Consider the following 144179-nt stretch of genomic DNA (forward strand, 5'->3'; position numbering starts at 1 on the left):
ATTAAATGGCCTGATGAATGAAGTCTTCGAAGGACAGATGGATGGGACGACTTCGAATTAGTCGCTCAGAATAAGTTATTACGGATGTGAAAGAGAAAAAAAGTTCGTAATCATGAAAGAAAAGCAGCGAAGTTAAGGGCTGCGTCGTACCAATCTCTGGATTGGTCACTTATTTCGATAAAAATTACTGGCATCTTGGTTAAACTCTCGTGGTAAATATTTAATAATTGTTGGTTGCCATTGAGGGAACAAACGTGACTTTAATGGAACCAACCCAATGAGACCATCCGAGGATGAAATAAGAAAAAAACAGGAATCCCTTGGCAACCCCCACCCTTCGCTCCCCCTCCCCCCACCCCAGCCCATCTCACCGCGCGCGCCGGCCGATGGGACACGACTCCCCCTTCGACGCGTGACAATCCCCCCTCCCCTTCCTCGGAGCGGGTCGGCATAAAAGGGGGAGCCAGGGCCCGGCGCCACCACTGCAACAGGTCGCCCCGTCGTCTCACGCTAAAGGAGAGGATCCCACGGACACAGCAGCGGAAGCGCAGAGAGACAACCCAACGCAAGAGACACGCAACGCCCGTCCCCAACACTCAACCACTCTCAAACTTCTCCGTGAGTACCACTGCGACTATTGGACCTGTACTATTTCGGCCTCCCCTTAGAAATAAATTGATCAAAGCTTGACGGAAATTTTGTACAGGTACTTTGATTTTCCTTTTTTCATTTTGCATTGCTGACAAAAGGGATTTAAAAACCGGTCGTGGTAGGGAAATTAAAGTATTCGTGGAAAATTTCCAGTATTTTTTAATTTTCCCGCATGTTCTTAGAATTCCTGATCCTGAAACAGCTCTTTCCTGAAACATTGTTTCCAACGCCGTTTGTACCGACTGCCCGCTGCGAAATTCTCTCACCCTAATTTCACGACTAGTATCTGAAAAATCGCTCATTCGTTTTTAAAGCACAGTGCATCAAATTAAATCCCTTCCATTTCTGCTTTGAACGATGGAAAGCAAACTGTTTTTATCTTATTAACATTTTCACTGTGGGCATGTGCATTTTTCATTAATTTTTCCTGGTTGCCTTACGGATTCATCGCAACGCATTCATTACAATTTTTTATCATCTACAACGGCCAGAGATATTTAGATTTCCCGCTCATATTTTGTAGCAAGAGGCTTTTTAAATAACTTACTTTTTTAATAATTTTTTTTACGAATTAAGTTCAATGCTATTACGCTCATTAGATCGTAGTTATAAATGCAAATGTAAAACCTCGTCATTTTCCGATCCCAACGAAACCGTCGCGCTGCCTTAGCTCACTACGAAACCACGATTTATATTGATGCCTCCGTGACTGCCCATCTTTACCGTCGAAAGCGATTGAAACAGAGTGACAAGCGAACCACTGAACTTTTCCGGGAGGACCTGACCGTTATAAGAACACGCCTCCGACCTCCGAAATTCTCAGAGTGCATAGAGATAACCCTTCTCAATACTTTGCTGTTTCTTAAATATGTAAACTGAGAGAATGCGAGAAGTTTTGATTTCCACATATTGAGATAAGTGTTTGGAAAAGATAGTATACATGCTGTAAAATGCAAAATGATGGCGTTAAAAGGACTTTGCATACCTATCTGCTTCCCGCGCTGTCCGTCGTATTATACGACGCATCACTTGATTCCAACTCATTCAATCATTTTCTGGCGAAGGTTTTCTGGGCTTCCCACTACACCACTGGGTTATTTTCCGGGTTTAATTCCTGTTTTGCGCAAGGTGGTGGCGACGAGGTTTCTCCTTCTCTGCGGTAGGCTTCCTCGCGCTGAGCTGAAGTCGATATGCCAACGAATCTGCCAGGGTATATGCCGTTCTGCAGTCACCGGGGGTATGAAGTTAGCATACTGGAGGATTCGAAGGCATCTCCACTCCGTCTAGGCTTGAGGAAGCCCAAAGCTTAGTATGAGAAACTTCGCGTCGCCATCGATATTTGCACGATGAGGGTGAAAACAGCTTCACAGCCCAGGGGCGAATCCATCATCTTGATATTTCCACGAGAAAACAGAGAGTAGGCCCAGACCAACGTTGGATTGCATCTCAAATTTGCAACATTCATATCCGTACATTCTCAGACGTAATTCTTGAATACTTGAGATACAGGGAAATGTCAATAACGTCCACTCTATGTACCTTGAAAATTCCAGGTGACAGCGTAAGTTTCAAAGAAGGGATAAATCACAAAAAAGGGAATAACAAAGGCGACCGGTCGAGAAGAAGGGACGCGTCAGTTGTTTCTTTTGTTCCTGGTTTGAAATTTATCCTTATTTCATGCTGCCGTAATATGTGATATTTGTTTCTGATGCTTGTCTGGCTGATGTCTGTTTTGTGTCTGATACTCGATTTCCTGTTTAGTCGTCCTCTTGAGTGCTCTGACCCGTTGCTTCCACTTTGCTCCCACCTTTTTTTTTTACTTTGTATTCGCTAGCCAAAGAGTACTCCAGGTCACACGCCTGTACGTATTTGGTCCTCTCTCTTGACGTTTCCCTCGCCTAAAAATTAACATCACCATACGTTGCAAAGTTCTGTGACCCGAGTTTGCAGATTAATTTCTGAAAGAACGTTCATTTGGTTTTAAAAACAAGTAAATTAAATTAGATCCCTTTCATAGATACGTTGACTGATCACAAGGAGACTATGGAGTTGTTAATAACACTAATAGTAATACCATTATGCGTTCAGAAACGGAATTACAGAGCATTTGGTCTGGTTGCCGCATGGATAAATCTCAGTCAGGTTTTTTTTAAGCATAAAAGCGTATTGATCAATCAAATACTTCCTTTACATACGTTGTAACAAGAAGCTTTCAAAATAGCCGTCTAAAGTTCTATGTCATTAGCATTGTAGTATAATTAGGCTCCTTCGTACTTTAGCTATTAATGAACACGTAAAAATAGGTTATTTTTCGATAAGCACCACCGATTAAATCACAGTTTGGGCCGTCTTCTTGCTCTACAGTGCTTAGCTATGAATCCATTGGTTAATTACAAATCAAGCTGGTGGTTTTAGGTGAGGTATGGTTGCATTGTTTCATCTTAAACGAAAGAGATCTTTATTCACTCCGCTATACGACACGTTTCGACGCTTTCACATAATTGTGAGCGGTTTTAAAATTATTCAAAAGCATCTCAACACGTCGTCCAGGGCAGGGAACTTGCAAAATCTCTTTAATTTATAAATACGACTTTATTAAGAAGTTTTACAGCTCAATTCGTTAAGTGGTCGCGACAATTCAAGCATCTACAGCTGGAATAATAATGAAACTCTCGTCTTCAGATTCACAGGGAGCATAGAATAGTCTTAACCCAGAATAAAATTAAACGTGGTGAAACCCAAAAGCAACGGGGAAACTGTAAATTAACGCTGTGAAAAACTGTTAGTCATATCTTCTCTGTGAATTTCAATGTGATAGATTAAGTTTGAAAAGAGAAATATGTGACGGTAAAAGGCCAGTCTATTAGCGCGAATGCATGCCTCGGCTACCAGTTTTGACTTCTACTACGCTGGCCGCCCCTACGGGGTTACGTTCTCGCCTGCCAACCAAGTATCTGGGGGTTCGAATCCAGCCTGATGGTATTTTTACCACTCAGAGCGTGCATTTTTGTGATTCTCTATCTGGTAAATCATCGTATTCCCTAAAGACGTCAGGGCCTTTCGTCAAATGCATAAATATTTAACCCATTGCATGGCTTTTAGTGTGGTTAAGAGATAGTTATATCAAAAGCGCCGTAATTGGACAGTTTCAATGCCTATAAACAATGGTCATGTGACATCAATTCCAAGAGAAAAGGATACTTTAACTTTGATGGTAGTGGCCATTTTTATTGACAATAGATTTCAGGTCTACAGTGATCATTTTCGAATTTACTCAACAACCCATGCGTCAGGGCTCTAGGTGAAGGGTTTCAGGGTTCGAACCCGAGTCCGTTTGTTTGAAAGGTGGACACGCAACACCGCTGCCACCGAGGTTGGATGTATCTGATGAGATTAACTGTTGCTTTGATTCTTTTAGTGCTTAACAGCTTCTTTAAATTGGCGCGCTAGAAAATACGCATCGATTTTTGTACTTACTCAGGATTTTATAAACATTCATAATGAATGCGTTGAAGCAAATTCTTCACTTATTTTAAGTTCTGATACCAACGACATCAATTACGAAAAGTTTACGTATGCTGTCATCTCCTCTGCAAAATTTGGGAAAAATATTTAATTTTAAAATGAATTACAAACACCCTGTCGATAGATCGGCCAATATTTGACAATTTCAATATTAACTTCCTCTAACGGCCCTCATTATGTCTAATTTCACTCTGACTATTCGATCGCTCTCCCTTCTGCGAGTTCCCCGTCGTAATATTCGCGGGAGCAATCACCAACGGTCGCCGCACACTGCACGAGAAGAGGAAAGAAAGATCGCTCGGGTGTGTCCAATTGGACACACAATATCGACACGGGGCCTAAGCACTCCGATCCTTAGCGAAGGCGGATTTCGCTCTCTTCTTCGGACTCTCTACTTTCAGACATTTGTTTCGACCCTCTTCCCTTGGCCCTTGGGCTGCCATTTCAGCTTCCCATTATATGTCATTCTCATGGCTTGCCCCATTGTGGTTTCTTTCTTAGTATTAACGATGCACACATTTCAATTCATTCCGTATTGGCTAGTGTTACTATTTCATGTTATAAGCGTTACACGCACTTGGTAGTTCTAAAATGGACGCGCGTGCACACTTTCTTTCCCATTCACACTCGTCAAGCCAAACCTCGTTCACGTGTGACACGGTGAAAATATTCTCTGGGCAACACCAGCTTCTGCCAGCTTATAGATTCGAATATAAGCCAGGGAGATATTTTGTCGAACGGATAGATTTAGGGATTCCTTTTTCCCTCGAACCATAATTTTAATAAATGTCAGGCAACAGGCAAATCTTCTAACCAACGGATAACTTACTTGTTTAGCACGTACAAAGACAAACGGCCGGCTCCCTTAAACCCGCGGCCACATGACTACCAAGGTGACTTGTGAAGATTTAAATCGTAGACATCGTGTTCCAAGCGTTATCTGGACGAAAAAATGAAAATTGACTACATTGATGCAGATTATTCCGCTATTTATTTGGTTATGACGATATGATACACGCGTGTTGATTTTATGTATTCGTCATAGCAATAAAAACCTTTTTCTTAGGTGTATCGGCACAAGGTCGTGATGCCATCAACTGATCTACGAAAAGGTTGTCGATGGTTCGCCGCGAATAGGTCGGGAAGTAGGCGACGGAACGCAATGCGCAATAAATGAAGGGACCCCCGATATGTCTTTATCGCAATCGAAAGAAAAATAAAATTGGTGAACGAGGCGAGAGCAACTTTTATAATTTTTTTCATTTTTTAACTTTATTTTTTTAACGATTTACAGAAGCAAATATAAGACTCGTAAAAATGACACAAAAAATATAATCAGACACAGAAATACATCGGATGGATAAAATATAGAAAAATTACAAAACTGGAGAAAAATACAAAGATAAACAGCTGAAATTCGAAAGAATGGACGACTATTGGTATTCTTCAATAAAATCATTCACACCATAGAAAGCATTTAATTGCATATAGTCCTTGAGACAGCGTTTTAATACATTATTAAATTTTAATGGCTTGATGGCAATAGGCAAATTATTATAAAAATCCGATACCAATAGCTAAAGGACCGTTTAATGTGAATGACGAGAAATGCATTGAGGTCATGCATGTGGCGAGATGATGCTGAATCGCTGGGGGCGGTCAGTTTGACCGGTAGCGGAAGGCCGCGGAGATTGGGCGTTTAAAACTTAAATTGAATCGTACGCGACGGGTGCACAGCGCTAATTGACCGAAAATATTTATTCTCGTTTCTCATCCTTTTTTCCTGACAGCAAAGAACGACCGATCTATCTATGACTGCGACTCGATTCATTTCCGAACAAAATAAACGAATTGAAAATACCCTGGAGAAAAAGACTGGAATATGCCCACATTTATTTGTATTTATCAGTGCCACGAGTATTAGAAAAGAGGATTCTCAATTCGGCCACAGAATAATATGCTGACCCAAGTTGGCACTCGTCAGGCCGCACTGCGAATTCAAACAATGAAACGGGTTTACAAAAGTCGACTCCAGCGACGATGACGGGAGAGCAAGCCGAATTTCACGGCGAAATATAGCAAATTCCAGCTATAATAAACATTTGATTTTTCGTGATAATGATTTATATTTTGTTGTTATTGTGCACTGATTTTCATTTATATTTGTACTGATGAAAAAAGGAACAATACCTTTTTCTGTAAAACACGCCCGATAAAATACTTTAAAAATTTCCGTTCAGTGAATATTTAAAAAATAAATAAAAAGGAAAGAACGAAATTCGTTCAAACTCGCGCTGTATTGTAACTTTATACACTTTAACCAGACATCAGCAAGGAAATTTACATGTTGCTAAGGGTATAAATAAATAAAGGGAATATGGTTAAAAGCAAAAATAAATAGAGATGAATAATGTGATCTGATTAAGTTTAATGAATATCATGTGAGGGCATGGCCCCCACAAGGGTGAATTTAAAGGGGGGGCAAATCCCCCCAAAATGACGATCTAGGTATATACGACACAGCAGGAAATAATAACATTGAATAATTCTACGATACAGAACATTACTGATTTTAAATGTGACATCACGACGCTCATCCCACTTAACGCAGTGATGCAAGGAGAACGGTAGCGTATGCCATCGTGACTTTAGGATACGTACGTATACCAGAGGTGAAGAGGCAATTGCGACTTTCAAGGAAGACAAAAGTTTACATTTCTTCTTTAATGTGGCCGTTTTAATTCATTCATTTAAAAAATGGAATTATGGTTAAAATGTTCAAAAAAGACCACTGTGGCAAATGAACTATGCATGCGCAGAGTATGGAAGTATTTTCCGGGAAATTATAGATTTTCTGAGTCAACTTCATTCACGGTGGATCCTCACGAAGTTTGGCCGCCGGTGTAGCAAATCTAACGGCGGACTTCAATGGGAAGCCGCAGCCAAAAGATTCCGCGAAAAAAAAAATAAGCGGGACTTTTCATGCGGGTTTCATCCATTTCGGTTCGATACAAATCTTTCAGCGAAAAAATGTTGAGACCAGAGAACGCCGAGAAAATTCGGAATGGCTTTACGATATCGAACGAATATTCAAGCGAACCGACACATCCGTACATATATAAAGCAATATGGGATGGACTATGATGAAGAATTCGAGCAAAATAATCCCTGAATCAAACTCTCAAAGAACAGGCATGCGCTAAGACACAGAAACGAATTGACCAGCCATGCAAAAAAATGAACCAATTGCTATCCCGAGAAAATTTATCTTTCTTTATAGCTTAGAGAGGCGCGAAGTAGGGATCGGGCGGAATTAGTTGAAATTCGAGCATAATTAAGCAAAACGTTTAACGTATAAAAATAATATTCACTTTGAAACTTCCATGCTGGTAATTTATTACCGATGGTTTCATAGTGTTATTACGACAAAGAACTAAGTTAATTTTTATTTCATGCGAAATGTGTGCCGTTTCTCAATCAGAAAATATAAAGTTGCGCCGTGGTTTGATCCAAAACGTCTTTGCATGATTGCAAAAAAATGAAACATTAAAAAAATCAATTGTATTAAGAATTGGGCCAAAAAACGCCTTTCTTTGAAATTGTATGCGTAACTTTTCCTCCATCATCAAATGTTTAGATAAGTCACTAAGTCGGATCAACGATAGCAAAGTATGCTCCACCTTCATTTGAGTATTGTTTGTTTGATGATTCCATCATACAATCCATGCACTCATTCACAGTAAAATGGATTCACTCCTTTTACACTTATTTGTGACTTTTGTTTGGTATTAGGGTAATAGCGTATTTCCTAAAATGAAACCCGCTCACCGTCTTTATTTTGTGGTTTCACCGCAATCGAGATTCTTCGGGATCTACTCAGGAGTGTATAAGAGTGTTTAGGGTTTTTTATCAGGAAAGGATTTTAAAGGTAACCTTGCGAAGGGTGACTAGATGAGTGGGTTATCCTAAACCAGGCTATCGAGGCAAAACACATCAGGAGCACGGCGGATCGGAAGAATTTAGACTTCTTGTCCTAATTTAGCAACAGCAATTTTCGCTCATAACCTCGTACCATCATTTTCTCTTTTCTAACACTGAGCCACAGGGAACTCATATAATCAAAGCATCTAGTCTGTATGATAAGAGCTTACTTTATGTATTCACTTAAAACGTATTTAAATCGGTCAAAAATATCCCCAGCCGCGGAGTGAAAAGTTATCAATAAATTCTCAGTATTTGCAATTATATACTGGTACTATCGATGAATAGGATTCCAAATTTACGAATTTGATAGATTATAAATCACCACGATTACAAGGTTCGGTGAACAGCTAATATAATGGCTAATTTCCGCGTGAAATTCGAATCAATCTGCCGTGATATCTTTCAGCGCGATACACGCGATAGAACATCATAATAGAACCTCACTATGTTTCAATTCCGACAGAGGCGATAAATAAGAGATATTTGTGGAATGGATAGATATGTAGTATTTTTCCCCCGAACGATAAATAACTTTAATGTAAGCTAGACGGAAATTCGTAAGGGCATATCGGTTTGTGTCCTGACACCATTATTCACACCCCGCCACACCCTTATTGAGAGGTAATATGTATATTTTGATGTCAGCGAAACGAGCGGTGACAACATATCTAACAGCCGGCAGTAGAATTCTCTACATTGAAATATTCTAGCGCAGAAGAAATAATGAAAAATCTGAAAGGATGAAAATCTTTCGCAAAACCGTTGAGTAGCCATTAAAAAGCGGATTTACGCTCGCGAGTCGATTCGATTAGCGGCGACGAAAGACAGAGTCACGCGTTGAAGTCTCCGCTGAATCAGTCGGTCATATTTGCTAGAAATATGGACGCTTAAAGACCATTTAAGAGTGACGCAAAATTAAATTATGCACCCAATATAAATTTTGTTTTATGGCTCTTGTGCGTTAAAATAATTGACGCGAACTGGAGAGCACCTGTATTTATTCACAAGAACTAACAACAAAATTGATGCTCTCAAACATCACTTGTGGAACTCCTCAAGAATATATTTCATCAACGTATTTTCCACATTCTATTGATATCACTGCGACCATCGTTTCGATGTTAGGGTGTGACTTGATGATGTGAAATCAATAGAGAAGTTAATTTTATGTGGACAATATAAAACTTAAATATATTCTAGACGAACTGACAGCAAACCACCGCACGCACTGTTTTGGAATGGAGTTATTTCTTCGCAGCGTCGACGTCATATCCAGAGTTTACATATCCATCGCATAGTAAATTCTTGGTATGTTCTCCTCTTGAAATTACTTCTTCCACGATTCACAGTTTTCGTAAACGAAACGCCGAATGAAAGCGAAGTGCAATCAGGAAATGCAATACGACAGTCGGAAATTTTTCAAACAAATTACTTTAGAGTAGTGCGACACGGTCGGATTGGCTTTTTTACCGTCGGAATAATATTAGGTGTCTCGAAGTACATTTAAGAGGACCAACATTTCACCACAAACAGCATGAGCAGTAGCTCGTAAATGTGATGCATTTACTGATCAGATTTCTATGAATTGAAAAGATTTGGTACCTTTTTAATAGAATTTTCGCTTTAAGAGTACCGTTGTTTGTCACCGACATGATCATCAGGCCAAAAGATGTCGCCTAAGCTACGAAATCGGTCAACATAGGCCACAAATTTGTGGAAAAGTATCGACTGTGTTTCATCCAAATTAGAATGGATATCCACCATATAAAGCGTGAAACCATGCGGCATATCTGATCAGATTTTGACAACGATTGGAAAGGCAAAATAATATGCGAATAATGTCCCAAAGACCTTGCGAAACAGGAACTAAAACGTAGAACGCGTAAAGCAATTGAAGTCCCTCTCCTTGATGGCTCCGCTCCGTAGAGAGTGGGGCTCACCGATAGCTAAGGCTCCTCATTCCAGGCGTTCTGTGACTTCACTTGCTCCTCTCTGAATCAATGCGGCGAGATCTGCGGCTCGCAGTGGATAGTATGGTCGCAATAAGGTTCCATGTGAAAAGCCAAGACACCGAGTTTGAAGTGTTGAATGTCGATAGCTACTCAATCGATTGTGATGAAGTGAACTCGATATGGAAGGAAAGTTTTTCCTGCGTTTTCTCACTAACCCATCTTAAGAGCAGACAGAAAGCATTACGCAGGTGCTAAATGAATTTGGCTGGGAGCCGCTAAAGACTCGGTGGCTGCGCGCTAGGCTTACATTGGCTGAGTATTTAAGTTTGTGTCTTAATTAATTTCAGAGCGACATGGAGAACAATATCTTAGATTCTCAACAATATCTTAGATTTTAAGTCCCAAGAGAAATGATAAATTAAGAGAGATATTTTGCCGAACATATAGGTATGGAGATTCGCTTCCCGACTAACAATAAAGTACTTTAATAAATTCTAGGCATAACTTCGTTTGAGAATTTATTTTTCTTCGTCAACGGCTGCTGTCCTATCACCCCCGCCATACACCCATAGTGGCAAATTGCGGGGAAGTATGTGGATTTTATCGAAGGAGGAGTTGCCGAGTTATTCTTTCGGGTATAAGAGTTGATTTCCTCCGTCGTTTCGAAGCCGTAACGAGCACTAAAGATACAAAATTAGAAAGGAATCAGAGAGGGCCGCGTGGGAAATGTTACGTTTTTGAGTTCGGTTGAAGTGTAATGAATCTTGTATACATATATATATGAGAGAGAGAGGAGGGGAATAAATTTACATAGACGAAAGAGTATGCTCCTTGTCTCGGCAAACACCGTTTTTGTGCTTCAGTTGAGAGAGCGATTCTCAATTTCACGATCGATTGCATCTGGTGTCCGCCCGAAGCACTTCCGAAAAAAAGGGTTCGCCGGAAATTCGAACTAGGGCGAAAAAATGAATGGATAAAACAATGAGGAATTATAAATTTGATGCTCAAAAAAAAGTGTTTTTTTTTAATGCTACATAATTTGACCCGTTTTTTAGAGTTCCTTACGCATGCAATATAGCTACATTACACTAATATGAAAAGCTTCTATACATTTTTCATGGCACATGATTTAATAAATTGAATTGCACGGTATAAATAAATTTATATGTCAAAGGATGAACTTCTTCCCGAGTTGCTGCCTGAAAACTCCTGTCAACATAAATTATTGAAACGTTCAGAGTACCCTAAAGTTCATAAACATGCGCATGAGCTAACCTTCTGGGTTGATAAAAAGGAGGAGATATATATGATAAAATTAAAGCCATCATTCTCCTTATTTTCGAAGTTACGCATCGCTTAAATAAAGTACATGTCAAAGTTTGTAAAAAGAATTGGGTGCAAGAGGTATCCTAAAAGATATACCTTCCTCATCACCAAGCCATGAATTCATACGGTGCACATATTTTTGCCCCCCCCCCCCATCCAATACGTAATAATCAACAGATTTCTGTGAATCAAAGATATACCATTAATTAGGCTGATTAGTCGTGGATTAGATTAGTTGTGTGTAGAATATAGGGAGTGAGAATCGGTAACTCACTCGGAATAGGTGCTAATCCTACTATGCCCGTTACAAACTCATATATATCCCATTTTTTAACTAAGATCAAATTATATGGTCAGAAGTCTGTACGTCTATCTCCACCATGTTTCTTTATTAAGCTCCGTTGCAAGCCTTCATTTGAACGAGGTATATTGTTTTTTTTTGGTCGTGAAATGCGTCCAAATTCGAAAAGCGTGACTTCTCTTGCGGACACGGTGGAAATGTAAGCACGCCTACCCCAAAGCGGACTGGAATAAGGCCTCACTTGGTCAGTCCCCCTGCACGTGTCGCTCGTGTCCTGCTCAGTCATCGCTTTATCGGCTCCACCCCGAATGCTCGGAGGCAGAACAGTATTCAGCATTTTTCTCCGATGAGCATCAGCCAATTATTTTCTCAACTCTAAATCGATTCTCTTAAAGATGAAATATGATTCTTCTGTAAAATATTGTCTCCAAAACGTAATGTTCAATTAATTCTAAGTGCTTCTACTGTTTTTCATCGCAAGATACTCGGAGGCTAGGTGCTACGCTTATATTATACGAGCTATTAAGAACAGATGCCATTCAGAACGAAACGGAGAGAATCATCTTAGAACCTCACCATATTTCCAAGTCCCGTAGAAGCGATTAAATAAAATATATGTTAGAGCCGAAAGAATAGGGATAAAGGAATTCTCTTTTATATTGAATAGTAGGGGACTTAAATGTATAATAGGTGGGACACAGTAGTCAAATATTTCCGACGCGCAACTTTCCTTGTTGACGCCTGGTGTCGTCTCATCCTCTGCCACACGCCTATTTAGACAGCTTGCGCGATAGCGCGAAAAGATGAGCCATTCTCGGTCGTGAGGCGTATGGTGTTGACAACCGAACTGAAAACAAGCGAATGTTAGTTGCTATGCAACGCGCACGGGAGCAGTTGAAGCCAAGCCCAAGTCCGTCCGGGCCCTCCAAGCATGGCTGACTCCCCCAATAATATATTAATTGAGAAAATGCGAATAATTCAATTTAAAGGTTACTGCAATATATATGAGATGGAAAATATATCTTATGAAATCCCTGTAATTCATCTTCTAAGGCGAAATATCGACCCAATTTTATCGAATATTAGAAAACTTCGCGAAAGAGGTTGCGCGATCTATCCGTGCATGCAAAAGGAGCGTGGTTCTAGAGGGTCTTCTTCGGATGCATAATTTCTCGGCTTCGTTTGGGGAGAGGGAGAGGAGGTTATCAGCATTGCACTGTTATTCGAGTTCAGTTGCGTCGAAAGGCTTGCTGGTTTCAGTCGATCCGCGATCGATTTGCGAGCAAAGCACATGTCCGCAATGCACACCCACACATACTCACACACACAAGAGGGTTTGTGCCGCGGAGAGAGAGTTGATTAATCAGAGTGTTGAGGCGAGAGTTCCTTCCAAGTGTGGGTGGGAAGACACGCGTGTCCCTCCTACGCACGCCTCTCGTGATTGGAGGCCGTCGCGGGAGTGCTTGCTTGCGGGGGCGCCACGCGCTTTTCATTCCATTCATCAAGCACCAGACTATACTCCGTTCCGAATATGGTCGTAAGCGACGAGCGAGGTCGAAGGGGGAGGGACAGTTGTTGCGCGGCGCGCGATCAACCAATTAGGGGAGAGCAGGGGTCTCGCAAAATGCATGTCGTCTGTCGCGTTAACGATTGGCGAGTAATGCGGATGCATGTACCAAGGAAAGTAGGAGGGAAGCCTTTTGGAGGCCTCGGGTAGAAGTCAAAAGGAACAATTCGATCATGAGATACGATGGAGCAAAGCCTCAATCACACTATTATTTTTTCCATCCCTTTCGAGGGATACCTCCAGCGACAGCTTCGACGATGGCGCAGTAAATGACCGTTCCTCGTGATCATTCTCCACTATGGCTCGAGGGATGGAAATCCCAATCGCTTGGCTTTGAATAGGGTGGTTTCTTTTATTTTTTTATTGCCTAAATCGAAAGATTATTACTCCTGGAGTACGCATTTTACGATCATAGATTTTCGAATGACGATATCTATTTTTCGCGATTAAACGAAAAGTGAAAATTTTCAAGCGCGCGAAAACGCGACGGCTGAGTAGGAATATCCGTGTGACGTATTTCTGGTTCCCGCTGCCGCCCTATGAGGTGACCTTGGCGCGAGGCTTGAGCGCTGATACGACGCAGGCTGCTAGCAGGTAGCAGAGTACCCTCCTAGCAGGTAGCGCTTGGCTTAAATATGAATTATTACTACCTTATCAAACGAAGGAAACTTTCCGACCTTAGACAAATTTAATAAGTGATTATCAAGGTATGTTTCACTGAACTCTGTGACTCATACATGCATTGGTAATCTCATACGATGTAAAAATCCTATCCTCTCGTGTAGAAACTAGGTCCCTGTGACGTCACGTGGAGTGGCATCGCATGGGCGCCAATCTGGCCTTTTTTCAAATGAGGATAAAATTGACGAATGCCATTCTTTTAAACTGGGATTTCTAAAACCAAATAATTTTTATATTCTGAAAACCCTAATGGTGGGTAGCGAATAGCAATCAATGCATTTCGTTTTCTTTGATGAAGGAAACTACCCTATTGAATGGCAGTTGAAAATATTGAGAGTGGGCGATTGAAAAAAGGGACGGTGGCAATTGTCGTGTGATTCTGAAAATGATGGGTCCAGGGATCACTTTATTGGTGAACCCTGATAAGACACCGCTGGAACTATCACTCAAAAGTGACGGAGAAAATGATCGAGTGATTCCGGTTAGTGAAAATCATCGTATGAGTAGAGTAAAAAAGGGAAGGACGGCAGATTTGAGTAACCACGGATGAGATTTTACATGGAGAGGGTGATGAATGGTGTAAATCATACAAATTATATGGGTACTTAAAGATTAACGGATTGAAGAGTTGATTGGAGAGCTGCGTCAAACCAATCGTATTGTTGGGATTGGTAACTGATTATGATGATACCTAATGGTGTTAACTTGACTTAATGGTGTGAACGTGTGAGGGTGTGTTGCCGAACCTTACATTTTAAATCGGTGTCCTTATCTTTGCGGTTTATCATGTCATCTAAACCCATTGGCCAAGTATGCCTAGGAACACCCACCCACCCTTTTGTTGGCCAATGAGCGCAGTTTATCCTCGCTGTTCTATGCCTCGGCATCGTGCCTAAGATATCAGTGGTTCAAGTTATTCCTGAGATAGTTATACGCGAGAACATAGGCGTTTGGCAATATCAAGTTCGTTCTCTGTCTTACGATTGGGATAACCCATCTGCAAAGCCCACTGACGGTGTGCAGCCTTCGATGAAGGGCGCGCTACCGATCCCACTTGCTTCATCCCCGTCCACTCACCCGCAAATATACTTGGAAAGCAGCACAGTAACCGCTGGAATTTCTTTTGAAGGGGCAGAGTTCGGCGAAGCCTTTTCTCCGGCAACCTATGGCAATAAAGGGTAACGTCGAATTGCACGCAATACAGGATATGTACTAGTCGAATAGTCAATTTCAATCCATAGGGATTGATGAGTGTTGATAGTGATGGTGACACCCAGTCATGGTGTAAAAATGAAATGAAATATTCCTTGCACTCATTTCTACTTTTACAAAGTATTCCATTCACCTAATATTCCTTTCGTACAATGCTGGCTATATCGAGGGCCATCATGATCACATACGCTTGATTCAGATCATGATGACGAGCGGCATATCTCCCTTTTGAAAATATCCCCCCCTAAGGGGTGAAACCGCCCCTCGCGTCACACGACCGTTTTCCTTCCCCATGATGGGATTTCGCCCGCACACACGATTCTCTCCGCTGCGGCCGTTTCCTCTCCACGCGACGAAATATATTTGGAACCGAGCATCGAAAAATGCGCCGAGATTTGCGCACAAAAAATCAGTTGTGACCCGGAGCGGCGATAGACCTCTCGCAAACACTATCTCTCGCAGATAGAGAGGAATCGCGAGGCTCATATTCCGATGCTTCGCCAATGCGCTCTTTCAACAACTAATACTTATACTATATTAATTGTGTTTGAGTTTCAAGGATACGGTTTCGTATTTTTCCGTTTTTACACAGTTGTATTCCGTCTCTTCGAGCTCTTTAACCTAAATCACACGATCACTTGTAATCGTCCCTTTTGAGTGATAGCTCCAGGGATAGGTTTTCAGGAACCAAATAGAGTGATCGCTTGATCCATAATTTTCTTAATCACAAAGTCATTCCCACCGTCCATTTTTCCATCGCTTATTCATTCACTTTCCGTATTTAAAACTGCCATTCAATTAAGGGCCAAGCGTGGTGTTGCAATCACTGTTAGCGGTCGTAAGTTCTGATTGGCTGAAAGTCTGTACTAGCGATGGTTTCAGCGACGGATAAAGGGGCGGGCCGTGTGATGGAAAAAGGGATGGATTCCCATCCCTGGAGTCGTCACGGAAAATGATCATTGCGTGAAAGGGTCATTTTCACGCTATCATTGGAGCGATCGCTGGAGCTATCGTGTGAAAGGGACGGGAAAAAATGATGGTGGGATTCGGGTTTTCCCGAGAGCGCCATCTCTGTGCATGGGCTACAGGTGGCTGGCTCTATCCCTCACTCCCTCTTTGTCCAAGGGTGGCTCGCGTGTATCTCTCTTGTGTATGTATCCCGGCTGCTGCCACTTGTTGTGCCCTCTCAATAGGAGGGGGAGGCAATGGGGGTGGGAGGGCTTGGCAGGGTGGGTAAGGCAAGGTGGGCTTCCTCCATCGTGCAACGCATCCTTGACACTCCTGTTTCGGGGTGGATTTCATTATTCCGATGATTTATTTTATGCAAATTTTCAGTGGCACAATATCATAAGAAATACATAAAATATAACAAAGAGAATCGGAAAAAATCGATAAAAATGTGTATAAGGAGTGATGCTATTGATTACCAGAGATGTGGGAAAGAGCCAAGTTTGTGGAGATGCTGGGGATAAGGGGAAAGGATTCGTTCGCAGGTAGGGGATTCTGAAGTGAGGGCAGGCGGAGAGAAAGGGAGCGTTGAATGAGTGATGATACTTAATGTGGCAAGTGGTGTTGACTGTAGAGTACTATGGAGAGGGGGCGAGAGGGGCACTCGGAAGGATTTACAAAAGAAAAGAGTTGAGGACAGTCAGCGGTAGAACCGTGGATTTTGTAGATTAATCCAAGGGCACGGCGTTGACAAGGAAGATTTTGAACGGAGGGAGAAGTGAGAATGGCATTAGGATTGCGATGGAGTTTGAAAAGTACAGAGAAGTTCGTTTATTCCATTTCTCCATCCATCGCCTTATTCTCGGGCCATTCGCGGGGAAACATCGGCGCCCTAAAAATCCTTTCGAAAGCGAGTTGATGACGTCAAGGACCTATGGTCATTGGGTCACCGTGTCTCGGTTACTCCAAAGGCTTCGAGGATCTGCCTCGCGCCGCAGTTCTCTCTCGTCATGAATCATCTCTTCCAGCACAGAGTGTCTGCTGGAACTGAGTGGGGACCTCCACCTGTGCATAGCGACTACGACCACTGGTCGCGATGAGTTAGCGTCCCGCGAATGAATGAAGATTTTCACTCACACCCCGAAACGGATTCTATTGACATTATTGCTTTGATTGTAGGGAAAGTGAAATAAGCTGGGCGAAAAATAATGTCCTCCTCATCCACACTTTCTATCGTAAGTTTAACAACGAAAAACGCCAAATTTGCCTCCCATTTTTCAATAAGTTGGTGACGTCATTAGAGTCCCTTCGACTCGATGGGGAAGAACGATTTACTTAGCGATCGAAACGCCCAGAAGAGGGAAATCAACAACGAACCTCGTGAGACCTTTTCAAAAGACTGTGAGGCGGAGAAACGCTCTGAATAAGATCGTGACGCCATCAACTTTACGTGAAATGGTAAATGAAGGCCGTCGATTTTTCACCGTGAATAGCTCAAGAAGTAGGCAACGTGTGACCCGCATTTTCCGGTTTTTCTATGCGTTGCGATGGACAAATGAAGCGAGGATAACTCGTTTAACTGGATAACTCGTTTAACGGCAATAACAGAAGCACAAAGACGATACTAGCTCCTATTAATTATCATCACAGAAAAGTACCAAAAGTGTGAATACACTTCCTTAATCAAAATTCAAAGTTATGGGAAAATGACTGCTGCTGTAGCTTTAGCATTTAAATCTTGGTCTGATAGCACGATACCATAATTATATGCTCATCATTTGAAATATTTATTTTTTATACCGCCGATATATTTTCATACATGTACGTACGATAGATTCATAGATACTGGTACAGAAATTTAATAACGATTTCCGCGCGCCCTAGAATTAACTGTTTTCTTAAATTTACCAAATTTAAAATTCAGTTTTGCGACAAAAATCTAGAGCATCTACAATTTACCAAAAGTTGAAAAAAATAAAGCTGTGAATAAAAATAAAATGAGATAAATGCATAGAGCACTTCTAACAAAAATTCTCATATATTATTGAGAGTTGTAATTGAATAAAAAATTCTGTGTTATAGGGATCCAATTAATTTATTCAATGAATCGTATTAGGGACAAGGATTTATTCATACCGAATATGAAACGTATTGTTAATGTATATATATTTACTATTTCCTATTAATAAAGCAGAAAATACTCCCTATCACGCTATTTATAGCGTTACATTATTCATGCTTAGAAGTAATGATTCATTTTTAATTAAATTGAAATTTAACATATTCATTTTCGCCACAGCTTTTTAGCCAATGGTAAACGTGGGAATAGGAGGAAATAGCCGTGAATGTGGTAAGAGCAAAAAGTGAGAATAGATTGCGTTGAAGAAAAGACTCGAGGTAGTGAGAAAAGTCGATCAGGTAAGATTGGTTGAGGAAGAAAGTCGAGGGAGATTCTTCATCGATGGAGCCAGAGGAGAAGCAAAAAGGAGGAAACCATTACAGAGGGAGAGAGAGAGGAGATTAGGTATTAACGCGGGCGAAATCTCTTCCCCACTCTTTTCTCTCCCGTAAATAGGCGGGCCATCGGCCATCAAAGGAGAGCCATTCACAGCTCGAGGAAATGCGGACCGCGGGAGGGTGGAGGAAGTTGTAAGGGGGCGCTGCTGCCGATGAAACGAATGCTACATACATACTTCGAAGGACATACATAGCATCAGGGCGAGCATGGGCCTCTGCGCGTGACATCACGTGACCCCCCACCCCCACCTCCCCCTCGCCGAGGTGAAAAATCTCATCGGGTGATTGTTTGCGATATTTACGATTTCAGTTTGATGGATTCTTGCTTCCATTGCAGTCAACATATTTTTTTAAAAATTTAATCCATTTTATTTTGGTATTATTTCATTTTGAGTTTCAAAAACTATATTTTTAATTGAAAGTAATGCGTAAGCTTAAAATTCGCCGAGTAATTCAAGAGGTAACCTCGGTAACGAAAATTCAAGACTCCTGTTCGTAAGTAAATTACATCGGGTGCTTATAGATGTTGCGCTCCGCCACATTCTAATGCGCATACAGCTAGCGTGCTCTTCCATATGCATATATACAGGCCGTGATACATGTATACTATTGGGGGGAGGGTAAAAAACTAGGAAAATCTATCCGAAGGAGGAGTGGTTTAAGTGAGTTTGGGAGCTGTCCTCAATCTCTATTAATGACCTTTTGGCAAACGCCGAGAGGGGCGCTGAAATCACGGCTACACAACGCACCCTTTGAAATTTGCACGCCGTAATTACCTTTCCCATCATTCCTCCACTTCCGTGACGTCCTTCATGTCACAGAAACTAAGGCGCGGGTGATTTCTAGGGAGCGGACATTTTGGTATACCCTTTGGAAAATATTCAGGAAGTTGGGCGTCGGAATTGCTTGGAGAAGTTCCCGTGGAAACTTTTTCTTATCTCCCCCTTCGGAACTCAAAAATGTTCGCATCGCAGCGATGATTTCAGTGCGATCCATTTATCCTCAATGATTGCAAAGATAGCATTAGAACTGGCGAGGATTATTAGCTTTGAAGAGTAATGAATTTCCATTAAGGTAATACCATCTCAAACATCAATTTTTGTGAAGAGCCCAGATAAAGACTTATTAAAACTTGAAATATGGATCACCCTGTCTACAGCGACGCGAGTGGAGGCTTTGGTAAGTCAATCTCAATTCGCCGGGGGTGACAATGGATAAAAATTGGAAATCTGTTGTTGCAATATTCAATAGTAAGTATGAAGACATTAACTAAAGGGCCCATGTTGACGTGACTCATATTACGTGAAATTAAAAAAAAATGAAGACTACTTCTTGAAGGCCAGAGGCCATCGCCATCTTCAAGCAATTGTGGCGTTTCATTACGCACGAGGTCTGCTCCTATACTAATGCGTCTCTGCCATCGGCTGCCCGTAATGAGGTCGCATTGGGGTGAAGACGATTTCCATCCGAGGAGGCAATTAGAGGCACGATGGGGCGAAAAAACAAACGCCAGCACTCCTTCTCTTAATAAGGCCGTCTCGTTAAGAATTCGAGCACTACAAAGGGAGCCACCTCGAATATTAGACAGAGTCTACTTCTGCAACGAGAAACTTGAAGGTGTTTCATTGAGCAAGGAAATTATTGAGTGCCTCTTTTCACTCTTTGAATAATCTCGTGGAAACTTTGGTTGAAAATTTACGATTTCATTTCATTGGTGGCACTCTGTATTTCCACCTTTTGGGAAGGAAAAAAACAAGGGAATCGTACGCAATTAAAAATCATAATTAGTGCAGAGCGTAGAAAGGTGAGAAAGTCGTATTTTGAGCGAGTTGAATTCCCTCATTTTCTTTAAAGCAAACTTTCAGTTGTTCTCTATACCTCCATTAATTTTTTGGCATAAATAATTTACTTAAAACAGCCAGAAATATTTTTTCTACGAATGAGGCTCATTCGTAGAAAAAATATTTCATGGGTTCATTTTCAATATTAAATACTAGAGGAAGCTTGTTTTTTTTCTCTGCCCGTTTTGACTCATAAGGCAGAGGTGATGAAAATATTTTTCCTGTCACAGGTTTTATCACCACCTACAGGGTACAAACCCACATTTTTGAATACGCAAATTCAGTTATCAAATCGTTCATGTTGTTAACATTGGTTATTGATAGGTTTCTTTTTCCTTATTTAAATTGAAAATAATCGTTTCATCGTTTTCCGGTTAACCGATTTAATCTTAAGTTCTGCATGGAGGCTATTCTTCATTTAACTGAGGATACAAAGAGGTGCTTAGCAATAATAAATGTGCCAGACGATAATTACGATCAAACCACTGAATTTACGGGTCAAAATTTTTCAGTTTTTGCCCTGAAGATAACTGTGGACTTGGCCACAACAACGCCGACATTTAGTGACCTGGTTTTGAACTCCGAGGAAACTTTTTTCATGCGATCTGCCACAAAAGTGTAAAGTAGTTTTTTTTTCATTTTTCGGGATGAACTCCGTACGGTTACTATAAAGGACGCTCAATCCCTTTGCTTAATTTTGAATTTTGTGGCTCTAGAAGTCATCTTGATTGCGAGTGTACTTCTCCGAGCCAAATCAAACGATTTCGGTTTTCCCAAATGGTACTCTGGATGCTCTTTGTAAATGGGTCGGAGCCGATCCGAAGTGAACGCACCACGGCATTCTCGCGCCCGATTTAATGGCTGATGCATCACCAGAGCATTAAAAAGTAAGGGAAACAATTGAAGTGCGACATCAAAGGTTTCCGAGAAGATATTATAGACGCAATAATTTCTTCTTTGCCTTGGGGATTTGCTCGGGACCTCTTAAGACTTCTCCGGGAAGAGTTGATTACCGAAATTACCCGTTTTACCTTCCGCTGGGAATTTCGACGTCCTGGACGCCTCTGAAATTACACTCTATGTGTGGCTGAAGAGTACTTCCGTTCCTGGAATAGTGGCACCTATCAGTCAGTTTTACGAGAGCCGCTTTCTTAAAAGAGAGGAGAGCTAATCTAGCCTTTGGAGACGCAGCAGCAAATCCTCCCATCGACTGCTTCTACCACTCCATTACAAAAACGCGCGCCATCGTCTTGAATATTTCACAAACGATACTGCAGACACTGGTTTACATTTGCGTTTTTCTCAAATCTGTAAACTTTAATCTAGCATGTTGATAAATGTAATGTTTAAACGAAGGAATATTTTGACAAAGGGCCACTCCGAATAAAATTTCAAGATGACGGCGTGGGTCTTGAACAAACATTTCGTCAGCGAAAGCGGCGAAATGCGATCGGCCGAGAGGGAGGGACCTTTGCTTTCTCTTATTGAGGGAGACTTTGGGACTCCAGGATTCGAAACAAATGATTATCACTTATTTTCTCCATGAAAGTTATGAAATCAAAGGAAAATCGAAAAAAAAAACCTTGAGAATATCACAGCATTGCTGAAGCCGGTTGAAAGATCATTGAGCAAAGCTTAATTATTCACGTTCTTAAGACTTCCATAGGGAGAAAAGGACTTCCAAAAGGTGGTGTGGTATTTGGAGGAGGCGACCGACAGCTTAAGTCATTTGAGCCATGAGGGGAGGGTATGGAAGGAAGGTTGGAGAGAAACCAGGCGTCGGCATTAGCCTGCTACGGCCTGCACTTAACGAAAGGCGCCAAGGGGACCACGGCTTAACGTCCCATCCGATGGACAGAGTGTTGCGCTTGGAAAATCCTCCACACAACATTCAAGCTGGGGTCGGGCAGCCTCTGCCTCCGCCGGGAGATGAACCCGAGCCCGCCGGGTGGGAGGACAACACTCTAGCCACCACACCAACCCGAACCCCGTACTTCCAAATAGCGATTTCTTTCGTTGAAAAACAAAAAAATTTCCATAGAATGGACTTTCATATCTTAAATAATTTAATCGGTTATTTTAAAAATAGTTGAGCAGACCGCGGTGCCAATTTCAAGCAACCGATGTAATTCGAATACAATATCAGCATTCATTTGAAGATAACTCAAAACTCGTTTGCCTGTTTCTCAAATATTAAAAAATAAACTACCCGAGAAGGAAGCGAGGAAAAATTTTCGTATATGCGATGCATTCAAATATTAATAAAAGTCTAGTCTATATACTCATACCCATACAATATATATTTCAAGGTAATAACGTAGGTCATAGGTAAGGCAATTCGCCACCAAAAAAGACTGGTCGAACGGACGGTATGTCGCATCTCTTTCAAGTATCAATACAAGTGAAATGCCGAAAGAAAAGAAAAAGGATACCCGGTTGAGTGAGGGCGATTCCTCCAAACGAGCGAATTTATGATGAGGAGAAAATGGAGGGCAGGTCGATCGTAAAAGGATAAAGTACTCCATCATACACACACACGCGACTAACAACTAGTAATCGGCATAATCTGCAGTGCATAACGGCTCCAGTTCATCCAAAGACGACGATGCACACTGCCTTTATATCCCAGGAGTAGTCGTCGCAGATGCGTCCTTGTGTCCCGACCCCATTATAGAGAGAACGAAACACGCAGGAGGCCGAGTTAGCGGCGGAGCTCGTGGAAAAAAGAATAAGAACAAATACAAACGAAAAAAATGGACGAAAAGTTATACAAGTAGGATATTCATATTTTAGAAAAAGTAAAAGGAGCCTGGATGAGTTGGCAACATGCAAAATAACGGCGATTACAAAATCTCATAGTATCGAAATGATATCGGGCTCCGTGTAATTTTAACTACAATAGAGATAAAGAGAAGGAAAAAAACAATTGAGCTGAATCTGGCGATGCAGCACTTGCAGGTAGCACATTTTTTTCTGAAAAAAAAACAACAACACGCATTTTTATTCATAAAATGGAATATTAATAAGTTAGTCGGCTACATAGCAAGTAAAATAACCAATTACTATTTCCCAACGCTGCCGCTAAAGTCTCTCATCGATCGCATGAAAAACTAAAATCTGAATCTAATTGCTCTACAGACTATCTATCTCATTTTATGATCTGATCTACCTTAGTATCTTGGCGTTCGCAATTTATGGCTAACTTCGTCGGAAAATAAACTGCTCTTGAATTTACATAATAGGTTTTGTTTTGTTTTCAGCCTACGGTCTGACCGGTCTGACAGTGATTCTCATCCAAGTTGCTCTAATAGGTCAGTAACACTAACAAGGCTATCGTAACGGGCTTCCACGTACCTGGCAGCTCTTCTTTGCACGCGTTCTATATTTCTTAAGCCTATCTCATGAGGATCCCAAACACTGGCATCGTATTTCAATTTTGGTCTAACGAGGGAGAAATAACTTATTTATCTCTCATTGTCTTCACAATTTCCTAGCCTGTATTTCTTTAAACAAAACCAAATTTACGATTAGCTTGACCTGTTATTTTCTGAATAAGTTTATTTCACCATAGATCATTAGTGAATCTAACTCCGAGATACTTCACGGATTCAACGGTCAACAACTGGGTACCCTGAATGATTTAGCTCAAAAAAAACCTGAATAAAATAGCTAATACCGGCAACTGAGTTTTAGTCCTGAAAAATCATTGCAGAATTAAAGTTCGATTTTTGGGAACAGGAACAGTCCACTTATCGACCGACTTACATGGATTAGATTGAGAGTAAATTTTGTCTCCGCCCACATTGCATTATGGCATGGCCTAACTTCTCGGCTCTTCCCTGGCGGAAGGAGTAATTGATTTTGGGGCATGCCAATATGGATACGGAGTGAAGTAATCGCAAGTAGTAAAAGAAACGACCTTGTGCTAGAAGTAAATAAATTAGAGGACTGCGGTGTGCAATTCCTCGAGTTCGAATGCTATTCACGTTTCACGTTTGTTGATTTTAGGAGCCTTTTTTCGTTGAGAGGTATTGCTCACGCTCCACGTGAATCAGTCTCCCTCTTCATCTCGCCTTGACACAGAGAAGAAAGAACTGTCCCCAAATGAATTACGCCGACCCCCCGCACAGAGTATGGAAGATACGAACTCCGGATTAATGCTCGACGCGCATACCTATCGTCTTTTTTTTTTACTTGCCCTTCTGCCCCAACAGCCAATCAAATAGAAGGAATAAAATTGCTGTCTTTCCTAAGGGCTATATCCTCCTCTCCTCTGCTGGCAGGAGAAATCGGGGCAAGCGGTGAAACAGGAGTTAGCCCCGTAATGAGGTTCATAAGTTTCTCCGCTCAACTCAGCATCCCGCAGGCGTTTTGTGTTCCATCCGAAATCCCACCAATTAGGAGACACGTGGAAAGGGGCGAATGGGAAGAGCAATGCTCAATATATGGCAAGAGTCGAAAACCGGAGAAGTTTGTTGTAGGTGAGGGTTGACGCGAAGAGTTGCGACCAAACAATTGAAACGAGTACGTCCTTCGTAAGAGGCCGGTGAAGTTTTCCTTTGCTGGGCCAGATATGTTTTTAACACCTCTTCAGATGAGCCAAAAACGTGAGCCCTTATTACACTAAAAAACAGCAGGAAGGAATGTTCGTATTAGTTTCAGGTTGGATTTTATGGGAGATTTTCGCAGAAATGACGAAATATTACTTGTTTTAAATTAGTGATGAGTTGACTCCACTTTTTTCGATTCCAATTCTTTCAAATCGATTCCCGATTATTATTCATACTGATAGGTGGGAAATTGATTTCTTAGCCGCATTTCTGTCATGAAAATGTAAGAACTGAATGGAATAAAATAATAAAGAGAATTTAGAGGCCCAAAAAGTGTATTTATTAGAAATAGCAAATTACCTTTACATCAATATATCCTCATATTTGATAAAGTTATAAACAGTTCAACTGTTTCGGACATAAATTGTTCTGTGGCGGCCTTTATGCCCCAATAATATAGTCTATTGTCAAAATATTTATCTTCCTGGATTCGATGGAATAGGAATCGACTTTGGGCGATCGACTCTCGATTACGATTCCACGACCGATGCCTCGTTCAGATTACGATCGTCCTGACGATAGTTGGCCGAACTAGCAGCGTGAATGCATGTCCTGACAATAGTTACTGTAGTTCCGAACGTTGCCACTTCACGATGGTTAGGCGCTGGGAGACCGGAAAAGGAAGCGACAAGAGAAAGACGAAAAGTTCGCAAAGCTCCCATCGCTCTATTTTTTTATAGATTTGTCCAAGGAAGGAAGGATATGGGCGGAAGAAAAATTATTCGATAAATACGCTTTGAACACAGTAATATATTGACCCTTAATAGTGCATACCTCAACAGCTTTGCTAACCGTCAATTTCTCGTTCAATTTAGATGTCAGCCCTAGAGGGCAGCACAGGTTTTAACCATCGTCGTGTGAATGCAAAGATAGTTCTAACGATTGCTGGAACAATCGTAATCCGAACGAGGCATGAGAATCGGTGGAATCGAGAATCGACATTTGGAATCGACTCAAGCCTAGTTTTAATCTAAATTTATTTTTTATCTATATTTTATAAGCAAAATCTACTAGTATATGCACCTTCAAGACGATGACATAATTTTTGAATGAATTTTATGTCAAATACGACAGGTACGTTGGGAAGAATGCGTTACGTTATGATGAAGGTTCCACCTCTTACATATCTTTCTCCACCTTCGGATCGCTCATCTTCAACGCTACGGAGTGCCTTCCAATAATATTCCTCGCTGGCGATGGCATGACATTCACGACTGGTATTGCGATTATGACGACTCTACAGCCAAAGCTACGACTACAATCGAACTGTTTTGATCGACTTTTCTTGCCGCTTTCTCCCAATACTAAAGCTCATGTGTAGGAATATATGAAAAGTTTATTGAAAAATGGCCACAAGTGGCACAATTGAATAATTAAGTACAGATATCTTTTACGGAGACACGGAGGAGATCATGTTAAAACTTCATTATTTTTCCGGTATTGACAAAACAATTAATACAAGAGAGATATTTTTCCAAAGTGAATGGTAGAGGAATCCTTTTTCCCTCGAATAATAAAAACCTAAAATAAATACTTGGTGAGGCTCAGTCATGAAATACCTCCAACGCGCACTTTCCTTCATTTAAATTTACTAAATACTTCCTCGCAAGCTGCCTCGACAGGCGTGCAGCGGAGGTTGCTATGACACCAGCTGTTTACAAGAAAATAAATAGGGAGTGACAGGCGAATTAGAGAAATAACAGGTGAAGATAGGCGTCAGGCCAGATATTTGACAATTGAATCCCACCTATCATTGTTTATTGAAGCGCTTTTTTATTGTTCGAATTCCTCTGACCAACTGTGCGGCATCTTAATTAATCGTTTCCGCCGGTCTAGAAACATAGCGAGGTCTTGAGATGCGTTGCTCGGAAAGATTTCCCTTTACGTAAGCGAAGCAATCTGACCCTAGCACGTAGCCTCCGAGTCTCCAGCGGCTTCCAGCCTAATTCGTATAAAATCTGTCTTCGGCTGTCCTCTCTGTTCGCTCTTGGCAATTTCGCACAGTTTTTCTCAGGGTTTTATTAAGTCCACGGATTTGCCGTAGGCTGCCGGAACATTTAATACATCATACAAAATATCCATATTCACAAAATATCACGTCTAATACTCAGATCAAATGGAAGCAAAACTTGCAGGTTAGCAGTGAGTCCTGGCTTGGTTTACTAACGTAATTGCAAGAAGAGGATGGCGATCGATCTTTTCAGCGCAAAATTTGAAATGCTGCTTTTAAAATGGAATTTCAGAATGAGTTTACGATGTGAAAGGCTTGAAAACCGCAATAAACAGGCGGCATCCCTCATAGATCAATTTAAAGTTTTCTTTGTGTTTTATTAAGCTCACGGATCAAGTCTTTCTGCGCCGGATTCCACACGCTCGCGTCGCGTTTTCAAGGCGCAGTCGGACGAGGAGGCGGTCATGTCCACTAACGTACGCGTCCACACATATTTCGCCCAAACGTAAGTGGGAAGCGATTCGAAAGCGCGTTCCCCCTCGTTACTTGAGCGCAATCACTGGAAACCGCTAAATCTCGTCCAATTATCTCGGTGATTACGGGAAACGCAATGTCGGACACGCAGCGCAGTGCTGGAGAAATTAGTAAAGCAAAATAATTAAAGCCGCCAGCACCACACACGCCGTGGATTTGCAAAAATATATATTGGAAAAAGAATGAAAAATTTAACCCAGTTATCACGCCTAAGTTAAAAAAATCATAATTAAATTAGAGAAATATTTAAATAAAAGAACGCACTGAATGAATTGATTTCTAAAATGAATTACACCTCGAGTCAATTCACTATGAAATCATTTCATGACGAAAATAATTAAATATTCACCACTTCCATTTCAATTAAAACTGTAAACATGCTGACTTAAATTTCGCCATTAATGCATTATGAAATTGTTTTGAGAGCGAAAACGTTTGTGGGGAGGAAATATAAAGCAGGACTGAATAGTGTGGGGAGGCTTCCTTCCTCCTTCTGCTTCTTCAGCACTTTATTCCATGAGTAGAGGAGATTTTTCATACTAATCTCTGCTTTAGTACTTTGTGGAGGTCGATTCAAGTACATATCTCCGTCCGTCGGATGGGACGTTAAGTTGTGGTCTCCTCAGTGATTTTGGTTGAGAACAGACTACTTATATGCTTACACCGGGTTTCTCTCCACCCTCCCTTCCATAACCCTTCCCTCATGGCGCAAACGACGTGAGCTGTCGGAATAAGATTTGATGCTTTCGCGGTGAATAATGTGGGTAAACTTTTCTCGGGATTTTCACCGGGTTAAATATTCCATTCATGCCGACGCGAAGTTTCGAGCTCCGAATCGGGACTCATCCTCAGGTCTGCTGGATGCCGTCTCATTTGATTTTTGGTTGCTATGTCACATTGTCACAATTAATATGGTTTATCAAATTATGATTACTAAAACGCACAGTGAGTGTGAGTGAAAAAAAGAGTTCATTTATGGCAGTTAATTGTGTTTTTGAAGTAGAATTTAAGTCGTAAGCTTTCGGTTGCCTCCTTCAAAATATCACATCGCAACAATGTGCAACAATGGGCCAACGGGCGCGGAATGAACTCTTTTGCAGAGGAATGAAATGGCAAGACGACGCAGATCGCATTAGGATATCACTGCCCCCAAATTTCGACAAAGTACAAACAATGTGAGAATTTATCCCGATCGTATTAATTAGAGGACTCGCAAGTTCTAACCGCCCTATAATGATTGCCTCAAAGAAAAAAATCAAATTCAATCATGCGCCATTAAAAAATGCAAGAATTTTTTCAATTATCATCGCAACTACATATCTTATGACAAGCGAAATATACCTACCATTTGAAATTCAACGAGTAATGTATCCTGAAATAAAGCTTTACATTTATAAAAGCAGTGGTTCACCGTTAATAGTAGCTTTGGAGAATTACATCCACACCTATTTTTGTGCCTAAATTCACCAGCACAATAATCTTCTCTTCCTCCTATCTCACGTACTTTACAAGTATACTTCTTGTAACATGGATTCTGGGATTCCGAAGCCCCTTTATCTAAATGCTATCGGGGAAAATAAACTCCACAGAATTATTATCTCTTTCAAGAGTATTCTTCCCATGAAAGCGATTTTTTACTACTTCTCCGGTATTTTTTTCATCCATTGCATCTTCCAACTAACTTCTCCGTCTAACCCGAAATCTTGGTCGCCTGTAGTCGATTCCCATCTAGTGTGATAAGCGGCACAATATGCTTGAAGTTATTAATATTACTGAAAAAACACATTGCAATATTTCTCCTGAATTAGTTCAAATACAAAGTGTTTCGTTCATTATCCTTTCAATCGAAATTTTTGCGCTTTTCTATTTCAAATATGTACACATGGGTGTGGGCCGTGTTTTGAGAGCCCGCACGTGCTGCAGCCCAGCGTCACCTGTTCCCATGGTGCATTTCGGTGCATAGCGACCACCATTCCATTGTTATGAGTCCAGTGCCAAAGAAAACAAATCGATATTAATCCAATCTGATCAAATGGCGGCATTTAGAACCATATTTATTATTGAGTATGTGCAGCAAATTTATTTAAAAAATTTTTATGAAAAACCTACGTACACCTAACTAACCTCTCAACGTCATCTTCTCATTTCCATATCCTGATTACCTGTTGTATTAAAAAAAACCTTCAACAATCGGCAGATAAGAATCTTTGGTCCTTCCCTTCAAATACTCCCATCATGCAATGCAGCAGCGATTTATTACCGTTACGACTCAAATAAATCAATTATGCATTCGACTCCTGTAATGCAAAGCACTTAACCTTACAGAGACCCTTGGTGATATCCAGCATCACCATAATTTCTAGCCACCAAATTGCTAACTCGGAGATTTAACCAAGAGGCAAAGCGGATGGCGGTGAAGTCCCCAAAGTGAACTAGATGTCGCCGAGAAGGAAGCTGATTCCAAATTCATCCCACAGAGCCCCTAAATGAGTTTGTGATCAAGTATGCTTGGATTTGCTGGTGGACTTACATTCCAGCTCATTACAGTGAGGAAACTAGGTAATTCACGGAGGGAGGCGGGGGAGCATTCACTTGATGATGATGAATATTTGATCCGAGCAGGCGCCATCACCGGCCGTTAACCGAAACACCGGCGTTGAAATTAAAGACAGGGGAAAAAAGAAGATATAATTTATTTTTGCATCGGTAAAAGACCAGAACGATCAATTAATGGAAGGAAATAATATGAGCCGAAAGAGAAAAAGAGGAAAATGACGAGGAAACTCTATTTGAAAAACTGAAATTATGATAGATAAATAATGTAATTGGTGGACACGTTCGTGAGAGGGTGACACTTAAGAGTAAATATAAACAAGTGGAATCAAGGTAACCACAATTTAAGGCCACAATTGAAAGATAATAAAGAACAACATAGCGTCAAATGTACTGCGGGAAATCGCATAAATTAGCGAAAGGCACTCTTGTGAGTAGAAATAGGTAAAATGCTAAGGATAGAATTCACGAATAGAAATCTATACTACGAATAGAAGTTTCTAATGATGGGATTTTTAAATTATTGAAAATTTTCACAAAAACAGCTTATGACAGTTTTAATCTTCGACGCTAAAACTTAATGCGTATAACATTTACGTTAGAAATATACAATAAACAAATAAGAGCTATGGTCGCGGTCTGTCAATCACACCCACTGGGATTTTGGCCATTCATTAACACAGCCTGCGCAGAAGTCGAAATTGTACTTATGCTCAGGTGCTATTATTGATACCGGAGCACACGGATAGAGATTCAGCTCCACTTAAGGACTTCACCGCGATTTTGGGAACATTTCTGGCGGCACTTTCACATTATCCTCTTCCTCACTCACTGGCTGAGGTCTAAGGTGTGTAACGGGCAAAATAAAATTAACTGGCGTCGATCTCAGATACTTTTGCTATTTAAATATAATTGGATTCGAATATCGATAACAAATTTTTAATACTTATAACGATTATAGTCCTTTTTACCGATTAATGTTATTTGAAAAACTATGATGGCCTTAGTTAAATGTTATGTCTCATTAAAGAGGATGAACTCCTAGCGACAGAGGCTAATAAAAACGATGATTCTGAGCGTGTATCGATGCCGACACTGTTCCCGAGAATTATGGCGCATCAGAGGTGATTACTTGATAGAGCTTAACTTCATTATTTCGTCTACCTTAATGCCTGAAAGACGCAGGTGGACATATATAGATCTGTAATATATGTGGATACTGCCGCGTGAACGGCGGTTAAATACACGAAAATTACCAGAGAAATAACTCCCCCTAGACCGGGAATCGAACTTCAGACCTAAGGGTTTCCGGGCCATAGTACTTATCAAGATGCAGACCAGGTTCCTGATTTCCAATGGCAATTTTACCGGGGCAAATGGTACTTAATAGTAATAGGTAATAGGGCGAGAAAGGACTTCCATGAAGTCACATCCGGTAGAGAACCACAAACCTGCGCTAAAGCCGCGCATGGCGATACCTATGCATGTAGGTGTCAGATTGATTGGGCTTCTGGTCGAGGGTTCTGGGTCCAACTATCGAATGAAGCATTAAGGTAATAACAGCCTCCTCCAAAAAAAAAATAATTTCTCAAAGATCGAGATAGCCCATAGAAATTATATTTCTGGCAGACTCGGAATTTTTGTAAGTTCACGTGCCTGACTTTTCATCCGGGAAGAGTTCTACCCAAACCAATCCAACTCACCCTAAGCGTTGAATCACTGAATGAGTAATGCGAGAAAAGGAATAAGAAACCAGAGAACTTAAAGCAATAATGGAGTGTTCACACATTTTTTTAAAGCAACGGCGAATAAATTTTTGAGGAACGCCGCCTCTTTTTTGCAGTTTCAAAACCCTCCTTATTTTATACTCATTCAGAAATTAAATGCCAAACGTTGTGCTTCATATTTTGCTCTTAAATAATGGGTCGCGAATAAATAAAATAATGATAGAGAGTGTGATAACATATGGAGCGGGGGAATGGAAGGTCAAGGGGAAAAACTGACATGCAGGTTATTGACGACCGAGAGAGATTATATGAGAAGGAATTGCGGAAAGAGTAGACATGACAGAGATAGAAATGATGCTATTTTAATGATGATGAAAAAGATATCGGCGAGAGAGAGAGAGAGGAAGCCACTTCTTCAAAGGTTTGGCCATGTGAATAGAATGGATAACACCACAATATTGAATTTCAGACCTCCAGAAATATTAAAAAGGGAAATGGATAATACAGAGAGCAATGGGGTACGAAAGTAGTGTCATGGCAAGAAGAGGAATGGGAGCCCAGAGTGAAGGAAAACGACGGCGGTCGTAAACAGCCTGCTGCATGAATATGATTGGTCGCCATCTCCCCCTTTCAATGACGTGAGTAAACCTAAACGGGACTCACTGCTGACTACTGCAAGATTTGTTTATGTTCTATCCGTGAATTTATTATGATATTTAGTGTTTATGATTTCCAGTGCAATGAAATGTAAACCCTGACAGCCTACGGAATCCAAATTACGCTACTAAATCACACAGCTTCAATACCAAAGATAAATAGAGGGTTAGAATGCTAAACTGCCCCGTGCGATTGTACACAAGTAAAATGAAAATGCTTCATCGTCGCGCTTTTGCTATAGTCTTTGTCAATCTATCAACAACAAAAATTAAATAAACCATGGAAACAGGATCAGTGGCGTCAGAGTATGATTATACTTCTTCAATATCGGCCCGAAAAAATGCTACTCTAATGATTTGTTTTGTAATATACCATAATGCAACAAAAACGTTATACGGCGGGATTGATTCCTAAGGGAGACATGGTGCCACTGATGAATCAACCATCACCTGACCCTAGAAATAAATCCGTAACACAATTTTTAGATAGTTCTGTTTTAGAGAAGTGAAAAACGTTAATGGCGGAAGGGCCGTGGAAAAGATCCCAGCGAGCTTTATAGGCTCACTTCTTCCGTCCATTAGATGATGACGGGCACTAGATTCTCCCGACCTACATCCACACCCGAAAACAAACTATAAAATTAGTGGTTGGGCGCACGACTGTGAAGCCCCTGGCGAATCCACCCTAATGCACTCGTTTCCTCCACCCCTGCCGCCCCTGACCCAAGGGACGCAGCCAACGCTCTATTGTTGTGCGTAGCCAGGAAGTGACGATAATCACAGAAACAGAGCACGGCGAGGAACGACGCGACGGCTCCCTACGGAGAGCAGATTGACAAGTCGCGACGCACGTTGGAGAAGAATTGTATGCAATCTTTGGATTTCTTTCGACAGGAACCTTGGAGAATAATGAGAGCTACAGAAAGAAGACGGAATGACACAGATACGAGATCAAACTTACCTTAAATATACCTCAATACAAGTTAAGTGTAGACGTCAACGCGAAGAAGGCGGCTTCTCAGCACTACGCCTGAATTGGAATGAGCTGTTCTATTTTACGATGAATTTAACCTCTTTTTTATGCATATGTACTGTATCAATAAATCACGGATCAACTTTAAAATTCTCCGGCACTTAATTCCTCCGGCATTGATCCAGAGGTGTAGAACTACTTGGTGCATGCGAATAAACATTCTAACAAACTTCCCTGCGATTAATGGTTCAACAGTTGAAAAAATACCTATTTTTCGGCCAAAGTCTCCGCACACAAAAAAATTGTGAAGACTAACAGAAAAAACTCCATAACAGTCTTTTACAAATAGTCAAAAGATATTTTTCCGCGCTCCCGCAAAGTCTAATTATAATCTGATCATGATTTGGATGGGTTCCTAGTGCCATCGGTGACGAAAGGAATCGATGCTGTCTCACTCACGTGGACATGAAGTCAAATTCTCTAGTCTCATTCTTAATCTAACATGGTGTTTAGTCAACTCACGTTGCTCACAATTATTTTTTGAGGATGCTTGATACCTTGAATACGGCCGAACCAAAATAATTAAATTTGGCTGGAATGCAAGCGCTAAATCCGACCCTATCTCAAAGAAGTTCGACCGAATTACAGGGAACGATTGATATCCTTGCGGTATTTTTAAGAGACACACTACCGTTCCGCTTTGCGCTCTATTTAACCCTCTTCTTTATGCTACTGGATTAGATGCTAAATTAAGTGTCTTCCTGTACTCTAATGATCCTGATGTAATCTTTTCATATTCTAATAATATTTTAATTTCCTTATAGACAAAATCATTTGAATAGATTGTTCTTTCTCTTACATTAAGTGGTTTTTTAAAATACTTTAGTCGGTATTATTAGAAGATATTTTACAAAATAGCCGAGTTTTCAGCCAATTTGTTTACAAATATTTGGAGAAAAATGTACCACCGAATAATGACGTGTACAACAGCAGTCGAGTCTAAACATCTAGATTGATAATCTAAAAAAAACGTTCAGCGCACATAAGCGACCCCGAGTTTTCTTAATGGCTTTTTGGAGCAAGCATGCAGACGATTCTGGTTCTGGTCCCCGCGACCACAGCCGGTTCCATCGCGTTGGCAACACCCGAAGTAGGGCACGATATTGACACCAAAACCCCTCAACGGCACAAAGGAATCGGGGTGTATAAAATTATGCGTCTTGATCCCTCGGATGGCTCTTCAAGTGTGAAATTAACTCAGTCATGCGCTTAAGGATTCAAGAAATAGAAAAGGGAAAGGGAGTGCCAAGATCACGCTCAAAGGTCGCGTCCTCACACGGTGCTTCTTCTTCTTCTTCTGACCCCCCCACCCTCTCCGCGCCATCGAAGGATTATTTTCGACAGCCGAGGCAAATTTTCCCCTGTGCGAGCAGAGTGGCGTCGGGATCCCTAAAAACAATACGAACTCCCTTGGAATTATTCAATTTGTCATCGCCCCTCTTCATTGCGCGCCTTCTCTCTCTTAAACTGTCTTTTTCACAATTTTCGGAAGATCCCCTGAGGATGATCAGCAAGTCGTGGATCGAAACGTCGGGAGACATGAAAAACATCAACCGGTGGAAAACCCGAGAAACTTTCCTGCAGTACCCTTGCTTTTACCTACACCACACAGCAAAGCATGGAATCATGGGACATGAGCGTCAAATGAAAGTTGCCGTGGAAGGGAAGGTGGAAAGCTAATAGAGCAGACGTATGATCAGATACATGGAGCAGGTGAGGTAGGAGGTAAGGATTATGAGGGTGTTTAAAAATTAGGGTGTGAGAGAATTGAAGCGAGGGCTGCGTCGAACCAATCTCCGTACTGATGACTGTTCATGATGAAGTATGTGCCTGCGGGTGAGCTAAAAAACTAGAAAGGGACCGGACCATATTTTAAGGGACAGAGTGGACAGAAAAACCCTTGTTATCCTCTCCCTACCCTTTCCTCAATTTTGCGGGGGAAGGACCCTAAATATGATAGTGATAACAACACATCAGTGTCGGAAATAAAGCGTCAGTGTGCAACATACCAAGTAGAATTTTCTTTTCCTACATGAAGGTAATATTATGGTCTATTTCGTGAACGAAATAAATTGGGCGCGTGACGTACATCGGAAATGGTGTCGTTCGATCAGACCCATTAAAAGAATTCGGAAGATGGCAGAGGGGGGGAGTCAAAAAGAGAGTCTACCTGACAAAACGATTTCCTTATAACTTAAAAATGCAAGTATGCGAAAGTTGCCGCCTTATTTTCATGAGTTGGTGACGTAATCGGAGTTTTGCCCATTCGCTCGTTCAAAGTGGCGCAATCCTCGACGGACATAATCGCTGAACAGAGCACTATTGACAACGAAACAAAGGAGACAGATTTGCAAGACCGATGAATAGTAGAGAAGCCGCTCGGCAAGAGTCAGTGACGTCATCAGCTGATTTATGAGAGGGTTAAGGCCGTCGACTTTTCGCCGCGAATGTCTCTCTAGAAGTGGACTACTGATCGATAGAGGGAGAAAAACGGGTCACTTGCTTTCTCAAAATGTTATCACAGCAGGGAATATTTTTATATAAAAATGGTGAATAAGGCATTTCATGTTATAGAGGTGACGATTGCAAAAAACGCGAATTGGGAATTCTAGGGAGAGAGGAAGTGAGCGGGCATCGCTCCTCTCTTGTCTTCTGACTGCGCGGTCTTTTCTGTCTGGCTGTCTGGGGGTGGTGGAGGTGGAAGGTGACCCCCAGGGTCTCTTTTGTCCCCCGCTGTCCCCCGAGGGGGTGCGTCTCCAAAAGAGGAAGGAGGAGGAGAAGAAGAGAGAGGAGTGTGTCACCCGAGCCATCTTCTCCTGTTGTGTGCGACGCGAAGCAGGGCCCCGCGGGCAAAGCGGAGGGAAAGGTCGCATCGGGGCGAACTCGGGCAGACACAGAGCACATTCCACCTGCACCGGCGGAGGACCACCTCTGAATATGAACATTTCATCTCACAATATGCAATGCGTTCATTTTGCTAATGCTCAACGATGAATTTAGACGAGTTAAAAAAAAACAAGGCACCACTCTCACTGCCTATAAAACATAATGGAAAAAAAATTATTAATACATTTCCGGTTGAAAACCCACCACGGGGTGGAATTTAGGGATTCTAATTCCCAGATGAGTGGATATATCTTTCAGTGATTTGTCTGAAAGCAAATGATCTTGAGTAATTTTTGAATCTAGAGTAGATCAAATAAATAAATTGATGAAATCCAAGTACACGAAGATCAATTTGCATGAATGAATAAAGCTCTCCTTTCAAATAATCGTAAGTTTCATAAATCATACACGTGAGAATAAAACGGCGATGTTGAAGATTTCAGTATAATAACAAATAAACTGCCATAAAGCAATGCCTGACGCTTTCCCGACGAACAATGCTATTCAAGATCTTCCGGGGTCACTAGTACCCCTGAAGACGGTGAGTTTGTCGAAACGTTGGAAGGAGAGATGGAAGCCTCGAACGGTGTGAAGTCCGACCGATCTTCACTTTAATTGCCAATCCACAATTATTCACACGATGGGTACATTCATCAATTTTATTTTATCGTCGAAAGTGACAACGTTTTAAAATGCAGAGTTCATTATTTTTCGGTGTTTCGAATCGTTGCTTGGATCTCGAGCTATTCCTGTCGAAAAATCTACCGCAATAACCCCTTTGCAGGTGAGTTTATGACGTCAAAACCTCATTCTGAGCGGGTCAGCACTTCTCATCAGCTCTCCGCCTCTCAAATTTCGTTGGCATTTGCCATCTCATGAGTTTCCTTCCATCAACGATAGCTTCTTCCAGACGGGCAAAGGAACCAGCAGTAGCAACTGAACCAGCGCGCTAGGATTGAGCAATTGAGAATAAAGGTCTTTAAAATCGACGCGGAGAACATCATAATATAGAAACGATAAACTCAGAGAGGTGTTTTGCTGAACGGATAGCTATGGATATTCGTTTTTCCCCGAACCATCAAGGACTTTAATAAATGCCAGTCGTCATTTTGTTTAAGCATTTCTTTATCCTTTGTTAACGGCTGGTGTCCTAACACCCCCTGCCACACGCCTATTTAGGCGGCTTGCGGGAGAGTATATAGCTGTAGTCTCATGACGTCACCAGCTCATGGAAAGTGAGACTTTTTTTGAAGTTTCTCATTTTCAAATTAAGAGAATAGCTGATTGGGTAAAATTACTTATTTCGTCGCAACCCGCATCTTTCCCTTCCCCACACCAAATCAATTCTTTAAAAGTATTGGGATTTTGGTCTGAGTTGTGCAAGTCTCGATTAGGCTTTAGGAAGAGCGGCAGAGCGATATCAACAGATGTCAGTGACGGGTGATAATCATCTGGATTCGGTCGCCCCGGGCAAACTCAACAGGTGATAGAGTGGGGGGCGGGAACGAAAATATCCCCAATTGGTGCCGCAGAGAGCACGAAAATTAAAGTTGGAACTGACGCTTGTGCTGAACAGATGAGATGAGAGACCGCAATAAAATGTCCCGTCTTGAATTTTTCTGTTATAAGATTGCTTGATAGGACTTTGAAAAGTTATCTCGTAAATGTAAATCCGCTTCCCAATTGGGTTTGCACACACATGGCCCGAAAAGGTATTTTTTAAATCTAAATATGATCAAACTGATTTATACGAGAGTGCAAATTTCAACACGTACCATCTCAAAGCCCATACCTATTAGCCCATAACTGATCAATAATTCAATTTTGACGATGAAATACTCTTTTACATTTTAACACAGTAAGTATAACACATAGGACAATAGATAATGGTTCATTTGCAAAAATGTATATTTGCACACCAAATGATGAAGTTGACCATAAAAATATTTGTCTTAGCCGGGATTCGAACCTAGATCTCCCGATTGCCGGTCAGGTGTGTTAGCTAGTTCTCAGAGCGAAAAATGAGAAAATGCCTTGGTGGTGTAACTGGCTAACACACGTAATCGGGAGATCCGGGTTTGATATCCGGCTAAGACAAAGATTTTTTATGGCGAATTTCATCCTTTGGTATATTTAACTTTGCACCCGTGCGCGTGACTGCGTGCAAAGTCACTTGCTTTTGTAGTGCTTTAAAAATGTTTATGTTAAAAGAGTTATTTCGGGTCTAAGTGAACGAACACATTGGGAAATACATTCCTTATGTCAATCGATATTGCAGACGTCGATCTATAGCTGCATTCACGGAGTCATCTATCGTGGTGCGATAATATTTGCCGAGCGTCCAGTTGATTGGGTGCAGCTCCAAATCATTCCGCAGCACGACACAACCACACGCTCGAGGGATGAATGAATCCTCCTTCCGATCTTCCCGACGGACCAAGGGGGGAGCACTCTAGCGCGATCTTCGACTCTCTACGTGTTTGCTCTCGAAACCCTATCATCGAGGATAGTTCCAGCTCTGCCCCAAGGGGCGCTAAGGAAAATTCAAGATGCTGCTCCGCTAGGAAGGAAATACGCGAAAATAGGAAAGGAAAAAGGAAATTCAACCAGTAGTAGGAATGTGACGTCGTGTAAGAGATCGAAGTGAGATCAAAGTTTACTATCGCGAATCTACCAGCAATTTTGCAGATGTGAAGGGTAGTCGCCGCTAATTGGGAGCAGCACGGTTCGCTGTTCACCGGTTTTTATTAAATCGAATACTGTTTTCAACAAACCATCCCATCATAAAATCGCGTCATTCATCCAACTACGTTTATTATTTTATACCTTTGATAATGACATAGTTTGTCGAAACCTGGGTCTATTAATTAGAAATCTGTGGATCACACCAACTTTTGCCTTTTAACCGTATCACGATTCCACAAAATATCGCCATATATAGTATCCTGCTCGACCGATATTTTAACGGCAACGGATTAATCACTTTATACTTAAATAATTTAAAATTAAATAATTAAAAAATATTTAAGTTTAAAGTATAAATTACAGGGTAATTAAACTAGACTGTTTAACAGTTTCCTGCGTCTCGAATTTGCTAAATTAATCTCAATTCGTGTTCCCACGATGCCCCGGTGGGTGAGTGAACATATTCACCACAAAAATTGAACACCCAACATTGCGCGAATACATGTTCAGGAAATACCTCATTCTCTTACTTCATGTACGACCATACGACCATATGACCCTTCACGAAATTGTACAGGTAAATGCTTCGTGTACAAACACGGTTTAAATATTTTCTCTGATGTAATTTTTTTATATTTTAGTAACGAATAAATTTTGAAAAAGGTCATTTCTACATTTCCTAAAAATTACAATTCGACGGCGTACGTTTTAAACGCGTAATGAGTGACCGAAAATGACAAAATGCTAACGGTCAAGAGAGGACGATGCAAAATATTCTTTAAGTTGGTGACTGAGTTGCTTCAGGAAGACAGTTTTTAGTTCTTGTAGCCATTAAAAACCTCATTATCAGGGAAAAAATGTCTAACAAAGAGCAAATAGGCAATATTTATTACAATTAGACGATGTGGCCCTCTCTCTCACTTCCGATGTCTGCTGTTAGCTTAGGTGCATCATGGGAAGAGTAAATTCTGAATTATCAACTATTACTCTCATCAGCCCGGCACTTAAAAACTATTTACCCCAATATTACAATAAAGGAACCTCAGATCGGCCGATCATTACTCTGTCTCATTTGAATGTATTCACGGAAGCCACTATTCGCGTCGCTGATGGCACAGCGATCCGAATTTCAGGGAATACTTGCCTAGGGAATTTAAAGGAGCACTTTTTATCATAGTGTATTGCGGGGGAGAGTTTGAAAAATTAAGAGACCCTAGTTTTTTTCGTTTTTTTCCAACACTCCTTCTTCTCGAGATACTCGTCGTGAAATCGAGTAAAATAACAGCTGAAAACCGTAATTTACATTCTACAGGAGATAATAAATCAGATTAATTACTTGACAGCACTCCCTCGCGAGTGTAAACTGAGTATTTAAAATGTTGAGAAAGAATGGGTCGCGCACCACCCATCGCCATGCTGCGGACATTTTTGGAAACAGATGAAAGTGCCAACAATGACCGATAGAAGCGTCAACTTCGATCAAGCTTCCACTGGGAGGACTGGGGCCCCCTATACTTATTTGTGTGGCGGCCTATCTTGCTTCCGACCTGCGCAAGAATAGAACGATTCGCATTTGTCACGGAGAGCGGTGCTACCCCCTAACGGAAAACTCTGACGGCACTTTCACGCCTCAACGGCCGCGACGCGCCGGCGAGGGAGTGGAGGGGGGAAGGAAATTGTTTTTTTTATCACACGCCCCAACATTAAGAACAATGACGACAACAAAAGCATAGATCAGCAAAATATTTAATGAAAAGAAAAAAAAAACTATTACCGCTTGATCAGCATCTTCCTAGAAAGTTTGAAACTGCCTCTAGTCAAGAAAGTTATCTATCCCTGCACTGAGTAAGTTATTTAGGATACCCAGAATATAATTTCCTGCTGTCACTACCGCGTAAGCAGAAACTAATTTAAAATATTTTTTTCAAGCTCCATACGTCGGCATTTTCTATTCCCATCTCATTTCCTCAAAACTTCCATGACGCTGAATCATCACTTGAAGCACGGCTTTTTTCTGCTGTTGCCATGGTGTTCACAACAAACATGAACATGGAAACGGAGCCTGCGATATCAGAGTATGTTTTGTTTACTTAATTTTGATTACGAAATATTGCATTTAAATGATTTCAATGACTAACTATACCTACATAATATGCAGCAGGAAGAATTTTTACGCTGAGATTGACTCGTTTAAGGTGTGAAGTTTCCCTGTTTAAAATCGCCCATCCCCCAAATCTAACCCTCGCAATTTTTCTGTGACACGTGATCGAATCTGTTCTCTCGGCGATTCTCCACCTCACGCATCCCTGGATGCATGCAAGCGGCAAAGTGAGACCGTATCGTGGTGGCTGGATGTGGAATCGACGGCATCTTTTGTATGCTTTTTTATTTACTGGCGCTAGGGACGGCTTCTTTTGTTTGTTTTTTTATTTACTAGCGCAAGGGGACTTGAAGATCTAATGATTCGGATGCGAAGGGCCGCCGCTGCCATTGAAGAGGAATCCACGCCGCCGAGCAACAAGTTTAACCTTTTAAGGGGAGACGCTCCGCTCGAATGAGGTCCTCCGCCAATTTTTTTATCACTGCCGATTGCGGGAGGGTTTGAAACATTAAGAGACCCTTGTTTTTTTCGTATTTTTTTCAACACTTCTCCTGCTTCTCGAGATACTCGTCGCTTACTTCAAACGGTCTAAGACCTTTTGCAGATAAGTTGACGACGTCACGAACTCACGACGAAGTTGCTCACCCATTCTCAGCTACTGCTCGGCATCACCCACCCGTCTCGCGTGGTTCGTTTTTTAAGCAGTTTAATCAGCTTCTTTCAAGGATATGGATTCAATCAAGGATAGGGACCCTCTCAACAATTAGCACTAAATTAAAAAAAATCAATCAATCAATTTTACGGTATGTTATTGCAAATTATCTGAGGGTAATTTCGCCTGATTTCTCTCTTCCTCCTGATAATCTCTGTGTGTTCTCATTATGTGCTACGTGTAATTTTACTTCAGTGAAATATTTTTGCTCTTTACTTCCAAGAGAATTGAATTTGGAATATTTATATTGTGCTGAGAAGAAATAGTTACATGTATATTTATATTTGTTTTTATGGGGAAACCAGAGCATATAGAAACCTAAATAATTCATCCATTTATCATGGTAGTGGCCATAACTTAAATTTCAGAGCACTTCACCAAAAACCAGAGACATAAAACATTCCAAACACACCTCAAAGGATATCGGTGTATCTTTAATAGCATTCCATCCGCTAATTGCCGAAATATTTTCAGATACCTCGCCTTTTCAAGTCCTAAGAAGGCATTCACTCAGGGTCACCTATGCTGCTCTTATGGAAGAAACCCATGCCCTCAATCTGACGCCTTCACGGACAACGTTTACGGTATATTTGGACAGTATTGCTGTTTTTTATACACTAGATAAGTACAAGGTATGTTGCTTGATAATTTTGAGTTATGACCCAAGAGTGCTGTATTAATAAAGGATATGTCGCGAGCAGATACTAAGGGCCGAAAAGGTTTCCCGACAGATTGATCAGCGCCGCATTTGTTTGAAGACTATTTTTCCATATAATATCGACTATCAAAGGGTAACCGCGTAAATTTGATGAAAAAATGAACTCACAGTGTGCTTTATTGCATTTCGTGCTTTAACAGGCACACGCTGTCTTCATTCTGACCACAGTGCCATCGTCGGAATGCTGACGTACCACCGTCATCTCACTACGACTTCCTCATCTCATACTTATTATATTGGCGAGGGATCACGCGCTCAAAACTCACGCCACTCTCTTGAAGTTTGCAGTTCATTACAGGGCAGACGCTTAAAAACATTTCCCGGTGTGTAAAATTAAAAAAAAAAAAAATCTTCATTTTTTCGCAGACAAGTTTTTGCATACTTGAGATACAGGAAATTTTAGCCTTTAAACTATGAGAATGTCAAGGTAACAGCGTATTATATAAAATGAGTATTTCGTCACCAGGAAAGTAAAAAAAATAAGCCCGCGGAAGCCATGTCTTTATTTTTCTTAGCTCCGTGAATATTTCATCCGCGCCGGGGGCCTCGTGTCTTGCCTGAGGAGCTTTCCCCCTTAGTCTACGCTGGGGTCGATTCGCGGGGGGCAGAGATTGTTTGGAGGCGGGTTTGGTGCCCCCGGACATCGCCCCGCGGCCAACCGCCCCATAAACCCTCTTTCATTCATTGCCCCCCCAACTGCATCCATAGTGGATGAGAGCAAAGAGTTGTTGTTTCGAAGAGAATGCGTCCCTCGGCTCCACATCGACGACAGTTCAACTCTCTCCGAACCACCAATCCAACGAAGCAACCATCAATTAACGCGCCACGCATTCAACCGGATTCTAACCATGAGAACCCTTCGCAAGAATATTACAACGGAGCATTCCACAGTGAGCCACTGCATACGTTGTCATCTTCTTACAAAACTTTTCAAATGCTGCTCCCGAACTCGTAAAGCCTCTAATGAAAATATTGTGAATGCAAAGATCGCCGAGATGCGGAAATGACCGAGAACGGATTAAAATGTGCCTCTAAGTGGCATCCATGAGACATCGGGTTGGTGTGCTGACTGGAGTGTTGGCTTCACACCCCGTGGGCTCGGGTTCAAATCCCGGCGGTGGCAGAGGCTGCCCGACCCCAGCTTGAATGTCGTGTGGAGGATTTTTCAATCGCAACACTCCGTCCGTCGGATGGGACGTTAAGCCGTGGTCCCCTTTGCACCTTACGTTCACAGCAGGCTAAAATCCCGATGCCGGCTTTCTCTCCACCCTTCCTTCCACACCCTTCCCTCATGGCGCAAATGACCTCAGCTGTCGGTCGCCTCTTCCAAATACCATGCCATACCGTCCATGACACGGACCTCCCCCTTGCAGTCCATGCTTGGAGGCCATCGTGGTCATCATTACTAATGAAGACACCTTTTCGCCCAAACGAATTCCATCGAACCGTGAGAAATTTTCCCACCGACGGAAGGCTGGATGGAAGACCGTAATATTTTCCGCGATGGTCGCCGACTAAAGCCGCTCAATCCAAATTGGAATCCATGAAGAGAGAGCGGTGGCTTTTGCGAGTGCGATTTGGAGAGGGCTTAATAATGATTTCCGTCGAGTGGATCCCAAGAGATGCCGCGAAAACAAAAAAATATATATTCGCTCTTTTTGCGATGATTCGGGAGAGCGCTTTACATGCAGTGGCAACGTTCCCCGAGGGTGCCTTGAAATTCTGATTTCCTTTTCTCACCCCTGTGATGAAGACGCTTTAACTCGGAAGATATTCCTAGCTTTTTTTCGTTACGACGATCGTTTCTATGATGCCATGATATATGCTCAGAAGCTCTCGGATCATTTCGAAACCTATTTATTCAGTCCATGAGCGATTAATACCGGTGGACAATGGTTAAATATTTTAATCGTAATGTCGGTTGTTTAATGAGCTCGTTCGCAAATTATATTTTTCCGTCGGTTTGATGGAGTTTGAAAAAAAATAAGACCTCTTTTTTTAACGCCTTTTGAACTATCGCGTTTTCTTTTTTTCTATCAGGGTAACTGCTGACCAATGGTCAGGGACCATATATCCTTTTCTAATTGCGCTCGTAACGAAGTCGTTGATACATTTTCAAAAATCGGCTCCTTAGTTCTTAAATTACTTTAACAGAGGACGTCAGTTGGAGACATTTTCATGAAGCGATCGTCTATGAATATTTCACGTAAATGGTGTTTGAAATGAACTAGCCATTGGTGCAAGGTTAGGTCATATTTCAAATATAATTTGAAGAATCTAGCATCTGTGATTTACGGTCTCCAGGAAAAAGAGACACGTATTTCGGCTACCCCGGATTCCAATAACATACGTTGTGAAAATATACGACGACGATGCATGAATCACTCATGTGGACGTCATTTTTAATGCCTCCAGAGTGGGCTCGTCCTCCAATTTAATTTGTATATTGTGATAGATGTGTCTCCTATTTCTCGAGCTGTTTAAGGCGAAAAATCGACGGCCCTTGGGCAGTTAAGTTGATGACGTCAATGACTCCTTCCGAGCGATTCATCGCATCGCAGACGCACCTACACCTCGGACATGCGTTGCTCAGTGTCCCTTATATTCTCGTGAGCGATTCATTCCTTCAGCGATCTATAATCCCTGAACGATTTGATGGTACAAAATCCTACTGACGTCACCAACTCTTGAAGGGTGGGCGGAAACTTTCGCTGTTTCTAATTTTTAACTTACCATAGAGAAAGGCCGAATGAGGAAGATGTTTTTATTTTCCGATGTGACTTATCTTTCTCTTCCGCCTAAGAAATTCTGCACAAATGATTTTTTATTTCGATTGGGTCTGAGTGTATGACCACATTTCCGTTGCTAACATCCGCCGTCCTGACGCACCTATTGACGCGGCTTGGAAGCTATACTGTAGATTTTGATGCATTTAGTGATTTCCCTCGTTCTTATGTGCCAACCTCGGAATACATTGGTTTTATGAGGATTTTCTTACTTTTCAAAAATTTCGCACTGTTTTATCATTTTAAATTCTCGGCAAGCCATTTTTCTCAGTCTATTCAACTCATAGTTTTCCTTTCACGTTTTCATTTGAACCCATAACGGGCGAACTAATAGAGAAGGCGACCTTTGAAAGATAATTCTCCAGCATTTCTCAGAGAAGTAATAGATGGAAAAAATACACTTGGATAGCGTCTATTATTCCGCGGATGAGGGAATCATTTTACATCCTCGGGAAGTCGTTCAAAGTGAATGCGTAGCGATACAGCGATGCGTTCGGAAGTTTAGGGGCGTGGGAATACTTTTATGTGGAGGCTTTTGGAAAATTGTTATCATCGAGTCATCTTTGCACGCGGAACGACCACTCGTACTCTTAACGATCCCAGTTTTATGAGCTGTTAAACGACGCGTAAACATAATACTGGTGACTATGAATACACTTCCCCCTCTTGCACGGAATTCCAGACATCGATTTATTCATTGGAAAGATTACACGCGGGATAATTACCCCAGCACATAAATGGCGTTCTTTTAAGATGATATGAAACGCATATATATATATGGATGGGGCTGACGAATAATCAGTCTTGGGGTCGCTGCGCTCCAATCTTCTTCTTTTTTTTCTGTCATGAAAAATCATCGTCTCAATCGATAAATTAATGTGCGTCACGCGGCGCGATGGTCTCTTGTTTCTCGCCCGTAAAAAGGGGGCGCGCCCATGCGATTTTCATGAGGCCTCTCTCGCAACGAGCCTTTAACTGCGACCACTCGCACACAAAGAGTCGCTTTTTACGAGGAGACGCATTCGAGCTCCCTCTCTCTCTCTGTATCTCTTTCCTTTTCGCACCCCCCCCCCCCGTTCCTCCCGCACCCCCTCTCGCGTCCGTTGTCCCAATCATCATCCGCCCGCGTTGGTTGGCCCCCAAGGCGATGAAGGGACATTCCGTGGAGAAGGGCGATGAAATACATAAAGGGTGAGACACACATGGAGTCATCCCCTCCTTGTTTGCTCCTCCCAACGTGTCCTTAAGTCCGGAGCCATTCGTCCGTCCATTGCGCGCCCAAATATATCGGCACACACCGGCACCGACTTTGGCACCCTTACGAAATTTCAGCCAAGTATGTTGGCCTCCATATATTCCGGCACATACCTCGTTGACCTTTGATTTCGCGTGCGTGGCACTTGGAGGTCGACAGGTTGACAAAACGGATATGTGGACATAACCCTGATGAAAATTATCGCCAAAGGATAGGTAAAAAGGAAGAACGGCAGACGAAGGCGTCGCATGAGAGGATACATAGAGCAGCTAATGAAGGATGCAAATACATTCGTTTAATCATGCAAATATTAAAATAATAGCTGATATGATAATATATATTGGAGAGCTGCATCAAACCAATCTTCAATTTGATGGTGATCATGATGCCAAGTACCATTGACTTGGAAACCATTGTTGTTACGTTTCTCCTCTAGCTACCCCAGTCGCCTTGTGGTTGGAAACCTTTCGAGGGACAAATAATTACGAGAATAAAATCGATTTAATAGCTGTACCAAACCAAGGCCTCATGAATGAAATATTCACACAGAAATTCAGTTTTTTCTATTATCAGTTTTTTGCACATAGGGCAAAAATGCTTTGAAGCAACACGGGGTCTTGAAAGGTCAAAATTGAGGGCATTTATTATATACAAAACGAAACTTACAAATTTTTCTGAGTGGATGACAAGGTCTGATTTAAATCGCAAAAGTTTAGTGGCCTACAATTTGAAATAAAAATGAGACGATTGATGGGTACAAGAGAACTGTATGTTCAGTACACAGGAAGCCTCGACTATTTCCACAACTCGTGAGTCAAACACAAAAGGAAATAAATACCTTTTGAACCTGTTGAAAAAGTTTCAATACCTCTAATTCGTCGGATCTCTCTGCCCTCAGCGACACAAGTGTCGACTTTAGTAATCACTTTAAAATGTCTCACAAACTTACGGCTGACAACGCGTAGAGAGGCCGACTGGAGAGTCCGTTCAGGAATTTTAGCGAATGGGAAAGCTTGTAGGGTTTGACAGTGTTTGTGCGACTGCTCAAGTGCTGACTTCCCACCCCGTGGGCCCCGGTTCAAAACCGGTGGATTTTAAGAGACTGCCCGATCCCCACTTGCTGCTTTTACGGAGGGAACTTCAAAAGCAGCTCTCCGTTCGATGGATGGGGCGTTAAGCCGTGGTCCCCATTGCTCCTTTCGTTAAGAGCAGGCTAATACCGACGCCGGGTTTCTCTCCACCCGTCCTTCCGTACCATTCCCTCAGCGTCAAATGACCACCACAGTCGCTCGTCTCCTTAAAATACCATAGTACCATATCATGGCATACTACGCGATGGCAAAGAGGTCGCTGCTATGTTCGAGGAGCATAAGACGAGGAGAGAGTGCGTGAAAAAATTCATGTGGGCAGTGACACTCGCATACTATCCACCGATTCGATCGATGGATTTTTCTTCCTCATAGGAAAATCCACTAGGATCGCTAGAACATTAATTGCTTATGCTTGGTTTCGCTAATAGTAGGGCCCCCTTCGCTTCTATAGCGTTGGGGTGTTTTTCCCTCGTCCCGTCCCTTCCGTTCCTATGCCTTCCCAGAGGCGTCGCGTCGGCGGGCTCCCATCGCGGCGGCGCCTCTATCCTTTTTCCTTCCCTTCCTTCCCCTCCTCGGGTGTCTGGGCGTATAAGCCACTGGCTTGGTTCACGGCCCCGGTGCGTTGTATCCTTCGAAGGGTTCACCTATAACCCTCAAACTCTCTGACACTCGCATACTAGGACCATCGGAGAAAGTGATGAGGAAAGAATTGATGCCTTGGAGACATACTGCAGGAGGAGGATACTGAAGGTAGAGTGGAAGGACAGAAAAGAAGAATAGGGGAAGATAGGGCACTATGAATCACTGTACGACAAAGGAGAACACGTTGGATTGACCGCGTGATGAGGGACGGAAGTTCCATGGTAAACAAAACGGAAGGAGAAATTGATGGTCAAGTCCCCAGAGGGACAAGTAGGCACCAATAGGACAGATCGGGGAGGATGGGGGAAGAATAGCCTCAGGGAGGCAGAAGCATTGGAGAGCTAAGGAGAAATGGAGGACTGCAGTATTAGTATTGTATCTTAGTATTGCAATACAATGTATTATTTACTGCCATGCCCTAACATATAAACAGTCGGTGTATTCGTATAGGGCTGCCAATATGGTCCCCACCAACACATGCTCATCCCACAGAGCCTCTCTCCCCTCCACCCACTCGATAGAATGGCTTCCGTTCAATTGGTGCTTAACCTCTGTGTCAACGTCACCAACTGGAAAGGGAAACATTGGCGGACGTCCTCTCGTTTTAGCGAACGTCTCGGATGATGACGTCATCGCGAATCCATGGAGCGAAGCGACAGGACATGGAGATAGCCACGGGAGACAAAAAGGCAATGAAGAACTCCAGATGGAAAAAAGCACGACGCGGTGATTTGCTTCGAGGAGAGCTGCACCGAGAGACTGCTCACATAATTTCCAATAAGCTTCAAAATTAAAGTTCCATCCTCAGAGCTTATGTCAATGAGAGAGAAATTCACTCGACTCTCGGGAATAATTCGTCTTGACGTCAGCACTGAGAATGAATCAGAAGAAAGCACTCATCAAGTATTTTTCTATACACTTATTATTGAAGTATCTAATTATTTGTAATATTAAGCACTATTAAAATTGTCAGCGATGAGGCCCCGTAGAAAGCCAAAAGGCCCGTGGTTCGATTACCGTTTGAGGTCCTGCTAGTCTACTTGAAGTGCCCCGCGTGACGCAACACCTTTCCTCTCTCCCCTGAGCCCTCCCCCTCACGTGTTCACCCCACCAAAACCACCCCCTCCCCCTCGACCACCACCCCCTTGCCCTTCCATTTCATATTCTCTATGTGTTCTCCGACACCGGATTCGGCGGATGAATCATCGCCTCGATGGCGGCAGGGTCGAGTCCTGGATTGCCAAACCGATGGTCGCGGGTTCGAGAGCCGCCTACCCCTATACAGGGCATAGATGCTTGTTTTGCACACAATTCTGATAGCACATACCATCACAATGTGCAAACCATTAAAAAAATATTTTGTAAGCACTTTTTATGTACAATTTCTGCACGATTGATTCAAAGATACCGGCGCAACAATCGACAAAATATATAATATATAAATAATATAACAAAATATAAAATAATCGTAAAATAAGTTCAATGGCGTTGGGTACTATCAAAAAATGTTTAACTATTAACCAGTGTTACATTTTAATTATTATCAAAAATGTAAAATCATAAGAGCACGTACTAATTCTATCCAAATTAATTCCATGTTTCATTTTATAGAAATATATGATTTTGTAATGATGAAACTGATTTCCATAATTGATGCAGTGTATTGAGTCCGCCTCGAGTTATTTGCGCGCGCCGTCTTATTCCGATGCGTTACTGTTCATCTTTCATTTTATATTGACTATTCAGTTTTGCTCTCGTATTTACACTGAGCAGTAATGATGCATTTTCAGATTACAGATTTACATATTGAAATAAACTGTTTCATTTTATTGGGATAATCAGAGCCCTAATTACAATTGGAACTACTGAAGCCTACAACATACATTTAAGTGACCCCTACGTTACTACGGAGGCTTTTGAAAGCCTCGAGTGATTTCAAAATTTCTCAGAATATTTAAGAATTGCCCACGGATGTGTCCAGATTCACTGAGTGTTAAGTGAAAAAGAAGGAGAGAGGACTACTGAAGGAGAAGAGGACAGAATATCACTCGTTCCTCGAAGCCTTCAGCGCCTTGAGGGCTCCGTGACCTCACCTAAGGCACCACACCATTCAAGGCAAAGAAAGAGAGTTGGATAGCGCCGCGGGATGGTCGCAAAGATCAGGGGCCAAAAGTGACCGAGGGGGTTGAGGATTATGGAGAGGGAGTATATCATCAGTTGCACACTATTCCGAAATCCGGTTCAATAGGCGGGTGGTGTAAGGACGCAAGCCGTTTATAAATAAAAAGGATATGCTCTAAGGAAATTACGATTAGCATTTATTAAAGTCCTTTGTGGTTCGGGGGAAAAACGATTTTTCCCATATCTATCCGTTCTATAAAATTTCCCTCTCAATGTATCGCTTCTGTCGGACCTAGAAATATAGTGGGGCTCTAAGATGATGTCACTCTTAAAGATATCTACTCTCAATTGCTCATGATATCTAAGCCCAGCGCACATTCTCCAAGTCGCTAGTTACTCCCAGTCTAATTATTTTAACATCTGTGTAACGCTTTCTGTACGTCAGTAGCAGTTTTAGACGAATCCTGTAGTTTTCCTTTGTATTTTATCGATTCACTGCACTTACTTGGGAAATCAGTCGCATCATTACATGATAATATACTATTGAAAGAGTCATAGGATAACTAGGACTAAGTAAATATGTTCCCATTACGTTGATTTTTTATTACAAATTTTTACTAGATGATGGTTAAACACTATCGACTATTTACGACTAAGTACTCAACGCATTGTTCTTATTTTAATTTTACTTCCATTTGCAAGCATATTTCTCACTCAGTTTACAGCAAAATGGGAATGGATCTAGGTTTTGGACTCCTTGTTAAAAATGAATTTTTAAATTTATTGCTGATTGCCGAAGCTGAAATGAGATGATGGCTTATATTTAGGGCGCACGGAGTTCATCACTCTATTGTTTTAAATATTTCTTCGCGGGGTTAGACGACTGTTGAATTTGAAATGTGGAGATGAATGTTCCGCACCAAAACCCAGCGCACATCAAATCGCTTAAAATTATATTAGAGCGTGGTGGCTTTGTGGATAGAGCGTTTAGCTTCTGATCGAGTGGTCCTGAGATCGAATCTGAGGAGAAGCCTTCGCATGACCCCAAACGAAAAATATATCATTGACAATAAATGGGGCACGGTCAGGAGAGAAATTGTTATTGCTGAGTACAACAGAACCATTGCACAGCATTTTCACAAAATTTCTTTTCGTACGACGCGATTCATTGCATTTTCAAGTGCACTTGATCAAGTGCGTATACTATAGTTAGCATACAGAAAAATCACCAAAATGTCAGGTGACATATAAGGAAATGAACAGGCGCCCTTATCATAAGTGAGTGCAATAACACGCGCGATGCTGAGTCCGACACTACCCTCACCTATTCAAGCACACCTTCGGGTTTAATCACTGAGAAAGCAACTCTCTCATAAACTTATGCTGACTGGTCATGAATTGGATAAAGAGTAGACCTTAGAATAAAAAAAATTAAATGAAAACTTCCTGATTCCATTGAGTAAACCACTCCTTCCATGCCAAAATCCAAAATATCCTTTAGTCTTTCTCGCATACTAGTCTATTTAAATGTTTTAAACTTAATGTTACGTTAATTTGAGGAATTTTAACCGGAAGAAAAATAATAACAAGCGTAAAATAAATATATCTGCTCAATTAGGGCGATGGGAGTCCATCCACCAATCCAGTTCATACTCATATCCCATACGGTCACGTAATCATTTTATCAAAGCGATTCCGAGGGCAAAAGGACGATAAGCTCGCACCTCTAAACGATTAAATAAATGTTGATTAGTAACCCACTCCCCAAAGTGAAGCCAAGAAATAGCGCATCCGGCCATCTTGAGAAGGTTTCTTTGTTACTCATACCACTACTTTTTTATACCACATTGAGAAGTACCTTCACAACTGAGTTCCATGCAATTGCGAGGGAAATCATGTTTATGATATAAAATAAAATTTTTACTTCCCATATAATTTGAGTGAGATCGCGATTTTGCAGACAAATGTTTTGGATTCTATACGACAGTTTTTTCATCTCAAAATGCGCTATTTTTCCAATCAAATTTTCGCATCTTCCCATTCAATATAGTACATGTTTGGACGGCCTTCAGCCACGCTTCCACTGCCCCAACTACACTGCATGGCGACAAACATTCCACTGTTCAGTGAATACATCGATAAACTCCAAACCCTATGATCTTGCGTGTTTGGTGACAGATATTCTTTTGATTTGACGCGTCCGGAGAGGTTCTTAGAGCATGTGGCTGCGGAAGACATTACATCGCTTGCATTAAATATTCTGCGGCCATTCCGGATTCCATTAAAGTTTTCCATCTCATCAGAGCGCAGCCCGCTGTCACTCGGCTTCAATCTTTCACGACATCCTTCAACCTGCCACGCCGGGATTTTAACGGCGCGCGCGAACTAACTTTCAAAATTAATAAGAGTTCTTTGCCACAGAGGAGAGGCTTTGCCGAGAATAACTTTGCACCTTAAACGCCTTCATCAGAATCACAAAACTGTGTTCAGCATTCTAATTATAAAAATGGGAACTTTATATTAAAAACTTCCTCACTAAATTAAATATTTGATGCCCTAGTTTACTAAGAGCAGTTATGGTTGGGTCAATGGGTCATGGTCTAGAACAAAAAGTCAAAGGAGACAACAAGGTCCCACTTTTAAATGGAAATTATAATTATTTAAAAAGGGTACATTCGCTCTACTTATATAATTGTGAGTGACCCAATACAGCAATCACTGAAATCATGGGAACCTGAGCGTCAGTTTATACAAAATCTAACACATGCAGCGCTGTTAATGCTTTCTTCCACAAAATTGTTAAAATCTCGTTTAATTCACTCTTATTTCCACAAAAACGTTACCAAAACTTGAAAACTGCTGAGTAAGAGATGGGTAAAGGCAAGACCTGTAAAAATAAGGCCGAAGTAACCCGTGTTTACGGTATCATTTTATGGTATGGTATTTGTAATGGGGAGAGTTCGATGAGGAGTGACCAATATGATGCGAAATCTCAAGAGAGTCCACCTAGGCGAAAAACATACTTTAGTTGCATGGAATAGAGCAAATCACACAAGCCGTTGAAGTTGATTTTCTTCCGAACCGAATTGAAGGAGCAAAAACGTGTTGTGACGCGTAGGCTCTGCCTGCATGAACTATGCTTATGTTTGTAGCTAACAAAATGACAACTACAATAACGAAGGCACGACGTATTTATTTTTTTTTAAGAATACAGAATTCATGAAAAAATCGAAAAAATTAACCGAGGGACACCGGATTACGGGATCAACGAGGCATCAACCACTCGATGGACGCATGGGATGATTGGATAGGAATCGAACGAGGGGTCCATCCACGGATCACATTATCCAGCGGCTGTTTGCCCAGCTTCTCGAGCGAACCGAATAAATTACGTCGACCTCAACAGCCCCCACGTCAAATGAGACTCTTTTTCTCGGATCGAGTCTTAGGTGTTTATTTCAAACCACTCCCGAAGTGTCAACAGCACCACCATTCGAGTGGGTCGGAGAGCATCCAAAAGCAACAGGTAACAAGCGAATCTCTATCTCACATACTCTGCACGACACCGTTATCTTAGGCTGTATTTGCCCCCTCGTAGATCTCCCGAACGGAATAAGATTTCAAGTATCTTTTCTTAGGGAGAATTTCCTTGGACTATCTTATTTCGTTCGGTGCCTAAAAAAGCACCATTGTTGGAGAGTGTTTCGATTGGTTGAATACGTCCTTGGCATCCTCCACTGGAGTGGTATAAAACAGTTTGTTTCTTAAGAGTTAGAAGAGCGGATGGATATCTTGGAGTAGTTTCATGAGAAAACACACCATAGAGAAATAATTCAGCCCAATTGCACAATAATAGACCCTAGCAAATCGCGTTTGAAATTTTCAGCTGTATTCTGTCACAAATTGATGACTTTACAGGGAAATACCACGAGTTTTTCGTTTTTTTACGGAAGACATTGCGGTTATTATCGGTGAAAAACAACTTTTGGTAATAAATATTGCAGTTCCCAATAGAAATAAAACATTTGAATTAATAAAAAATTTATTTAAGTTTACTTTAACCTCACCTCAGCCAATATTTTACTAAGTTTGAGAAAAATTTCAATACGAATGAGTCGCAATTAGTCAATACTGTCCATCACGCTATTTATAAGCACGCGCTATCTTCAGAATTAAGGCTCTCAAAAGTGAAATGCTCTTTAGATAATTCGGTCATGATAACCTCTTCAGTCTCGGTCCATGCCAAAACAATCTCTTCCGGTTACACTTGGCGTAAGAAATACATGTCCTGGGTCACTATGACCGGCGGCGCGGCGGTCAACGTGTTAACAACGAGGATATCCATTTCACGGCAAAACACAGTTTAAAAATCCATCGTATCATGTAAATCTTGTGAAAAAGTGATATGAGAAGAGTGATGTCACAAAAAGAGCATAATGCAGAAAATATATACCTCAACCCATCTTTAATCAATTAACCAATAACTAAATACATTGGTATTTCCGATATTTAATAATTGATATTAACCAATGTCTTCACTTATTTCAGACGAAATGTGTAAAATTGGTTTTAAGTACGGTTTTAGATTTGGCAGATCTAATTTTAAGCATGTTTCATTTATTTGATGCGAATAAAAGAATCCACTGTATCTTTATTTTATAGTAAGACTGCAAACTCCCTTAACATAGCTCATCATACAAAGTAAATAGCAACGATCGTAAACACGGAAATGATGGCAACGGAAGTTATCTCCTACTGTAATGTTGTCAAATTGGCCAGCGTAAAATGAAACACTAATGATCACACCAACCCGTGAAATTTTGTCCTCTTAAGCCTGATTCTCACGATGTGCTTGGCCTTAATCGAGACAGTGGAAGAAGCTATGCGTCGGACGATAACCTCGGCATCAGTTTTCCTCTCCCGCTCTCCAACTGCCTCCCAACCCCCAGGCTAATATAAGTCCTCTCTCTCTCTTTCTTCTGCCTTGCTGCGTTTGGCAGATAAGATTATCGAAAAATTGTGGGATATTTCGGAAGAGACATGTCGTCGCTTGTTGTTCTGGAGGTATAAAGAATTCGGGCGGAGGCTCCTTCAATTTGCGAGATCACGTTGACTTCAGCAAGGGTCGCTTAGCTCAAGGCCTCCGAGGTAAAAAAAAATACAAGGACAATCTCTTTTTCCGAGTCCTAAATTCGCCCAGCATAAACTCCACGAAAAGGCAATGCGGGTAGTGTGTTCAGTAGGATGCTGCTCGTCCTCCCTATCACATGCTCTGTATGAGATGAGAGTCGAAGCTGAGTAGCAGTCACACAACGAATGGCCATCTCAATAGATTTTCTCATCAATTAAGATAAACTCAGGAACGACCACACACCAGACTACTTTCCGAATGGCTTCAGCTTTGACACTCAATGACTTCTATGCCGATAAAAGATTTAAGTCATTTCAAATCAATAGTGGCTGAATATAAGACAAGTTTTCAATATGACGCAACCGAAACAAAGCAACAATCACAACAATGAACGCAGAAAATCTCCTAGCGAACCAAGATAGTTTAGACGAACCTTAAACAATTTGGCTTTGGGACCAAAATTATGTGATGCTAGGATTTAATAGACAGAGATAAATGCAGCTATCTATTGCGGAACACTACCGGCGGTGTGCAATTCAAAAAATAATGCTGAGTTTTGGAACTGTTCTGATCAATGAAAAAGCCCGTCCTCAGAGTGTCCGTGCAGTTCAAAACAGTTTCTTGATCAGTTCCAGTGCGAAATATTCGATCACCCACCAGGATATCCCGACCTTGCCCCTAGTGACTCACATACTTTCGCTGATATTAAGATGTGGCTAGGCAGGCAGCGTTTGCAAACGGTCGATGAGCTTCAGGGTGACGGTTGAAATTATTGGAAGTCGTCAGCGGCAACATATTATGAAGAGGGTATTGTATAGCTAACCCACAGGTATGACCAAGGTCTCATCGTTGAGGTGATATGTCAAAAAGTAGCCACAAGCGTGCATGATTTTTACTTTTGACAAAATATTAATCACTCACTTTATATTTCATTTATAGCCAATCGGATGTCGAATAAATTTGCCTGCGTACCATACACACTCACCTCAAATGGAATTAATAAGGGGAGTGGACGAAGAGAATCCTTCAATTCGCGAGATTCGGGATGAGTCGCTCAGCTCGAAGCCTTCGACCGTAAAAACACTATACACACTGACGTCAATACAGTGGAATGGATGCTGGTCGCCCTGGAATGCGCGCTGGAGCAGTTGAATCCAGGCTAGCAGAGCGCGCATTTGCGTCTGCATAAGAGGCCAAGATATCCCACATCACGTGATACCTCACCCATCTCCTAGACAGCCTGAAGAAACACTTTGGGTGATAGTTTGTGACGATCTTGACTTGTTTTGTTAATCGTAATGCACAGCCTTTGATGGCTTTAAAATAATTTCCTTTCTTACTCATATATTTCGCGCTGGACAACCGAACAACAGTGAATACTGGAATTTATATTCTCCGAATCATTGAAATTCGCATTTTTTCAATTAGTCATATGAAAACTCTAAGCAATCACGCAAGAGAACGCTTGAAGATATGTCTCTTTTTTCTCACTCGCCATAAATACAACGCGCATCATATAAATTCGGAAATTTTACAAAAAAAACATATATACCAACCACACGCGAAATATTTTAGAATTTAGGATATCCTGAAGATTGCAATATGATAGCGTTAAGTCGTAAGCGAATAATCCGATACACAAAAGAATCAATCGAGTGGGAGGCATGCGACGTATTCTAAAAATCTAACTCTCAAGAGACCGGTTGAGAGGGGAATTTTACGACTATGACTTCTATCGAGGAGGAAAGTTCTCAGCAGACTTTCAAAACATGTTCTATTTTCGGAAGTGAACAGCACTGATGACCATGTAGTCGGCGAAACAGATCGCCGACTACAATAGAGCGATATCAGCGAGCGAGCACGAGGAAATTCGTTCCCTCGCATCGCAAGGACAGTGCTGACGTCACGCGGCGATCTACGAACTAAAACTTACGAAAAGTATGCTCGCTTACTTATTCAAGGACACTTCTGACGTCTATCAGTTGCCAGCGAAGGAGAACTTGTAAAACAACAATGAGCACCTAGCAGGAAGCTAGCGACAAGACATAGTGGGCAAGTGTGAAGAGTGCACACCAACCCCGAAAACTCTGCGATACCGCATAAATAGACACAGTGATGATGAACATCCTCTGGGAGAAATTTCTCAATTTGACCACGGAAAAACCCTCTACCTAAGACAGCGCCCTCTCCACTTTCGGACTGCTCCTTCCCGTATTTTCCTTACTGCCCGAGATTAAAGGAAAGCAAAACATTCACCACGACTCTATGTTGGATGAGTATGCGTGAATAAATTAGTGGAAAATTTTTGGAAAACAAAATACATTTACACCATTAAAAACTCCCATTTGAATTCCCATGTACGGAATATTTTACTCCCATGCTTATCGTGCTTATGCCGCTATAATAGTTTAATAGTCGTATTCGAGATCTTGAGCAGAAACCACCGGTCGCCACCTACCTCACCATGTGTCGTAAATAAACTTCGCTGACCGTCACTGCAAAACATTTTTACTGCACTGTCACTGCAAGTTTTTTTTACATTCGCTATGAATACTGGTCAAGATATCTATTGCTTAAAGCAGAAAAATTAAGTTTTTCAGTCAATAATTATTCATTACCGATTCATAAGTAAACAAAAAGTTTTTCTTGCGCGACTAAAATAAATGAGACCTGCCATTAGATATCATCGCTACGCATTTCTCTTTTGTTGCAATGTCGTCGATTACAAATGTGAACATAACACATGAAAACAGGGTTTGTCATGACAAAGCACGATTTCTCTCCTTCAATGCTGATTCAAAAAAACTGCAATTTAATGCATTAAATTATTTAGAGTATGTAAAAATAAACGAACATTACACAATGAAGTTGCAGGGGGAGCAAAAGAGATATGCAGGATTTTTTTGAACCCTTCCACCAGCGAAGGCAATTGGTAAACCGCGGCTAAGGAGGGAAGATGTGATGAAGGGACAAAGCCTCAGCAGCGCCACCATCCGCACAAGAATGAAACCAATCTAGAAGCACATACGTCCACTTTCGTCTCTCTCTATCTCTCTCCGCTCGGTCGTGTCCAAAGAAGAAGGCGAAATTCCCGGAAGGTGATCAAAAGAGCCACGGCCAGGCGCGTGACCATTCGCAGACCGACGCGTGACCCCCCAACTTCACCATCTTGGCAAACAAACTGCTTCGGAGACGCACTGCGCTGCGAATGACAAATGAAGGTGATACGTCGCACTGAGCGGGAGTGGAGAAACTTCGCAGCATACCCTTTCTATTTACCAATCCAAAAGTGACCAAAAGTTTACGCGAGTGAACAGAGAAAGCATTCTAAAAATTTGGGCGGGATGTTATTGATATTCTCAAGCTTACATTTTTGGAGAGAAATTAAGGCCAACACCAAAACACAAAAAATAGTTTGGATAAATAATATCACCATCCTTTCCTTAACTCTTAAGATGGCTCTCTGGAGAACATTATTTCTCAGCCTGACTCTGCTATCGCATTGACACAAAAATAATCAAAAATTTCATAAACTAAAGTAAAAGTCTTTTCTAATCGTAAGGATGGAAAAAAGAAAGGACACAATTATCATTATATTATGAAAACATAGTAATTCCGGTACTGCAAGAAATCATAAAAAATAGAATAACTCAAAGCAAATTCGTCTCCGAAAATTTCCAATAATGGTGCGTAATTTGGCCATTGATACACAGTCTACGACCAACAGGGTTATGTACCAGTAGGGTCACAATTTCGTTTTTTTAGCGGCAAAAAATGGCATGGGACAGGGATAAATGAGGGCTTCAGTACAAATATCAAAGTATTTCAATGTTAAGAATGAACGAAACCTTATGATATGTTTCGAAGACAGTACGGTATCAGAATGTTGTCTTTTCTTATAGTCCTGACGATGTAAAAATTCAATCCCGCTAAACAGGCAGAGGATTAGTTTTTTTTTCACTCAATAAGACCATAACTTGAGATAATTAAAGAATTGGAAGTATATCTATCAGACAATATCATAAGTATCAGGAAGATAATATCAGGAATCGAGAGGTATAATATAAAATTAATTGAATTAACGAAAGTGCGACTCTCCATAGTTTAATAAGACCGTACCGCACAACACATTTCGACCGTTAGATCATTCTCAAGCACTGACGCGCGTTCTGCGACACGCAATAAACTTGTGGAAAAGTACCATCTCTTTTTCCTTTACTCCGGATGGTCTTCCAGCATGTATCACCCGCCTCAGTTATTTTTAAAACATAAATTCGCTAAAGTAAAGCCAAAGGTGAACGCGGATGATCGCGAGAATTGAATATCGATGGCACTGCGGCAGAAAATCCACTTTTTGGACGCCATACTCACTCAAGGATGTGAGGCTAGAGTCGTTGATAGATAGTCGCTGCGTCATAGGCCGCTTGGACGAGGCGCAGGTGACGCAGCCAACGTCGTAGATCAAAACGAATAGCGCAATGACGTGTCTCGCGAAATTATAGCCAGGCGATCAAAATGCATCGCGGGGAGGGATGCAATGAGGTTGGAGGGGGCGGGGGGGGAGTTAAGCGTTGAAACCTCGCTCGCGAGGACGGAAATACAGTATCACCTGTATTCCGAAAATTCGGCATTTATTTTCAATGAGACGGTTGAAATGTTGCGTGAAACGACCATGGTAGGATTGGAAGAGTAAAAATGAAGAGGGCGAGATAGATGTGAGCCTCCGTGGCGAAGGAGTTGGATTTCTATGTTAAAACTTCGCTCGCTCTATAATCATTTTCCAAAAAATATCCTCAGCGCAGCGATGACTGCAAAGCGACCCATTTATTCTCCACATTTGCAATAGAGTACTTACACTCGCGAATCTTCGGCAAGTTTTGAGTTTGTTAACTTATAAATGAAAGCGCTGATGAGTGGAAATTATAATCATGAAAAATTACATTTACCCTAAGAAACATTGTAGCATACCAAACCAGCAAAAGAAGGCAGTAAACGTTTGCAGTCACAGCGTCTCCCAGCAACAGTCTCATTTACTATCACCACATGAAAATGAGAGATATTTTCAAAATAATTGACCGCTGTTTTATTAATTAATTCCCAGTTTAAATTTCACAATGTCGAGTATTTATACTGATGCTAAATATAAAAATCGCAAGATCAGACCTGTTACCTGCTTCCCATATTTTCATTAATTCCTTTTCTCTATCAGTGTAAAAAGCACTCGTGTTTAATCAGTTTTTCTCTGCAACAACCACGCGTTAAATGTTTCTGCATCGAATTCATCATGTTCCTCATATCCTTCACAACGAATGCTCAAGTGCCATATCTATCCTGCAGCATATGCCGCGTCTGAATGCTTACAGAATGTGCGCACGGTATGCATTACAGGATGAAAGTCCATGCTTCAATTGTAAATGAAAATAATTCTTGCATTTTTCTCAACTCTATTGATTGCAAAAAGTATCTAAACTAAGACCAAAATATGAGAAATACAATCCACATTACATGCACCAAATCTCTTTCTTATATATCAAAATTTGAAGTAGTAAAGGAAGAAATAGATGCAGAATGCAGACTCTATGACACGCAGCGAAATAAATTTATGCATGTAGTTGACATTAATAAGCACATAAGTACATGCAAAATGGTTTGGGCTGAAGAATTTTTAGAATAATTGACATGAAAATGACAGATATATAGATATAATTTTTGTCCGCCGAAAATTTCCCCATCCGCCCGTGCTAAGAAAGTCGCAAGGAGGGCGCAGGGTGAAGAAGGCGCAGGACTAATCAGCTGACTGCACCCCTAGCGACATCTGGTGCGTCGTTTAATGTACCGAGCGCGTCCCACACTATTCCACTGTGAAATACGTATGTTATTCTTAGATAACTGTGGCTCGGGCACACAAAGTGAATTTCGGCCCTGAGACATTTAGCTGCATTTAAAATGCATTCTCCCATGGACTTTAGAAAATTAATTTCTATTGAATTTAGTGCTCTTGAGCGACGTTAAACAGTCAATTATAATTTTTTAGTTGACCAATTTTGCTCCCCAAAGCATATTTTCAATGGTGGAAATCTACGATCCGAGAAATTTTTAAAATTTAACCACACACGTCTGAAAACAGAAATGCTGTAACAAGGTCATACGAATTTGACAATAATACATATATGGAATAATTAGAGTTACGGTAGATTCGTTATCCAAAAACCTACATATTGAGGTTCTAAGTAAGTAATAGGGTTCCGAGAGGTGCACTTATCCGAAGTGAGGGAAAACACTGACTGCATTAGATGCTCTCACCTGCATTGATGAACATTGCTCTCTTGCCATGGCAGGATCTTTCGAAAGGTGCGCTTCGTGCAGGCCATATTTGAAATGTCCCTCAACGGATGGCGATGAGAAATATGCAGGCCAGTGTCTCTTTCCAACGGTGCCGTACTATCATTTCACTTCGCAATGTTCTTCTGAATACACGTCGGCACAGCCTGAAACAGTGAATAAAAAATAAGTATCGCATAAAATGCATTATCTCATAGACTTGAAAAAATTCATTGCTACTGAATTTAGTACTATTGAGCGACCTTAAACCATCAATTCGAATTTTTTATTTACTCAAATTTATTCCCCAAAGCATATCTTCAATGGCAGAAATCTACAATCCGAGAAATTATTAAAATGTAATACGTGAAGTCTTCTCTAAAGTTCCACCAGGTAGGTTGATGAGGCACTGGCGACGTTTGGATAGGTAACCCTGCCGTCGTCCACAGTGGTCAAGGTAATGAACGCCCTCGCGAAGATATGTCGGCAGTTCATTGTCAACTTAATTATAGAATAAAATAAAATAACTTTCTTCTATTCGACACTTTATTTTAAATAACACGACCCGGGTTTCAGCAGCTCATGCTATCATCAGGTCATCATCACCTGATGATAGCATGATATGCAGAAACCCGGGTCGTGCTATTTAAAATAAAGTGTGGAATAGAACAAAGTAATTTTATTTTATTCTATGATGAAACAGTTCCACAAATTAACGCCGGAGACCGTGTCTTATATTGTCAACTTAATTGGTGCAACTCCAGAGAGGACTTGACCCGCATTGTATGCCAAGAAACTCTCACTTATGCGGTTAATTCTGATCAACGTCTTTACGTACTTAGACGTACACACGTACTTAGGCGTAAACAACTTAGACGTACACTTCCCTGTTTGTGACAGTTTTTTAGTGTCCCGTTAAATCATCTCGTTCACTAACGTAGGCATCGCGTAGACGCGGTTGCTAACGAGAGGTTGAGTTTAATTGAGCAAATCCTGCCGCCGGCTGACTGACGGAAACATTCACGAGAGGAAAGCGCACCTACAGTTATTCTCATTCTGTATGATGAGCACCACAACTGAAAACTCGACTGTTTCTTTCTATTAATTTTGAAGGAAAGATAGCGATATCGTTGCTCGAATGGGGTACAATCCTCACCTGCCTAACCGAAGGACGCGGGTTCCAGCCTCGCCTGCATCGGTGGAATATTTTGGGTCGTCATGTGTTGCTTACGGGGAAATTGGAAATAAAGAAAAAACGGGAAAAAACTCGTGGGCCGACAAATTCTCCTTCAATGTCGTCGGCTATTTCAGCATAATCCAAAAGATTCATTATTTTCGACGATGGAGAACTGTGCCGGTCCTCACGTTAACCTATTAACCCGTGAAATTCCATGGTTGAGCTTTACTCCCACTTAAACGCTGAGATCTGACTTATTATTCAAAAGTAAAGAGTGGGGAGTGGAGTGGGTCGCATTCCCATTGGGTTCTGTCCCAAGGGATTGGCAGCAAATGGAAACGGGACGGACATAATGGACTCGGCCGAAGGAAACGGATATTCCGAATAATATTCCGAAACGGAGGATAAAATGTGAATAATAAATAATGCAAACCGTGTCGTGACTTTTTTTGATGCATAGAAAAGATGCAAATGGCATACATTTTGCTCTCAATGACCTTTGAGAATCACGGAAGAAAAGTTAGCCAGGTCAAAGGTGAGCAGTAATTACGAGCGCAAGATGGCAAGACTAAATTGGGATTGTTCTCTCAGACCTGAAATCACTACGATAAGTTACGAAGACATAAAGTCCTCCCCATTCAGTAATTCCTACATTTGGAGCGTGCTTCTTTCTGGTGGCGAGGCATTGACGATGATAGCAGCGGAGAAAGAGAAAAAGTTGGAAGCTTTCGAAATGTGTTGCCACGGGCGAATGATGAAGATCAAATGGAACGGTCGTGCGATTGATGCGGAAGGTATAAGAAAAGTCGGAGATGAGAGAAGTATTTTGAAAACCTTTATTATAAGATGAGATATTTCAATCTGCCACATTATGAGGAATTCTCTCCTCAATACTTCTTAAAATACTCCTCTTAGAACTTTCACATCACTCGGACGATCCATCTATTTGGTCTTCATCATTCTCCTATAACACCACACTAAAATCATGACCAACAGTAAAAGAAAATTAGTGGACGAGCCGTTTGCAAAACATAACACTTAATAATCTGATCAAATGTGGTCTCTTTGTCCTGATTCGTTTTCTCTAAGCGCTCCACTTCTTTCATTTCGGATTCGGAAAATCAATTGCACATTCGCGAGGAGTCCACGACACAAGTGAAGTAGCAGAGGAATGAAGTTGTTCCCTCATACAAGAAATCGAAATTCAGTGAAAATAATTTGGTTTAGATAAGGAAAGACGAAAAAATTGTTCCTCCACAAGCCATTCGCACGTACGTTCAAAATAAATAAGACGAGGAAGTCACCCTGCCCACTTTCCGTGAGTTAGTGACGTCATTAGAGTTATTTTTTTTTCAGTTTTGATACATTCAATCGATCAAGGTGAACTTTCCACAATGAGAAGGAACAGTTGACACTAGTTTAAGCGACAATGAAGAACACGAAGCCAACGCAAGATACGCGATTGAGCTGCGGACAGGATGTGCAGAGATGCGGTGAAATACTAGACACGAGTTCTTGAAGTCATCAATTCATTTCCGAAAGTGTTTAAGCCGACAACTATTCATCGCAAATATCTCGATAAGAAGGCGTCGAGACGCCCATGTATCTTCTGTGTGCATGCGTCGAATTGAAAAACGGGAAAATAAGGATCTCTTTGTTACCCATCCCCAAAACACATGTAAATAAAATTGGTCATCGAATCCACCACGCAAAACATAACCTATACATACTTTGCGATCTGATCGAATTCACTCTTTAATTCTTAAACGCCCTTTCCTCTACTCACTCTGCAACAGATGGAAATACTCACTGGCGAAGACAACACGAGTTCATTTTTCATACAAACTGTTCGTGGAATGCACTATGCCGCACTGCAACACGTGGCTTTTTAATTTGATTTTGGGTAAAATATCGCTCACTTTTATGGGAATTTTGAAGATCACAAAAAACTCTGCGACCAAACTTTTAATAACACTTTTGACACAGAATTATAATAAAACTATTGCTAATTTTATAAATATTACACGTAATGCATTCTGATTCTATCGCAGGTTGGCGGTAATTATTTTTTTTATTTTTTATTTTAAATAAATGTAACCACATACAGCATATACTTGCCATTTTATAGTGGCCAGGTAACAATACATAAATTGCAAAATTATTTTGCAAATTGATAATTTTATATAATTTCTTTCGCTAATGTTTATTTATTCATCGATATTTACTTCCATTTTCGGCTGCTCTGGACTTGTGCGGAACTTAATCGTCATTTAACCGGAGTCAATAGACTATTGCTATTATGACGGTCTGACTTCCTATTTAGGACTAACCCTTCATTTTTTGGACGGAAAATATTTACTGCCGGAGTGGGAAGCGACGGTGTTTGAAATGGGAGTTTATTTGTGCATTGATTCCCACGTGGAGTCAAGAGAGTCAGCTGGGTAATTTAACGAGCAAAGGGTTCTTTCGAAGATACCTTTTAGGTTGAATGAGAGCTAGACTTCAGGTAGAGCTTTTGGAATTTCCCTATATTTATTGGTTTAGGATGAGCCATGGGACGCTGACTATTCATCCGAGAATTTTGCTTCGGATGAAGTTGAGTTCTATGAGCGGTGCTTGGATCAGGCACAGGATAGCTGTAAGTTCGGAGAAATCGTAACAGGAACCGATACAGGGTTCACTTTTTTTAGAGTAGTAGCAAACTCTCCATTTATCTTATAACCTTTTTTCAACCTTTTATTAAGAATTTGATCTGGAATTATGAGAGTCCCCATCCTAGTGGTCTACTTCTTGCGTTGGGGGTGAAAAAAAATCAATGGCGACTTCGAACGGCATTCACAACCCGAGTTCAAGAGCCAATCTAATTCATTTTCAATTTGTGCCCAGAAACTGCTCTAAGCCCAACTCCTTCCTCGACTAATAGTTCCTGAATACGGATATCATTATCGATTGCTGTTCTTAAAATTTTCAAGTTCATAGAAACTCTGTCAACAAATTATCGTCACTTGGTCACCGAGTTCACATGAAATCATAGATAAGTCGCGAAACATTATAATTTCTTCTGATCATCTCGGATATCGGTCGTCATCATTTACATAAAACAACATTTAGCAATATTTTTCCTGCCAAATTTGTGCGTGTTTTCTCCAATTTTCACTCGTTTGCTCTCATTACTCTTCACGAATTCGGTCTCGAATTCTGAAAGGCCATGTCATAATGGTCCAGTTCCTCCGTTACGAACGAAGGAATCAATTTAAAACCCATGCGACACCATATCTCAAGTATCAGGCACATTTTTCGCGCGGTGCTCATGAAGTAGTTGGGCCAACTCTTTCCGCAACTGGCGCACGCGTTTATTTTTCGTGATTTCGGGCATAGCATCGATTCCTGGAATGTTTCCTCGGCTCTCATTTCTGAAAGGACAAGCGCATCGCATCCGTTGGAGGGAAAAGAGTGGAATAAAACGAAGCGATCACTTATTCACTGCTCATACACAAACTGTAAAGGGAGGTGTTTGAAAGAAAAAAATGCGGATACTCCTCTTACCGCTTCTCTCTCTCTCTCTCTCACTCGAGTTGAAAAATGCTGCCTTCTAGCGGGAAAGCACACAAAGCAGCTGCGAGAGCGCTAGGCGAAGCGTTTAATAAAAACGAGGTAACGTGATAGGGGGCGGAAGAGGATCGATTGTTCAGAGGGCGCCAGAGTTGCTTTAAAGAGAGAGTTTGTAGGTACCTGCGGTGTTTCCGAAAAATTCGAAGGCCGCGAATCCGAAAACTCGAACGCAAATTAATGGTTTAAGGATGTGCACGCACTGGTCATGGTTTTAGAAAACTTTTCTCCGAAACGTAGGGATCAACTCTAAAGCAGGTGGCGATATATTTGTGGAACCATGTCACACGTGACATGATCACACGTTTGTGTGGTCCACAGATTTGTGTTATACACCAACCCATGTTTCGACAAACTAAGTCATCATGAAGGAGAATCAGCGCATTGTGCGATCAAATATGCACAATGTTTTTGAGGGGAGTTCGTTGAGAGGAGGGAGATGAAACAGACGCGAGTTTGATATTGCACTTCATTTATAAATTAGGGACAGAGAGTTGACGTCAATGCGGTTTGAAGTCAAAGGCAGACAACGATAAATGTGAGGAGTAAAAAGGGTGAAATAACTATTTACCACACGTAAGTACATTGATGCATTGACATACCAGATAAATTTCCCAAGGATGAATTGATAACCGTCCACTGTTGCATAAAAAATTGTTGTATCCGTCACTTTAAACTTATCATTCTGAAATAACTCAATGTATTTGAGTCATCTTTGATCTGCACCCTTCATTACCGGTGGCGCCGACTCCATGGGGCCTGAGGGGGTCCGAGCCCCCTCAAAAATTCGTTATGGGCGTGAGGAAAAAATGTGTCAGGCTTGGCGATTTTCCCCGTAGTGTCCAGATATTGAGATAAGAGTTATCAGGGTTCTAATGTTGATCGTATGACTCTTCTAAAATGCTTAAAAAAACTTAAAACTCACTACTTATAAAATTTACTGGGGCAAGATCCTCAGTTTGGCCCCCCTCAATATTTTTAGTAAGTCGGCATCCCTGTTCATTACAAGTGTTACAATTGCATGGGCTGCATCTCATACAGATTATGAGAATGAAGAATGGACGACAGAGTTATTTTTTACGGTGATGAAGCCTCTCTCCCTCAAGGCCGCTGGAGTTTTTCAGGATGACAAAAAAATGAGAATAAGACGAGAGGAGACAAATTGTGCACTCTCAAGATCATGAGGACGCATCAAGTGATGCAGAGGGAGTCAAGGGGTGTGTTGGCAGCCACATTTGACGCAAGGGGCCGTATTAATCTCAGAGGGTCGACAGCTAACCAAGATTAATGTAAAAATTTAAAGGCACGAAAGGGAATAAAAAAATGGAAATCGAGTCTTCCCTACCAAAAACAAACTCGAATGATAAAGAGGATATTTAAAACATACGAAAACCTTAACAATGTAATGCTGATACCCACTCCTCCCCAAGTGAAGACAAGAAATTTCGCATCTGGCCATCTTGAGGAGGAGACAGAATCTCTAGAATTGCACTCAAATACATCGTGCACATTTGAAATTTAACATTTTTGTTAGTGTAATTCGCAGGTTAATGCAACTAGGAAGATAATTTTTTGCTTTGAGCCCGTGAGACATTTTTTCGCATCATAATACACTCACTCCTCTTACACTCAAATTATTCGCATTTTTCCACTTAATATACATAATACATGGTAGTCGGCCTTATTTAGAGGACAAGTACGGGCTTCCTGACTGGCTTCGACTGCTCAAACGTGCGGTGCATAGCGACCTCCACTGCCTTGATTTCAGCGTTGAAACAGAGGAGAAAAACAAGATCAGTCTATAAATAGGTTCTCTCTTCATCGAAGATCAGTTGAAAGTACACGAAGGGGAAGATTTACGAACTTTCGTAATCAACCACCATCCGAATTACTTCCGTTCATCTACCGCTAGCAGGCGTTGCTTGGGATGAATAGTTCCCAGAGAAGAGGGAAACTTGGAATTCATGGTCACATAGAAGGATTTTTAGGTTAAGGAACAGAGCAGGTATGGTGATGGTGTAAATATATAACAGGAAACAATGAGAAAACGATTTCCGTAAACCGCGCATGGGATCAGCTTATACCCTGATCCACAACATCGGTCATTATGAGTGTTCGTGGGGGCGCTGACCAAAAACGTCGCGTGAACGCATACATTCCTCAGTAAAAAGATCTGCAGTTGAGCGTGCATAGGGGTAGGCCTATCCTGCAGGATGTCAACCAGTGAAGGTGCATGGTGTGACGTAACAATGGTACTGGGAAAACGACGCAAAAGAGGCATTGGACGCAACCGAAAGTGGCACTACGAGATTCGGGAGCATGGGATGCACTCATGTACTAACTTTGGTTTTAATCTGTGCAACCGTATGGAAATGCATAGCGAATGTATGGATAAGGATGATATAAGTTTAAAGTAAGAATCTACCACCTACACATGCTGAGCATTAGCCATTGATGGAACATGCTTAAAATCCATTTCTGTATTTATTTTGTATAGCGATAAATGAATTTTACGTACACTAAATGTCTTTAGCTTTAAACCTCTAGGTTTAATGTGAGTAAACTGATCTCGGGATTGCCACCGCGATAATTCTTCCATAACGCCCAACGTTTCAGGCCCCGTCTCCGGCTCCGAGACTTAGATTAACTCGGATTAGAATTAACCCAAAGGGAATTCCGAGAACGGTTAGCCCACATAATTCGTCAGGAAAGCATCAAGTCATATTTCTCTAGGTTTAATGTTTACAAATATGAAATCTAGAGGTTGAGGTCCTTTTATATACAATATATGTGACGATGTTTCATTATTTCATTTTCCATTTCAAGGCTTATTACGAGTATATACGAGAGGTACAATATTTGAGGTATAATTTCTGATATTACTATCAACCAAGGCTATTTACAATACAAAGACTATCAATATCAAATTATAAATGGAGTTCCTATGAGATCCCGGGTGGGAACGAGGAAATTAGAGAGACATTTTGCCGAAAGGGTAGCCAAGTAGATGGGTAGTCATTTTTCCCCTAACAATAAAGGACTATCGTAAAACTACATGGGACTCAGTTCAAACACATCTCTAATGCACACCTACTTTTATTTTTTTTGTGAACGGCCGGTGACATAAGAAGCATAGTGAGGATGTTCTGGGGGCAGTGTATACTTGGATGCACATGAAGTGAACTTTGCTTTTTCGCCTTCTTCCAGAGGAAAATTCCCGTTTGGGTTGATTGGGCATTCATAAAAAGCGGCTGTTCAGAAATAATGGTCCTTTTCCACCCTCCCAATGGGTTGCGGAACGTCATTCGTCGTTCTCCGGAAAAAATGCCCCCACTCATTGTCAACCAGAGCGTGTGTTTGAAGTGGAGATTAGCTGTCGTACCTATTGCGGCGAGTAAAAATAAACAGTAAAATAATCATGATAATACGAGCGGAGATCACAGACGCCTGTGGCTATAGAACCACATCCAACGATCGTTTCCACGCGTTTTTATTCACATTTCGATATGAGATGCAGGCGGAAAGCATGGAAGCAAAAGATGGACACAAGCCGAACGAAGTTTACGATCGAACGACTAGATTTGAAAATTCGGAAACAATTTGCACTACTGTTCCAGATGCCTGTACATAAGAGAGCGAGGATGGCAAGGTCGTTCATGGCGACCTTTGTTCGCAATTTTAACAACCTGCCCGTTGATATAAGGCTGAAATTTACCAGGAGTAGGGTGTTGAAATACTTTTTAGAGTGTCAGAAAGCCCGTCTCTAATCCATATTGCTCCTCTTTTAACCTCTTTCTTATTTGGTTTTAAGATAACATTTTAATAACTATTGCTGTTCTTTATTTAAGGCTTAACTTTGTGATCAAGATGTTATTTATAATTATTTACCTAGATTGTTAATGTCACATGTATGCATGCTTTTACGCTTACTTAATTTTTTATACTGTTTTAAATTCAACTAGTATTATTGAGAAGAATGGGTTTTATCCGCTTTTTAATTTTTAAAATTTTATCATGATTTAAACCCATGCTATAATTTCAGGTTTTTAAATTGTGGAACTTATCTTATATCAAGTTTTTATGCTATTATTCATTTTACTCAGTACTTGGAAGTTCCAAACTTTTAGCAATTTAACATTTTCTACCTATTTATTTATCTATTTATTGATACAAGTTTTAAATCTGTTATTTATTTATTTACTAATTTATTTTTACATTTATTCATTATCATGATATATATGGCCGTGGTTCCTGCCGAGTTGAACGGTGGTAAATCACTGGAGGATGCTTGGAAAATATCGTTGGACCTATCACCAACAGCCTCCTGACTTGACTTCAGACAGAATGAAATAATTGGCCAGCGTGCAAATCAATTTGAATAACGGACTATATATCCAATGGAATATCTTAAATGAACATTCTGTGAAAGAGCCCGGGGGAAGAGGGGGGGGAGAGATTGTGGCCTCACCCGGCCCAGGTTAAATGAAACGAAAAGTCAAGTCAAGTCTGACGTCACAAGCTCTGTTCGTATGTGCTACTTTGATATTTGTCGTCGACATCATGACGACGACTATAAAAATCTGCGTGAAGACGAAACCTTTACGGTACGTTGTTCACCTATTTTTCATGTGATTTTGCACAGTGGCACGGAGTAGTTTTCCTTCGACGCCATCTCACTCGTTATGATCTCGATTCACTCAGAGAAGAGGCTCCCCCACCTCAATTCTTGGATATTCTGTCGTGACGTCATAATAGTGGTATTAAATTTCCTTGTGGATATTTTTGAGAAAATGAAGTTACATTTAGCCACATCGAAAAATCCCAGATTCTACTAATTACTCTAGAAATTAATAATTATCCTAAAAATACATCACATAGGTGATTTGTTTGTGCAATGGTCCTCACAAGGTTCTTTGTTGTTTACACTCTGGATGACGATTCCATCCCTTTACCCAGAACGAACTCTAATGACGTCACAGAGTCACTGACGTCAATGAGTGACGACTCATTAACAGTGAGTTCACGTTTTTTACTTGAAACTTAAGTTTGCTCTGATCGGTTTGGTTTATTTTGAATCACAAAGGCCAAACGGGGAGGACTATTTCTTCACTGAAATTAATCTTTCTTTTCCATCTTCCGAATTCTTCGAATGCATTGCGAATTCGGGTCCGACACCATTGACGCGTTTATGTATTTGTCTGTCCACGACTGCAATTACGAGTCAAGTTGCTTATCAAACAAAATAATGCCCGCTATTCTCCGCTCCATCCGTGCAGCAGTGGTAGTTTTTGCAGTGCGTATCCAGCGCCGTGTACGTCATGCCATATCTCTTTTTGTTCTGGGACTCTCCCTGCTGGCACTCCATGAATTTGAACAAGGCCATTCGAGCGAGCAAAACCAAGCAAGCACATTCGTCCCCTCACGCCCGAGAGGAGAACGACATTCGCTTCGATTTTTTGTTCGACTAATTTCCGCGAAGGCCGGAGATAAGACAACAGCAATATGAATTCCACATTCCATTCGGCGATTCGAAATAATAATTGTGCCTGCCCTTCCCTCCACGGGCCATTAGCATACGGCCATTAGCCCCTCCCCGTAAATTACACCACGGAGGGGAACGATGGTATCCATACAAAATATAACACCTACATGCACTTCGTGAAACCCTGCGAATGACCTCGACTGTGTTTGGCAGGGGGTGACTAATCACAAGCATGTGGCAAAAGGTATTTTGTACAGGAGTGGATTGACCTACCTGGTGAAATTTTGAGCGATCCGCATGAAAACCAAAATTTATGTTCGTGATGATCTAATCCAATCAACGCTCTTCCTCGCGAGTGCAAAAAACGTATCGTAATATTGAGAATAAATGGATCACTGTGCGTTCATCGCCACGCTTTGGATATTTTTTTAAGCCGACTAAAATCCAGCAAAATCAAGCACCTACAAGACGGACCCTATGGAGATTCTTGTAAGTAGCGCCTCAGACTGTGGAGCTTAGATTAGAAACTTGTTTTCTTGCGGGATACTATGCCCGGCTGCATACATCAGCTACTTAACTCACCAAAACTGCACAACTACGCTTACTATCCGACGTCAAATTCTTTTAATTAAGTTTGAAGGCCTCGACTGGGACGAAGAACTGCTCATTCTGTTTTAAACAAAGGCTATTTAAGTTAAAATATTTTTTTCTGCTTTTACTGATGGGGTTATAACTATTTTGACATAATCATAATTGACATCATCAAGTTGTCTTTATGCGCATGAGAACAGATTTTCAGCACATTTTTCTGGTTGACGGACAGATGCATACACTGCTTCTTGGCCACAAAACGGATAGGGTTATCAAAACTTGCCAACGATTTTGCTGAAAATAAAGTATTACAAAATATTTGCATGATGACATAGTTACATGTTATTACGCTCATTGGTATTTTTATTGGTTTAAATTTGAAACAACAATTATTTTCCTATTACTATGATTACACTAAAGATATTTTACTGCGGTAATTATTAATTCAATGTCGTTTTAAATTTATCTCGGGATAGAAGCACTCTGGTCAGCCGCTAGTGAGTTTCAAAACGGATAACAAAATGGGAATAATTTTTCCCATTGGAACTATCGCAAGATGGCTGCGGTGGCGCAGTTGGAACTCATGTCTCCAGCGGCGTCATTCGATTGAGCACCCGATCGAACGTAATCTTTAAGTTAAAAATATATTTCAATACTGCATTTCCTATAAACATACAGACTCCCACCCACTCGTAGTATCTATAGGATATTATATTTATTGAGAAGACTGCTGATGAACGAAAAATAATTTCTTAATAGTTAATTATTGGCGGGAATACTGATTAAAATCCCTTGCGCATTAGCAGAGCTATCTTGTTTCAGATGAAGATGAAGGAAACAAAAGAATACCTCGTCGCGCTCCCATGTGGATCGCCGAAGGCAACCTGGGATTATCTGGAATAAATATATGTATATATATTTATACGTATACATATATTCACCACCACCTCTTCCCTTTTTCCTCAACACCGTATAATATCCTTCGCGGAAGGCGAATTTATCGATTTTTTTACCTTGTTTTCCATTACCCACACTCCCGTGGGAAAAGGAATCGAGCAAAAAATGCTTATCAGCGTCTCCCAAGCGCCGTGCGCACTCCACTACTTGCTCCACTACTTTCGGTGATTAGTCTCGGAGGAAAGAGATGTGCCTGTCCCACTGCTAAAGAAGCGCTTCCGCATGTAAATAAAAGTAAAGTGTAGATGCACAATGAGGAGTATCACTTCCAAGGCCAGCAAAGAGTAATTAACTAGAGCCCCCCCTGGCTTATTTTGCACGTTGATTTCCGAGAAATATTTAGATATTTGGTTCAGAGCCTCTGAGGATACGTGCACGAATGCACGAGGTTACCAGCGAATAATTCCTTCTTTCAATAAAATATGAATATGTAATGCAAGCTGAAATTCTAAACACAGGAAGAATTCATTTAAAGTGGGGGAATATATTAATTTGCCTCTAAAGCGCCGAAGGAAAAACCGGCGAGCATTAGAAGCTCGTTCCAGTTTACTGCACTTAAGTATTATTAAATTTTTGCTTCTATGTTCAAACTCCTTTTAAAGTTTTTATATAAAAAATATACAATACTATCATTTACGCAGGTTTGTAATTTTGCACCTCATTTTCCAAAAAAATGTACGGAATAATGGCATTATTTCGGTTGAATAAACTAGTTAAAACGCTAGTTTATCTACGCAATGGAGATAACAAGACTTGAGCGTGTGCGCTCCACTGTCGCCGTTGGATTGAATTTCGTCCGCAATTGGCAAACCAAGGTCTTACTCTCTCTCGTCCGATGCCCTCCAACTCGGGTACACTGCCTTACGATAATTTCCTAATAACACCTATTGAGAAAGTTATGGCCAAGAAATCGCGACTCGAGTTTACAACTTGAACAAAGTTTCAACTGGGTCACGCGGCGAGTTCCTTCTTATAATTGGGTTTACACTACCACGGGATTATTAGGGCTGACTGCTCACTTCCTCCAAACTTCATTCCCTCGTCAAACCAACAATAGAGAAGATATAATGTACATGCGACTTCCATTCAAATCTTTCCAGCCCAATTTAGCGATATATTTAAATATCAACTATTGAGATTTAGATCCCTTCATACAGTGCTGTAGATGAGAAAAAATTTAGGCGGTACTCACCAAAATTTGCCCACAGCTGAACGTGTATTATACGTCAGGCCTTGATTGAAATGTCAAACTGCAACCCTTATATTAGTTCCAAGTTGTGCCACGAGATAACTACGAACAAATAAATAATCATTACCGATTTTTCTTTCTGAATTCCATTGGACAATTTACAGTAGGGCTATTGTATTTACAGATTTAAAGGTAGTTCAACCGGTACGCATATAACGAGTTTGGATTTTAGGGGGTACGCCGTACCGGCCCAACTACAGCACTGCTTTCACATATAAAACATATTATCCGACGTTTCAGAAATTTTCCATTTTCAAGACAAAAATGATCCTTAATTGCAACTTAATTTTACGGAGAAAAAGTATCCAATTTAACATTTTTGAAAGAGATTTAATTTATAGATATAAATAACATTTCAAAATAAATTAATAAAATTGATTGGCAACCTTCTTTGTAATTTTACAGCTGAAAAATAGCAACCAACTGAAACAATTTAGAAAAGCAATAACACAAACAAAGTAGGTCCATAAAAATAACTCGATATTTCGCATAAAACTCAGAGAGCACAACTAAAATTTGAACGACCGCGACACACAGCTTTTAGATGAAGCCGCCAGTGCTTCGGAGGTTACGTGGCACACTTCGATCACTTGAGCCATGGAGAACAGATTTCTTTCAGAACGACAGGAACCTCACAATGCTCGATATCCTCGACAAAAACAAAAGAATAAGAGAGATATTCTAACGTACGGATAAATACAGCAATTAGTTTTTCCCCGAGCAATATAAGTATTTTATAAACTCATGTTTTTCTTAAAATTTCCAATTTAAAATAGATCGTAGTGGCTTAAGCATGTGCCTTTTACATATTAACTGTAAAATTATCGTAAAATTCTATCCTTATTTCCAAAATTAAGCAATAGATTGAATGCATTTAACTTGGATTTCTATGCTTTCTCAAAGATTTAGGATTATATTTTCTATTTTTTAGCAGCCTTATATTGTTTGAGCAATACATAACAGATATCTTTCATAACGACACAGAGAACATCATTTTAGTATCCCGTTGTATTTCCAGGTCCGACAGAAACGATAAAGTAAGAGAGGTATTTTGCCGAACGGATATGTATAGTTTTTCCGTGAACAATAAATGATTTTAACGAATGCTAAGCGGAACGCTTTTTTTTAAACAGCTGTTTTCCCAACACTGCCCGTCACACGCCTTCGGTGGCTTGCGGGGAATTCTGTAGAGATTGTGATGCTGTACTGTTATGATATGCTTAAGGATTCGTTTTTCCCCCGAATGATTACGTGCTTTAATAAAGTATAGGCAAATAGTCAAATATCACCAACGCGAACCAACATTTCATTTTTTCTATTCTCCAGGCACACTCCGCCTTACGCCTACTATGGTGGCTTGCCTAAAAGTATGAGACGTAGACTTACTAGGTACAATCTACAAATCATGAGCCATATGATCTCTAATTACTTTATGAAAGCAACGACCTTGTCGCGAACCAAAAATGAAGAAAGAGAAAGGGGTACTCTCCAAAACGTGTTCAGGGTTCGTTCTAAACTCGACATTGGCGGATTATGATCACCTTGGATACACATTTCAATTCAAGACTCAGAAGAAGATATTCCATTCGTTTCCTGTCCCCTTTTATTTGTGATGTTCGCAAGCCGCATCTCAGCATGGAAAAGAACGCGAAGGAAATGGGGACGGGTGAACATTGATACAGATTCAGTGACTCAGATTAAAATTAATGCAGGTATGAAAATGAGATAAACCTCATACAAGTACAGAATCAAATGCAAGACGAAAACATTATGGAAACAAAAAATGTTCAAGGATACAACTAATTACAATGAAAAAAAAGATTAAAATGCATTATGATATTGGCTTGACTGATGGTCACTCAGGTTTCTAAGATATGGGGAATGAAGAGTATCCGTGGTTCAAAAGAGTATTTGTTCAGAAAATACTCTGAGAGATATGACGATGGCTAAATTCTAACAACACGTATCTCAAAAATAGCAACTTTTCGGGAGAGCATAAAACGATTATTTATTTTTACTTTTGCAATGAAATAAAAAACCAAAAGTTCATAAAACTGAAAAAGAATCATTCATTTGTAAACAAAGAGTTGTTTTTTGCTTTTATTTCATTATTTTAATGTTTTTACACTTTGTTTAAGATACCTGTCTCAAACCGGCCAAATTTTGAGATACGTGTTGTTAGAACTTATCCATCGATAACTACTTTCAAAGGAGAATTATGAATGGAGAATAAGATAATATACGGATAAGGGATATACGTTTTTTCGCTCGGAGACGAAATCACAGCCAAAATCCGCCCAATTGAGTCCAAATGTGACTTCGCCTGCTCGAAAATTCCACCGTCGCAGAGCAAACTATAGGAGGGAGAGGTTACACAAGTGCTCCTTCAGCCGGATGACGACACGAGTTGCGCGCGGACGCCATGTCTTTTTGCGGAGACGACGCTATGATATATGGATGGAGAGCAAACATGCATGTTGACATGGGCCGGAAGGGAGTCAGTCGTCTTCTTAACTCGTGAAATGTTTATGTCGCTGAAAGCCCTCTTTCTCCGGCCGATGCGGTTCGGAGTGGTTTCTTCCTTAGAGGAGAGAGGGGCGCCAGGCGAAGAATGCTTTCTTCATTCCTGCTCGTGACGACAAAAAATATCTCCCCCTTCCCTTCTGAGTGGATGGAATAGGGATAGGTCATCCTCACCCTATATTCTCTTTAAAAAATTACCTTGGGCACTGCAAAACTATTTCGACAATCGCCTCAGTTCCATTGCGCCAACATGAAAAAAATGTCTTGACGATTTGCCATTTTCACGTAATTTTTCATACCTTATTTATTAATGCATCAATTCTCCCCAACAGCACGTCAACAGATTGCCATATTTTTTTAAATGCTTCACATTAAAAATTATAGAATTGCAGTAATATCATCAATTAAACAATCACATATAGCACCACAGCAAAATTATCAAAACCAATAGCAATGTAAAGTAAACACAACCGCCATGGTGGTTGGAACATGGCGCGCCAGCGCGAACAACATTGCTGTATTTCGATCGTGCAATTTCAAATACAAACGTATCGTCGGACTAAAACCCACGAGAGCCATTCTGCGATAACTTACTGCGCAATATTTTACTTTTTAGTTCGTACCGACTGCATTTTTCACCGGAAAAATGGAATTTAATTGCTGACAACAAAACTATTCCTGTTCTAATATCAGGTCTATTGCGTCTACGAGCAACAATGTCCCGCTGTCAGGGATGTTTTAATAAATTGCTTTGATAATTATTCCCATGACAACGGCACCACTTGATAAATAAAGGGCAAAATGCAAGCAACAAAATCGGAAGATTCATGCAAATACTGTTTGCGGTCCAATTATTTACACTTATTACAAAGAATAAGTTCTATACAAAGATTATAAGGTTATTTCTGACGTACACAGATTTTCTCGTCAAATAAGCAAACGTGTTCAAAAATCGATGGCGTAATGATGGCGCTAATGGATATGAATTGAAATGATACTCTAAGCCCGTGAAGATGCGATGCCGTGAATTGGCGACGTGAGGCCGCCAACAATCATACTTCACGAGGACGGAATCTCTCATTCATATGAATGAAATCAAAGAGTACAGCGACACTCATATCACTGTAGGCGTGGTAGCATTCAATTTAAATGCTGTAACAGCACACATTAATTAATATCAGAAGTGATGGCATTCTCGCGAGTGAAATATTGCAGAGGTAAACTAGTCTCCCATTCGGATGTTCATTTCTCTGGTGACGAGAAAATGTAAAGGCCTTCGAATACGAAGAGAGAACGAGAGAGAGAGAGCACGGTGATGCGACCATTTCGTGTTCTCCTCTTGTTTTCCACGGCAAAGGGAGAGAGAGGAACACTTGATTGTGCTCTGCACTGCCTTCCCTCCGACCAAAAAATAATCGATCCCTCCTTTCGCCAACTGGTTTAAAAAGAGAAACATCTCAAGGAGCATGCGGAATCTCTGGATATCTTTCCTTAAGATCTATTGGTCTGCTCACTAATACTAAACATGTACATCTAATTATGATCTAATTCTCACATTAAGCTCTGAGTTACGACACACTTCTGCGCAAGGTGACTGCATGGAGGATGTCCCGGTTCGACCCGTAGAACATTTATTTGCGCTTCGACTTCCATGACCTTTAAATATGTTCTTAAAAATATCCGCACCTTGGCGATGACTACAGAGTGATCAACTCATCCATCCGATATCTCCATTAAAACATTAGCACTCGCTTTAACATTAAACATTAGCAAAAATAAAATCTCGAATTTAAATTTCATTTAACGGCCACCCTGAAAATCGGTTCGCTCTGCAGTCAAGCGACTTCGGTGGCGACGATGGCGAACCCATTAAAATGCGCGGAGAGTCCGCGGGAAAAGCACATAAACTGAGAGATATATCTCCGATCCGCAATATTATTCGTGGGTCCGAGTGACTCAGGTTTACAAAAACGATATTCTCACTCAATATATAAACGAAGATGACAACATGAAGGAGTGCTGTGAGGAAGTAGGCTCATTTATGTTGCCACTCAATTGTTTCTCTAAAAAGCGCGATGAGTACAGAGCGATCTATTAATTATTTATAAATTAAAATAGAGTACGAGGAAAACCATCGAGAAATTGTATCATGTGGAGTATAATTTTCGGTTCATCATCGTCATAAGTCAACCATAATCCTAACAATGGTTAGAGGCAGCTCTCCATTCATCTCTCCTATCCGCTGGTCCATTAATATAGACTCATTTCTTCTCTTTTGCATCCTTCATAATTCGGGGCCGTCCCTTCCACCACAATTGCTTTCATCAGGCCATCGTGCCTCAAAATATCGCCAACTAAGTTGTCCCGTCTTCTGCTTAAGGTTTTTAGAATACTTCTTTTTTCTCCCCCTCTTCTTAACACTTCCTCGTTACTTACACTGTCCATCCATTTTATCTTCATCATTCTTATGTATAGCACCACATTTCGAATGCTTCCAATCTTGACTTCTCTGCTGCTGTCAACGTCCAAGTCTCGCTTCCATAGAGAAACATACGTAGCGTCTGATGAATTGTTCCCTTATTTATATGCTTATATTCTCAGCTGTAAGAAGATTCTCCTTATTGTAGAATGCCATCCCCGGCGACAGCAGTCCTTTTACAGTTTACTCCGCCATAAAATTTGGATCGCTCTGTCGTCAGCGACACCAGTGGTGACTTTTGTAAACCCACTAAAAATCAAGATGATTGACCGGAGGATACGTTGTTTTAATGTTTGTGGGTCCCAATGCAAACGGAGTCGATGTTCGTACTCAGTGGATGAACCACAATGTCAAGTAATCCCGCACACGCAAGTAAGGAGTCAGTTGTTTCAATATCCCCTTCATCGAGCGGTGCGGGCATTCCATTCTTCCCGCGGTCGAACACACTACTCACCGCTAAAGAAAATCGCTTCACGCATGGCCTCATTAGTGGGGTTGAACGTGCAGTGTCAACGCGTATTGTGGGCATTGCAGATAAGGCGTAGAACACGCCGCCGTCCCTGGCTTAGGCCCTGAGTGTCACCCAGGGCCGGACCATCCCTGATTTCACCTTAAACCACTGTGACGGACCCCAATCGTCAGTTACAACTGAGATTGCTATGACGACGGAATTCCATTATAAGGACTCGCGAACTCAACCGAGCGCGCGAATACCACCACTTGTTTAATTGACTACTTTGAAGTAACATAAGATATCATTATTAATATTATATTACCAACATTATTATTCGACTATTACGCCAATTTATAATAATATTAGCATCCGCAGAGGGATAATTAAATGCCATGGATAAATTTCACAGCCAAGTCAAGTGGGAAAACATTCAGAATTAAGTCATATTCTCTTTCTCAAAATTGTAATTCATTGGAAGAATTCGTTTGAATTATGTGTAAGATGCGTTGAAAAGAAAATTAATATATGGTTATTCAGCCATTCTCTCGCATGCTTAAAATGATAAAGAAAATGCTAAATTTGTCGCCCAATTTTCATGAGTTGATGACGTCACTAAAGTCTCATTCACTCGTTCAGGAAGGACCTTTCATTGAGGTTTAGGGATCGCAAACAAGAGTGTAAACGACAGCAAACCACGCTGGACACATACGCAAGACCGAGGAGTAGATGAGAAGGGCGATGAACTGTTTGTCATAGGTTTGTGGCGTCATCAACTTCTCTGCAAAAGGGTTGCGCCGGTCAATGTTTCATCGCGAATATTAGGAGAAGTAGGCCATGGATCGAGATACGGAAAAATACAAGTCTCTTTACTTTTCAAACTATGTCCGAAACTATCCACTCCCTCTTCCCGATTGGGTCCATGACGTGACGCTACCAACTAATCCGCCTCAATCTCCTCTCTCACTATAAATACATATGTGCATGGAAAAGATATCTATAATGAGTGCCCGATACATTGTATCTAAACCGCTCGCATCAATAACTAATTGTGGAACGTCGCACTGCATCTCGTTGCTGAACTATCCATCAAAATCAACAAAGAAAATATAAAATGTGAAGGAGCCAATTGGTAATAATTAGGGATGGACGGATCCAGGATTTTTTCGGATCCGGATTCGGATCGGATCCTTAATTTTCGGAGCAGGATCTTTCGGATCGGATATTTTCGGATCCAAATGCATTTTCAAATTCATGACGTTAAGATTCCCCAGATGATTGTTCAATCTCTTGGGAAGAGTCACACTATGTGCCAGTCGTATTTTGCCTTTCTTATTTTCCACGGCTGAAATTCTCCTCTGCGAGAGATTTCAAACAAAACTTTTCATTAAAGGTTTATGAGTAGGACAAGAATCGCATGCGACGACGCATTCGAAGAGAGAATCGGAACTCTTTCAACCCTTATGGGGCGTTGCATTCACTGAAGCTATTATTTAAAATTTTGAATCCATATCCGACGTCTTCCGCGATTTTGGATCCGATGTATCCGATGAAGGGCAATATCCGCGGATAATTGGATCCGAGGTATCCGATCCGACAATCCCTAGTGATAATCGATCCCTTCAAAATATATCTCGCACTCCGCACAGCATTACCCTTCTTGAGGTCGGAAGAGGTGATTGCGCCTCCGTAATCAAAAGGATCTAGCGCAGCCTTAGGTTTGTGGTTTTAATTCCCAGTTTACAACTCTCCTGAAAAAGAGTCCTTTCTCTCATTAAAGAACAGAGAGTGCTTCTAAATGTCCTAATAATTGAGTGCTCTTTTTTTAAGAGCCCAGATGACGATGCTTTCTCCAAAGAGGAGGAAGTTGCATCACTACCTCTAAAACACGGATTACTTGTTTACCACTTACGCTATCACGAATAAAACGTAAATATCCACTCATGATGACACAAATAAAAGATTAAATTCATTACTTTTCTTTTTTATATTAAATTCCAACTATGGCTGCAACTGGAGCCGCACAAAACAGCTTCCCTAATCAGGCACAATCGGTCGGCAGATTACGAGCCATTTCCCATTCCAACTTTGTACGAAAATGAAATTGGCGAAGAGTCCGCACTCTGGCGGAGTTATCGGAAACTTGCGGCCGAGTACTGATACGCTCGATATCGAGTCGTCGATCACAGTGTTACCAACTCGCGCAGCATCGAGAGAAATCGAGTGCCTCACTTTTCGAAGGTCCTCAGAACGATGATCCCGCTTGTTTCAAATTTGAGCAAAGCAAATTTTTAAGAAAACGCAGTTGCTGAGTGGATCGAATCCGATTACGCTCGGTGTTAGATTCGAGGCAGCGAGTGAGCGGTCGAGAAGAGCCACACTCGATTAACTCGAGGCTTCTCGACTTCCATCGCTAACCGAGTGAAGATTGGTGAGTTTGGGAGTTGCCGCTTTGCAGGGCTTCATTTCAACTCACTACAGTCATTATCAAGGTACTTTTGTAGGTTCTGACAATGAATGCAATCAGTTACCATGTTCGGTTTCTAATTCGTAAAGTGGAAATTTATAAAGCTTATCTTTTAAATGTGCTGCGATATCACCTTGAAATTTTCACTATGCGTTGCGTCGACATTCTCCAGCATTTTCGTTTATCTCGAATGTGAGACTTTAACCGAAGTCGGAGGTAAAAAAAATAGTTATTTGAGAAGGACGTAAATTTGGTAAGGGATTAAGTCAATACGCCCCATAAAATTCGAAACGTTAGCGTAACTAAAGATGCTAAGTTGATTCGATGAGTAGCCTTATCTTAGAGTTATCTTCAAGCATTACTTGCTTAACACCTGCGCCATTACCTTCAAAATTTCACCTTAAACTCTGAATTTTGAATAGCCGTTGGCCAACATTTTTCAAAATCTTAATTAGGAAAATTTTATTTCTGTGGGAGGAAAGAAAGTGTTGTTTGCGATACGCATTGCTAAAAAGTTGCATATCGAGATCGATGCGGTGGAACTGTTTCATCTTGTACTCATGAATAAATAACAATGTTCTACTCATCTACGAATTTCATCACACGACTGCTATGTTGTGTGATGAACTGATACAATGTATACTTTTAAAAAGTACTTAGTGCATTAAAACCATTTTTATGATAAAATTATTTAGGAATCAAGTCTAAAATGGTTATTCACATATGACTACATGATAGGGTTTAGCGCAATTTAAAAAAATTAATACGTCACGATAAAAGACAGACGACGACCGGTAAAGCGAGACTGACGTGTCCTCTTAAACCTGTGGCGTGGATGTTTACTACACTCTTCCTATGTGTTCGACGGCGACGTTCGATTTTTTTCGGATGAGAGGAAGAGAGAGAAGCCGCCTCTTTCAGTCGCAGTGATGGGAGGCGAGCGAAATGACTGCGTATATAGCAGCGGCAGCAATAGTGTTTGAGATGTGTAAGGGCGCTACCGTCATAATAATCTCGACTCAACAGGGTGATGGAGAGAGCCGAAGGTCGGTCGCCTCGGCAACGGGCGAAAGGGAATCTAATGATAGAGAGAGAGAGAAGTGGGGGGGGGAGAAAAAAGGAGCAGCGGATAAGCGCATCTTTAAAAGAGGACCACTCCCGCTCCGTGTACCCATCCGCAATTTCCCTTCTTTTCATTTTGATTACACCTTTATGACCATCATCTCGGAACCACACTATGTTTCCAAGTACGACATGAACGATGAAATAAAAGCGATATTTTGCCGAGCGGATACGTATGGGAATTTGTATGCTATCTACATCTGCATAATACCATCGCAAGGGTGTTTGGCAGGGGGTGAGTTTACACCAACATGCAGCGTGCAATACGTCTTCGTAGTCATCGAAAAAAAAATCCGTAGCACATGCACATGCCAACAGGTGGTGTGAGCTCTCACCGATCACGCATTGCTCCGTGCAACTTGACACCAGCCATGGAAAAAATGCAAATTATTAGATGGATGAATGCCCATGCAGCAGCATAAAACTGGTTGGATGCCGAATGGATAACAAGGACCAAAAAACCCAAAAAAAAACCAAGAAAAAAATGCCTGCATTTGGTTGACCTAGTGAGTGCAGCGATTAAATAGAATGAAGGCACATCTGTGACTGTCCTTGATGGTCCTATGAAAAAACGACATCTCTATCTTCTGCATTCTATGTCTTTTATCTTCCTCTCGCGATCTCTTCTACCATAATAAGACGGTAAGTGAATGCATGTGATCTGCGATCACGTCCTCACTGAATCTATTAAGTAGATTGACCTATATTTCGTTCTTCGTTAAATAACAACTCCCAGCCTAACACATCTGGCAATGCGCTCACGCTGCAATGTTTAACGCATCGCACTTATGCGCGCAATCTTTTCTGATTTGAGATGCGAGGCAAATGTCGAACGGGGTCTCCTCTGCTTATTCTGCGAATTTCAAAATGTGAGCGTGAGTTTGAAACGAGTAACACGAGACAGACAAAGCACTGTCGGCTGAGAGGCAGCGCCTCTTTCGACGCTTCGACCGCAGCCAGGGAGAGCAGTGAGCATCATTGAGACTCATTCAGAGGGCGTTAATAGCCACAGCGACGGCAGGCGAAAGTAAAGAACGCGCAGAGAATCGAATAAGGGGAGAGAGACGGTTGAGAGAAAGGCGGAGGATCCACTCACATCTCTGCTCATTCGAAAACTGCTCAAAAACTCTTCCCAAAGCATCGAGAATAGCATCAACCATCCATTTTCCTCATTGTCAACTGCGATAGAATTTGAAATAACACCTATGTTTTCGTTTCTCAATCCGCGGCCTACTTGCGTTACTAGCGACGATTAATGGGCTGCCTTAAAAATTACGTTGATGAGTCGATGACGTCACGAACTCAAGCCGAGCGGGTCAACACTTCTCACTTACTACTTGGTCTTGCGCATGAGTCTAGTTTGGTTCGTTGTTGTTTACTCCATTGAGAGGGATCCCCTCTCTCAATTAAAGATGTTCTCTACGAGAAAAATCATTAGTGCCAATGCCACCTAAAAAAGTACTGCACAGCTAAAAAGAAATGTGGCACTGTTAACAGTTATGCACACGGGTGCAAATACACGCAAAGTATTTATAAAATTCTTAGTGAATAATCCGTGGCTCATCCAGGATTTGAACTCGCATTTCCCGATTATGCGGTGGCAGAGAATTGTCAGAGACTGCTATCGGTCAAATAAGCCAACCATTGACATCATCGAATCTCGGAATGGGTTTTGCCGAACTCCGGGATCGAGTGCCGGGGACACAAAGCATTTCATCCAAGGCATATTTCAACAATAGTGTATTTCACGAGCTTTTTAGCGATACAAAATAGGAAAATCAGATTCACGCTTGAATCGAATACACTTTAAAAAATATTTCTTTTGGATAAAACGTTTGGCACACACCTCGTGGAGTGGAGAGATTTGGGGATTACATTTCGATTGGTCTTTAGGGAGACGGAGAGGGCATCGGGTCATTGCGAAAGAACCGCCATGAAAAAAGGTCAAGATCCTGTGTGTCACCCCTTGAGCCATGAGATTATCTGCCCGTGACGTCCGATCGAAAACTACACTCTCCCTTGTAATGCCTCCATCGACGATTGATACCTAGAGACACTGGCGGATTTAGGATCGGGAGCAAAATATCGATTTTATCTAGCGCATATTGGACGCCTCTATGGAAGCGAGGCTTGGACGTTGACAGCAGCAGAGAAGTCAAGAGTGGAAGCATTCGAAATGTGGTGCTACCGAAGAATGATGAAGATAAAATGGATTGACCGTGTGAGTAACGAGGAAGTGTTAAGAAGAGGGGGAGAAAAAAGAAGTATTCTAAAAACATTAAGCAGAAGAAGGGACAACTTAATTGGCCACATTTTGAGGCACGATGGTCTGATGAAGACAATCATTGAAGGACAAGTGGAAGGGAAAAAGGGCAAGGGACGGCCCCGAATGAGTTATATCGGACAGGTTATAAAGGATGTAAAAGAGAATAAATATGTAGCTATGAAGAGATTAGCGGATAGGAGAGAGAAATGGAGAGCTGCGTCAAACCAATCTTAGGATTGTTGACTGATGATGATGATGATATTGGACGCCCCAGGGGGGTTCTCTACCCCCCCCCCTCACGCCTCCCCTGTATCCGCCACTGACTGAGGGAGGTGGAGGTCAGTTCATTGAAAATATTATGAATAAGTATAAATAATCTCTAAAGGAAATCGTTAGCTCCCCAGCTTCGGGACTCCATATGTATAAAAATTGGCGTGGACTCGCCGGCATCTATCGTTCTTCTGCAAAACCATAAGAGCAAACTGAAGCACTCGAGATGTTGGCATTGAGTTGAGTTGTTTTCTACACGCATATATGTATTTTCCGGTCTTAACTTCTCAATTCCACTTTAGATCCATGTTATTTTCATTCCGATATGCCTTCCCTCACGATTAGAACTAACAAAACAGGATTACAAAATGCATGAATAATTTGACTACGACACTCCGCTTCCGAAAGTTTCACGCTGATTTTGGCGTCGCTTCAAAATCGACCAAAACAGCCTCAAGATAATTTCTGGGCTAATTTCACCACGTGGTTATAATATCCGCGATAATGCTATCCATGAACGCCGTCATTCTCACTGGAATCTCACATCGAATGCTCATCCCTATAATTGCATAATTTTATAATATTTTTATATTTAAACCGGCATCTATTCCGTGTATCCAAGAGAAAATGACCACACTCAGAGAGCTGAAGCATCTTCAAATGAGTCGCTAAATGATTCATTCGTTGCTCGAGGCAACAGCGATGACAAGATGCAAGACCGTTCACGTGGAAGCGATTCCTTTTGAACCACAACAAATATACAATTACCTCTTCAACGATCGGCGGACGCATAAAATTTTTAATAGGAAATTTTATCAATGTTGAAAAATAATGCGAAGTGATAGTGCAGATATTGATAAAATTTTCCTGAAATGTAAATCATTCACACATAACTCAATGCTTCCAAATGCGAAATAATAAATCCAAAACGTGACATTACCACCGAGATGTACGGTAATTCCTCCTTATTTTTATACTCCCGTGATTGCTTGGTCCACCGTGTCGCTCACCCGAAATAACAATTGATCAAAAGGAATTCGGTGGATGGAAGGGAAGGATGAGTTTACAAAATCCCTTCTTCATGCAGCAATCCTCTCACAGGCTTACAATTAAAGCACATCAAAGTTGCCTTCCACTTTTCTTGAATTGGAGGCGTCCTTTTGAGTTCCAATTCATAGACTGGTTCGGAGAAAATCGCTCAAAAAAGTTTTGAAAATAGCGAACCACGTGAGACCGATGCGAGGAGGAGGAGATGGGTAGCGGAGAAACGGTGATTCGCTCGACGTGAGTTAATGACGTCATCAAATCACGAATCGGAAAACGCAAAATTACGCTTCTCCTCAATTTTTAAACTCCCAATTACCATCGCCAATTTATTCATCCGATTTAACTTGGGAATTTCTAAAACAGAAGATTAAAAAAACAGCCTTGGTTAAACTTCAGCGGATACCACTTCTGCAATTCACCTGCATCTGGAGTCACCTGGTGCTAAAAAAACTCATAACGAAGCGATCTCACGCATCGTCAACAGCGCCATCTCCTTGTAATATTCATCATCAGGATCTAGGAAAAAAGGTTTAATTTCTTTTGCGGGAAAATATTGATTTTCCAAAAAGTTTTCCTTGCGCTAACGTCACGCGAACCTTTTCCTTCACATTTACAACCGATCTCCTCGGGTCGATATACTCGGTTCAATTTACGGAGAGCTCAAGTGACTTTGCATTTTTATTACTTTTCAACTTCATTTCCTCAAATTAGAAGGAAAAAAAGGGATTATGAGGAAACGGAGGGAATTATATTAACCGACGGCATGGCGGAAGAGAGCGACGACGGATATTGCATTTGCATTACGCTCTGCCCCACAATTAAGCCGCCATATAGCCGGGATGTGTTGCCCCAAAGATGAGGCAATTCCCTAATCCTACGATCCAAATGCAAATTACAACTCCCACGGGCATTCAAGTAACTTTACTCTGCACCTGATTCCACTACGCAACAAAATACATACACAAAAACATTCCTTAATATTTTGAAAAGAATCGTTAGATAGTTATTTTGTCCGCGGGTCATTACTTTGATATTAATCAAATTTAGTCTCCAAATTAAAATTATTTGTCAATATTTCTCTCAATGAAAAATCAGGTCCGTTTAATCAAAAGGTTGCAACTCCGGCCCGCCCACTTCTATGAAAACTTTCAACTTTTTTCATTCACTGTTAAATCAAATTCACATTTTTCCGAAATGTATTCATCATCATGAGTCAACAATCCTAAGATTGGTTTGACGCAGCTCTCCATTCTTCTCTCCTATCCGCTAGCCTTTTCATAGCTACGTATTTCTTCTCTTTTACATCCTTTACAACCTGTCATTCGGCCCCTTGCCCTTCTTCCCTTCCACCTGTCCTTCCACGATTGTTTTCATCGGGCCATAATGCCTCATAATGTGACAGACTACTTAACTTCTCCTTAAAGTTTTCAAAGGAATTCTCTTTTCTCCCACTCTGCTAAGCACTTCCCCATTGCTTACTCGATCGATACATTTTATCCTCATCATTCTTTGGTAGCACCACATTTCGAATCCTTCCACTCTCGCCTCGCTCGTTTTAAAAATATGCTCCATATTTAACACCTAATGAACTATTTCCTAACTACTATGCTTATATTTTCAGCACTACGTTGATACTTTTTTCACGAGTAATGTGCCTTTGTCGCCTCTGCTATCAAACTGACTAATTTTTCTCGCTTTGGTAATCGCAGGCTACATCGGCGTCCTCAGAAGCGAAACTCTTTCACCAATTAAAGGCTTTGTTTTCCTGGCTACACGTTTATGTTAGCATGCTCAATGGTTTTAACACCCATTTTAATACATAGTTTCTCAAACGGACGATGAAAATACCTGTTTCTAATACCAGTCGTTGGACTAATTTCAGTTTGTCTATGGTTTGTCTATGTTTGTCTAATTGGTTGAATTATCACTCAACAGCGTCCCTGACAGATCCTTTGCTCTCTTCTCCGCAGGCAATGAAAGGGTCATCCCTCATCTTCCTGTCCGTCACCCTCGCCATCCTCGTCTCAAACTGCCACAGCTCCAGTTCCATGTCCAGGTGAGTGACAGCGCCCTCTCTCAGCGGACCCTCAACAGATCAAAGTATACATTTTGGGAATTGAAGGCTTGATAAAATAGTACCTATTCCATGGAGACTGTATAATTGATTGATTCTTGGAATTAGACTACGAACTTAGAGGCGACGTGTTTGAGCTATTCTACCTTCTCCTATCCAAACGGATAAATTCGATTCTTAAATCTCATACTAAGCGGCGTTAAGTCAACATATGTGGAGATTGTGAGAGAAGGGGATGAAATTAGGGAAATTCGATGGAGAAGAAATTAATGTAAAATGAGAGAGTTTCCATAAATAAGGGTCAATGCTGCGGCGAGTCATCTTGATGAGAAGACTTGAACGAGAAGTGGGAGAAGTCGAAATGGGCAGAGTTATGACTGGTTGCGCCTTCTCTGTGGCACTATGGTTACAAACAAAAGAAGTATTTGGTATCACTAAACTTGGTCCGAGAATCACGTTCTTATCTCCTGCAATCCACTCATCCCATATTCACCGTCAACAGTTATAATCTTGCGATGGCGGAAGGGAATGGCAGAGAAGTGGGAAATGCGAGAGGGAAGAAACAAATGACATGAGACGTAACGCAATGAGTTTCAATAGCTGCTGTCCATCATTGTGCCATCTTGACGAGGTTTTAAAAGAAGTCCTCACCAAAAATAGGAATAAGAGGATATCTCAGTGAATGAGACGAATAGGAGAAAGAGGAGAGATTTTTTAAGAAGTGCTGGAGAAGAAAAGACACATGGATAATTGACAGTGTGAACGAAACCCTTGGGGCGGGCTCGCGGGTTACACTCCAGGGGCAGGGTCTATAAGCGCGAGCTTTTTACCTCTGCACCCAGAAGGGGGAGGACAGGAAGGAGAAAGGAAGGAGGCGCCGCCGCGATGGGAGCCCGACGACGCCTCCTGGGAGGGGATAAGGAAGGAAGGGAAGGGACGAGGAGTCCCGCACCGTCACAAGGCGGGCGGGCCCTACTAACAGCGAAACCAAGCTTACGCAATTTATATGCTACCAATCATAGTAGATTTTCCTATGAGGAAGAAAAATCTATCGATCGAATCGGTAGATTGGATAATTGACAAGAAAAGGCATGAGAAGAACGGGAAGGGTGATTAAAGGAGAGTTTTGAGGATGAATTGCATTGAAATTCAGTGATGTTGGTAATACCCGAAATGTAGTAGCCCACCCATACAATTGCTCTCATAACTGCTGTGGCCAGCTGCGTGAGTCCTTGTGAGACATGCGGGTTGTCTTTGATTATTATATTACTATTGAAGAAGGATTTGGTGCTTTCCCGGCGAATGCTATTGATGAAATCTTCACGGGAAATCAGCCGGGTAATGATGGTCATTGCTGCCATCGAAACGTTGGCAGCAATGACCATCATTACCCGGCTGATTTCCCGTGAAGATTTCATCAACATATATTACTATTTATTGAAATTCATCACTCCAAAAGCAGCTCTAATAGGCTTTCACATCGATAGCCTTGAACAAATAACAAAGGGCTATCAGCCTTTAATTTGAATTTTAATTTGCCTAGCGTTTAATTAAATCGGATTTATAATTAGTTTGCATGAGGTTGAAAAAGAAATTCATCTTCAGTTATTGGCGAACACTTCGGAAAGGGCCGGTGGTCACCTCAGCATGTGTATCGCGGGTAGCCGTCAAGAGGGAGAAGATTTGGGCAAAATTTCGAAGTGATTCCGCCCGCAGTCATCGTAAGTGGTCGTGACTCTGAGGGAAGTCGCGTGCACTGCATATCGGATCCACCTGTTGCCACCCACCGCAACTGGTGGTGGCTGGCCCTTGATGCGTGCAGAGGGGCACTTTGCTTCCGCTCCGAGAGATAAGAGAGGCGTTCCCACGAGTGAGAAGAAGCGATGGGCTGAAGAGAGTTGGTGTAGTGGTTGGAGAGTTAGCTTCCCATCCCGCGGGACCGGGTTCATCTCCCGACTGAGCTGAGGAAATTTTTCAAAGACCGCCCGACCCCTGTTTGAGTGCATTGTGGTGGGTATTTCAAGTTCCGTCCGTCAGATGGGACGTCAAGCCGTGATTCCTTCGGCGTTGCGAGAAGAATGATTCCGATGGTTCCCGGTTTCTCTCTACCCTTCCTCATGGCGCAAGTGACCTCGGCTATCGAACAATGCATAATTAATAAAAATATGAAAATTTAAGAGAGAATGGCTGATAAATTGAAGTGGAGTGGAACCAAATATATTCCTATCACATAATAATTAGGAAGGTATAAATAAGTGTTCCATTCTGGCGTGAATTTGTGGAACTGCACTCTTAGTGAATGGATAAAAAAGAGACTTGCTATACTCCACACAGTATTTTATGACCGAGTTTCACAAGACACCTGATTGAAAACAACCATTGTGAGTGACTCTATCCTTGAGGTACAGTGAGGGAAGGAAGGAAGGAAACTAGACTTCCTCGAGCAATTGGAGATGCGAATGACTGAATGTCAAAATGACTCAAGTTCAAACCTGTGATTATAGAATATTTACACCCCAATTACTCCCCGTTCTTATCCACCCCAAGCACTCCCTCCCCTCCTTCGCCTTAACATGCTTTCACTCAAACACCCCCTCCCCACCCCCTTCCTCCACTCCCTCACCCAATGCCTAACGTTTATATAAGAGCTTGCAATCTGTCATTTGCACCTTGATAATGCAATGCCTACGAAGTTGGTGAAACCTCGTTCCGTAATTAAATATTTTGTGAAATGCATTAAGTAAATAAAAAAAAGATGTTGGACTCCTTATTTTAATACCTAATTCTTAGAGAAATTCGAAATGTAACAAAAATGAAAGTGTAATGGGCAAATTCTCACAGGATACATTGTTAAGCAATGAAAATTAGAATATTTCAAAGGCATTCAGATGGTCGTTTTCATTTCAATTCCTTTCTAAACTCTGTTATAAAATATTGTGTGTGTCTCATTTTTTAACCAAAACTTTGAATTTTGTGGAAATATAGGGGTGGGGGGGATCCCTCCATAAAAGTCCGCATTATAAAAAATGACGCATTTTCAAATCTAATGTTCTGCAGTCTCTCCTTAATCGGATTGTTTTCCAATCAACGGAATGCCATGAGTGTCTCGTCTTATTTCTTTTGCAGTCAGCGGTTGGGAGCCGGAGGCATGCGAGGCTACGTGGACTTGGATGACCCGGACCCCGAGTACGTGTTGGAGCTCTTGGCACGCATTGGACAGTCCGTCATCAGGAACCAGGAGATGACCGAGTCAGTACCATCCATCATCATAATAAATCCTCGGGTTTATCTAGACGGTTGTCCCGTCTTCTTCTAAGGGGTTCCATGAGACATCTCTTCTCCACAACTATTCATAGCGCTTCCTCATTACTCACATGGTTTCAAAATAATACCTAATTCCCAAAAATTACCTAATACCAAAAAATGCTTACTAATATCCATTAGCATATTTAAAAAAAGACTTTGGTGCCGAAAGGGCATTACACTGAGAGATTCAATGCATTTTTTTCCTTCTTATATGGAAGAATTCCCTGCCAAATTATTGATTTAATATGATTAACGTAATAAAGTATTTTTATCAAAAGAATTAACGGAATTGAAAATTAAGATCATTAAATTTCTTAACTTCTCATTGTTGAATAATGTTTTATGCAAGCCCTTTATTATTAAACCCTTATTTTTGTTACATTAGCGAATTCCTCAAATAATCGGCGTTAAAATAAGTATTTTAACATCGGTTTTAGCTGATCTTTACTCGAGAATTGAGGCATGGAATTTTTGTGCTTGCGCACAGTTGCCATTATGAAAATCCCCGTTATAGTCAGCTGCTTATCCGATTTCATCAAAACGCTTTATACACTGATTTCATTTGAGAAGGCAAGCATGTGCATACCAATTAATACCAGAATGTGGCCAATGTGGAATGTGGAATCAATGGCCAGCTTCAGACAAAGTTGGCGTTGAATGGACATATTTTAATTGAAATCATTATTATCAATATTAAAGAAGTAAGTGTACCAAATAACGAGGATTAATGATATCCAATAAAAAGTATTCGAGAAATTAGAAATATGGTTAAATTTCAACAGACCTGTGAGCACTGTGTAAAAGCACTTTTTTTTACCTAAATATTAACAACAATACGATATTTTGTTTAGTAAATACTAAGAAAATGAAGGTTGTAAGACCAGCATAAATAATTCAAATTATTAATTTAAAATAGTAATACAAAAAATTAAACTAAGTTTTGTGAACGCTAGAGGAATCATAGATTCCCTCTTACGTTCGTAAAACTTATTTTGTGGAACAAATACCGGAAGAAATTCAACAAAGAAGGGAATATATTAAAATTCGATTTTATAACTATAGCTTTTTATAAAATTATTCAAAGGCGAATAAGTTTTTGGAATAATATGTTTTAATACGTTTGAGGGGAATTTTTTTCCTTAACTATTTTTATGAGCCTGAGTTCCATTTTCATATTTTATAATTGACTATTTTTAAAAATTCCATTGGATGCTGCGAGCAAGCTCCGTCGATAGCCATTCAGCCTACATGGCGTTCGAAGTAACATTAGATGAATACTATTGAGATGCGGGTTGTGTTATAATTAAAATCCTTTAAGTGAACTTACAATAAATAAATACATCCGAGCAAAATTCAAACATTTCCATCAAATTGGATGATTTTTAAGATTCGTATAATTTCTGTGAAAGTGTTGCGTCGACAGGCATTCAGCCTCACACATAGTTAATCTTGCAGTATTTGAATGTAAACAAATAAATTATCCTATTATTGCTATTTTTTAAGAAATACTTAAACCGTGAACTTAATGAAATACAAAGGAAAGCTGCGAGATTCATCAAAAACTGCTAAGGGCGTACAGGTACACTGACCGTTACACAGACGTTGAACGAATTAGGCTGGGGGCCACTATCTGTATACTCTGAGGCTTCGGCTTAGATTGCTTGAGAAACTAAGAATAGACATCTACGTCATTAATGTAGAAGTAGATGATGAAATATTCCCTGTCCAGAATTCCACTTTTGCCCCCGGTTCTCGCGACAGCAGTGAAATCTTTTCAAAAATGCCTCTACGGACCTCCTTTTTATCTGTCAGCCGCTAGTGTCCTCATTAACACGCCCGCCACAATACTATATTTCTCCATTGTGGCTGGGGGGGGGGGGGGTAATAATAATATTAATATTAATTACCAATTAATACCAGAATCTGAGTGGTCAATTGCCAACTTCAGACCGAGTTGCAGTTGAATAGGCATATTTTTATTGAAATCATTATTATCAGCAATGCTAAAGAAGCAAGTGTACCAAATAACGAGGATTAATGATATTATTATTCTTTTTTTTATTCTTTGGATTACAAAGAAATAATTTGAATTATTTACGCTGGTCTTGCAACCTTCTCTTTCGTAGTGTTGTTAATATTTAGGTAAAAAAAAGTGCTTTTACACAATTCTGACAGGTCTGTTGAAAATTAACCATATTTTTAATTTCTTAAATACTTTTTATTGGATTTTATCTACTATTTACTATTTATTTACTATTTCTATTTTATTTACTATTTATCATTAATCCTCGTAATTTGGTGCACTTGCTTCTTTAATAGTGCTGATAATAATGATTTCAATCAAAATGTCCATTCAACGCCAACTTTGTCTGAAGTTGGCCATTGACCACTCAGATTCTGGTATTAATTGGTACGTACACGCTTGCTTTCTCACATAAAAATCTGTTTATTAAGCGTTTTGCTAAAATCGAAAAGGCAGCTGACTGTAACGGGTAATTTCATAATGGCGACTGAGCGCGAGCACAAAAATTCAACGTCTCATTTAAGAAAAAAAATAATAGGAATAGCATGTGGATGAAATGTATGTTTGCGATTCGTTTCAGCGCCAAGCGAGGTGGCACCCTGGATCTGGGGATGGGTCGCGGTTTCAGCGGCGCGCAGGCGGCCAAGCACCTGATGGGTCTGGCCGCGGCCAATTACGCGGGAGGTCCAGGGCGGAGGCGCCGAGAGGCCCTCCTCGAAGAATAGACACAAAATATACATATATTAAGAGTCGACGAACGACCGGCGCAGTCCACGGAGGCGAAGCGGAGATGAAGGAGGAGCTCAAAACAGCAGGACGGAGCCGGGCGGACGGACGCCTCGAGAAAGAAAAGAAAATGTAAAAAAAAAAACAATTCAATGTTCAAATGCGAGTTGCGCAAATGATTTCTTTCCGCGCAACGTGAAGTTGAAAAATGTTGAGTTTTGAACTGTAGAAAAGATGTGTAATTAATATTTATAAATAATTTAAAAACTCAATAAAATATTACAAAACTTCAGCAAAAATAATAACTTTTGCAGTTTAAACAACAATAAGAGTTCTTATTGACATAAAAAATGACACCCTAAACAAATCTATTCAGCAAAAATAATTACTTCGCAAATAGGTGGGTGGATGCAATTCACGGCAGCTGGTTCTACACTGAGATAACTACTATAATACTGAGCATAAGGACTAGAGCTCTGCGGCCATGAATTGGAATTGTAAGGTGAAGTGATCCAACAGCCGAAACGCATTCTACTGCATTCGTTTGCTGGGATGGACTTAAGGACCAAACACAGCCTCTCAACCGGAAAGCCTCAACAGTCAACAATCAATCACTCACACCACATGCACATAAAGACGCAAAGGCTAAAAATGCCAGGAGAATAAGCTCAATAAGGTCAAGATGTGTAATTAGACAAGGTAGGTGCGAATAGCGCTATTTCGGCCACCAGGAGGCCCTTTTCCACTTCAACCTTGTGTTGTTAAGCCCACAAATCAAGCTTCCTCGAGACCAGCGACGTAGCTAGGAATTAAGGCTACGGAACGCAACTAATAATGGGGGGTATGGGGGTGTGGTATACCCACCAGGGTAAGCGTGAGTTGTGGGGGCCCTCCGCCAGAAAGAAAATAATATAAATGGTTCAAAATGTTGAGTTTTACGGCCTTCTGAGGGATATTTTGTTAATCCTCACACTATTTTATAAGCATTATTAATCCAATTAAGTAACATAGATTTAACTTAAAAATTTTCTCTGAGCTCTGGGGGGGTTTTATCCCCCAACCCCCCCCCCCCCCTCCCTGCGCCACTGCTCGAGACGGTGTAGTGATTCTTCTATTTGGGATTCCTTTGAATACCGCTTTTCTTAATCTTAAGCAATATTCAAATAAAAATTCAAAATTTCCCGATTGAACTTCGAGTAGGTAAAATAACTTCAAATGAACATGAGCACCTGGTAACGCAATGGAAATAAGAGATCGCCCTTCCGTGTGATTTTTTCCCTCGACAGCACGAAAAAATCCTAAGGACGCTTCTCTTCCTACCCTTAGACATATTGTACTTCGCCTTTTTCTGGTGATTAATTAATTGATTGACATAATTTGCGGTTCTCAGAAAATTACATTCGCTTGGAATCTTGTATTTGAACAGCTTAAAGCTCAGCATTCAGTTTAATGTCTTAGCGTAATAATAATAATAATAATTTGGTTTCAGTGACAAAGAGCTATACAGCAACAATGCGAAACATATATAATTGATTAAAACCTCCTGTAACTGCAACAACTGCAAAAAAAGAGAAGTTGAAGTGGTCAATTAGGTAGGGCTATTTAGGAATAAGTAACATTTTTCCTGAAATATTTCAGGGATGAAGTCTTTGATTGGTTTCGGAAGGTCGATCCATGTTTGTGAGGCGGCAACGGTAAATTATACATATTTGAAAAGTTATGAGGCGATAATGGGATACATGTAGGGTTCAGCTATATGAATGCAGCAATGCAATGGGATATAGTAGGGTTCAGCTATAATAATAACATAAGGGAATGTTGTTCTCTTTGAATAGAAGTCAATGATGTACTGTGGTTCAATATTTTTGAGTCATGAAACAGGCCAATTATAAGTTTCACCTCGTTTGGATAATAATCGAGGCGATCTTGTTTAATTAAGGCGTTATATGTTCCTCTTTTACACCTTTAACTTGCGCTATCAACTTGAAAGATGCAGGATGGGAAATTTTCAGGCTGAGTAGACATTTTCCAACACTTTCCCGTTTCTCAAATATATAAGTTCAAAAATTTGCGTCTGAGGAAGGCCAAAGCAAAATTTTCGATTTTGAGAAATAGGCCAAATTTGGCTAGGATTACATGATATTCCCTGAAGAATTCAGGGTGACAGCGTTCGCATTACGGCAGTAATCCGTCACCAAAAAAAGACGAGTCGAGCAGGATTTGAACGAGATCTTCTGTAATATGTGACCGAAGAAATCATGAATGTAGCACTGATAGAAGTGGAGGCGTACGAGACTTGTGCAGGAATTACGAATTACTTACTCGCAGCTTGGGTTAAGACGAGCCTATTAAATTAATAGGTGTCTGGGCTGCCCTGCCTCCAAATGAAGGCGCTCCGTCAGATGGCGGGCTAGACTTCTAAGGAAATTAACCTGGCCGGTCTGCAAATATAAAATGCAGACGGCGCACTAAACTAAACAAATTTGTCGGCGTCTATTTAGATAATAAATTAAAATTCCTTCATAATCCAAAATATTGTGCTTCAAAAGCATTGATGGTAAGGGAAGCAATCTATTCACTATACTCCCCCACCTCCTCCACTTCGCCAGAGTTCTAGAATTAGACTATAATGTCCCATAGTCCGACCTACCCTCCTTCACGGCTGAGAAATTAATGCCCACAGTGTAACAATCATAAGAAAACAGGAAACATTCCAAAACAAATCCCTCCGTCTCCTACTCAACCTTACTAAATGAACTAGAATCCAGGATATACTTTCCGCTCAAAAGCTCCCCACCGTCAATCAGTTTATCTCCCAGCATGTGAATAATTTTAAGTCCAGGGTTGGGGCAACTAATAACCTACTAATAACAGAAATTTGGTATTATGATCAAAATATTCAAACAACATTCACACTCCCTCCTCAATTCACTCTTCTATATGCTTTCCTATGTCTCATCTTCTTCCAGTTTTAAGAAATTTCAATTGTTGCACTAGCTTTGTTGGAATCGGGTATGTTAAAAAAATACAAAACAAAAAAATTAGAAAAGGAAAGAACAAAAATCGGAAAAATGAAATTAGGAAAATAGTTTCTTGAGGTACGAAAAAAAAATAAAAAATTACTTGAAATGTAAAAATGACAAAATAACAGATAAATTACAAAAAAATTACTTATCCTATGCATCAAAGTTTTTTGTAATCAGTATATAATAATTAAGTATACAAGTTTATGCTAACACAAACAACACACTGCCCAAGGAACACAAACAGGTGCGCAAAATAATTATTTTATAGTTAACTCGCTAGTTGTGTTAAACATGGTTTACCGATACAGCGGTAACGCGCCTGGGGCGCCACAAATTATGAGAGTCCAAACCGAGAACTAGATAAAATCACAATGGCATAGTTCAGCACTGTTTTCTTACTACCAATTATGATCAAGCTTGAAATTTTTGTACCAGTAATTATGAAGAGTTTGGCCGGCCTCTGAAGGGTAAAGTCCTCGCCAGCCACATCGCAAGTAGCGGGTTTCGACTTTCGCCTGGTCAGGTTGCCCCTATCCAGGGGATGGGTGTCTATGATAATCCATTGCTGTTGGCTGTTAAAATCCCCGGATGAAAAGGCAAGTACAATGAACTGTATTCGTGGAGGTCAAGGCAAGTAAAAAAACAATGAGACCCGTACTTTTTCTGTCCGTCCGTCCTCTTATTCTCGAGCTACGTATTCGCGGGTAAGGACCCTCAACCATTACGTCGATGACGTCACAAAACTTTGCAGGTTGTTTTCCGGCTTCTCTTGCTTGGTCCTCGACTTGATCTTACGTAGTAGGTGGATGCGCACTCTTAATAGATACAGAGTTTTCCTTTCCACACTCAATGGTTCAAATACCCAAAATACGAAAACGTACCTAAATAGCGCCGACAACTCATGAAAGGCGGGGTTTATGCAATATTCTCGTTCTTTTCACTCACAGCCATCTTTAAACGTGGCTGACATATGGCTGCATGAGCGAGAGTTATTCTTCGTCATGGCTCATTTATCCTCCCCCTCCTCCTCTACCGCCGAATTATTTCAATGAATTGAGATTTCTGGTGCAAGTGAACTGAACTCCATCGAGGAGTATTATTTAATTAAAACTTAAAAACGGGCTACTTTCCACAAAGACTTTAATTTTCCTAAGACGACCATTTTCAAATCACAAAATCGTCGTTATAAAAAAAACGTATTGAACCCAGTAGGGGTAGAAAAATGAATTATTTGTGGAAATTTTCCAGTAAGTTTATTTGTTAGAATTCATCTAATGAAGCCTGATTCAACTCTCTGTACCCAATGAGAAGTTTTCTCCTTCGACTCATTGCTACATTATGCATAGAAGTTAGGGGTGCAAAAAAAGGATTTTCAATTAAAAATCTTCCTCGCGCGTAAGAGTAGTGAAATGTTATCAGAAAAGCACGCATCAAAAATTTGTCTTGAAGACTCAATGCGGGTAATTTGTGATGCCTTCCTTGCTGCTGCCTGTGAAATGACTAAGATGAGTTGGAATGCATTGGTTAAGCAATGTGAGCGCAGATATTGGTCCAAAATTGAGAGATATCCAGAGCAAACCCTACCCCTTATCATCCAGGAAAATTGTTTATATTTTTCTCTATCTTTTCATGTTGGCTGTAGCTTTCAATGCACCAGAAAATATTACGCGTTTTAAAATATTTTTTGGACCAGCTTTCATTTGTATTGTCAATCTGACTGAGGATATCCTTCATCGAGCAAACATGTCATTAAGTTGGCATTTGTCCTGATGAAATTTCGGTAACTTACTGCTGCACTGCGTAAACCTGCCGTTTATTTCACACTGACCTTCGAAAGCGTACTACGCTTACTTTACACCTTTGGCAGTAAGCCGTACCCATTTTTGAAAATTGGTTTCATCAAACTTAATTATTGACAAACAAGCATTATATGCACTTGTATCACCAGAGTAGATCATCTAGACATTCATAAACCCGCGGCCAATAAGGATCGCTGGCACATGAACCCCTTCCATTGAGGCAGAGTGGGATGGGTAGCTCCAAAGACATTTCCACATTTAAGATAATGTATTGTAAGTCACATTTTTCATGAAAACCAGTGCTCAAATCAAACAACGATAGGTTTTCAAATTTTTAATTTCAGCTGTGTAACCCAAGCAACGTTTTGTTTCTACATCACACTGAAAACAAATGACGCATAACAAAACCGATTACGAACCAAATTTATGCTAATTTTTTACGTTGAGTAACGGGAAGAGCTTTATATTATTTGATACATAATCTGAATTCTACGCTAAAAAATTATACTCTCAGGGAAAAAACGCACATCTTGTGAAGCATGTGGTGAGTTGATCTATGTCTAACATGTTTTATTGTCCTTTCCTGTCATCGCCATGGATTGGAATTGAAAAGCTAAAATTTTCGTGAGACATCGTTTTGCATACCTTCTTTATATACAAATATTTGTGCAGTGATAGGTAATTTAAATTTTGCTGTTGATTATGATTTTCGATAAAAGCTCAAGTTTTAGATTTGTTGGCCTCGATCACCCGGTCCAGATGTTGTTAAAGTTAAATAAAAGAGTAAATCAAAGTACAACCGAAGCAGTTAATTGATACTCATCGTTTATTAAACGAAGTGTACTTAGAATTATTTATTCAATAAAGTTTTATAGATGACTAACCCATATGCTACCTATGAGATTATATATAAATTAAACCTTTAGCTATGAGATTAATGACTAATTTCAACTTAAATCACCTCTATGATCCACATTTTCACTTTTATTCTATACATTTCTTTTATTATGCCACACTAGTTGCACAATAACACAATAAGTTTAAAAAGGATGTGTTTGGAACATTAAAATGTTTACGATGTCGACAAAGCTTTTGAATATGTAATATCCGTTGGTAAGAGTACCTATTAGAGGAAGTGAGGGCATGAATACTTATGACAAGCAAAGGTGAAAACCGAGGCGTGAGGGATATTCAAGTTACACCTAGGAAATAATTAATTAAGCAAAGAGAAAACAGAATAGAAAAAGCAAAAGTATTACGCTAAATAAAATTAAAGCGAAATAAAATGAAATGAAATAGAAATCCCAGAAGCCGGTGTCTGCAGAGGATGTTATTCGGAACGTTAAAGCAGTTAATGCAAAATTTTAAGGCAACAAAACTATGCAAAGTTGATTTCCTCCGTAACTTAACGAATGCATTCAATATTGACGAAATCTTCTCGATTTTTCAATAATTCGATGTAAACTTATCAATCATTACAAAATCGACTGATGTAAAAGAGTCGGCATGTTTTTTTCATGAGTAGTCCCCCAAATAACCCATCCCACATCTGGTATTTAACGTACTCACTGATTGGCTCACTTATTAACGGCCAAATGCTCTTTTTCGTTGGTTCGATCATAACACAAAATGTGATTAGAATAAACACTGAAAGTGAGGTTCGGGTTGAAGGTGAAAATTGTAGCGAGAAACGTCCTCTTAATAAGATTCAAATTAGTAGTGGCTCGCATGGAGTTATGTAGATCCCTCGGAAAGCAGAAGAATATATAAAATGGTGAAGGCTGGTGAAAACTCACACCCTGCAACACACCTATGCAGAGTCTCGTCACCAGAATATCGGATATATTGTACGTGGACAAGCAGCAAAGTGGAGTGGGGGTCTTTCGCTCTTCCCCCTTCACTCACGAAATTTCAGCGTTGCCAATAGCACTAGCAGGTTCATGTTGATGAAATACATTTTTTATAGATAATTTCTTTGGGCAGGCACACCAGAGTCGTTTTGAATGGGAAAAAACGAAATCCTCTTCCCTCCCCCATGCTGTGCAAATAGACCCCCGATTCCCCCCAGAACGTTTGGAACAAAGCTAATTGGGGTGGCAAAAACCGCGTACTTTCCCTTCTGCCCTGGAACCTTCTAGGGTGCGGGTCACTGGAGGTCTCTCTCGACCTTTTGTAAGACTTCCTCCACAGCGCCATAACTGATTTTGTCTCCTCCCGCAAAACCTCCAAGAAAAGATCCACATGGATGTCTGAGGAAGCTACCATCATTACTCCGCAGCAAGGAAACAACTTGGAGAGTTTGGAAATCCCACCCCAGCCCTGAAACGTACGCAGTTTTCTCCAAAATACGAAAGCATGTCAGTGGCGTAACCATAGGAATATGCCTTTGGAGGGGATGAGATGGCCTGGGATGGAGACTTTTTCGCCGACAACTTCACTCTGCCCTATCTCAACCAAATTTTTCCACCCACTTCTCCTATTCGTTCCCATTCACTGTCAGCCATTTCCACCTCACCGAATGAAGTCCTCGCTCATCTTTCCTGCTTACCCGCAAACAAAGCTACTGGCCATCGGGTCGCTATTCCTCAAACGCACGGCATGTTACATATTCCCATTCCAATGATATTCAACAAAGCATTTTCAGCATTCAGTGGAAAGTGGCCAGTGGCGTAGCCAGGAATTTCGTTCGGGGGGGGGGGAGGGGAAACCAGGGGGGAAACTTTTTGAAAAACCGGGCACTAAGTAATGGGCTTTAAACTAATTTTAACACTTTTCATAATCATACTTTCATTCAATATTCCCTACTTACCTCCACATCAGCACGGGACCCTTCCAGGTGCATCATGCCTCGGCAATCTCACAGCCATCAGCAGTCACATCAGTGAAGCGTTTGAGCAATCTTCCCAACTTTAAGTCTTCTATATTGATTTCACATAGCAAAGGCAAAGCAAAGTTCGACTTCTATACAGATTTACGGGAATACGGAGTCCTTCAGCTCTGAAATCTGCCTTTTCCGGATGTGTTCTTCCACTCATTGATTATTGTTCGCCCATACGGCACTCAGCTTGTCCCTCAAATCTCAAAACTCTCAATTGGCCTATGAGTTTCTTCATCAACGCCGTGAGAAAGCGTAACCCCTCCCTCCGTAATCTCACTACTGATCATCTCCTCTTTCAACTTGCCATAGTTCCCTTAGGGCGAAGGCATACACACGGTGACCTCAGGTTTTTCCATCGAATCATGAATGGCCACTTCAAGTCTAACGATGTCCTCTCTCAATGTCCTCCCTCTGTACTCCTTCCCGTAAAACACGGAACTCATCTCTTTTCCATCGACCTCACCACCGTTTATCAGTGACTCGGATATCCCTTACCTACCGGCTACCTCTTACCTACAATTCATTCAAAGCTCCTCCTGTTGATATAACATCATCAATTTCATCATTTACAACCGCCATCAGGAAACTTCCTCTTTAAATCCCTCTTTTCCTTCTCCACCCTTCGTACATTACAAAAAAAGAGCGGATGAGGCCTTCATACAAGTGAAGTATTACGTAATATATGAGCGTATTTAATTCGTTTTTTTTGTTGTTGTTGTGTTTCCTTGTTACACTTTATTATTTAACCATTTGTTTACAAATCCAATTTAAAAGTTCTTCTGTACTGTTTTTGAGTTTAATACATATAAAAAATAAATAAATGGAATAGTGAGATTTTGAGAATACCTAACAATCACACCCACCACAAAACATATTTTTTCTATTTCATTCCGCAGTATTTCGCAAGTATTAATCCACATCTATGATAAGTAAGTTTTTAAAATAGCCAGAAAAGATTTCACTATGCCCTTAATAAATATTTGAAGTAACAATTTCTTCAAACAGATTTCTTCAAAATTACAAAAATTGCCTCCACGATACCCTGACATGTACCGCATTTTGAATTGACTTGAATAGGCTCACATTTTGTGAAAACGTACACCCCGAGAGAAAACGTCACGAAAACAAGAGAACGGCAACTCGTAGTTCGTGTAGAAATCTCGTCAACAATACTTCGAAAGAAACAACTGTCTGCCCGCAGGGATTTCTAAGGAACTTGCTCCGAAATGAAAGCAACGAGCAAACGAATGTCGACGACAAATTCATCGGAATATGCGAAGCCTAGAAAACTTCTGCTGCCATTGAAATTCTAACTCATCACATGACGAGATGCTTCAATGAAGAAGTGCTCGTTAATGTCCAAACTCCTCTAATTGAGGAAGAAAAATAATGTCCGCCGCTGGAAAAAATATTTGTCAACCATCCCAAATGGAAGTTATTCACGAGGAGAAGTTTTAAGGGCATGCGCTCTTCCGCCATGCGTTGCGTTCCGTCGGCTATAAAATCGAGAAGAATGCAGTGCGTAATTACCTCGAGGGTCAGGAGCAGTAACAGCAGAAGCAAATGTAGACGATTTTTATATGTCAACCTTCACCTGAAGAAAGACTAATTTCGTGTATTGGGTTGATGTGGTGGCTTCGGGGCGTTATCTTCCTCCCCCGTGGGTCCGGGTTCCAATCCCAGGGGTAGCGGAGATTTTTCAGAGACTGCCAGATCCCTGTTTGAATGTTGTGTGGAAGACATTTCAAGGATAACACTCCGTCCGTCGGATGGGACGTTAAGCCGTGGTCCCCTTGGCGCCTTTCGTTAAATAACAGGCTAATTCCGACGCCGGGTTACTCTCCTCCCTTCCTTACCTACCCCTTCACTCATACCGCAAATGACCTCAGCAGTAGATCGCTTACTCCACAGACCAGACGAGACATAGACTAATTTAAATGCCTTTGAAGAATACATATCCCAATAGAAGGGGATTTCGCATTCGAAAATCACGGCAAAACTTCTCATTTGAGAATAAATCTTAGGCCAAATTTAACAGATTTCCGACGCCAATTCTTCCGCAACAATTGATCAGAGATAATAATTTAAAAATCCAGAATCAAAATGCAGGTAAAGTAAATTAATCTCATGTTCTAAAACGTTATCAGCAAAGTGGAATATTAATTGAATAAACCTAAAAAATGAATGGATTAATGGTTAAGTGTTATTTTAAATATTTTTTGAATGTTTATTCATCAGGATACAGTGAATTTATTCAAAACTGAACTTTTTTTAGTTTCACAACAGAAAATTTTTTAAATTACCACCGAGTCCACCAGCTGATTCATCATCCGAAATTATCACTCCATAGAAAGTTTGGTCAAGGAACGAATTTTAAGCCAAATTCAACGTCTCGATGCCACTATTTCTTTTTCAGGATTTAATAAGAAGTAATTATTTCTCAAACTCAATAAAATTCCTTGAGAAAGTTAGACAAGTTAACATTTAAAACTCCAATTTAATTACCAACGAGAAATTAAAAGTCTTAAGGAAAAGATATGGATTTAACATCAACCACTAAACAATCAAAATAACGTTTCGAGGGAATTTTCCACTCAATTCTATTATTAGCTAATCTCTTAAAATGCATATTATTCTTATTTTATACATCCTTCAAGGTATAGAACATTGACTATGATTAGTTTTCATTTAATAATTTAAGTCAGACCAAATTCCACGCCGTGAAAAAGCAGTTTAAATTAAGGCTATGGGTATGCAAGTTACACCCTAGCAAGGTTTTCAATTATTACTTCAAAGTGCCCCACTAGATCCTTCAACAACCTGCTTGGGCGCCATCTTTAAATCAAGACAGGGAAATAAATAAAATGGACGATAGCGAAATTTAATGGCTGATTAACGCCTTGCATTTATCGAAGTTTTATCTTTGCCTCAAGGTGACTGGATATACGTTTCCTAATTATATTGAGCTCATCCGTATTCACTCTGAAGCTTAATTACAATGTAATTTAAGTATACCGGGAATAGCCAAGGTGATAACTTTTACGGGACTCACCCGCAATGCACAAATTGTGCGAAAAATCCACTGAGAAAAGAAATTATTCGCCTCGACCGGGATTTGAACCCGGATCCCCCGGTCGACTGCAGTGAATTACTGCAGGGAATCCTATTTATTTTCTCGGGAGGAAAACGAATTCCACACCTTACCGCTCGACAAAATACTCTCTTAACCCTTTTGATGCGGCGGAGTTTTCGTCTTAGCATGACTGCTGTACTGAGCCCCAAGAGACTCTCCTTTCTCGTGGTACGGAGCATTTTTGGAGGGCATTCGTTAAAAGTTGCAAAACTGACTTTTGTCCCGCTAGATTAGCGATTGGAACCACTGTGCGACGGTCTTAACTAGGTCCGACTCAAGACATTCTCTTAATAATTGAATGGATGAAGTAAATTTGATTCGATTTATCTTCATTAGGGAGTGCTGTATATAAATAAAAATTAAAAGAAGGCGTATCTTTACATTTGGTGAAACATGATTTCCCATTGCAACTTTTATTACAAGTTTTAAAAATCGGAAATTTTAAGAGGAGACTAAAATTTTCTAAATAAAGCGTTGGTTCAAGAAGTATTCTTTGTTCTTTAATAAAATTGATGCTCGAAAATCTTTCTTCATAGACGCTTCGTTTAAATTGTTGTTAGGGGCGCTCGCATCCCGGCGTTAGGTACAGAGTGATCGATTATTCCCATGGAATTTGCAACAGAGCAGTAGCGGCGCGTACATATACGCATGTTATCAAGTGCACACCCAAAGGTGAATGAATTATAGAAGAAAACTATGTATTACTTTGCAAAGAGAAAGGTAAAAATCCTGTCCTCTCAGAAATGGGATATGAAGCTCCAAACGCTGGTGCTATCTCCTTGGCGAATTCACCGCTCTGCAAGTGTGCGATCCCGTGGCATCGCGCCGGTCGCAAATTCGGTCTACGCGCTCGCTTGAGTGTTCTCGGGCGGGACGAAGTAAGCGGGGGGTATGTACTGTTCAATGGGTGCTGGGAGCAGACTCAACACGACGCGAGTAAGCACGCATATATTTAGTGAGTTACTCGCAGGTAGTGTAGCGGTGTAGCAACTGCCACCTACACTACCTGCGCTCAGGATCCTAGTCCGTCGATGCATTCAGTACCATTTAAGCAGCCATCATTTGAACTTCGTGCCCTTTTTCATCATCGTATATGTTCTCAAACGCACACCCTGGATATAGAACCACCGGACGCCACTGCAATAGAGTATCAGCAGTCGCGAGGAATAGCGTGAAACAGAAGCGGATACAGAAAAAACTCAAGGCGGGGGGGCGGAAAGGATATCTTGAGCTACCTTTACTTTTATAGCAATAAAAAATTAATCAAGCCACGCTGCGAAGTTGAAGAAAGTTTTATTTTAACGCATTATACACGTATATAAGACAATATCTTACGACATAAAAAAGTTGCAATTGTTATTCTACAATGTTCGGCAATGGGGGCGGCCCCGCAAGGGGGGTGGGGGCCCCCATCTGAATCCGCCACTGGCGTGAAAGGGAAATGAACTTCATAGACCATATAGTCTGGAATATGAATTTCTGTTCACATCCCTAATATCATCTTACTTCCCCGAGAATTTCGGATCGCTCTTCCTTTGTAAAGCCGTTTAAATGCGCGGCGAGTGGCAGCTGAATAGAGAATACTTCATTTTGTGATATGCGTGCCTCTTACATTAGAATTTGCAAAAGCTTTCCCGTTTACAGTAAATAGGCCGAGGTACTTTCCAAGAAATGTGCCCAATCCACTTGGTACGTCTAATGGGCGACTATGCTTCTGCTTGAGATCGTTTTTCTATTGTGCGTATTCATGAGTATTTCTATCACCTCATGCTTCTAATTGTGAGTCGACTTAACCGTATGCCGCGGTGAGGGCTGGTCTATTATCCCTCGCTTCACACTATATTTGTAAATACTCTCGAAGGGAAGAATTACTTTTGATTCCGCACGAAGCATTCATGAATAATCGCCAGCATTTAACACGTGTGATTGAAAAAGACACATCACACCCACTCAACTGGTCGTATTTGCTTCATTTCTTTCGGACAAAACAAGTTGTGAACTGCGGTCATATACCAACCCAACATGGATGAGGTCGAGTCCTCATGCCTTAGACATGACGCAATTCAGAGTTGAGTGAGGATAAAGTTTGGCATCGGTGCCATGCCACTCAGAACATAGTTCAGTGTTGGATAACCGTGTGATGAGTGCACTGAATTTTATTTCAGAGTCGTGTCCCTTTACCGTCTTGTGAAGTGATTATTACAAATTTCAAATAACACGAAGGAAGCGATTGAAACTAAAGCACGTAAATCGTTCGTCGTGCATTGTGAACGAAGTGCACTGGTCTTTGTGGAATAAAAAAATCCTAATTGGGAATTCACTGCATCAGCGCATGGCATAGTGTCAAGTGTATTCGATGATATATGTGTGGAAGCATATTGTGGTGATTGTGTTACAATGTGTGGCTTATTGTGTTATCACGAGAGTTACAGAAGAGAAATAACCTTACAAACGATAATGGATCTTAGGACTTGGCTTAATTCTCGTGGCAAGAGGTAAATTTCTTAAAATCCAAGGAAACAGGCAAGTAACGATAATTATCTTCTTCTGTTTATTACGTTTTAATTATTACATTCATCTCCAATACCCAACAATTATTATATTATAATCTTTTATACCTAAATCCAATCTCCAATACCCAAGTATTATTATATATTCATTGTAATCTGTTATGCTCATTTGCACAGCAATTATCCACCATTCCGCTTATTGTAGGCAACTTCCGTGACGCAATACCGCATTAGTATTGACGCTAGAGATATGTTGGACCAAAGTGGTGACATCATCTGCCCTCTACCACTCCTTACTCTAACCTTACCCTCGATCATATCTTCCGCAATCTTTTTTTATAAAACACACATTATACGCGGTCATCTAATAGACTTTTCCTAGAATTATAATTAGTTAATAAAGAGGGTATTTCGGTTCCCAATGACTTAAAATTCGGTAATTCTACTTATAATAATAATAATAATATATAATTTATTCCATTTACAATCAAATATTACATTTTAGAACATACTTAAATATTTTGGAATATATAGGTACCCCTTTTAGTAGTTTTGGGGCTACCATCATAAACTTTTTACATAGGTCTGGTGCTAGCACACATGAGAAGTAAAATTTCTTTGTATTCAGTTATTTGTTCTATTGCCGATTGCATTCATTATTACAAAACGTATTTCAAATATTTGGACAAGGATAACTATTTTTCTTATTTTTCTTATATAAACGCATAATTACATACATAGAATATACAATATACCTTTTATTGTAAACTTTTTAACCCACCTTTCTTAGTAGAAACTCTACTTCCTCACACATCATAAGCCATTTTTTAACTGCGGATTTAAATCCCCATCTTTTTTCCGAGTTTGCTACATTACTCGGCAACATGCTAAACAATTTGGGTCCTAAGTAATTGTATGACTGTCGATAAATTTCGGTCGTCGGCCTAGGTATATGGAAGTTTCTCCAAGCTCTAATGTCATAGTTTTGTGGTCGGGCCTTTTCACCACTACGGTTATAGAATATTCTAAGGACTTTATAAATGAATAAATGCCTTAGTGGGAGGACATCTAATTTTTTGAATAGAGGAAATGAGTGGCTTTTCCTATACGATCGTGTTATAACCCTGATAACCCTTTTTTGCGCCACTATCAATGGTTTAATGTTGATAAAATATGCTCCACCCCAGCAGGCTATTCCGTATTGCAATCTTGAATTAACGAGAGCATAATATACCATTTTTAACACTGATTCAGGGCATATGTATCTGAGGAAGTAGAATTTTCTTACAATAGTAATCATTTCTGATTTTAATTTATTTATGTGAGACTTCCATTTACAATTTTGGTCAAAATATATACCTAAATATTTTATGTGACTAACCTGTTCGATCAAAATACATTTATCACAGGAAGTAACATTATCTTTTATACAATTTGCACATTGATAGTATAGTTTACTTTTGTTTGAGGTAGATTTACTCATGCTAAACATAATATATTTCGTTTTTTCACTTAACAACATATAATTAGCCGAAAACCACATATTGAGTGTTAATAGATCACTTTGTATGTGTTCATATAGATCATCAACACTATTAACAGAGTAACTTAGTGCAGTGTCATCTGCGAATGACGTTAATTGACCTTTAAACCTGCCAGCACATAAATTGTTTACATATATTAAAAACAGTATGGGTCCCAACACAGAACCCTGTGGGACACCACAGGTGAGTCGAATCTTTTCACTGTAGCAATTTTTGAGACGCACACATTGATCTCGATCACAAAGATAACTTTGAAACCAATCATATGCGGTTCCACGTATACCCGCTTCCCATAATCGATTCATTAGTATGTTATGATTAATGGAGTCGAAGGCTTTGGTAATGTCTACAAATAAGCCAGCAACTCTACAGTTCTTATTCAGTCCGTCGTTCAGCTCTGAACAGAATTTTAATAATGCATCCTCTGTACTCTTACCACTCATAAATCCAAATTGGTTTTTATTGAAAAAACTATGCTGATTTAGAAATTTAAGAAGTCTGACTTTAACAACTTTTTCTATTATTTTAGCAAATACAGATAATAGGGATATTGGTCTGTAATTATTTACGTTCATTTTATCACCTTTTTTAAAAATTGGTATCACTATTGCAGTTTTTAATTGTTTAGGAAATATTCCAGTATACATACTTAGATTAGCAATATGGGCAAGGACCTCCGAAATATTTGCATTTACTTCTTTTATAACTTGTGTGGAAATATTATCAACACCTTTAGATTTTTTAGACTTTAATTCCTTAATAATGCTGCTAATTTCTTTCGCATCAGTAGGAACAAAAAACAGTGAGTCAATTGAATTGGAGGTTGGGAATATTTCTTTGTATTTATTCGTATTACTTTCAAAATAATTGTTCTGGGTCAATTCTTGAATTACTTTACCATAATGTGAACTAAATTCGTTTACAATGTCCTGGCACTTAGTGACAACGATACCATTACTAGTTCTAATTTTTACACAATTCTCATTTCCTTGCTTTCCTCCCGTGAGTGAATCTAAAATGCGCCATTGAGCAGCGGTATTATTGACATTACTATCAAATAGGTCCCTGTAATACTTTTCTTTGCGCTTTTTAATATCATATTCTAATCTTTGCGTGTACGATACGTAGTACCTATTTAGCTTTTCATTTTCAGGGTGTTTCCTCATTTTTTTATACAGAAAATTTCGCCTAGAAATTCTCCCGCACAAAGCGTAAGTCATCCATGGCCTCTTCATTCCTGCCGATCTGTTACTGTCTGACACGTATTCAGCTTTTTCAATGCAGCATTTCAATTTATTTCGAGGACTTACTATTTCATTAATATTTTTTCATTAGGTAGATCGGTACACCTATCTCACTTCCCACCAGATGAATTCAAGAGAAATTTTACCTCATATCAAGTAATGGCTATTAGCTAATGGATATATTATCATAGCCATTACTTGATATGAGGTAAAATTTCTCTTGAATTCATCTGGTGGGAAGTGAGATAGGTGTACCGATCTACCTAATGAAAAAATATTAATGAAATAGTAAGTCCTCGAAAATCGATTTCTGAATTAAAGCGCGTTTTTTTTCTGTGATTGCTCCGATCCATAATTAGTCTCGTGATTCAATTTTTTTAGAAAAGGCTTTAGCTTCGAATTACAGTAGAGCGTCATTAATGCGAACATTTAGAATCCGAATCCATGAGTAAAATATTCATGCACAATCATAAGTTGATGTCTGATTCAAACAATACATATAATAAATTCATATAAATTACTTATTATAGAAGAGTATTATTAACCTGGACGCCGAAGCAATACAAAGGACCGTTAATACTGTGAATTATCTCGCGGAACTTAAGATGAATTTCCTAAAAAGAACATACAAACATAAATAGAAATATTTAATTGACATACTGCGTAACCATTTCATATTAAATGACGGCAATAACCTGCTGTAATTTCATAAAGATAGAACTTCAATATTATATATTTTTATGCTTAAGGTATCCAACGATCTTTTCCTGTTCTATTCGTATATTCATAATAGTATTTGATAATGTGGACTAGGTCTCGTCGCAATTAGGATAAGTGACTATATTCCGTGCTTCGAACGAACATAATCAGCTGTAAAGAAACAGGGGTTTGGGGATTTGTAGTAGGAGGCAAGGTCATTATTTCCAAGTTGAGGCAATCGGTTAAGGTACCTATGTTCAAGAAACGAGGTTGGAGGTGGGGGCTGGAACGGTTCCTTATAAATGCGCTGAGAACTGAAGGTCGTGGAAGGGAAGAATCGGTCCGAATCTCGCTTGTCACTTCTACGCCGCATCAGTGGAGGACATGTGTATTTACTAATACAATTGAAATATCGATCTTTTTCTTCCGTTATACACAAGAGCCACGCAATTACCATATCAAGAGGCCAACATTGAAACCCCAACCTAAATATTAATGTGGGAAACGGCGAGAGTTAGCGAGGGAAATAGCGTAGCCTACGTAGGCTACGGAAATAGTCACAAATAGAATTTATTTAAATACAAATGCCCAAAAGGGAATCCTACGCACACATTTTCATGTAAATTTAACCTATTATTACGCCGTCCTCACATCCACTGACCCATTTAGCCGCCCCGATTACTTTTAGGATAATCACCAAACAATGTGAAATATTACCAAAAATATCACTTTCGATGGATGCAGTGCGAATTCCGTGAGACATAGTCGACCTAAATAAAAACACATCACAAGTTATGCGAGAGGAAAGTGACTCGCACCTGTTTTTGAAGGATTTCGTCGTCTAGTTTGTGAGAATGAGCCGTCGTAGAAGTGGTTGGCACCCCTTTATAAATTACGATTTCTCTTGAATGAACATGAAAATTAATTTTTTCACTCACATCATCTCGATTAGTCCCGTGAACTTCTGCCCCGCCGGCATGCTCCCACAAGGTTTCCGCAAATGTTCTTCTCACTTCATGCTCAAATCCGTGACAGCAGCCCCGACGAACACCAGGAACATCAATGCCCAGAAAACCGCTAAGTCCAGCGTCACTGTAAAATAACACTGAAGAGAACGACATGAATAAGGTTTTTGGAAATTGATTTACCTGTTAATCATCGTATGAATACAATGGTTTGAGTTAATGCTAAGTTTTATCGTCATTTGCATAACATCCTGAGAACAGATTGATATAATGATTCAATAAACAAATGACAACAAATCGTTAACAACTAACCAATTTCGATTAATTTCTCCAGCGTATGCCCTATGTCCACCAAATAGTCACGTCTCTGCATACATGTATCAATTGGGACGTCACACCGATGTTGATGAAGTTCAGGACGGCGTCCGTTGGTGTACAACTGTTGCTCCTCAACTCAAATTTCGTTCTTTCAATAAATGCCCGCATAACTTTAGTTTTGAAAAACATATCAAATGAATGTCGTTTCAAAATCTTGAAGGGGAAGACTTAAGGGTTGTAATATGGAATGTGAGCTGAGGGTTGGTGGTGTGATGACTGGGGAGACCTTAGAGGTCTGGATTTGATCCCGTGAAACCAATCAGGAGTTTTCCTGTGAAAACATTTGTGTTGGTAGATCGGTTACTTTGAACATTTTTTCCATTGACCTCCCACATAGGGTCTAGACTACGAGCAGACTTCTATGCACAATATATTAGGCGCAGTTTCCTCTTCTACTTCTTCTCCGTACCTACTCTTCTACATCTGTATACCACGCAGCAAGCCGCGTCAATAAGCGTGTGGCAGGGGGTGTTAGGAAACCAGCCGTCAACGAATAAAAAGGAAAGGCTGTAACGAAGTTCTACCGAGAATTTATTAAATTCTTTTATCGTGCGGGAGGAAAACATATTCAATTATTCATCCATTCGAAAAATATCACTTATTATCGTTTCTGATATATAGTGTTGTTCTATTCAGTGGCGCAGCGAGGGGGGGGGGGAGGGTTTAGGGGATAAAAGGATAAACCCCCCCAAGAGCTCAGATAAATTTTTACGTTTAATTCATTTTACTTAATTGGACTGATATTACTAATAGAATAGTGTGAGGATTAATGAAATATCCCTCAGAAAGCCGTAAAACTCACCATTTTGAACCACTTATATTATAATTCCGCAATTTATTAATCTCGCACCTACCGCTTATCCTGGTGGCTATTCCACACCCCCACACACCCCGATATTAGTTGCAACTAAACCCCTCCCAGCCTTAATTCCTGGCTGCGCCCCTGGTTCTTATATGATTTTCTCCGAGTCTTCCTCTTCTTGTCGTGCCTGTTTTCCAAAGCGGAAAAATGTCAAGCGAATTGTGCCTACTATCCGTGGCCTGCCGCAACTAGACATTTACTTTTGAAGCCCATTGTACAATAGTGAGTCGATTATTCAGTCATCTTTTTCTCCTACGCTTTTATTCATACCTGTCGCCGTATTAATGCAAGCGTATAAAACCCAAATTTAATAAAACGTGTTTATCGATTTAAGTTCCCGTTGATTTTAACCATTGGCTTTGACTTGCAATGGTGAATAGCCTAACTTTTATTTTTATCATCAGTCCTCCACAATAGGTTACATGCATTTCTCCTCAAACAATTTTAAAAGTTTAATATCATACATACATAATTTTGGAGCTATTGTTGACCTCAGAGTCTATTGTCTGTTGGAGGGATCACCTTCAGAAATACAATCGTAATTCTGTGCATATTGCTGCGAAACAAGAAATGCTTTCCAAATGAACTTTTAATACATTAGAAACACACAATAAATATAAACTAAAAAAATGGAATAAACAATAAAAAAGGAATATGGTTTGAAAATACATCTATTAGATATCCCCTATAATATTTTTTTAGTATACAGCCAGGTTCACTTGCTTAAGGATGGTATTTATGTTGTTACTCTCGTAGTCGTATACATGATGTTACTCTCTTTGATTGTTTTTCGCAATCTAGTGCAAATTTTAGGTCCCAGGAGAGTGTTCAATAGTGTACTTATAAAGACGGTTCGTGTCTTCGGAAATAATGGCAACCAAGTCGTTGGAGAAAAAAATTTCAAAAAATGATCCAATCGGGGAATTGCCAGTTACTGCCGCCTTACAACCGAAAGATGTGGCGTCAAAATCATGATTGATTGGAGAAAAATTGCCGGAAAGCCATTTAATCCCATGGGATGATCTCTTTCTCCTTTTTGCAGCGACACTTCCTCCTTCATCTGATGAATCGTCCGATGCACCCAATGGTTCCTGCTTACTCGTTGACGTTGCCGTTGCCACCGAAGTCTCTGGCTCAGATTCCGATGTCTCCTCCTCTGAATCAGGATAGAAACCTCCATCCTCGCTATCACTTTTTGTGAGCAACTCCAAAATGGGGTCCTCCAGTACTGACTTTTTAGACATACCTCGTCTAAAACAGATGCAATTGGGACAGAAAACCGACCACAAGCGCCCTACACAGGGAAACGTGAATGAGAATCAAAATATTCCTTTCTCCGAAGCAAAATTTTGGAGCAGTGAGAGAACACTGCTTGCTTGGGAGCCAAAGCTGAAGTGATAGAGAAATTAGAGAGGGAATGCGTTCTCGTATGGGCAGGCATAAGTACTAAGAAATGGGTTTTAGTGATAACGTTTTCTTGGAAGTTGAGGATGCATTCAGCAATAAAAGAAAAAGGGTAGGGAAAAAGGAATGCAAGCCTGAAAACCCATGAAAGAACTAGCACAATAGTATATTGAGGATCGCTTTTCTAAGAATCGTAGAGGGCCATCGAAAAATTCGGCGAAAATGTCATTAGTGCTCAACACCTGGACTGTATGAATGCACGTGCGATATCATTGTGAGAGTGGAAGGTTTGGTTTTTCCGCGTTGTTTACCCGAGACATCGTCAGGCAGCTGAGCACATGTTCCACCCAAAATGAGTAGCTAACAATAGGGCATACAACGCAGGTACGAAGTTGGATATACAAGTTACATTACCTTAGAATACCGGCGTATTAGTAATTACTTGGGGGGAAAATGAATGGATCAGAAAATAAATGGCATGTAATGTAGGAAGTTATTTGGATTGTAACATTCATGAGCGATAAAACAATAAAACAACAGCATCTCAATCACCAATCTCCCCATTACATATTTTTCATCCCGTAAGATGAAAGAACAAGGTATAAAGGCATTCACATGAGAACTTCGTTAAAAGTAACACTAAAGTTTCATTTAAAATTTGCCTACGCACAGAACGAAACGAAGAATTCATTACAATAAATTAATTTGAGTTTGCAACAAATTATTCTTTGCAAAAACCATTGCCGTTTCAACCACTTCACCGCAAATTCCTGTTGTGGGAAGGATCATGAATGAGTGGGAGGGTCGGGCTTAATTGCCTAAGGGGTGGCACAAGGGCCTCGCTAAGCTGGGTCTCGGGCCGGGCCTGAATAACACCGACCATAGCTACCGCTGCGGTCGCTCCCCATCCCCCGCGACAGCTTTACCCGACATCAGGTCGTCTGCGTAGAAAAGTTTGCGACAGCTATACCCGACGTAAGGTGTTCTGCGTATGAAAATACCCGTCGGCTATACCCGACGTCCGGCGCGAAAGGGTTAATGCACCGCTTCTGTCGGACCAAGATAATGATTGATTGATTGATTGATTTATTAAGTCACCGTAAGCATTTGCATTATGCATGGCTTTGTCAAGGATGTTACATGTATTACACAATATGTGAGATTCTCATATGAAGTCGTTCACCACATTAACTCCTCTTTAGCTGGAAATTAACAGATGAGCCAAGGTAGTGACAAATTCAACCAGCGTCACTGGCCTTCTTCCGCCTCGGCCACAGCCTCTTTCCTTCGTTCCTCTCAGCCCCTAAGTCAGTCCACACTTTTTCGCCCCATTCTCGGAGTCTCTTGCCAATTTCGCTCTCATTTAACACAATATGGTCTTCTTCCGGAAAAAAAATTAAATGCCTCACTGCTTCAAAAGAATTGCCTTTGCTGCAAACTGGAAAGAGAGTCATTCATCGGAAAATTTTGTTTTAATGTCTAGGACTTGAGCTCTCAAACTCTGAGTTTGTAGAGAAGGAGAATAAGCGACAAAAGATAATGACGTTTCCCGGCTGCCCGCATGCAATAATACAATCTGGTGAAACAAACATGTTTGGAAACGAAAGGCAGAATTTACGAGGCCGTCATAAAGGCTCTATATTTAGGAAAGACAAGACCAAATGATTGCAAGACCAGAGATTCCTGAAAACCACTGACGATGAGACGGAAATTAAGGAGAGGATAGGAGGCAAAACTCAAATTGGAGAGAGAGAGAGGAGGGGAGGGTGTGTCTTGGAAGTTATCATTGATGAGAGGGCAAGCAGCCGATGGCAATGGAATGAACGCATCTCGAGAAAATGGAGGAACAAGGGAGACAACTGGGAAAAGAAGAGGGGTTGGGTCCACGGAAAGGCGGACGGATGGGCGCTGAGGGAAACGCATTGAAGGAAAGAGACACTGGCCATGGCTGAAAGATGAAATGAAGGCCGGTTACAGTCTGCCAATTCTTTTGACTATCCATTAATTTCTGACTAAAGGAGAGCCTGAGCAGTGGAAATATGGGGTAGGTGAATGACAACGAATAAGGCTTCTTCACCGTCACAGACTTCGAATCGTTTCAAGAATACTCTTGAAAAACGGCGATAGAAATGATCCATTGACGGGTGACAGAGTGGAGGAATTAGCATTGGAAGAAAGAGTGTATTGTGCACATATTTCCTTGGCATAAGATGAAGAAAAGGAAGAACGTTCGCAGGATGCCTAAAACAATTGCAAATCGCATTCATAAATTCTGAATAAGTTTCTTCGGGTTTCCACAGTGGGAGTTGCGACTATTCCAGTCGGTTGGCGAACGGCTCCGAAGGCGAGCCTGTCTCCTGGGAGACTACTCGTATTCGGCAATGGAGGCAACTCGGCATCCCTGCGGAACTGAAGCCCTCTCGCTGTCAATTCTTCAATTACTATCATTAAAGAAATTTCAGAGTGAAGTAGGTTAAGCGCTGTATGTATCAATGTAGAATGCGCATACAATCACCGTGATACACACGTCCTCATTATGTGATGAAGTCCTTGGAAGGGTACTGGTGAGTGAAGGCTTCGCTTACCTGAAGGAATTTTGGCGGAGAAAATAAATCGAGAGAGATGTTAGAGAATGAAATGGTGAATTTGGAGCATCTATTCATACTGAACGTACAACTCTACACCCACACGACACACAATGCTTCAATTCGAAGGAGAAGATAAAATAATTTCAATAAATAATGAAACACTTCAAAAAAAGGAATAATTTCGAATAGATGTGATTTTTTGAAGTAACACGCAAAAGTGCAGATATAATGATAAAATTCCACCGCTGATAAATTTTCCTTTCCATAAAAACGATTTTTACATTTTGAAATTTTCGCAAAATAATTTAACTGTCGAATACTCACACAAGTATCGAGAAATTTTGAGATCCTTTTTTCCAAAATTTTATCCAATTTTCCACGTTATTCAATTTGCAAAATAATATGCTTTTTTCGCAATATGGTGATCGCATGACACTACATATTTCATGCTATCAAAATTGAAGTCGAAGAGAAATCTCTGTGGGACAACTTTCGCGATTAGTAAGGAGCTGCAAATGTTAATGAACAGCTTATAAATGATTCTGCATCATAATAAGAATATTATCAGAGCCCTAGGGTTTTATTCTATTAAAATTTATTTTCCACACAGCGGCTTTTTTATAACTCACGAGAGAGGAGCACTTTAACAGTAAAAACACAATTTAAACTTTATCTCTGAAAATAATGCTTTAATCGTAAAAAAATACACTTTTAAAAGTTGAAATGTCTACAATTATTCGGATTCTATTGTAAAAATTCTCATTTGTGGATAGCATAAAATGAACGCAACTTATCTCAAGCACTATCTACACAAGTTTTAGATCCCTACCATCACTGCACATTACGTTACCTAAAATTTTGTAATTAGATTAGTGTCATTAGAGTTTCGGTTTAACATTTCGGTGTTGCAGAGGTTTTCACTGAGGGAAGGAATTGCTCACAATAAAGTTAAAAAATCGAACCACGCAAGGCCCATCCAGGAGGTCGAGATGTAGTTGAGAAGCGGTGACTCGCTCGGTATGAGTTCGCGACGTCATCAACTCATCTCCGAAAGGGTTAGTACCATCTATTTTTCGACACGAATAGCTCCGATAAGTAAGCGACGCATCGGGAGACGATAGAATTTAAAAAACTCTTTATTTACTAGTAATAAATTAAATTTAAAGTACATTACTGTTTACTTTAAAACACAATTGCATTCGGTGGAACTGTAAAATTGGCTCATTTAAAGGAAGGAATCACACACAAGAATATAAACATTAAGTAACTACGCGAGACCGATGTTTGAGGCCCACGAGTTACTCAGATACGGTGACTTTCTCGGCAGGAGTTGGTGACGTTTTCCACTTATTTGCGGAAGGGTAGATAAAAGCCACTGATTATAGGCCAGGATTAGCTGGATGACCAGGCGACGTATTGAAAAACAGGTAAATATGTTACTCTTTGTTTTAGAAAATTTCAAAATCAACAACTGAAAAAATTGGTGGACTACTAACAAGTCATTATTGCGGACTAGATATCTTTCCGTTCATCGCTCAATTCCGTCCTCAACTCCCACCAAAGGCCTTTTTGCCAGCTGTAAGGATGATTACTACTTTCATCTAATCCGATTATCATGCATTCATATTGCTCATTACATTTTATCTTTCCAACATTCGTCATTTTATCTAATCAAAGGCCTATTCTCGGGCAGTGAATCAGCATTTCATTTTCAAATTTTGCGGCCATGTTTATTACAGATAGTTTTAACCCACTACACCAGGTGGGAGCACGACAGCTGCACTTAACGGCGTTCCCTGGGCTATTGACCTTACGATTGCTCGAAGATGAATTTATGTTAATACAATAAGAGGAATAGATATTTGAATAAATTCAAATACCGGATCATAATCATGACGCAAAATACAAATTATATCACGGACAACCTCCTTTATTAGTTGAGTAGATTCGCAGCTCCATACGACAAAGCCGGTACGTAGAAGGTCCCAAATACGCTCACCAGTTAGAGGCACACGCGACTGCGCCGCTGCCGCCACCTATTGCCCATGGTTGGAACTAAGTCCGCGTAGGAAATAAACCCCGCTTGGCGGCCAGCAGGAAGAATTCCTGAGGAAGCGAAGAGAATATGGAGTGGGAAGAGGGGAGGGGGAGGTTGTGGGTGGAGGGGGGGCCCACTCTCCCGTCCTCTTTCTCCGAACTCTTCTGAATTATAAACAAGCGTTGCGTTACAATTTAATGGAATCGAAAAAGCCCACAGTAAGATGGCTACATTAGTGGGATTCAATGATTGATACAGACCTATATGTCGACCAGCAGTGTTCTTTAAAAGTTCTTTCCCTTTGTCTTTGGGGCGCGCGCACAAAGGACGACTACTTCTACCTGTTCGTGGCGACGACCTTAAAAAACAAAAGGAGTATTGACAGATGAGGTCACTCTCAAAGGGCAGGCGGCCTGTGTGCGAGAGGATTTCTTCTTGGACGGCCATTACGCGCCAGAATGGACGAACTGTTACAAACCAAAATAAAATAGGGAAAAAGTCAGATCCCAATCCCGGCTTAACGCACACGAGTCCTCCGAGCGATCCCATGAGGGAAGAAAAGTATTGGGACTTGGAAAAGGTCGAAGGTGGAACGGAGGAAACCAGAGTTTTTCGACGTCTTCAATCGATAACTTTAGTTGAGTTACATCGCATTTTACGTAAAAGAAACTCTGTGTCTTTGAGATAGAATGTAAGGCAATTTATGCCAATCTTCATCCATTTAATAATTACAATTCCATTGGATATCTACCGAATTTCTTCTAGAACGATCATGTTTCGTTTTCATCCTGGTATAATGACATACAAAGCACACACGCAATTTCGCAGACATCTTAATCAAATTAAAAATACACTCCTGCTGCCATCTGAAGTGCGGTGAAGTCTCATCATATGCATAGAGAGAGGCATAAATATGAGCTAGAGTTTGGAAGAATTATTTCCGAAAACATATGTTGGAAGAGTACTCTCCGAATGTGGCTGCTGTAAATTTGGAATATAATAACGAGGGCCCAAATAAACTAAGATGATAACAGTATAGAGGCGACCATGACTTTGTTTCGTTGGAGGATAAGATAAATAAAGCGGGTAGGAAAAAGCGATAGGGATTGTCAAGTACTTGGCACGGTTTATAAGGAAAGAAAACTTTTGAAAGAGATAAGAAAGTGGCTGGTGATGGCTGAAGACGCATGCAAGCGTGAGTGATTCCAAAATAATCATGTTACAGCAGCGATAGGAGATAGAGTGGATCGGAGAATTTACGTGAGATAGGAGACGATCGATGAGTAGGTAGGTACGAGAAATTGAGACAGGACGACTTTGCTTTACGGTAAACCACTACATCAGTAATTTCAAAGCCATATTTTAATCTCCATTGCCAGATTGATTTCTACGGATACTTTTCGCGAGCCAGTTATTGAAAACAAATTTCACAGCGGTTTCTCATTATGTGTGGGAAGCACTGCGATTATCTCTCGATCGACCCTCGAGAAATCGCGCTCGTTCGCTCCAAAACATTTTCGTATCGATTTCATCGAGTGCCACGAACAGATATCTCTCGCCTTCCCCTCTCTCATATCTTACTATCAGGGGCGCATTTATATAATCGGGGACCAGGGGGAATGCCCCCCCCCCCACATGAAATGGTGAAAATAGGGAATTCATCTAGTGGCGGAATCATCATAAGTCAACCATAATCCTAAGATTGGTTTGACGCAGCTCTTTATTCCTCTCTCCTATCCGCTATCCTTTTCATAGCGACGAATTTCTTCTCTTTTAAATCCTATGCAACCTCTGTAACTCATTCGGGGCCGTCCCTTGCCCTTCTTCCCTTCCACCACAATAGGAAAGTTTCCTTCATCAAAGAAAACAAAAGGTATTGATTGTGATTCGTAACCAACTATTAGTGTATTCATAACGTACAATTTATTTGGTTTCAGAATTCCCAGTTTAAACGAATGGCAATGGTCAATTTTAACCTCATTTGAAAAAGGCCAGATTGGCGCCCATGCGATGCCACTCCACGTGACGTCACAGGGACCTAGTTTCTATACGAGTAGATAGGAGTTTTACATCGTCTGAGATTACCAATGAATGCATGAGGCACAGACTTCAGGGAAACATGTCTTAATAATCCCCTATTAAAACTGCCTAAGGTCGGAAAGGTTCCTTCGTTTGATAAGGTATTAATAATCCTTATTTAAGCCAAGCGCTACCAGCTAGCAGGGTACTCTGCTACCTGCTAGCAGCCAGCATCGCAGTGGCGCTCAATATTCTCGCCCCAAGGTCACCTCACGCGGCGACAGCGGGAACCAGAATGACGTCACTCGGGTTTATCTCAGCATTCATATTCAGCCGTCGCGTTTTTGCGCGCTTGAAAATTTTCACTTTTCATTTAATCGCGAAAAATAGATATCGTCATTTAAAAATCTAAAAGCGTGAAATGCGTACTCCAGGAGTAATAATCTTTCGATTAAGGCAATAAAAAATTAATAGGACACCACCCTATTGGTTGCATCAGGCCATCATGCCTCAAAGTGTGGCCAGCTAAGTCGTCCCTCCGTCTTCTGCTTAAGGTTTTTAGAATAAGTACTTCTCTTTTCTTCCACTCTTCTTAGCACTTCCTCGTTACTCACACGGTCGATCCATTTTATCTTCATCATTCATAGATGACACCGCATTTCGAATACTTCCACTCTTGACTTCTCTACTGCTGTCAATAACCATGCCATAGCCCCCAAAGATAAACATACTCCATACGTAGGATCTGAGGAAATGTTTCCTCACTTCTATAATTTCACTTTCAGCTTTAAGAAGATTCCTCTTATTGTAGAATGCCATCCTCGCCTGTCATATTCTCCTGACTATTTCTTTCTTGCTTCGTCTAATGTTATACCAATATATAATCGTGTTGGGAATTCGGATTCCTTGGTAGCAAAACTCTTTCCCCTCTCCTGTGAAACGGTGCAGTGAGTCATGTGGGAGGCCATGGCCGCGGCATGTAGAGACGAAACTACAACTGCATATTCGTAATATTTTGAATGTGAAATATCAAGGGGTGAATATGAGGGAGGGGGCCGAGATGGCTCGATCCCCCCAACCCCCAAAATAAATAAAGATCTCTTTGCATATATACGCCTCTGCTTACTCGCAATACCCACCGGACGTCGTCCTACCGGTGCGCATTTTATCACCTCGATAATTGCATTTGAAAAATCACAATCGGAAGAGACACAAAATCGGAATATAAACGTTCAGAACCCCAAGAAATCCTCATGAAAATAGCTCTAAATTTGAAATACTTCCACAAATAAATATATCACTCTTTATTATTGATTATGTTTAATGGCTGTTAGTGTAGTCTGAAACTGTTTCCTACAAATGAATGCGAGAATTCTGCAGATAAAAACATAGTTATTAGAAAAATACTAATCGTAAAATAAAGTTGATAGGTGTAATTAGACTCTTCATTGATTATTTCATACGATTAAAATTATCCTAGCCCTCCACCTTACTTCAAAGCACATAAGTAAGAAAGCACATAAGAATGAAACGGCTACAGTGAAACCAATGCTCAGCTTACGGGGCAACGGGGAGAGGTGCAGGGGCCTTTTGGGCCGTTGAATACCTACCTCTTATAACAAATTAGTTGGCACTTAAACCATCAGCTTGAGAAGGTATTTACAATCGCCAAGTATCATGCTGATAGGAGTAACGGTGTCGGAAAAACTATCATCTTCTTTAATGTCAGCACTAGTGTGAGCATGATTGCAAGATATGCAAGACCAGCGCAACGCAAAGATTCGCTCGTACGGGCTATTTTCGATGCCACATGACACAGAGTCGTTATATGTTTCTTTGGAAGAGCGCAACTTGAGCCGAAGTGACTCACTCCAGTCCGATTTAGAGCGAAGGAGGCGCTGGAAATCATCTGGATGATACGCAACGCTGAGCACTTTGTAAGAATGCGCTTTCTTGGAAGCGGAAAAGCAATACAATCCGTCCAGCCAGTGAACTACGACATTTCAAAGCAGAACGGCAGCATTTACGATCGACTTCGGCATGGCTATTCCATTCCAGGAATACTTATCTGCCGTATGAATGATTCAAATATGCGAAGAATAAAATTCACTAACTTTTGATTAACATTGTGGTATTCCATTATAAGTTTTCCAGGATATCACACAATTACTTATACCACTTACCATGTGTAACCATGTCTTGCGCTCTGTAAGAAATAAGTGGTATAAGTAATTGTGTAATATCCAGGAAAACTAATACGAAGAAAAGTTTGCTCCCCACCCATCTAATAACCTTATCATATTTACGAATTTCTTCTCTTCTACACTCTTATAATGAGTTGTCCTAAGTAACTCTCTCTCTCTCTCTCTCCGGACCTCCTTCTGCCTCTCTTCCCGTCAACTTAGACAATTGTCTTCATCATGCCATCAGGATGTGGCTTATTAAGTTGTCGCGTCTCCTTCTTAGAGTTTATAAGGTTTCTTTTTTCTCTCGTACTTATTAGCACTTTCTCATTACTTATCAGGTCGACCCCTTTTATATCCATTCTTCGGAAGCACCACATTTCCACTCTGCACTGCATTTAACGCTCTTGCCGAGCTGCCATAGAGAAACATGCTTCATATGCTGTATAGTTGAACTCCTAAAGTTTTTTATTCGTTTGAATATACCCTGGATAATTTTCTGTCATCGGATGCAGACAGAATGCGCAGGGGCTCTCAGCGCCATAAAGGACCCCACAATGGACATCAACGGCGGTTGCTCCGCAACGCCGATCAAACAAATATGGACAATTGTTGTTTCCGTGGAGATAATTATAGAAGAGCCTCTGACGCCGCTCAGATGGAATCATGCTCCCCCATTGTACCTACAGCACGCACGTCTGTCTCATATCTAGAGAGGAAAACTGCGGAGGGAAGAAAGGGAGTGACCTTTAAGCGAGGCTGGCTTAATGGCGGACAGCAGTGGTGGTTTTAGTGCAGGCAGCGAAATATCAGACGAAGGCTCGAAGGAGGAGCGTGTGCGTCTCTAGCGAGGCATAGCGGCGCTGCAGCGCACGCGTGTAGTGTATCTTGGGGGGATGATGAAAGACTCACGGCAGAGTCGTCCATAAGAGGATTGTTCATTTCGAAGCATTCATTGCTGTGAATGGAATCATGTCATTCATTTGAAATGGTTCGTCATGAATGAAATTGTTCAAATGAATGACAATTTTCTAAAATAAAGTACTAAATCCAATAGGAAACATCTCTATCAGAATAGGCCGAAGCGCTCTTTACAAGATGGGAACCCGTGGAGAATGGTCATCGGCAGCTGTTCTTCAGCGACGCCTATCAAACAAATATGAACACTTGTTGTTTCCATGGAGATAATAATGGAGTCTCATTCGAACTCAAATCTGTGGGGAATTTGCGGCAAATTTGTTCAACTTTGAGGCTATGTATTGTATATAAAAAATTAACCTATGAAAAACATTTTGCGCCAAAAAATGCACTAATGTGTTGGCAACAACTGTGAAAAGTTTCAACTTCCATACTCAAAAAAACCATTTTCGAGGTTTTGTCCAGCTTTTTTCGATTTCAGCCCACTGTGCGCAGGCCTTCTCCAAATATATCCTTTTTACCCCTCCCTCGTGAAATAATAGCAAATAATGAAGATAACTCCTAACCTATTGCGGAGAACCAATCATAAGAAGTGCCTATTTGAAGTGGATCGTTGAACGAGCTTGGTGTCGCTAAGCGTGATGTGGGAAGGTTTTCTGTCTGAAAATTTGAAAAAGAGCTAGGTGCTGTTTTAGCGTTCGCTAGGACACAACTTGAACACGCGGCGAACATATGGACAGTCCTGTAGTTTGGAATAAAATTTAGGTGATACTCACCAAAATTTCCCAACAGCTGAACATGTATTATACATCCGGCCGCGATTGAAATGTCAAACTCCAATTCTTATATTAGTTCCAAGTTGTGCCACGAGATAACTCTGAACAAGTAAATAATAATTTCCGATTTTTCTTTCAGAAATCCATTGGACGATTTACATTAGGGCTATTTTTTACAGATTTAAAAAGGTAGTTTAACCGGTAAGTTTATAACGAGTTTGGATTTTAGGGGGTACGCCGTACCAGCCCAACTACAGCACTGCGTATGGACGACGAAACATTTAATCCAAATAAAATACAAAGGAAAGCCGTGTTATTCGTCAAAAACTGCTAAGAACGAACTGCTACACAGCTTTTAAACGAATTAGGCTAGGAGGCGCTAGACACTTTCCAGAGGCTGCGTTCTAGGCATAAATTGCTATGAAGTAATTAAAAACATATTTCTTTCTGAGAGACATAGACACATCATCTTAGAACATCATTTATGTTTCTTTTTTTGGAAGAAACGATACAATAAAATAGATAATTTGCCTACTTTTCTCTAATTAAACGAAATTTACCGATAATTACGCATTTGATGTGAGTTTTAAATATGATTGATAACCATTAGCTCTGTCATTCATGCTTTATTCAAAGTTGAATCGACTTTACGAACTATATTTTCAGTTTTTTCCAATACACATCTTGTGTCATGTGATACTTGCTGCAATAGGAATATCATCAGGTGTTTATTGCATTAAAAGTCGTGTAATATCGACAAAAGTATTGAATATGTACAATATCAATAGGTAAGAGTAGTTAAAATAATATCAACTGCATCGGAAGTGAGTTTATTAATACTTACGGCAATATAAAAAATCTGCGGAATGTATAGGAATTAATTTCACTCCGAACAATGAAGCAGTCTAAATATGCTAGTTTTTTTTCATTTTCAAATTTCAAACACATGGTGGTGGGCCAGGCGTATGGAGATATCACACTGGCTCAAGGCTATCTTCTGTAGATCTGGTTTACAACTATTGTAATTCAATTGTACTCAGTTTAATGCAAGACACCGAGTTTGGAGGCAGTTTTACGATTTGGAATCCGGCCATGTGCATGATTCTCAGAACTGATGAATATTTCTTGCCCTTTTCATGGTCAATTTATACCTTGAAGCTATTGGTTAGTGGCCAATATAAATATTTTTATTGAATCAACAAATTTTCTCGTTGACGTTTCGCAATTTTTCTTCTTGCATTTTATCAGGTTTCGAGAACTATAGGAAACTAACACTTTGATCTGATCCTCCACCATGCATATATTAGGAGACTAATTTTGGTAGAGGATTATGACTTTATCAACGGATGCGACGGTACATTAAAATTCTGCAACCCTGATGCAAAGCACAAAAAATATTGCGAGAGAACTGGTTAATTTTAAGCAAATGTTGATACTAACCCATCTTTAATAGCTCCAAGACATGCCTACATGATTTGTATCTCATCCCGACATCAAACGCGATCGGAAACTGCAACCTTTGCAAACAAGTGTAAGTTTTTAAAATCGAACGTCAGATGGTGTGTGCAACATGGCTGCTGACTGTCCATCGACGAGAGCGACATCACCGATGCTATTTTTCTCGGAACGTGTGGACTCAACTGGCCCGCCAACTGAGTTTGGATTACTTTTCCTGACTATATTTTATCGGAATGTCCGTCGGTCTCCGATAAGATTACCACTCGCTCCACATCGGAGACAGAGTGCGCCAACAATGCGTCAAGGGAAGCATTGTTGGGACATTTTCCACTACGTTCCTCAAATTCTAAAAGTTCCCCAATTTCTTCGTGGAGACGCATTTTTTTTATGTTTGAGAAACAGGGACGTATGCGATTTAAGTTTTTCCCGGGTGAATAATATTTAGAAATTCTTATCGCGGTCTGCACCGGGTTATTGACTTCATCTACACTGAATGCCAATGCCAATAGCCCACACGGCGGACAGCCCGAGAAGATTCACCTCAATTGGGACGCGTTGACAAAGGTCGATTTTAAATATGTACTCGAGATGAGAGCATTTTATTTGGATCATAGATTTTTATACAAGAGGAAAAGCGGCCGATGTAGAGGAAGGGTAAGGGAAGAGGACCCACCTCCGCTATGTTTATAAGGCCGTGACTTGTTACTTAGCTACCTAAGAAAATATCGCCATGAAGTTTTCCGAGTGTATAAAGTAGAGCCTTATCATTTTTTCCCAGTTATTCAAATGTCATACTTAACTTTTACCTCAGTTTTGCCTCAAATGAAAATATGTAAATGCACCTCACAGACAGACACAAATGGGCATATTGGAGTCCATCCGATGCTGTGGTATTCTTCGGAGGACGCGGGCTTGAAACTTGAAGCTTGTACGAGGTGGATATCAATGGTGTATTATCAATAACAGACACTTTATTACTTCCACAAAATATTTGAAAAAAAAATGGCAGTTACACCATTACCAAGTACAGAAAATATTTTCTGTAATTGATAATGGCGTAACAGCCAAATTTTTTTACAACTGTATTGTGGAAGTAATAAATTGTCTGTTAATGATAAGCTGAAATCATTTGCACCACGAGAGAAGGGTGGAGAGAAACTCGGCGTCGACATTAGCCTGAGCCTAACGAAAGACTCCAATACATCCGTGGCTTGATAGAGATGATGATTTTTCTTTGGAAAGAGTGCAGCGAGTGAGGTGAAGAAGGCGATGGCGAAAGCTACGTCTCTTATGCATTCGGACCACGAAGTTGAGCAGACTGTGTGCATACAAAGGACCCAAGGAGGAGCGGCAGAAACCGAGCGAAAATCGAGAGTGTGCCATGAAATTGACGACAGGAGTCGATAGGTACGACGGTACGACGGCGGTTTTACAGAAGGCAAGCCAGTGCGGCACTTCCTCGCGACTGGACAAATAAGATGCATTCTACATCGGAAAATGAGAAAAAATAACGTTTATTTAAGTCCTCTCTGTTATCGGGGGAAAATGAATGCCTATTCCAATCCGTTCGGCAAAACCACTCGCTTAATTTATCGTTTCTGTCGGACCAAGGAATATATTGAGGTTCTTAATATATATTCTTCGTGCTACATTGACAGATATCCACTCTTAATAGCTCAAGTAATCTGTCTAGCACGTACCTTCCGAGTACTACAATCTAGTCATCAAAAAAGGCAAGATACTATCGGACCAGTTGGAAACCCCAGCACAGCTACAGAAGGCAAATTGAACGCGTAAACGTATCTTAACGCTGACATGAAACTTATCGGTAGGTGTGAACTATGTTACATGCATTACAGGTACGCAACGACACAATATCAATCCATTTTACAAAATTCTTGGAAAATTTCTGAGTCTTTTCTTTCCAGAATAGGATCACGTAAATCATACATTTTTACATCCTGGATGCACATAAATTTTGCCGCTTAACTTCTTAGTATATTTATAATGATCGATTTGATTAAAATCGCCAAGTAAAATTCGCTAGCCTAGCTTCCGAGTAAAACTAGCACGTGGCCTCCGAGTCTCAATCGGCCTATTTATTTGATACAAAAGGTCTCGGTAGACACAACACAATGGAATGGCGATCACCATTCGCGGGAAATGCAGCTAAATCCAGTGCTGGACTCATGGACCTGCGAATGCGAACGAAAGGATGAAATGACACAAAAAAGCACAAGTACTGAAATATCCCACCAAGATAAATATGATACGCTCAAATAGAAACTGTGGCAGCGGAAATGAATAAAAAATCACTTTACCCTGAATAAAAATTAACCGCGTCCCGGGAGGCATTAACTTCTTCCTCTCCTATAAAATTTATCATTACGATCCAATAATGATGTATTTACGATATGAGTAAGAAATTCTGTACAATTCAACGGTCATTTCGGGTTAAGATGTCACCCTTGCTCTTTTCGGCTGCCTCCTCCGACAATTCAGGGAGCTCGTAACGTGAAATAAATGACAAACGATATAGAACAACAAAGACCTCCCGTAAATATTATTATATTATTAGTGGATCCATGATGATGAACTCTTAGAGCAAAAATACGGTCCATACGGCGGTTTGCGAAAAGAAAATAAAGATTTTTCACTAGCCCATCAAACATTACACTACACTTGTTTGAAAGTCATTAAAATCTTAGAATTTTGAATTAATCTCGTTGTGAAATTTTGCGACAAGGAGCGGGATATTTTGGGAGACCCGATGTGACTCATTCAGCAGAAAGGGTGACAATGGCAAACTCAGGGAAATGCATTCGAGAATGGAAAGTTTCAAAAGTCAATTACATTCGATAACATAATTTAAGTGATTCGAAAAATCGTCGTTCTGTAAAAATGTTACTTTCTTAATTATTTCTATCTCATTATTACCGGATAGTAAGCACATAAGTTATTAATGGCCGATGAATAGACAGCTTTATTGCATGGCCTAATTTTGTGATGCACATCCATTAGTGCAAAAGTATTGTCGCTGGTAGAGGAATAAATGGTGCATTATTGGCCACCCATGCTACGAGATTGCACGCGGAATTGCGATAGCATCTACTGCAATGACTCTGGCGAAATAAGCGACGAATAACGGTTTTTTACATTTCCAATAATAATTACCCTAATATTTAGCTCAATGGCATGAATAATCACCTAGAAGCATGGCATGAAGTATCGCCCAGTCTTCATATGGCGTCTTTGGCTACAACTCATACAAAGGAAATTTATATTTGTTATCTTAATCTATTTACCCCAGTTTTTTGCTTAGATAAGAGCCGTTAATGTGATGCATCTGAGAAGCAACCAGAAATTTACGCTGATATTCTGTTTGTGATAGTATGGCGAAAAATTGTGAGGATCGAAAAAGCTTGAATGCCAAGAGTCAATGCATTAATAAATAAGAGCTTCAGTATGAGTTCTCTGAATGGTTTTCGGGTTGGCTGCGTCGAAGTTGTTTTCCAGTTTGATGCAATCCAGCGCTGCAAAAGCTTCAAGTAGAAGCTTCAATGTGATTTTCTTTCGGAAATGAAAAGGTGACTTCGTTGACTTTCACTGTTTTATTTCGTCCGTACGACATGTTTCGAACCATAGAGGTCATTATCAAGTACAACAAATTAGAATGGTAAGCAAACGTATATACTCCTTCACCTTAACATTCAAACCATTAACCAAAAATCCTTACCATTCAAATTTGTTGTACTTACTTGATAATTACTTCTATGGTTCGAAACATGTCGTACGGACGAAATAAATCAGTGGAAATCAACGAAGTCTCCTTTTCATTTTCGAATATTAACTTCCACACAGTTGAGCCCAATGCCATTGAGCGAGTGATTTCCTTTCTTTTCAAATTTAGCAGTCTTTGCCATATTGGTCTTCAAATTCGGGTGTTTTTCAATGGACAGTAGGAGATTGCATGGGATATTGCATATTTCATCTGGGCCAACGCAGTGTGGTATTCAGCCAAATGAATGGTCGGTGAGAGCTAACCTCTGCCATTTAATTGCATGCGCTATTGCGTTAGCACCTTCACGTAGCACACTGCATTTTGTGGAGAATATATAACCACCCCCTGCCACACACCATAGGAGTGGGTGTCATGTACATCTAGATGAAAATCGCTTTGGGTTATTTTCCGTGAAATCTTTCATGCAGCTGTGCAACTTTCCATGCAATTTGTCGTAATGCACAACGCTAACATCCGTACAAAAGCTGGCGCAATCGCTCGCCGCGTGAAAAACGGCGTGAAACCTGATTATAACAAATTAAAAAAACTACCTCAAGCTCGTTGATTACCTAATCCATCAAACTTTTTCATGACAAATTACATAAAATATCAAATCAAACTCTGCGAATAAATTAGGAATGTGAACGATAAAATCATAAAAATTGGCGTATTCAGATATAATTAGACAGCAAGTACCCTAATTGTCTCTCTACACTAACTATGGAAACGAAGGCCAACTATATTCAATGTGAACAAGTAATAAAAGTTTATTTTTTACGTTCCCTGGATAAATTAGAGTACTTAATGCGTATGACATGTCGGCGCGTGTCCATTTGAGTCTGTGACATAATGTTTTGTTAATTATCTCTATTGGTAGTTTTGTAACTATAGCTACACGTGCAAATATTATATGCATTCAAGGTTTTATAAGGTTACATAAGCGGAGAGGTTAGGAGCGCGTGCACACTCTTTTCTCCCAGAATGCATGCACGGGACACAGGGAAGTCGATCCGCAATTAAAAATCAATTGAAGGTGTTTCTCATACGATGTGTTATGTTAGGCACGGCACTCGAGCATTTGACCACAGTGGGGTCACCGTGTTCCCTCTCACCAAAAATCGCAATCGGTTAAAAGAATTCGGCGGCGAAAGACAGACAAGGAAAACAAAAAAACGTCTCCGTTCAGCCATTCTCTCGCCCTACATGCTAAGCAAAATGGAATTAAAATAAACCTTTTATGTACTCTTTTTACTTGCGACGGCTAATTACAACGTGCTTCAACGCACAGCGCTATCAATATGTCTCATATTGAGTATGCATTCAAATGCATAGAAAGCATTAACGGTTATTAATTTGACCGGACGATCTTTCAACACACATTCCAGTTAAGTTGAGAGCGCTGAAAGTTTTGAAATAAATGCTGTCGGGAGTTAGCCATTATCTCCAATACATTTTATTTTAATATTTTCGAAGCGTTAAGAAGCGTAAAAATACAATTGGAGGAGCCAAAATATTGGAGGAAAATAAATATACAAGCGAGTGTTTATTCCGTCGAAATCTTAGCAGGAAATAGAGATGGCCTAAAAACATTTGATGAAAAACTATGGTGGGACTGATGATAAATATGAATATGATAAAAATTAAGTACATGAAGATGTGTAGAGAAGTTGAAAATGAATAGCCTCCATTAAAATGTATAGTACAAACTATATTTTTATGTTGTACTACGGGTTGAAATATTTAATTGTAATGGTGGTGAGCAAGAACAGAGTAGAAAATGAAATTAAAAGTTGACTGAAAGCAGCAGACAGATGTGATTGGAGGGGAAATGAATTCCTGAGTTGCAGACTGTCAAGCAGAAGAGCAAAAATATAATACTCGAGATCACATTTCAACCAATCGAAATCTAAGCATCTGAAGTTTGGTCTCTGACAAAGCCTTCGCAAATAAAACTAATAGTTTTTGAACACAAAGTCCTGAGAAAGATACTGTGACCAAAGAATGAGGGCGGTATACGGAGGATGAGAAAAGATAAGGAAATGTGAGGAAGTAAGAAGATCCTAATACAGTGGCCACGATAAAAAGCAACCGTTTTAGTTAAGATGATATCGGAATGGTTGCACAAGCGTTTATCGGAAAGTCGGATGGCAGAAGGCCTGTGGGATGACCTGGATTCCAGAGGGAAGACCAGGTTTGAAAGGAACAACTAGGAACTGGGATGGAGACTCCAGAAGAAGGAGGAGAGTACACTCGAGAATTGTATCTCCTTAAGCCAAGAGAAATAGGAATCTGGGAATGTGATTTTTCAGTGGGCTATGCGACCATCATCATCAAAGGAGAGTAAGTAAGGAGTATTAGAAGAAAGGAGAGGAAATAGATCGATAGCGAGAGCGAAATCCGTCTTGGGTTAGAATGGCCTCGCGAGTCATGGGACAAAATTAGTAAAAATAATACTTTACCCGTGAGGATTCCCAATCATTCTAAATTAACTGGAATCCAGGACATACTTTCCGCTCACAAGCTCCCGAACGTCAATCAGTTTATCTCCCAGCTAGTGAATAATTCCAGGCTCGGGGCAACTAACAACACACTGATGACAGACATTTGGAATTATGATACAAAGATGCCAACAACATATACTGCCTTATCAAGCCACTCAAATATTAGGCTTTCCTATGTCTTTTCTTCTTCAGGTTTTGAGAAATTTCGAATTTTTTTATTATCTTTATAATTAATAGTAGCGGGCGTAACTTGGTGGAAATCCATAATCGCAGGAATAGAAGGATCAACAACTTTGCTATTTCCACATAGTAATTTCTTGATCATGGTACTAACCATGGTCGGTCTCAATAAATTACCATGTGGAAATAGAAAAGTTGTTGATCCTTCTATTCCTGCATTATTTTTGTTGAAATGTGTCCAAAAAATAAAAGAATATAAAACAAAAATGAGAAAAGGCAATAAAACAAAATATATAAAAAATAACAGCAATAAAATTGCTTATTACAATAGAAAAATAAATGAAAATTCTTGTGATTTAAAACATTGACAAATTAATGGAAAATTGCAAAAAAAATTATTTATGCTATAGCATAAATAATTTTTTTTGCAATTTTATATATAAATCAAAGTTTTTACAACCAATGTTACCATATTGTATTTAAGTTTCTGCTGACACAAATAACACACTACTCATGCAACACAAACAGATGCGTACAATATTCATTTTATTGTTAACTGGCTGGTTGTGGTAAACATGTGATAAACTGTGCAGCGGAAACGCGCCTGTGGCGCCACAAATAATTTGAGTCGACTCATCGCGATACTTCAGCACTTACACGTTAATGGCGACGTGCACGGAAAATATGGAACCTGTTAGAAAATAGTGCAAAAATTAACGTAAATGGGTATCGCCGATTTTTGAATTAACAAAGAAAATAATCTTGAAATTTTGGAACGCGCAGCGTCGCAGTTACTTTTTTTCTTGCGTTTTGCATCTGCGTTTTGATATTTTAAACTGTGAATCGCGAAAGTAGACGATTTTAAATAACCTGGATGTAATTTGGAATTAATTACTAGAACTCCGGAAAAAATATCGATGCGGGTAGGAAATAACTCAACGCAAATTCAATACCTTGAGTGCAGCAGTTTGCTGTTATATTTTTTTCAGAAGTAAGATAGATAGCGTCCACGCTTATTTTGTTATTTGAACGCACCTGTGAAGCCAATCTTTTAATCAATCATAATTTTTATTAATCACGTAGGTATATAAAACGGACTTAAAAGTAAGTTAGTAAGATGAGGCAATGTGCCGGAATAATAGATGGGAAAGTTAGCAGATTAAAGTTAACCTCGGTAAAAAGTTACAGGCTCATGTTAAAATAATTAGTAATAACATTAAAATTTATTTGTTCAGTTAGTCTAAAAATTAATCATAGAGCAAACTTTAAAATGTATTTTTTTCTCAATTACGATATGATGTAAGCAAACTTGTCATAGATTTTTGGTGACCCCCACCCTCATGTTCCAGCGGTGCTATCCATGCCAGAGTGTGGAACTATCATAGCACGATGTCACAGAGGAGCCATGGCGGAAGCTGTCCTTGCTCAGTCTTTTCGTGCATTCTCGCCTGTGAGGGTCCGAAACTTGGCCGGCCAATCCCACTTTTGATTGGAGGAATGCGTCCATTCAATGCATTCTTGCCCAACTTCCCTTCTAAACTTATTCTCTGAAATCGTTTTATACGTCTGTGCCATAAGCTTTCGCGCACAAATTCCAACAGATCAATATACACTATAATTCAAAGAATAAAATAATCAAAACTTATTCCTGCGTCAGTAAATTTTAATTTAATGTTAACTTTTATAAAAAGTCAATATTAAGTTAAATAGTTAACTGCAATTTTAACGATAAATTTTAATCGTTTCCCCCAACTATGGTCGAAATAGGTAGCAAGAAAATTTCGTCATGAAAAGTAGTGGAACGTGCAAAAAAGTTAGATTTCATTTCGAGCCATTAGGTTGACCATATCACACCGAGATCAGCAAGCGAGCTGGGTTTTGCGAAAGGATCAGTCCCTCGTCCTTTTTCATTATTCCGCCTAGAATAATAATCAAGCAGTCAACGGGATCCCAGTGAAGACCGTTATGAACATCGCGTGTCGCGCGATATGATTGTGACTGCTTGCTCCCTCTCCATGGCGACGACGACGACGACTCGCCAAACAAAAGACTCGAGATTGCGCAACGGATCGCAATCGCCTCGATCATCACTTGGGGAGCCTCATCAAACATCGACGTACTAAAGGTGGAGAGGGAGGGAGCAGAGTCCGACTTTATTACGACACATACATACAGATGGAGTGGGCAAAACACTTGGAGTGAACTCCGAAATTCGCGATATACATCTAGAGAGAAAGAGAGACAAGGTGCTATCCATGTGATCTTGTCAATGAATGTGACAGAGGAGGGAGCAAAGGTGATTCACGCCTCTATCGATCACCATGCACACGGGAGGCCCTATCCGTGAATTAAACGTGATCGCTGATGCACATAATTGGCTCTCAGAGATAAAAAGACAAGTGGTTCAAGGTTAACAAATACCTATACTATCGCGGTCTAAATGATGCACTTAAAACACTTTTACCTTGGTCTGTTCTCATCACAATACTATTATAATTGGAATATTATTTAATAAACTATATACCATAATAACTAATGGCTTGCTAATAATTATGATTTTTTTCTTTTACCATATCGTATAACCTTTTGTAAATGGAAAAATTATGGCGTCAATTGATATTAGTTTAAATTCGAATCATTTCAAATATAATGTCATTTATATTTTGATATATTTTTTAACGCGATTGATTAAAGATGCTAAAAATCCACTAACGACCTCTGTGTACCCTACATATAAGCCGTCACCTCCAATTCGTCAATTTTGAAACCAAAAATGAGTCTAAAACATTCATTCACATTTTACCATAAGCCAAAATATTATTGAAGACATAACTAGAAGTAAAATCTGAACAATACGTTGAGTGCTTTGTCGTATATAACCGAATATTTTAAACATTCTCTGCACTTTAAATTAACATTGAAAATTCGGTTGATAAAAAGTGATCGTTAATATCAAGATTTACTCAGGAGTTACTCAATGAAGAATACGGCGTCAGTACGTTTCTGCGGAACATCTGAAACTTTTAAATTGCTACTGCTGCGAAGGAAACATTAAGGGTGAAAGTTTTAACATGGATTTTTTCCGCCTCAAATATTACTTGCCGATGTTTCCTTATTTTTAACAAATATTTTTGATTCGCATTACGAGCACGCATACTAAGTCGGTTTATCATAATAGAGATCTATATTTTTCGTATTTTGGGTCGTTTAAAAAGCTGTATGAAAAGGCTTGTATGTATTTCATTTCCCTGTTTATTTGGGCCTTATGATCTGAGATTACTTACCAATATTATCTCGCTCTGACTTTTATCACACTCATGATTATAAAAAATTGACCGAGAAATTTCTTGAGATAGAGAAAAAATATACCAACTGCGATAAAAATATGAAATCATTCGCATTATCTGATACATTTTCACCCCTGCCCAAATGTGAGCAACAGCCTTGGAACTTAACTATAAACGCACTTTTTTGGCTATTTTTTTCAAATATTTTCTTTCGCCATAAGCCTTAAAATTAAAATGGTTGTGACTATTTTAAGTCAATTTTTGATGATGATAAGGCTGCAATGTGCGAAGCGAGAAAATTAGACACAAAATATGTTTTTTTTAAATCTCAGGATAAAATCCTATAAATTATTCCCCTCTTCATCAAATGAATGAAAAAAAAACTTACGGGCATTTCCACAGAAACCAGCAGGTACCTTCAATGACTTCATTCCTGGCGTCGCAAGGTCGACTAAAATCGGAAAAAAAGTTAGATACAATATCAAAACGAAAAATTTCGAGGCATTATATTTGAAAAAAATACACAAAAATGGCAGCTAATCAATGAATAGGATACAAATAGGGTAGTTTCCTTCACCAAAGAAAACGAAAGGCATTGATTGCGATTCGTTACCCACCATTAATGTATTCATAATATACAAATTATTTCGTTTTAGAAATCCCAGTTTAGACGAAATAGCAATGGTCAATTTTATCCTCATTTGAAAAAGGCCAGATTGGCGCCCATGCGATTCCACTCCACGTGACGTCACAGGGACCTAGTTTCTACACGAAAGGATAGGAGTTATACATCGTCAGAGGTTACCAATGCATGCATGAGGCACAGAGCTCAGGGAAACATGTCTTAATAATCACCTATTAAAACTGCCTAAAGTCGGAAAGTTTCCTTCGCTTCATAAGGTATTAATAATCCTTATTTAAGCCAAGCGCTACCTGCTAGCAGGGTACGCTAATACCTGCTAGCATCCTGCGTCGTATCAGCGCTCAAAGCCTCGCGCCAAGGTCACCTCACTTGCGGCAGCGGTAACCAGAACGATGTCACACGGAGTTTTCCCAGCATTCATACTTAGCCGTCGCGTTTTCGCGCGCTTGAAAATTTTCACTTTTCATTTAATCGCGAAAAATAGATATCGACATTTAAAACCTAAGGCGTGAATTACGTCCTGCAGGAGTAATATACTTTCGATTTAAGCAATAAAAAAATAACAGGAAACCACCCTATTGTGATGCATTTTGGCTGTTGCCTAGATACATCCACGGGTACATGACGAAACGCTCTTGCGAGCGGTTGTTATCAGTTTCTTGGAGTATGTTACAGTTTTAATGGCTTATGAAGCTGATGGAAATGTTTTATGAGATGCAAAATGCTATTATACATTACTATGATAATTTTTTTATTATTTTAAGTGTGTATTAAATATTTTAAAGTAAGTATTTATGGAATATTCGCTAATTTTATCGAATTTTCGCTTTCCATGGAAAGTTTATCGGATCGATTTCTTTTAGAATCGCGAATACGATAAAACTCAGAGAATCGTTTTAATAAAATATTTTAAACGGTCATAATTTAAAAGAGCTGCGAAGATCCTGAAGCTTTTAGTTCCTTCGTCAGCACATGTAATGCCGCATAATGGTCGATAGCGAAGTGAAATGGAGTTCCAGCTTTACAGCTTTCAACTCAAATATAGGCAGAGGTGAAAATCCATCAGCTGATGAAGAGACGCGCGCACTGAATGTTTCTCGGGCTTTCGCCCGGGTCAAAAACGCCATCGTTGTCAGCGTTTCGAAGAGTCGTCGTCTGATCAAGGTATCGAACAACCGGGCTTGACCCAGTTGTGACCCTATGATTATATGGGATACGATTGTCCAGGGATAAAGCCGGATAAGATTGGTGATGCGCCAAATGATTGCCTTCTACTTTCCCCTTTGCCCGACCCCTGCATCAAAATGCCCTGGAGACGATGAGCTAAGCGCTCTTAGAAACATTGGCGACGGTCGAGTTTTAATCCGAATGGAATACCAATAAACATCGAGTGCTCACATATGCTTGCCGGGAAAGCCTCTCTTCAGATTATGAAGATAACGCAATAATATTATTGAAGCACCTCATTTTGTTTTCCTCATGATTTTTCTCGGCCCATTTTTTAAAATCATGAATCCGATATAACTCAGAGATCGATAAGTGATCTCAGATTAGAAAGCCCTAGAAAAAACAGTGGTATGAATAACAAAGCCCCACTCAGCCTTCAAAATGCTGAGAAAAATAAGGGCTTTTTTTTAAAGAAATTGGGAAATTCATTTTTACCAAGCATGGATCCAGCGCTAATGAGCATTCAAATAGTTACTGGCATGAGTGAATATACGAGTGCAATTGCCTAAAGCAACCAAGTAGACTATGAGCATGACAGCATTTTTATCGATTACCGATTGAGATAGAGTTTTAAAAATAAAGAGACTACATTTATTATTTCTGGTTTCTCCATCCGTCGCCGACTGGTCGAGCTGTTCGCGGAGAAAATTCACGGCCTTGACACTCTCGCAGATGAGTTGATTACGTTGACAACGAAGCCATGTCGAGCGGGTCACTGGCTCTCATTGTATCACTCACTCCTGGGACTGGCGTGGTTCATTGATATTTAAAGTCTTTTGAGCGATTGCTTTCCTCCATGAAAGGTGCTCTCCCAAGTAAAATGGCATCGTCAGCTCATGAAAAAAGGTACAAACTCCCGTGTTTTCTTATTCTACACCTCAGAGACAATGGGCGAATAGAAATGACTTGATTTTTCCACCTTTCCCTTCCATCTTCCACCGAAAGCTTCCAATGACTCGCGATTTCGACGGCGGCCTAAATGCCTAAATGATTTTTATGAGCAATAGTGAATGGACCCACGCGGATAGAACAATGGACCCACGCGGTGTATTACCCGAAAGAGACGTATCTTCAGTGAAATAAAATCTTCGGAAAAGACTATCCACTGAAATAAAATGAACTCTATAGTTGTAAGTACGTAGTGCAACCTACCCAGCGAATCACTTATATTAATTTGTATTCCACAACTACATCAATAAATATATTTAAAACGGCTGCATTTCCCTGCAGCTTTCAGTTCCTTCATCACCACATAACCGCCGCAAACAATGGCACCTCGGAAGTGATTTCACAGAATGTCTTTCGCTTCCGTCAAAAAAGGAACAACGTCCCAGGGACCGGGAATTGAACCAAGGACCTTTCCGTGCTAATGCGCAGACCAACACGATATAAAGGTCCCTTTATCCATAATAATTTTATCGTGGTTCATTGTGCTAGGTGTAATTAAATAATTTTAGCGAGGTGACTCCGATGCACTCTAAGAATGTTGGAGCGGCAACGCAGCAATCAGCAACAGGACGAGGGCTCATTCCAAAGCTTTTATCTCGTTTGGCCTTCAATCCCCATCGCCACAGATAAGCACTTTTAAAGCCATACATTTTATTTTCATTGTCACGAATATTATGGCCTCTGACAGCTGAGAAAGCGCCTATTTTTACACCTTCGACGAGGAAAAAAATATTGCATTGAAATTATCTCATCGCGGAGGAAAACAGATTACAAAAAATAGAGCGATTATGAAATAGCGGCCACTCACACATCACAATCTCACAAGAGGAGCCTTATCGACTACCTCTTCTCCCTTTTCAATAGGTCACTGTTGCCATACCACGCTTCTTCAAGTGCCATTTCGAAATAAGCATATGAACGCGAAAACTGCCAGGGCGAGCTCAACATGAACCAGATGTCGTAACGCACGCACATAGCCAGAAATTTACTTGAGGGGAGCTAAGTCTAATATCTCCTATTACTCTGCTTTACTTCCTACCCAGGACAAATACTTTTCTTAAATCCTTTCCTAGCTCTGGTTTTAATCTCTGGACTTCCCTGTCGTAATCTAAAAAAAGTTCCTCCTCTCTGTCTATTTTCAAAGAAATTTTTTTAAAGTATTACCTTAGCGAGCACTTACGTCAATAAATTATACTATTTTATGGTATGTTATCAAAAATCATCTGGGAAATTTTTGCCTGTTTTGTTCTCTACCTTCAGATTATTTCTCTACGTTCTTACTATGTACGTGATTTTATTTCGGTGTACTACCATTCTTCCTTTGCCATAAGAATTGTACCAGGTAAATTTTTCTTTTCAATGTTTGAGTCGAAATTGTTACATATATTTCTATTTGTTCTTATAGGAAAACCCATAGCATATATTAACTTTATTCATTCATTCATACCTTATTGACAGATTTTTAACGCAATTTAGCTGAAATCAGGCGGGCATATGGAGTACACGACCGACAGCTGAGGCCATTTGCGACATGAGGGAATGGAAGACAAGACAAACCGCTATTAGTCAGGTCTTATCGAAAAGCGTCAAGGGTACCACGGCTTAGCGTCCCATCCGATGGACGGAGTGCTTTACTGGAATCGAAGCACTTGAAAATGGGAAGACAGGACTCCAGTCAATACAAAGAGGCATTCATAAACATAACAAGTTCTTATACAAATTATCATACGATAGCTTACTATGATCATTTATAAATAATTAACACAAGGGAGAAACGCAAAAGGAATGGTGAGAAGCAATACTCATACCCATACATAAGCAGGGGGGATGAATGAAGTAATTTCATAGGCATTGCACTTCTAAGCTTACTATGTAAAGTCCTCTCAAAACTTATCCTAAATCGCATTGGATATTATTCAAACTAAATAATCCAAGAACACCAATCAGGATTTATGAGATACAGATCAATAATAGGCCAAATATTCACATTAAAAGAATTAATGTTTGAATATTGGGAGTATAAAAAAGAATTATGTGAAAATGTCATTGATTTTCAGATATATTATGGCTGTGTAAATGGAGAGAGACTATGGATAAAGTTGGATATGTTTGGAATCCCATAAAAATTGATTAACCTATCTAGGGTGGCCATTGCAGAATAAGGGGGCCCAGTACGGGCTAATGGCTATGCCTCGGAGTCATTTGGAATAAATTCTGGAGTTAGATAAGGAGACGGGCTCTCACCAATTCTTATTAACATTGCGATCGAGGAATTCCTGCAAAAAGGTAACGGATATGGACCTCGGTGTCAGAATCGGCACTAAAATAAATGTTTTAGCTTCCGCAGATGACGTAGCGATGATCGCTGAAAGTGTGATTGACCTGACTAATATGCGGAGACGAAATCAAAAACTAAAAACAGGCACTTAAGAGATTAGATTTATTCACTGCTATTTAATATAAAGTGTTTAGGATTTTCCAAAGAGAAATGAAGTCATGAAATAATAGCCATCGTCTGCCAAAGTTTTAGCGTTGTATTCATTCTTACTTCTCCTGGGACAGTGGGTGAGCTATAAATTAACATTTAATTCTACATCTGGATGCAGACTTCAATCAATCAACAGAAGCATATCAAAGGTGTGGCGAGGGGTTTTAATACAATAGCCGTTTTCAAGAAAGAAAATTGCATTGAAGGCCGCAGTGAATACAATTCAAGTCCCTTCTCAAAGTTAGGTGGAAAGGTCATCATTTCCAATGAAAATCTCTTTAATTTTATCGTTTCCGGGAAATATATTGAGGTTCTATGATGACGTTCTCCGTGTAGCTCCTAAGTGCTTCTGTTCCTTTTTTCTCAAGAAATCTAAGCCTATTATCTATCCTAGCAGTCCGTAGCCTCCAAGTCACTAGCGATCCCCAGCCTTATTCGTCTAAAATCTGTGCAGCTCTCTCTGTCCACTTGCAGTAGTTGTTGGCAAATTTCGCAGCTCTCTTTTGCACTTTACCTACTTTACGGAATATACCGTCATCTGCCGCACCTAGGAACATTGTGAGGTTCCAGGATGATCCGTGCCGCTCTGAAAGATATCTGTTATCAATTGCTCATCTTAAGTACTGGCGATAATTTCCATCCACCCCATCGAATCCATCCCTGTAGGTTCGAACTCATCGAGATTAATTAGCCATTAAACAAAAGAATTCATACGCCCGAACCCCAGCGATAATCGAGCAAAAGGAGAAGAGCCGCATTCCGTGGTCGCAAACGTCCTTCCGCACACACACTTACACACATTCATTCACCATTGGGATTTGCGCGGGGGGGGGGGGTGCTATCGTGACGTCACGTAATTTCGTCC

At 40.4% G+C, this 144179-nt stretch overlaps 1 protein-coding gene across 1 annotated transcript; it reads left to right on the forward strand.

Annotated features, from left to right (window-relative positions):
• The first annotated feature begins 487 nt into the window (after positions 1-487).
• LOC124154002 (diuretic hormone class 2) lies at positions 488-96143 on the forward strand. The gene is made up of 4 exons (XM_046527472.1): positions 488-618; positions 89679-89764; positions 92909-93031; positions 95692-96143. Exons 2-4 carry the CDS (start codon positions 89682-89684, stop codon positions 95834-95836), a joined length of 351 nt encoding a protein of 116 aa, XP_046383428.1. The 5' UTR covers positions 488-618; positions 89679-89681; the 3' UTR covers positions 95837-96143.
• Positions 96144-144179: the final 48036 nt, after the last annotated feature.

Source organism: Ischnura elegans, chromosome 1, assembly GCF_921293095.1.
Source record: "Ischnura elegans chromosome 1, ioIscEleg1.1, whole genome shotgun sequence".
In the NCBI taxonomy this organism is placed as follows: Eukaryota; Metazoa; Arthropoda; class Insecta; order Odonata; family Coenagrionidae; genus Ischnura; species Ischnura elegans.

Bases quoted from the DNA above. Each gene is read 5' to 3' on its own strand.
- LOC124154002 (XM_046527472.1), top strand. From the start codon at position 89,682: ATGAAAGGGTCATCCCTCATCTTCCTGTCCGTCACCCTCGCCATCCTC. The intron at 89,765-92,908 runs GTGAGTGACAGC...TTTCTTTTGCAG, and splicing joins AGCTCCAGTTCCATGTCCAG to TCAGCGGTTGGGAGCCGGAG. The intron at 93,032-95,691 runs GTCAGTACCATC...GATTCGTTTCAG, and splicing joins AGGAACCAGGAGATGACCGA to CGCCAAGCGAGGTGGCACCC.